Raw genomic sequence first — 137362 nt, 5'->3', positions numbered from 1 at the left:
TAAAACCATTCCGTCAGGGCTGAAACCACTCTGCCGAGCCTGAAACCACTGCGTCAGGCCTAAAACCACTCCGCTGAGCCTAAAACCACTGCGTCGGGGCTGAAACCACTCCTCCGAGGCCAAAACTACTCCGTCGGGGCTGAAACCACTCCATCAAGCCTAAAACCACTCCGTCGGGGCTGAAACTAGTGCGTCAGGCCCAAAATAACTCCGTCAGGGCCTAAACCACTCCACCAGTGCTGAAACCACTCCGCCAAGCCTAAAACCACTGCGTCAGGGCTGAAACCACTCCGCCGAGCCTAAAAGCAGTGCGTCAGGGCTGAAAACACTCCGCCAAGCCTAAAACCACTCCGCTGACATTAAAACCATTCCGCCAAGCCTAAAACCACTCCGTCGGGGCTGAAACCACTCCGCCGATCCTGAAACCACTGCGTCAGGCCTGAAATCACTCTGCTGAGCCTGAAACCACTGCGTCAGGCCTGAAATCACTCTGCTGAGCCTGAAACCACTGCGTCAGGCCTAAAACCACTCCGCCGAGCCTAAAACAACTCCGTTGGGGCCAAAACCACTCGTCTGACCTTAAAACCACTCCATCAAGCCTAAAAGCACTGCGTCAGGGCAGAAGCCACTCCGTGGTTGCTGAAACCACTCCGCCGAGCCTAAAACCACTCCGCCAGGGCCAAAACCACTCCGTCGGGGCTGAAACCACTCCGTGGTTGCTGAAACCACTCCGCCGAGCCTAAAACCACTCCGCCGAGCCTAAAACCCCTCCGTCGGGGCTGAAACCACTGTGCTGGGGCGGAAACTGCTCCGTCAGGCTGTAAACCACTGCGTCAGGCCTGAAACCACTCCGCCGAGCCTAAAACAACTCCGTCAGGGCCAAAACCACTCCACCAGTGCTGAAACCGCTCCGTCGGAGCTTAAACCCCTCCGTAAAGCCGAAAAGCACTTTGTCGGGGCCGAAACCACTCCGCCAAGCCGAAAAGCACTCTGTCGGGGTTGAAACCACTCCGCCAAGCCGAAAAGGACTGTGTCGGGGTTGAAACCCCTCCGTGAAGCCGAAAAGGACTGTGTCGGGGCTGAAACCACTCCGCCAGGGCCAAAACCCCTCGTCTGACCTTAAAACCACTCCGCCGAGCCTAAAAGCACTGTGTCAGGGCTGGAACCACTCCGCCGAGGCCAAAACCACTGCGTCGGGGCGAAAACCACTCCATCAAGCCTAAAACCACTGCGTCGGAGCTGAAACTAGTGCGTCAGGCCCAAAACAACTCCGTCAGGGCCCAAACCACTCCACCAGTGCTGAAACCACTGCGCCAAGCCTGAAACCACTGCGTCGGGGCTGAAACCACTCCACCAGTGCTGAAACCACTCTGCCAAGCCTAAAACCACTCCATCAAGCCTAAAAGCAGTGCGTCGGGGCTGAAACCACTCCGCCAGGGGCAAAACCACTCCGTCGGGGCGAAAACCACTGCGTCGGGGCTGAAACCACTCCACCGAGCCTAAAAGCAGTGCGTCAGGGCTGAAACCACTCCGCCGAGCCTAAAAGCATTGCGTCAGGTGGGAAACCACTCCGCCGAGCCTAGAACCACTCCACTGAGCCTAAAAGCACTGCATTGGGGCTGAAACCACTCCGCCAGAGCCAAAACCACTGCGTCGGGGCTGAAACCACTCCATCAAGCCTAAAACCACTGTGTCGGGGCTGAAACTACTGCGTCAGGCCCAAAATAACTCCGTCGGGGCCAAAACCACTCCGCCAGTGCTGAAACCACTGCGCCAAGCCTGAAACCACTGCTTTGGGGCTGAAACCACTCCGCCAGGGCCAAAACCACTCGTCTGACCTTAAAACCACTCCATCAAGCCTAAAACCACTGTGCTGGGGCAGAAACTGCTCCGTCAGGCTGTAAACCACTGTGTCAGGCGGAAAAGCACTCCGCCAAGCCTAAAACCACTGCATCGGGGCTGAAACCACTCCGGCGAGGCGAAAAGTAGTGCGTCAGGGCTGAAACCACTCTGCCAAGCCTAAAACCACTTCGCCGGGGCAAAAACCACTCCGTCGGGGCTGAAACCACTCCGCCGAGCCTGAAACCACTGCGTCAGGCCTGAAACCACTCCGCCAGGGCCAAAACCACTGCGTCAGGCCTAAAACCACTCCGCCGAGCCTAAAACAACTCCGTCGGGGCCAAAACCACTCCACCAGTGCTGAAACCGCTCCGTCGGGGCTGAAACCCCTCCGCGAAGCCGAAAAGCACTGTGTCGGGGCTGAAACCCCTCCGCGAAGCCGAAAAGCACTGTGTCGGGGCTGAAACCCCTCCGTGAAGCCGAAAAGCACTGTGTCGGGGCTGAAACCCCTCCGCGAAGCCGAAAAGCACTGTGTCGGGGCTGAAACCCCTCCGTGAAGCCGAAAAGCACTGCGTCGGGGTTGAAACCACTCCATCAAGCCTAAAACCACTCCGCCGGGGCTGAAACTAGTGCGTCAGGGCCCAAACCACTCCAGCAGTGCTGAAACCACTGTGTCAGGCCTGAAACGACTCCGCCGAGCCTGAAACCACTGCGTCAGGCCTGAAACCACTCCGCCGAGCCTAAAACAACTCCGTCGGGGCCAAAACCACTCCACCAGTGCTGAAACCACTCCACCGGGGCTGAAACCCCTCCGTGAAGCCGAAAAGCACTGTGTCGGGGCTGAAACCCCTCCGTGAAGCCGAAAAGCACTGTGTCGGGGCTGAAACCCCTCTGTGAAGCCGAAAAGCACTGTGTCGGGGCTGAAACCCCTCCGTGAAGCCGAAAAGCACTGTGTCGGGGCTGAAACTAGTGCGCCAAGCTGAAAAGCACTGTGTCGGGGCTGAAACCCCTCCGTGAAGCCGAAACCTCTCCATCAAGCCTAAAACCACTGCGTCGGGGCTGAAACCACTCCGCCAGGGGCAAAACCATTCTCCCAAGCCTAAAACCACTCTGCCGGGGCGAAAACCACTGCATCGGGGCGGAAACCACTCCGCCGAGCCTAAAAGCAGTGCATCAGGGCTGAAACCACTCTGCCGAGCGTAAAACCACTCCGCTGACATTAAAACCACAGCGCCAAGCCTAAAAGCACTGCGTCGGGGCTGGAACCACTCCACCAAGCCTAAAAGCACTGCGTCGGGGCTGAAACCACTCCGCCAGGGCCAAAACCACTGCGTCGGGGCTGAAACTACTCCACCAGTGCCAAAACCACTCAATTGGGGCTGAAAGCGTTCCACCAGGGCTAAAACCACTCCGCCGACATTAAAACCACTACGCCAAGCCTGAAACCCCTCCGTCGGGGCTGAAACCACTCCGCCGAGCCTAAAAGCAGTGTGTCAGGGCTGAAACCACTCCGCCGAGCCTAAAACCACTGCATCAGGTGGAAAACCACTCCGCCAGGGCCAAAACCACTCATCTGACCTTAAAACCACTCCATCAAGCCTAAAAGCACTGCGTCGGGGCTGAAACTGCTACGTCAGGCTCTAAACCACTCCGCCGAGCCTGAAACCACTGCGTCAGGGCAGAAGCCACTCCGTCGTTGCTGAAACCACTCCGCCGAGCCTAAAACCACTGCACCGGGGCTGAAACCACTCCGCCAGGGCCAAAACCACTCTGCCAAGCCTAAAACCACTCCGCCGGGACGAAAACTACTCCGTCGGGGCTGAAACCACTCTGCCGAGCCTAAAAGCAGTGCGTCAGGGCTGGAACCACTCCGCCAAGCCTAAAACCACTGCGTAAGGTGGAAAACCACTCCGCCGAGCCTAAAAGCAGTGCGTCTGGGCTGAAACCAGTCCACCGAGGCGAAAACCACTGCGTCGGGGCTGAAACCACTCCGCCGAGGCGAAAACCACTGCGTCTGGGCTGAAACCACTGTGCCGAGGCGAAAACCACTGCGTCGGGGCTGAAACCACTGTGCCGAGGCGAAAACCACTGCGTCGGGGCTGAAACCACTCCGCCAGGGCCAAAACCACTCCGCCAGGGCCAAAACCCCTCCGCTGACATGAAAACCATTCCGTCAGGGCCGGAACCACTCCGCCAAGCCTAAAACCCCTCCGTCGGGGCTGAAACCACTGTGCTGGGGCGGAAACTGCTCCGTCAGGCTGTAAACCACTGCGTCAGGCCGAAAAGCACTCCACCAGGGCCAAAACCACTGCGTCGGGGCTGAAAGCGTTCCACGAGGGCTAAAACCACTCCGTCGACATTAAAACCACTCCAACAAGCCTAAAAGCACTGCGTCGGGGCAGAAACCACTCCGTTGGGGCTGAAACCACTGTGCCAGGGCCAAAAGCACTCCGCCGACAGTAAAACCACTCCATCAAGCCTAAAACCATTCCGTCAGGGCTGAAACCACTCTGCCGAGCCTGAAACCACTGCGTCAGGCCTAAAACCACTCCGCTGAGCCTAAAACCACTGCGTCGGGGCTGAAACCACTCCTCCGAGGCCAAAACCACTCCGTTGGGGCTGAAACCACTCCATCAAGCCTAAAACCACTCCGTCGGGGCTGAAACTAGTGCGTCAGGCCCAAAATAACTCCGTCAGGGCCTAAACCACTCCACCAGTGCTGAAACCACTCCGCCAAGCCTAAAACCACTGCGTCAGGGCTGAAACCACTCCGCCGAGCCTAAAAGCAGTGCGTCAGGACTGAAAACACTCCTCCAAGCCTAAAACCACTGCGTCAGGTGGAAAACCACTCCGCCGAGCCTAAAAGCAGTGCGTCAGGGCTGAAACCACTCTGCCAAGCCTGAAACCACTGCGTCGGGGCTGAAACCACTCTGCCAGGGCCAAAACCACTCGTCTGACCTTAAAACCACTCCATCAAGCCTAAAAGCACTGCGTCGGGGCAGAAACTGCTCCGTCAGGCTGAAAACCACTCCGCCGAGCCTGAAACCACTGCGTCAGGGCAGAAGCCACTCCGTGGTTGCTGAAACCACTCCGCCGAGCCTAAAACCCCTCCGTCGGGGCTGAAACCACTCCGTGGTTGCTGAAACCACTCTGCCAAGCCTAAAACAACTCCGCCGGAGCGAAAACCACTCCGTGGCTGCTGAAACCACTCCGCCGAGCCTAAAAGCAGTGCGTCAGGGCTGAAACCACTGCATCAAGCCGAAAAGCACTCCATCGGGGCGGAAACCACTCCGCCGAGCCTAAAAGCAGTGCGTCAGGGCTAAAACCACTCTGCCAAGCCAAAAACCACTGCGTCGGGGCTGAAACCACTCCGCCAGGGCCAAAACCACAGCGTTGAGGCTGAAACCACTCCGCCGAGGCGAAAAGCAGTGCGTCAGGGCTGAAACCACTCCACTGAGGCGAAAAGCAGTGCGTCAGGTGGAAAACCACTCCGCCGAGGCCAAAACCCCTCCGCTGACATGAAAACCATTCCGTCAGGGCTGGAACCACTCCGCCGAGCCTAAAACCCCTCCGTCGGGGCTGAAACCACTGTGCTGGGGCAGAAACTGCTCCGTCAGGCTGTAAACCACTGCGTCAGGCTGAGAAGCACTCCACCAGGGCCAAAAGCACTGCGTCGGGGCTGAAAGCGTTCCACCAGGGCTAAAACCACTCCGCCGACATTAAAACCACTGCGCAAAGCCTAAAAGCACTGCGTCAGGGCTGAAACCACTCCGCCGAGCCTGAAACCACTGCATCAGGCCTGAAACCACTCCGCCAGGGCCAAAACCACTCCACCAGTGCTGAAACCACTCCGCCGAGCCTGAAACCACTCCGCCAGGGCCAAAACCACTGCGTCAGGCCTAAAACCACTCCGCCGAGCCTAAAACAACTCCGTCGGGGCCAAAACCACTCCACCAGTGCTGAAACCGCTCCGTCGGGGCTGAAACCCCTCTGTGAAGCCGAAAAGCACTGTGTTGGGGCTGAAACCCCTCGGTGAAGCCGAAAAGCACTGTGTCGGGGCTGAAACCCCTCCGTGAAGCCGAAAAGCACTGTGTCGGGGCTGAAACCCCTCCGTGAAGCCGAAAAGCACTCTGTCGGGGCTGAAACCACAGTGCCAGGGCCAAATCCACTCTGTCAGGGCTGAAACCACTCCATCAAGCCTAAAACCACTCCGTCGGGGCTGAAACTAGTGCGTCAGGCCCAAAACAACTCCGTCAGGGCCAAAACCACTCCACCAGTGCTGAAACCACTGCGCCAAGCCTGAAACCAGTGCGTCGGGGCTGAAACCACTCCGCCAGGGCCAAAACCACTCGGCTGACCTTAAAACCACTCCATCAAGCCTAAAAGCAGTGCGTTGGGGCTGAAACCACTGCGTCAGGCTGAAAACCACTCCGCCGAGCCTGAAACCACGCCGCCAGGGCCAAAACCACTCCGTCGGGGCGAAAACTACTCCTTCGGGCCAAAACCACTCCGCCGAGCCTAAAACCACTGCGCCAGGGCTGAAACCACTCCTCCAAGCCTAAAACCACTGCGTCAGGTGGAAAACCACTCCACTGAGCCTAAAAGCACTGCGTCGGGGCTGAAACCACTCCGCCAGAGCCAAAACCACTGCGTCGGGGCTGAAACCACTCCATCAAGCCTAAAACCACTCTGTCGGGGCTGAAACTACTGCGTCAGGCCCAAAACAACTCCGTCGGGGCCAAAACCACTGCGCCAAGCCTGAAACCACTGCGTCGGGGCTGAAACCACTCCGCCAGGGCCAAAACCACTCGTCTGACCTTAAGACCACTCCATCAAGCCTAAAAGCACTGCGTCGGGGCAGAAACTGCTCCGTCAGGCTGAAAACCACTCCGCCGAGGCTGAAACCACTGCGTCAGGGCAGAAGCCACTCCGTGGTTGCTGAAACCACTCCGCCGAGCCTAAAACCACTCCGTCGGGGCTGAAACCACTCCGCCAGGGCCAAAACTACTCTGCCAAGCCTAAAACCACTCCGTCGGGGCTGAAACCACTCCGCCGATCCTGAAACCACTGCGTCAGGCCTGAAATCACTCTGCTGAGCCTGAAACCACTGCGTCAGGCCTAAAAGCACTCCGCCGAGCCTAAAACAACTCCGTCGGGGCCAAAACCACTCGTCTGACCTTAAAACCACTCCATCAAGCCTAAAAGCACTGCGTCAGGGCAGAAGCCACTCCGTGGTTGCTGAAACCACTCCGCCGAGCCTAAAACCACTCCGCCAGGGCCAAAACCACTCCGTCGGGGCTGAAACCACTCCGTGGTTGCTGAAACCACTCCGCCGAGCCTAAAACCCCTCCGTCGGGGCTGAAACCACTGTGCTGGGGCGGAAACTGCTCCGTCAGGCTGTAAACCACTGCGTCAGGCCTAAAACCACTCCGCCGAGCCTAAAACAACTCCGTCAGGGCCAAAACCACTCCACCAGTGCTGAAACCGCTCCGTCGGAGCTTAAACCCCTCCGTAAAGCCGAAAAGCACTTTGTCGGGGCTGAAACCACTCCGCCAAGCCGAAAAGCACTCTGTCGGGGTTGAAACCACTCCGCCAAGCCGAAAAGGACTGTGTCGGGGTTGAAACCCCTCCGTGAAGCCGAAAAGGACTGTGTCGGGGCTGAAACCACTCCGCCAGGGCCAAAACCCCTCGTCTGACCTTAAAACCACTCCGCCGAGCCTAAAAGCACTGTGTCAGGGCTGGAACCACTCCGCCGAGGCCAAAACCACTGCGTCGGGGCTGGAACCACTCCGCCGAGGCCAAAACCACTGCGTTGGGGCGAAAACCACTCCATCAAGCCTAAAACCACTGCGTCGGAGCTGAAACTAGTGCGTCAGGCCCAAAACAACTCCGTCAGGGCCAAAACCACTCCACCAGTGCTGAAACCACTGCGCCAAGCCTGAAACCAGTGCATCGGGGCTGAAACCACTCCACCAGTGCTGAAACCACTCTGCCAAGCCTAAAAGCAGTGCGTCGGGGCTGAAACCACTCCACCAGGGGCAAAACCACTCCGTCGGGGCGAAAACCACTGCGTCGGGGCTGAAACCACTCCACCGAGCCTAAAAGCAGTGCGTCAGGGCTGAAACCACTCCGCCGAGCCTAAAAGCATTGCGTCAGGTGGGAAACCACTCCGCCGAGCCTAGAACCACTCCACTGAGCCTAAAAGCACTGCATTGGGGCTGAAACCACTCTGCCAGGGCTAAAACGACTGCGTCGGGGCTGAAACCACTCCATCAAGCCTAAAACCACTGCGTTGGGGCTGAAACTACTGCGTCAGGCCCAAAATAACTCCGTCGGGGCCAAAACCACTCCACCAGTGCTGAAACCACTGCGCCAAGCCTGAAACCAGTGCATCGGGGCTGAAACCACTCCGCCAGGGCCAAAACCACTCGTCTGACCTTAAAACCACTCCATCAAGCCTAAAAGCACTGCGTCGGGGCAGAAACTGCTCCGTCAGGCTGAAAACCACTCCGCCGAGGCTGAAACCACTGCATCAGGGCAGAAGCCACTCCGTGGTTGCTGAAACCACTCCGCTGAGCCTAAAACCACTCCATCAAGCCTAAAAGCAGTGCGTCGGGGCTGAAAACACTCCACCAGTGCTGAAACCACTCTGCCAAGCCTAAAACCACTCCATCAAGCCTAAAAGCAGTGCGTCAGGGCTGAAACCACTCCGCCAGGGGCAAAACCACTCTGCCAAGCCTAAAACCACTTCGCCGGGGCAAAAACCACTCCGTCGGGGCTGAAACCACTCCGCCGAGCCTAAAAGCAGTGCGTCAGGGCTGAAACCACTCCGCCAAGCCTAAAACCACTGCGTCAGGTGGAAAACCCCTCCGCCGAGCCTAAAAGCAGTGCGTCGGGGCTGAAACCACTCTGCCAAGCCTAAAACCACTCCACCGAGGCGAAAACCACTGCATTGGGGCTGAAACCACTCCGCCGAGCCTAAAAGCAGTGCGTCAGGGCTGAAACCACTCCGCCGAGCCTAAAACCACTCCGCTGACATTAAAACCACTGCGCCAAGCCTAAAAGCACTGCGTCGGGGTTGAAACCACTCCACCAAGGCTAAAAGCACTGCGTCAGGCCAAAAAGCACTCCACCAGGGCCAAAACCACTCAATCGGGACTGAAAGCGTTCCACCACGGCTAAAACCACTCCGCCGACATTAAAACCACTGCGCCAAGCCTGAAACCACTGCGTCGGGGCTGAAACCACTCCGCCGAGCCTAAAACCACTGCATCAGGTGGAAAACCACTCCGCCAGGGCCAAAACCACACCGCTGACATTAAAACCATTCCGTCAGGGCTGGAACCACTCCGCCGAGCCTAAAACCTCTCCGTCGGGGCTGAAACCACTCCACCAAGCCTAAAAGCACTGCGTCGGGGATGAAACCACTCCACCAGGGCCAAAACCACTCCGTCGGGGCTGAAACTACTGCGTCAGGCCCAAAACAACTCCGTCGGGGCCAAAACCACGCCGCCAAGCCTGAAACCACTGTGTCGGGGCTGAAACCACTCCGCCAGGGCCAAAACCACTCGGCTGACCTTAAAACCACTCCATCAAGCCTAAAAGCACTGCGTCGGGGCTGAAACTGCTACGTCAGGCTCTAAACCACTCCGCCGAGCCTGAAACCACTGCGTCAGGGCAGAAGCCACTCCGTCGTTGCTGAAACCACTCCGCCGAGCCTAAAACCACTGCACCGGGGCTGAAACCACTCCGCCAGGGCCAAAACCACTCTGCCAAGCCTAAAACCACTCCGCCGGGACGAAAACTACTCCGTCGGGGCTGAAACCACTCCGCCGAGCCTAAAAGCAGTGCGTCAGGGCTGGAACCACTCCGCCAAGCCTAGAACCACTCCGCCGGGGCCAAAACCCCTCCGCTGACATTAAAACCATTCCGTCAGGGCCGGAACCACTCCGCCGAGCCTAAAACCCCTCCGTCGGGGCTGAAACCACTGTGCTGGGGCGGAAACTGCTCCGTCAGGCTGTAAACCACTGCGTCAGGCCGAAGAGCACTCCACCAGGGCCAAAACCACTGCGTCGGGGCTGAAAGCGTTCCACGAGGGCTAAAACCACTCCGTCGACATTAAAACCACTCCATCAAGCCTAAAACCACTCCGTCGGGGCAGAAACCACTCCGTCGGGGCTGAAACCACTGTGCCAGGGCCAAAAGCACTCCGCCGACAGTAAAACCACTCCATCAAGCCTAAAACCATTCCGTCAGGGCTGAAACCACTCTGCCGAGCCTGAAACCACTGCGTCAGGCCTAAAACCACTCCGCTGAGCCTAAAACCACTGCGTCGGGGCTGAAACCACTCCGCCGAGGCCAAAACCACTCCGTCGGGGCTGAAACCACTCCATCAAGCCTAAAACCACTCCGTCGGGGCTGAAACTAGTGCGTCAGGCCCAAAATAACTCCGTCAGGGCCTAAACCACTCCACCAGTGCTGAAACCACTCCGCCAAGCCTAAAACCACTGCGTCAGGGCTGAAACCACTCCGCCGAGCCTAAAAGCAGTGCGTCAGGGCTGAAACCACTCTGCCAAGCCTGAAACCACTGCGTCGGGGCTGAAACCACTCTGCCAGGGCCAAAACCACTCGTCTGACCTTAAAACCACTCCATCAAGCCTAAAAGCACTGCGTCGGGGCAGAAACTGCTCCGTCAGGCTGAAAACCACTCGGCCGAGCCTGAACCCACTGCGTCAGGGCAGAAGCCACTCCGTGGTTGCTGAAACCACTCCGCCGAGCCTAAAACCCCTCCGTCGGGGCTGAAACCACTCCGTGGTTGCTGAAACCACTCTGCCAAGCCTAAAACAACTCCGCCGGAGCGAAAACCACTCCATGGCTGCTGAAACCACTCCGCCGAGCCTAAAAGCAGTGCGTCAGGGCTGAAACCACTCTGCCAAGCCAAAAACCACTGCGTTGGGGCTGAAACCACTCCGCCAGGGCCAAAACCACAGCGTTGAGGCTGAAACCACTCCACCGAGGCGAAAAGCAGTGCGTCAGGGCTGAAACCACTCCACTGAGGCGAAAAGCAGTGCGTCAGGTGGAAAACCACTCCGCCGAGGCCAAAACCCCTCCGCTGACATTAAAACCATTCCGTCAGGGCTGGAACCACTCCGCCGAGCCTAAAACCCCTCCGTCGGGGCTGAAACCACTGTGCTGGGGCAGAAACTGCTCCGTCAGGCTGTAAACCACTGCGTCAGGCCGAAAAGCACTCCACCAGGGCCAAAACCTGAAAGCGTTGCACCAGGGCTAAAACCACTCCGCCGACATTAAAACCACTGCGCCAAGCCTAAAAGCACTCCGCCGAGCCTGAAACCACTGCATCAGGCCTGAAACCACTCCGCCAGGGCCAAAACCACTGCGTCAGGCCTAAAACCACTCTGCCGAGCCTAAAACAACTCCGTCGGGGCCGAAACCCCTCCGTGAAGCTGAAAAGCACTCTGTCGGGGCTGAAACCCCTCCGTGAAGCCGAAAAGCACTGTGTCGGGGCTGAAACCCCTCGGTGAAGCCGAAAAGCACTGTGTCGGGGCTGAAACCCCTCGGTGAAGCCGAAAAGCACTGTGTCGGGGCTGAAACCCCTCCGTGAAGCCGAAAAGCACTGTGTCGGGGCTGAAACCCCTCGGTGAAGCCGAAAAGCACTGTGTCGGGGCTGAAACCCCTCCGTGAAGCCGAAAAGCACTGTGTCGGGGCTGAAACCCCTCCGTGAAGCCGAAAAGCACTGTGTCGGGGCTGAAACCCCTCGGTGAAGCCGAAAAGCACTGTGTCGGGGCTGAAACCCCTCCGTGAAGCCGAAAAGCACTGTGTCGGGGCTGAAACCCCTCCGTGAAGCCGAAAAGCACTGTGTCGGGGCTGAAACCCCTCCGTGAAGCCGAAAAGCACTGTGTCAGGGCTGAAACCCCTCCGTGAAGCCGAAACCTCTCCATCAAGCCTAAAAGCACTGCGTCGGGGCTGAAACCACTCCGCCAGGGGCAAAACCATTCTCCCAAGCCTAAAACCACTCTGCCGGGGCAAAAACCACTCCGTCGGGGCTGAAACCACTCCGCCGAGCCTAAAAGCAGTGCGTCAGGGCTGAAACCACTCCGCCAAGCCTAAAACCACTGCGTCAGGTGGAAAACCCCTCCGCCGAGCCTAAAAGCAGTGCGTCGGGGCTGAAACCACTCTGCCAAGCCTAAAACCACTCCACCGAGGCGAAAACCACTGCGTTGGGGCTGAAACCACTCCGCCGAGCCTAAAAGCAGTGCGTCAGGCCTAAAACCACTCCGCCGAGCCTAAAACCACTCCGCTGACATTAAAACCACAGCGCCAAGCCTAAAAGCACTGCGTCGGGGTTGAAACCACTCCACCAAGCCTAAAAGCACTGCGTCGCGGCTGAAACCACTCCGCCAGGGCCAAAACCACTGCGTCGGGGCTGAAACTACTCCACCAGTGCCAAAACCACTCAATTGGGGCTGAAAGCGTTCCACCACGGCTAAAACCACTCCGCCGACATTAAAACCACTGCGCCAAGCCTGAAACCCCTCCGTCGGGGCTGAAACCACTCCGCTGAGCCTAAAAGCAGTGCGTCAGGGCTGAAACCACTGTGTCGGGGCGGAAACCACTCCAGCGATTCGAGAATGGGCACCCTGCGCTTGTCGGTTTAGGAGACTGGGGAACATCCGTGTGCCTTTTGGCGCCTCGGGGCAGCCTTGGAGTGGCGTTGTAGGAGGCCGGAGAGCCTCCGCATACCTTTTGGTTCGGCCAGGCAGCCTCCACGTGCCTTTGTGAGCGTCCGGGCAGCCTCCGCAGGCCTTTGGGTGCGGCCGGGCAGCCTCGGAGTGTCGTTCTAGCAGGCTGGGGAGCCTCCACGTGTCTTTCTAGGAGAGCGGGCAGCCTCGGAGTGTGGTTGTAGGAGAGCGGGCAGCCTCGCAGTGTGGTTGTAGGAGGCCGGGAAAGCTTCACGTGCCTTTGGGTGCAGCTGGGCGGCCTCCGTGTGCCTTTGGGTGCGGCCGGGCAGCCTCTGAGTGTGGTTGCAGGAGACTAGGGAGCCTCCACTTGTCTTTCGGTCCGGCCAGGCAGCCTGCCAGTGTGATTCCAGGAGAGCGGGCAGCCTCCGAGTATCGTTCGGGGAGGCCAGGGAGCCTCCGCGTGCCTTTCTGTGCGGCCGGGGAGCCTCCTCCTACCTTTGGGTACGGCCGGGCAGCCTCGGAGTGTCAGTCTAGGAGGCCGGGGAGCCTCCCCGTGCCTTTGGGTGCGGCCAGAGATCCTGTGCGTGTCTTTAGGTGTGGCCGGGGAGGCTCCGCATATGTTTCGGTACGTCCGGGCAGCCTTTGAGCGTTGTTGTAGGAGAGCGGACAACCTCCGTGTGCCTTTGGGTACGTCCAAGCAGCCTCGGAGTGTCGTTGTAGGAGGCCGAGCAGCCTCGGCGTGTCGGTCTAGTGGAGCGGGCAGCCTCCGCGTGTGGTTGTAGGAGACTGAGCAGCGTCTGAGTGTCGTTTTAGGAAGCCGGTTAGCCACTGCGTGTCTTTTGGTAGGGCCGGACAGCATCTGAATGGGGTTCAAGCAGAGCGGGGAGCCTCCGAGTGTCATTGTAGGAGGCCAGGCAGCCTCCGCGTGTCGTTCTAGGAGGCCGGGCAGCCTCCGCGTTCCTTTTGGCGGCTGGGGAGCCTCTGCCTGCCTTTCAGTGCGGCCAGGGAGCCTGCGAGTGTCATCCTAAGAGGCCGAGGAGCCTCTAAATGTCGTTCTAGGAGACTGGGAAGCCTCCGAGTGTCGTTCTAGGAGACCAGGGAGCCTCCGTGTGCCTTTGGGTGCAGCCAGGGAGCCTCCGTGTGCCTTTGGGTGCGGCCAGGGAGCCTCCGCGTGTCGTTCTAGGAAGCTGAGGAGCCTCCGCGTGTCGTTCTAGGAAGCCAGGAAACGTGCACGTGCGTTTGGGTGCAGCTGGGCAACCTGCGAGTGTTGTTCTAGGAGACCGGGCAGCCTCGGAGCGTCATTCTTGGAAGCCAGGCAGCCTGCGAGTGTCATTTCAGTCGACCGGTCCGGCTCCGCGTGCCTTTGGGTGCGGCCGTGCAGCCTCTGAACTTCGTTCTAGAGACCGGGGAGCCTCGGAGCGTTGTTCTAGGAAGCGGAGGATCCTCTGTGTGCTTTTTGGAGCAGCCGGGGAGCATCTAGTTTTGTTCTAGGAAGCCGGGTATCCTCCGTGTGCCTTTGGGTGCGGCCAGGGAGCCTCCTCGTCCCTTTCGGTGCAGCCGGGGAGCCTGTGCATGTCGTTCTAGGAGAGTGGGCAGCATCCGAGTGTCGCCTTCGAGTCAGGGGAGCATCCGCGTGTCGTTGTAGGAGACCGGGCAGCTTCCGAGGATCGTCGTAGGAGACCGGGCAGCCTCGGAGTGTCGTTGTAGGAGGCTGAGGAGCCTCCGACTGCCTTTGGGTGCGGCCAGGGAGCCTCCGAGTGTCGTTCTACAAGATCGGGGAGCGTCAGAGTGTCGTTCTGGTGAGTTGGGGATCCTCCGCGCGCCTTCGAGGGCGGCCGTGGAGCCTCCGCGTGCCTTTGGGTGCGGCCTGGACAGCTTCGTATCAGGCTCTGCGTGTTCAGACGGCCTTGTGGCAGGCTCTGCAGGCTTGGGCGAGCTTGGAGGGGCTCTGCGGTCTCATTGGGGCTCTTTTGGAGGTGGCCGAGGCCCTCCGTGTGCCCTCTGGGGTGCCGCACACTCCTGGGGGTGGTTTTTGGCCCCATCCCAGCCCCCTTGGTCTGTCTGTTGTGGTGCCTCTGAGTCATTTGGTGCCTTTTGGGGCACCTGCGACCCCTCGGGGTGGCTTTGGGGGTGCCCAGACCCCATGTTGTGCTTTTGCGTTGTCCGTGACCCCTCGGTGTGCGTTTGTGCCCGCCGCAGGGCTCTTCAGGTGCCCCGTGGTGCTGCCCAGACCCATCGCTGCCCCTCTGGGGACGCCCCAGAGCCCTCGTGGTGCCCACTGGTGCTCCCCAGGGCATTCGGTGTGCCTCTGGGTGCTGCGCTGGCGTCTTGGGGGCCTTTGGGGGTGGCCCGGCCGTATGGGTGTGCTCTGGGAGGGCAGCGGGAGCCCTGGGTGTGCTTTGTGGTGTCCGCTGGGTGCCTTGGTGTGGGGTCGGTGGCTGCCTGGAGGCGTTTGTGGTGCCGTTAGGGTTGCCGGTGGCCCTTGGAAGGGGGTTGGGGCGCTCGTCGGAGGCCTCGTGGCCCCTTTGGGGGTGTCCTGGGCCCTCGGGGGTGTCTTTTGGTGCTGGCCAGGGCTTGTGAGGTGCGTGTGGTTGCTCGCAGAGGCCTGGCTGTGCCTTGTGGTGCCTCTGCGGCCCCTGGTTGTGGCTCTCCTGGTGGCCCAGGGAGCTCGGTGGGCGTGTTGGTGCGTCGCGGGTGCCTGCCCGTGCCTTTTGGTGCGCCCAGGGCCCTCGGGGTGCGTGTGGGGGTGCCGTGGAGCCGTCTGGTGGGCCTCTTGGGGTGCTTAGAGGTGCTGAGTGTGCCTTTTGGTGTGCGCTGGGCCCCTTGGTGTGGCTTTTGGGGCAGCCCAGGGCTGTGGATGTGGCTTTTGGGGCACTGCAGAGCCATGTCGTGTGCTTGTTGGTAGGTCCCAGGCGGGTTGTTGTGGCTTTTGGGGTGCCCCTGGCCCCACGTTGGGCCTTTCGGAGAGGCCTGGCGCCCTCAGCAGTTTTCTCCTGCTGCCCCGGGCTCCTCGGTGGGCGTTTCGGAGCAGCCTGAGCCCCGAGTGGGGCTGTGGGTGCTCCCCGGTGCCCCCGTTGCGCGTTTGGGGCTGCCCTGGAGCCCTCGGTGTCACTTTTGGCGCCCCGCAGAGTGTTTGCCGCGTCTTTCAGGGCTTTCCTGGCCTCTCGCTGTGCTGCTCGGGCCGCGCGGACCCCCCGGTGTTTCTTTCGGAGTGCCTCAGCCCCTCGGTGTGCCGTCCGGGGTGCCCGGGGCCCCTTGGTGTGCTTTTTGGGGGCCCCTAGACCCCTTGGTGTGCTTTTCAGTGCCTGCTGGTCCCCTTGCTGTGCCTTTTGGTGCGCCCCAGAGCTCGGGATGCGGCTTTTGGGGCACCGCAGACCCATTTCTTGTCCTTTTAGGTATGTCCTGGACCTGTTGGTGTGTATTTTGGGGTCCCCTGGGCCCCCTTTGGAGTGCCTTTCCTGCACCCCAGAGCAATGGGGGGGGTGCTTTGTGTGGTGCTCTGCTTCCCCCAAGTGCCTTTCAGGGTGCCCCTGACCCCTCGAGTTGCCTTTCAGGGTGCCCCTGGCCCCTCAGTGTGGCTTTTGGGGCACCCTGCACCCCTAGGAGATGCCTTTTGGGGCACCCCAGAGCACTTGGGGTGCTCTTCAGGGTGCTCTAGCCACCTCGGGTGCTTTTTCTGGAGCCCCGCTGTAGCTCTTTGAGAGCTCTCTAGGCTTCAGTTTGCCTTTTGAAGCGTCTGAGATGTTTCTGCTCACCTGTGGGGATGTGCTGGAGCCCTGGGGTTTGCTTTTTGGCTCCCCAGAGCCTTGGGGGTGGTTTGTTTGTTTGTTTGTTTGTGTTTTTCCCCTTCCAGAGCACCTCGGAGCCCTCCGTTTGGTTCCTCGGCCCGCCGCTCGCTTCTCCGTGCGCCCCGGCTCCTCGGGTTGCCTTTCGGAGCGCCCTCGATGCTTGGATTGTCTTGTGGGGCACCCCAGAGCCCCCCCCCCCAACACTGCACCCCGCTGGCTTCGCCCCAGCCAGGCGGGGAGGGGCTCGTGCAGCACCTGCAGGCAGGCAGGAGGCAGAGGAGTTTGGCAGCGATCCCCTTGCCCTGCCCAGCACCAGGAGGAGGAAGAGGAGGGAGCCGCGGTCCTGTGCCCGCAGAGCCCTCTCCGGCCGGGCAGCGCCCGGCAGCTCAGCCGTCAGCAGCCGGGCAGAGGACGGGCCACCAAGGGCTCTTGTCTTTCCCTTGCAGCCCGCCCGGCCCTGCGGCAGCGCCAGCGGAGTCAGCGAGACGGCCGGGCCCGGCCCCCGGCCCCCAGGGACCCGATCCCGGAGCCCAAGGGGGAGAGCAGCCTCCTCTCCAGGGAGAGCAGCGTTGCCGGCCCGGCCGGGCCCCCAGGCGGTGGAGAAAGCAGCCACGGCCGCTGCGGGGCCATCTAGGTCCCCGGGGCCCCGACCTTTCCGCGGCTGGACGTGGGCGTTCCTCGTGACAGCCAAGGTTTGGGCGTCAACTCGGCTGGGGGCACGTGGCCGAGCAGCGAGGGCGCCCCAGGCACAGCGAGGCCGCGGCGCTTTTTTGCCCCGAGCAGCTCCCTGGAGCGGGAGCGGCTCCAGTGGGGCCAGGCCTGCCCCTGCCCCCCGGGGGAGCCGGTCGGGTCGAGGCCGGCCCCCGACACCCACCCCTGCCCTTAAAGGCAGGCTTGGGAGACTGTCAGAGTCTTCAAGCCTCAGGGTGCTCTTCAAGTAGCTTGGAGGTCCTTAATTTCTTCCCAAGTCCCTCAGTGTAACTGGAAGACCAACCTCAGGGACTCAGCCCACCTGGGAGACCTCTCTTCTGCAGGGCTCCCAGGTCAGCTGCGTTCCTTACAAGTCCCTAGGGGCTGTCAGAGTCTTAAAGTCTCTGGGGGCTCTGAAGGGAACCAGGAGGCACTGAGGAAGACAGTAAGGAGCTCCAAGTACCTGGAAGACCAACCTCAGGGAGTCCGCCCACCTGGGAGACCTTTCTTCTTCAGGTCTCCCAGTTGGGCTGAGTCCCTGAGGTGGTTCTTCCAGTAACTTGGAGAGCCCCCAGAGACTTGAAGACTCTGAAAGTCTCCCAGCCCTGCCTTTAAGGGCAGTGGTGGGCGTCGGGGGCAGGCCTGGACCCGATTGGCTCCCCCGGGGGGCAGGGGCCGGCCTGGCCCAATGGGGGCCCTGGAGGCCCCTGGGCTCCCTAGCCTAAGAGACTTGTGTGGGGACAGAAATTCAGCAAGGCTTTTTTGCCCCCACACAAGTCTCTTAGGCTAGGGAGCCCAGGGGCCTCCAGGGCCCCCATTGGCTCCCGGGGGGGGTGTGGCCCAATGGGGGCCAGGCCTGGCCCCCACGCCCCCCACTGCCCTTAAAGGCAAGGTGGAGAGGCTTTAAGGCTCTTCAAGTCCCTGGGGGCTCCTTCAGTTCCATGAAGAGCCCCCAGAGACTTGAAGAGCCTTAAAGCCTCTCCACCTTGCCTTTAAGGGCAGCAGGGGCAGGCCTCAGCCCAGACCCCCCCACTCCCCAGCCTCAGGGCTTTGGTGGGGGCACAAAAAAGCCCTGCCCAGCGGCTGCTCCCACACAAAGCCCTGAGGCCAAGGAGCGCTCGCTGCTCCCTCGTCGCCCCGGCCTTCCCCGCGGCCTCCCGGGCTGGAGCTGGGCTGCCAGGGCCCCTGCTCAAAGGAAGGGCCAACCTGGGGGCGAGGAGAAACAGCCCCTTGGGACAGGAGCTCTCACCTACTGCAGCGAGACGGCCCCGGCTGCCGGCTGCCCCCTCTCCGCTCCAGCGCTGCAGCCAGGAGCTCTTCCCCGAGCAGGGAGAACGCAGCCTTCGGCAAGCTGCGAGCAGGCGTGAACAGAGACCGCGCACAGAACACAGCACGTGGCACCTCGCCTCAGCTGGGGCTCGCGCCAAGTTTTATTGCCCAGAGCCCAAACACCTTCGCGCGGTGCCACCGTGCCCGAGTCCCACTTGGCGCTTCCTGGGGAGCGGGACGAGCTGGCAGGCGCAGGCCGCCTTCCTGCTGCGGCAGCTCCTGGAGGGGTGCGTGAAGGCCAAAGCCGGATTCTTGCTCCTTCGGGTGGTGGGGGGGGGGTCTCTGGGAAAGCAGGTCACTTCCTCAGTGCAGCTGGAGTCTGAAGCTGGGGCCCCAGAGAGCTGCGGGAGGGGTGGGCAAGAGACGAAAGAGCAGCTCTTGCCAGCAACCAGCACCTAGGAAAACAAAACAGAGCTCTTAAGAAAGAGCAGGACCAGGCACTTTCCCCTCTCTCAACACTCGGGCCCGACCCCGCGTCCCCCCCCCGGGGAGCGGGCGCTGGGGCTCTGCGCACTGCGGCTCTGCCTTCTGGCCTTCAGTGCATCCACAGAGCACGGCTCCTGCTGAAAACAGAGCAGAAACGCACACAACTAGTGGCCCCAAATATTAAAAAACAATACTACTACTAATAATGAAATAAATCAAAACCAGAGCCATAGCTTGTCTGGCACCTACCAGGCCTCAAAGGTCTCGGAAGGAGCCCGAGCGCCGCTGCTCTCTGTGTGCTGCCAGTGATGGGCAAAAAGCCTCCTTCCTCCCATACGCAGCTCAGGCCCATTTCTCCTCCTCCTTCGTGTGCAAGGCGACAGCGCTGAACACCAAGAGGCCTGCCTTCAGGGAGAAGGCGCCGGCACAGTACAGAAATGCCGAGGGGACACAACGTTCCCACTGCGTGGGCTGCAGGGGACGCCCAGACGCCTAGAAAAGAAGAGACCCTCTCTCGAGTCTGGCACTGCACCACAGCACAGCAACAGCATCTCTTGCACACAACTCACACTCCCTCTCCTCTTTAGTGCCCCTTGCTTCACTAAAAAGGCAAGGGAGCTCCAACAACTCCAAAAAGCAAAGCCAAAGAGAAGCAAGTCCAAAGTCCTCCAGCCCCTCGTACGCTCCAGGACACTGCAGCCCAGCCAGAGCTGTCCCAGAGAGCCCCTTCCCCTGGCACAAGACGTTCCCACCGGCCTTACCTGCGGAGAGGAGCCCCGGGGAGCGTAACCCAGTCGGTCATGACCTACTGGGAACTGAAACACCCCACAGCCCTCCGGCAGCGGGAGCTGCACGCCCCAGTTGCCCCCGCAGACAGACAAAGCGGCCACGTTGAGCTGACCCAGGCAACAGAAAACACAACCGCAGAAACACAACCGAGCTCTCAGCACATCAGCTCCCAGCAGCCACAAAGGAAGCAGACAGAGATCTTGCAGAGACAGGACACAGCTCCCACTACGCTTCTCAGCTCCCCAGGCAGCTGAAACCCCAAAACAGCCTCGCCAGTAAAACACATCTTCTACTTATACGCTTCACAGGCAAGGAGATGGTTTTTCCCCCTGGCCAAATGATACGCTCTGATTCCACTTTCTACAGCAAAGGCCGAAAGCTCTGCACGGGCAGACAGACAGACAAGGAAGGACCCCGCGCCAGCGCCACCACACGCCGCGCCACCACCAGGCTCCAGCGGCTCCCACAGGGCTGGGAACCAGCCTGCCAACACCCGCCCCCGAAGAAAGCCCGAGGGAGGGCGGCAGCCGCGCTGGAAACCTGCCGCCCCCGGCAGCAGACGAGCCCCCGGCGGGGCGGGAAGCGCCACCCGGCCGCCTCGGGGCCGCCAGGGAAGCCCTTGCCCGAGCGCTGCCCCCTCCCCGGCGCTCCGGACAGCCCGGCCGCCGGCTGCCAACGCTCCCTCCTCCGGCGCCGCCCGCAGCCCGCCGGGCACTCGCTGCACGGGCCGGCAAACAGCGCCCGCAGACACCCAGCGCTCCGCTGCCGGCGCTCGCTCCTCCGCGCCGCCCGCCGGTGCTGCCAGCAGCTCGCGGCCGGCACCATCGCGCACGTCCCGCTCGGTCCCGCCGCGCTGCCAACGGCGCTGCCACAACCGTTGCGCGTTGCCCAGGCGAGAGCGACCGGCCGCCCCGACCGCCTCCCCGCGCCCGGCCCGGCCCCCCCGCCGCCCCCGAGCCCGGCTGCGCCACGACCCGCCGCGCGTCCCGCAGCCTGCCGCTCTCCAGCAGCGCCGCGCCACCGCACCAGACAGGACGCGACGCGACGCGACGGGACCCGGCCGCCGCCGCCAGGCGCCACCACACAGCCGGCCACCCCGCCGCCATCTTCGCCGCCGGCCGCTCGCTCCCCCCTCCCCCGGCCAGAGGCGGGAGCGGGGCGCCAATCAGCGGCGGGCGGCGCGCAGGCGCCCTCCAATGGCCGAGAGGCAGCTGGCCCGGCCGGCCAATCCCCGCGGCGGCCCGGGCGGAGGGCGGGAGGGAGCGGAGAGAGGCCGGAGATGGCGTCCGGCGGCCGTGGGCGCCGCCGAGCGGGCGGGCGGGCGGGCGGCGGGGCGGGGTCTGCCGGCGCCAGGGACGCGGTCCCCGCTGTCCCCCCTCAGTGTCCTCCCGCCCGTCGCCGCCCGGTCGGCTGTCGCCGGCGGCAGAGGGCAGCGGGGAGGGCAGGCGCCGTGCGCGGGCAGGGCAGGGGCTGCGGCAGGGCAGGCAGGAAGCGGCGCTGCCTCGTGTGACCCACGTCGAGGCCCCGCCGAGCTCCTCCCGGCCCGGGTCGCCCCCGACGGGCTCGCCCGGTCCCAGGCCGCTCTCCCCCAGCTCATACAGTCCTGCCCAGGCTCGTGCGGGCTTGCGCGGAGCTTGTCCAGCCCCTCGTCCAGCCCGAGGGGCTCCTACGGCCCCGCACGGGTCTCCACAGCCTCGTACAGGCCTGTGCCGAGCTCATATGGGTCTGCACGGGGCTCTATGGGCCCGTGCCAAGCTTGTAGGGGCCCATGCTGGGCCTTACGGGATCGTACGGAGCTGTGCTGGGCCCTATGGGCTTCTGCGGACCTGCATGGGGCTCTGTGGGCTTGTACAGGTTTGCGCCGATCCCGTACGGGCCCGTGTCGGGCTCTATGGGCTTGTATGGACCTGTGATGGGCTCTATGGACTAGTATGGGCTTCCGAAGGGCTCTAGGGCTCGTACAGGCTCGTGCCGGGCTGGAACGTGCCCGTGTTGGGCCCTATGAGGTCGTACAGGCCCATGCCAGGCTCTGTGGGCTCGTACAGGCCCGTGCCAGGCTCTGTGGGCTCGTACGGGTGTGCACGGGGCTTCACAGTCTCATACTGGCTCACACCACGCTTGTACAGACCCGTGCCGGGCTCTGCGGGCTTGCAGGGGCCAGCGCCGAGCACCAGAGCAGCATTAACACGCCACACTGTATTTGAACTTCCTGCTATTTAAGATTTTTCAGACCTTCCATCCAAGTAATAGTTTCCAAATTTACCAACGTGGAAAAAGATAACTGTTCTAACAACTATGCTCAGCAGTGACCTTCCCCCACCCCCCCCCCAATCTACACCTATTTTCGCAAGCTGGCTGGTTCCACAACCAGAAAGATAAAGTGTCTGGGCTGGGCGACCGCCGACCCTGCTCACGGGAGGGACAAGTAAGAGATGGCAGCTCAAGGCTGTGATTTGTGGTGCACCTCTAATACTTGAGGTGCCCTGCTCCACTAGATGTCACCACCCGTTAACGTTCAAAAAATATGCCGCGTTAAGGTGTGAGGACAGGAGGTAACACAGTGCGAGTTACAGAGCAGGCTGGTGTGCGCCACACAGACTCGGCACCAAAGGCACAAAGTCGGGCAAGAGTCTTCTGTCATCCATGACTCATTAAACCAAGGTGGGCTTACGGCCTCCAGGGGGTGGTTGGAGAAGGGGACCGCTCCATCCTGGAAGTACTTAAGTCTTCCCAGAAATATTTAGTTTACTTTAAGTTCCCTTAGTTCACTATAACACAGGATAATCCAACAGGATGAAGCGTAAACCTGGCAAACTTCAGAGACGGGGGGAAAACAGGACTGGCCTGTGAGTCAGACCTCTAGAGCTGACTCACGTGGCAGTCTCAAGACACTGTAATGTGTTTTTGGCATGCCTGGTTTGTCCTTACTGGCATCGCAAGCGCTCAGTGGTTTCTGAGCCTTGCGCTAGGAAATGCTGAGACCGCCCCCCCTGCCTCACAAATACAACCAATTTCTTACTAACCTGGCTTCTGGAAACGGTAGTCCAAGGTGTCTCTTTATCGCAGCGGGGATTTTAATATGCCCTCTGAAGAAGGGACTGCGTGGGAGCTGCCATGCCAAAGGCCATCGCTCCTGGACTGCTACCAGCTGTGATAATGCAATATCTACATATCTTGCGGTATAGGCAATATCTTCTCGGTGTTTTGGGGTCTTTGTGTAGATTTGCGAAGCAGGACGAGGTTGTCCACGTGAAAGTGAGTGGGGCGGTGGTGCTCCGCAAGCCCACCGGGCTAACACATCCGGGTAAGACGCTAATCTGTCCGGGCAAGGAAAGCAAACTGGTACACGCAGCTTGCTCTGGTGTGGGATGCAGAATGGTGGTGCGCCCCGCACGCTCAGCGCCACGCTTAGCTACACGAGTCCGCAGGCCTGGCTCCCCCCCCCACTCACAAATCAAAGGGTCAGCGAGCCCCCGTGGGAGTCCTTAATATACACATTTCGCCTCTCCGCAGAAAAATTGGGAGGACAAGAGAGAGCGAATGACTTCTGCAAGCCAAATATATTTATTTCCGCAGGAATGTTGCTGTGTTTTTGGGTGCTTTGCAGGCCTAAAACATATGGCTCGTGAGCCACACGAAAAGTTCAAGCCTTGGAGCTTTTTAAAGCTGGCCAGAGAAGAGAGCAGACCTTCTGCTCCAGACACCCTGACCTTACAGTGCACCAGTGCTAGCCAGTCCGCTGACCGGACACCTCCCAGTGACTTCCCTGGCCCTCAGGTACAGCACGCCTTCTGGCTTCACTCCAGCCTAAAGCAAGCTTTATCCCTAGTGAATCCTGCCGATTAACAGCTTGTCCTCTTCTAGAAAGGACGGTGTTTTACAAGCAAGCTGCTCCCTTTTGAACGGGCTGCGCGTAGCCAGAGGGCAGCCCCGAGGAGCGCTTCTTCCTCTTGCGTTCATCACCACCTGCTAACCAGGACGGCCAAGCGTCAGATTTTTTTTTTTTTTTTTTAAGGCTTTCGCCAATGCAACGGTCTCCAGGGCTCTCGTACGCTGGCGCCTCACAACTGGGGGGCAAAGTCACGCAGCAGGTTATCTGGAGGCAGCGGGACCCCTCCAGATAACCAAAAGCTTCCCCAGGGCCGAGACACATTCCTCCAATACTAGCTGCGCACGTCAGAGAAATGAGGCGCGAAGCCCCCCTTCCTGACGTCACTCGGAGCTCGTGACCGAGATTTAAAATGAGTGAAAATGTGAGCTCATGGTTCAGAGGGGCCTCGGAAAAGGCTGCGTGTGAGGGGGCGAGCGGGAAGAGCGCGCTGGAGCTGGGGCCTGACGTTGGCAGGAAAACAAAGCCAAGCCCTCCCGGCTGACGGAGGGCTGCTGGGATGCTCGCCTCTCCAGGGCGGCTGGAAAAACGCAGTATTTGATGTTTGGGACTTCCCTTCCTCACCTCTGGCCGAAGCACGGCTAAAGAAAACGTTGCAGCTACAAGAAGGGAACCTCATGTAGCATGGGGGGTCTGCCTCGTGGCATCTTCTCCCTAAGCTCTTGGACGGCTGAAGATGCATTTCTCCTTTCCCTCCAAGCCTTGCGAATAAAGCTGGGATGCAGGGAACGTTTTTTCCCCTTTCAGATAAAAGCAGAATAGGCAGCCAGAGCTCATCCTCCGAGCCCTGGGTATCTCTGCCTGTACCCATATTTACTTTTGGGGAGAGCCAGTCCATCTCAGCCAGCTTTTACCGATAGGAGCACAACGCAGTGGGACGTCTACGGCCGGGGAACCCCACCAGAAGACACAACTGCTGAGCACCCTTTCCCCCCCAACCCCACCTGGTTAAAAAAGAAAAAACGCCTCAAGGGTGACTTCAAACCAGCCAGAGAGACCCTATATTGTTTTTCAGGGAGGGGGAAGAAGGGAAGGGCCTTTTAATGTACATAGCAATAAGAGTGCATTAGTCACGAACACTGTAAAAATCTCGTTCTGACGAGAAATCACTAGTTTCGACTCTGCCAGTCCGGCAGATTTATAAACACATCTGGAAAATATGCAAACGTATACCTGTGTCGCGTAGGAAAAAAGGAGCAGCGTAGGGAGTAGGGTAGAATAAAGTACTTAAAACTAAGAGTAAAACATTAGAAGAGCTTGTGCTGGTTGCATTTTTGTTTTTTACTACGTATCATAGTTCATTAAAACCTGCAAGTGTTTACCAATTCCTGGTCACAGAGGCCGCACGTCAGGAAACTGCTTAAGCCTGCATTTAAGTCCCGTCCACTTCAGCAGGTCTCGAACTCACGTGTGAGGATCGTTTTTGTCCCCTCCAAAAAAAAAAAAAAACCCACGACCCTTAGCTTCAAATAACGGACATGAAAACCGCACGTCAGATACGTCTTGTTTCTACGACGTGAGCCCATAGAGTACGCGGGAGTCGCAGCTCCAGGCAAAATTTTCCGTAGGGCGCAGCCGTAGCGGCACGACGGGTTTCCGTATGTTCTCGGGACTTTGGTATCACCGATGACGACGACGGCGACGACGTAGAGGTTGTTGGCTGCCTAAGCGCCTGCCTGAAACCAGCCCCCGGCGCCGCCGGATGATACGTCCTGGTCCTCGACGGAGGATGCTTCTCCTTCGGATGCCCTCGCCGCTCCTCCCTTGCGCCTGCCCGAACTGCCGGGCATCTCGGGTCGGCCAGCTCAGCCGCTAGTTTCAACAACCTGGGCCAGCAAAGAGCTGCTCTTTAAACCATGCCCGCAGCGAGCCGCCTCCGACAAAGCAACGTTAGCTTTACCCGATTTAAGCCGAGCCGGCAGCGGGGTGGAAGCACCAGCTGCATCTGCCGGGGCTTGAAGAAGCCACAAAAATCTCCCTGAAATAACCTTTTCTTTTTTGTTTCCCCCCCTCTCACCCCAGGCAGCACAAGTAAACAGGGTCAAGTCATTAGTTTCCTGGAACTGCTGTACGAAGGGGACGTGTTAGTGCCTCTGCAGCCCGCCGGCGGCGGGGTTACAGGGCGTTACAGCCGGAGACGTTACAGTCGGTGACGCTCAGCCCCCGCCCCGGCCCCCCTGTCCCGCGCTGCCCGCCGCACGGCCGGAGACCGTGGCCACGGGCGGCAGGAAGAGCCGTAACGTTTCCGTTTTGCCTACCTGCGTCCCGGACGTGAACCAAAACCCGCAGCCGCAGGGCGGCTCGCAAGGCCAGGCGCTGCCGGAGGTGGACGCTCGCTTCTCAGGAGGCCCGTGGGTATTTTTTTTTTTTTTTGGTCCTCCCCAAGCTTTCCACGGCAGCCTCAGCCTCTTCCAGAAGCCTGGGGTCACCCTGGACACCCTTCTGGGTCCACAACTCACGTTACGGAGCACCTTAATAAAATCCCGCTAAAGGCCGGTCCAGCACGGCGAACATCCATCCGCTTTGCCCCCTGAGACGCTTTCTGCCGGACGGAGGAAAGACGGTGGCGCAGGGATTCACCTGCCCCGCAAGAAACGCTTGCGAAAGAAAGCACCGAATTAACCAAAAAAACGTGAAAACCCCGGGGCTGAGGCGCTTTGGAGTTTGCCACGTAGCTCTCGGAGCAGCCCAGTGGCGACATGAACTTTCTTCCTGCTCGTTGGCTGCTGCGGCCGAAGCGGGTTTTGGAGAGGTCGTAGCTTGGGCCGAGTGGGTGCCCCCCCGCACGGCGAGCGGGTGCTGGGCCCTTCTGATCACATAAGGCAGCAACGGGCGCTGAGCCCAGACCCTTCAGGTTTATTTTTACCAAAAGCGTGAGCAGGCTGCCCGAAGAGCAGCGGCGAGGCCACCGCTGTGTCGAGAGGAGGATGCCGAGGGCGGAGGAGCTGCTGCAAGCCCTCCACGCGCCACGACCAGCTGCCCTTGCCCTCTGCTCCCGTCCTGCCTGGCCCCCCGGCGCCGCTTGGGATCCCTCACGCCCCACCGCGTCCTGAAGGCTCTTAAGCGTTAGAAACGCCGTTTTTCCAAGGCGGGGGGGGGCAAAAAAAAAAAACCCCAAAAACCCAACACCTTGGCCAAGCCACCGCCGGTAGCGAACGGTCTCCGGCAGAGCCACATGCTGCACCTCGCCTGGGCGTCTGCTCCCTTGGCTCCAGGCAGGCCAGCGCGGCGAGCGCGGCTGGAAACGGAGGCCCAGCTGAAGCAGCAGAGATGCCGAAAGCGAAGACAGGGCCCGATTCACAGCGTCGCTGTCAAAGAGTTTCCTCCCGCCAGCGGAGCAGCCCGACGCCCTCGGAAGCGGCGTTGGCCGTTGCGTGCCGCCTTTGCCAGCCACGGGCAGCGGATTTAGCCTGCCGGGTGCCCGACGCCGCACAAGAGCGTTGTAGCTCCGCGCCCTCCCCGGGGCCGGAGATCGCGGCCCTGCCGGTCCCAGCCGAGCGCTTCGAATCGCAACGTTGCCGGTGCTTGCCACGATAAACGCTTGACGGCTGTTCCCGCGGGCTGTGCAGGGTAGGGGACAGAGCAGCTTCCCAACGCCGTGCATCCCCATCCCCGTGCGTGCAGCCCGTCAGCACCGCATGAGGCTCCTCACCTGCTGCCACGCTGCAGATCTTTGTCCTTTGCCGCTTGTTTTCTGGCTTTTTTCGCCTGACGCAACGACAGCGTTTCCCCTTGACGTAACCCACACCAGAGGGGGGGTAGCGTGGTTTTTTTTCCCCCAGGCCAAAGCGTTGCGAACCCTACAGGTAGGTGACGTAAGCCGGCGTTGCACGAACTTCTTCAGGCGCTTGGGACTGGTCCCCTTGGGAGTATTTCTTTTCGAGGTGGTCCGTCGACACCACGTGCTGTTAGACCCGCTTCTTGCCTCGACTGAGTTGTTTTTCTTCAACAGAAATCGGCCTCCGGTCGATAGACCTGGAGTCTACCCACTTCTCCCACTATCCCGTGACTATCTGGTGAAAGTCGGTCTCTCGCCACCAAAGACTTCTGGTGGCTCATACAGACGATCGGCTTGGAGAAGCAGGTGGAGTTTAGCACGTGCGATGGCCACGCGCGTGAATAGAGGTCTCACACATCTACAGCTATGATACATTTTCCTGTATATGTCTTTTTTTTTTTTTTTTAATGCAGAAGTCCCACCATCCTGGCAGAACCTGACGTTCATTTACCTCCGATAATCCACGGTCTGGCCAGGGCGGCATCTTTGACCGGGGGTGCCGACATCCTGGGAACGCTTGAACAGAGGCACGCAAACGTTTCTCCGGGAAAACCCTGGAAAAATACGGGCTGACGTTCTATGTGGATGTCTATTTGTGCCAAAGCTCCTCCTGCATCTTTGCTATTTTAGAAGAACAGCAAGTCAGAAAAGATGTGAACAGTTTCTGTCGAAATATTTCAAAAAAAAAAAAAAAAAAGGTCTTGGGAACGTGCAAATAGGGTGAATTCGTCTTTAAAGGCAGAGAGAGCACGTTTGGCCAGCGCTGCTCTCATGGGAAGGAGGTAAACCGCCGGAAAGGTGCTGCGACAGTCTGCAAATCTAGGAGGTCTTCACAAAAACCGGCACCTCTGTGAGGCTGGCGGAGTAATTCCTGAGAGTAGTTCCCCCGTCAAACACCCGGGCCGTGTTGGTATCCAGCCACAGGCACCCTTCTCCTGGCAGGTAGATGTCCCTCCACGTTTGCCCTTTTTCGGTTATCGGGGCCACCAGGACCTGCGGTTAAGAAGAAAAGCGCTTTCAGCACCCCTAGGGTTACCGGAGGGCAACGCTCGGAGCAAGCCGGGAGGGCCAAGGGCGGACGTGAGCAACCGCAGAGAAACCCAGGACCGAAAAACTCCAATCGGAAAACTTAGGAAACCTGCTCTTTCCTACACAACAAAAGTCTCCTTTCCGGGCAAGTCGAGCGGGACGGAGCAGATGGAGACAGCGCGATGGCAGCCAGTACCGGTGGCGGGCGCCGCGGATGGGGCATGGGACACCCTTTACGGCAGCTCCACCAGCCTAGGCAGGACAGGCAGGTTTAGTTAGACTCGAGGAAAGGCTGCCGTGCCCGGCAGGAAGTTCACGGCCGGGTGAAGATGCTCAGACTAATTCGCTGGCCTGGGGCAGGAGGGGTCAGTCGCATAAACCGCACGGGGAAGAAAAAGAAAAATCCTTGCTCTCAAAGCGATGTTTTTTGCAGTCGATTCGTTCTTCTCGGGACTGAAGGCTGCTGGAAAGCAGCGGCACAAAGCCAAGGCCCCCGGCTCCTCTTGCGATTCCGGGGATTTAGCTGCCTCACAGCCTCGAGTGGTTTTCAAAATATCTTTTTTTTGTGGTTTGTTTTTTGATTTATGGGAGAAGAATGCTTCCAAATTGCTGAAGTTCCCTAGCTCCGGAGAGGGCTCCGGAGATCTTTTCCTGCAGAAAATTCAGTTTCCAGAATTCTGAGCATATTTATTCCTGATAAATGCTTTCACTTCAGAAACTGAAAGAGGGTTTTTTTTTGTTTTTGTTTTTTTTTTCCCCAGGACCCTACATGAAGAATTTTGCAAGAAAAAAAAAAAATCACAGCCCTTTTTGAGAGGGGAGGGGGGGAAAAAAACATGGGCAAAATTGCCAAGCACCCGGGAAAGTAACCGGGCACCGCAAGCTGCTCCGGCATCAGAGCAAGGACGAGCTCCTGCCGAACCCGTGCCGGGCATCTCGATAATATTTCTCACCTCATCTCCGATGAGGAATTCGTCGTCTATCGTGAAGGCGGCTGGATCCGTGGGACTGAGCCACCACACCGGCCGGAAGATGGGATATCCCCACGTCACCCAGTCCTGGCTGTATTTTACGATGAGCGGAGCAACAAAGTCCCGGTGGCGCCGGATGCATTGCCTGGTGAGATTCAGGACCTGCAGGGAAAGACACGACACGTTCCTGCATCCAAGAAACAGCGCAGCGAGCAGAAATACATACGTATATATACACATATATATGTGTTTTTATATATATTCCTTGCATGAATGCCATACGCTCCAGCATGCCCAGAGATATTCCTGCACCAGCAGCTGGATGCAAAAACGCATGGAGTTTGGGGAGGGGGGGAAGCTGCTTGGCTGCCCCGACCGAGCTCGGACCGGGGGATGCAACCCCCGAAGCGGGTGCCGCTCGCAGCGGGGACGTACCCAGGCATCGCAGCAGGCCCACGGCGGCGTGCTGAAGGACATCACGGGCAGGAACGTCACGATCTGCAGCCACCGCACGTAGAGCTCTTGGTCCGCCGGCGCCTCGGCGGCCAGGGTCCCTCCTGCCGGGGACGAGCGAGCCGAGAGCCGCTTAGCAAGAGGCGCCCCCATCGTCCGCCCTGCTTCCCTCCTTGCGCCCCAAAGTAGCAGACGGTAGCAGTTAAAAAAAAATAAAATAAAATTTGGGACAGCCGGGGACAACGCCTCGGGGTGGGGGGGGGAAGCTCCTAAATCCTAGCGGCACATTGCCAAAAAAATAAAAAAAAAAGGGCTTGCAGCAATTGCGATGGCTCGAAGGAGGCGAGCGTCGCACACGCGCGTGTGTGCTCCCTTTTCGGAGACGGACACCAGAAACTGCCGCCAGCGGGAACGGGAGCAGCTTCCAACTCCCCTCCGAAATCCTAGACAGGGGCTAAGGGTGGGAAAAAATTAAAAAAAAAAAAGGCTGAGATTTGATTTAAACTACTACCAAAAAAAAAAAAAAAAGGAAACGGGGCTCGAGTTTTCCTAGGAAGGCTCCCAAGGAAGCCAACGGGCTCCGGGTTGTATTAGGAGGGACTGAGAGGCAGTGATTGCGTGGGGCTTGTTCCCTACGGGAAGCGGGCTAAAACCAGAGGCCAAATTCAAAGCGGCTCAACAATCCCCCCCGCAAACCACCTTTATTTTTCGGGGCTGCTTTGCCGGCTGTCCGGCGCCTGCCGTTTCCCACGGGCGGCCTGCGCCGCCCCGCGAATATTCGCGGGGACTTTTAAATCATGCAGTCACCGGCTCGAGGAATCGTTTCAGAGCAAGGGTCTCGTTTCAGGCTCTCGCGCTTCGGGGCGGAAAGTTGGGTCAGGGCTGCTGCCGCCGTTAGGTGTACGTACTTCTCGCCAGCAGCAAAAACGCCCTAACTGGAAAGAAGATGGAGAGAAGAGGCTTTCCGGGGGTGGAGGGGGGCATCGCAAAGCACCTCGGCGATGAGGCTTTGAAGGTCTCCGCTTCGCCACCGCCGCGCGTGAGCCTACGTACCTTCTCCTCCTTCAGCAGGACCCGTCTTTGGGCCCCGCCGCCCCCTACGCGAGCGGGAAAAAGCATCGGGGCCGCCTATGGAAACCCCTCCAGCCCTTCCCCGCCGCCTTCTCTCGGGCTCGTCATTACCTACAGCGTCGGGGACGAAGAAGTTGTAGCCCAGCAGGCTGTAGTGCAGGGCGGCCGGGATGAGGCCCTTCAAGCCGGCGTGGCTCCAGTCCGAGCGCAGCGGGCTCATGCGCACGAAGAGGGGCAGGTGGTTGGACCTGCGAGGTGCGAGCGCAAGCCCTTAGTCCTTTTTTTCCCCCCCCCCCAACCCCTTCTCCCGATTTAAGGGCTTTCGAACCCATCTGGAGTCCCCCAAGAAATCCGCTTTCTGCTACCCCCCGCCCCGACCCGTTGGCCAAGGCTCAAGTCTTCACCTCCCTCCTCCTGCAACAGAGGCGGCTAGCTGAAGGTGGCGTTGGAAAGGTGCCACCACCTGGGCATGGTTTTACGCTCTAAACCATAAAATAAGGAGAAAAAACTCCTAAAGCGAGAAGAGGAGGAGATACGAGGACAACCCTGCCCGGGACCGGCCGCCCGTTGCTTCCCCAGCTGCCGAAGGAACCACCCGCCCCGGGTCTGACCCACCTCGCGCCGGCGGTGACGACGGTGGCGTTGCCCAACGCCGCCGCCACGGCGGCCAAGGCGCCGGCGTAGCCGTCTCCCCGCAGCTCGGCGGGCGGCCGGAGGCCTTGCTGCAGGTAGGCGTTGCCTTGGGCGCCCTCGAGGGCCGCGTGCTCGGCGCCCAGCGCCCGCCGCAGGAGGCCCGCGCGCCCCACGTACCAGCTCACCGCCGCCCGGCTGGTGGCGTCCAGGCGGGCGCACAGCTGCCCCTTCCAGCGGGTGAGCAGCGGCACCTGCGGCGGAGGACGGGCGACAGGAGGCAGGGTCAACGCCCGCGGCCTCCGCCGGGCGTCCTTCGACGGAGGCCGAGGGCCCGCGGCCTCCCCCCCGACCCGAGAGGCCCGGCCGCCCCGGGGTGGGGAGAGCCGCGTACCGAGCCTCGAGGCCGCGCGCGCAGGCTCAGCCAGTAGCCCTCCCTGCCGTCCCGCAGCGACCTCCGGAAGAGCGGCGAGGCCACGCTGACGTAGGGCGACAACGTGACGGACAGCTTCAAGGGCGCGATGGCCGCCGGGTCCCAGGTGGGTTCGCCGGCACGTCCTTTCCTCCCCGGCTCGTCCAGGCGGTCCTGCCGGCAAAGCCGAAGAGGTGAAGGGGTCGAAACGGGCCCTCCGCCGCCCGGCCCGAGGCGGGAGGCCGCTAACCCGTAGCCGAGGGACGTACCGCCCCGGCCAAGGTGGCGGTGCAGCGTTCGCCCAAGGCCAGCAGGCCCTGCCGGAGCAGCCCGCCCCTCCGCAGCCGCTGGGAGAAAGCCTTCAGGCCTCGCTCGATTTTCGCGGCCGAACCGCCGGGACCCCGGTAACGCCAGACGGGCCACCTGGGCGGCGGAGAAAGCGGCGGCCAGGAGTCAACGCCGGCGGCCGGGCGTTCCTCCTGCCTCCGCGTGAGGTTTGGAGGCCGAAATCGGGGCCGTGGAGGTAGAGGGGTGGTGGGGGGACGACACACAAAAGCGGGGCTCACCGCAGCAAAGCGGCGTCGGGCGGGCGCCGGGGCGGCGGAGCGAGCCGGCGGCCGGCGTGCCGGCGAGCGGCCGCCACGTCGGGGCTGAGGCAGAGCAGGTAGCGGAGGGCCGGCGGGCCGCTGCCGGGGGGGCTCTCGAGGCAGAAGCGCCTGTTGCTCTCCACCGAGAGGTAGAGGGGCACGTCGGGCGCCACCGTCACCGTCACCCCTTTTTTTTTTGGGGGGGGGGGGGGAGAAAAAAGCCAAAAAATCCCCAAAATATCCACACACATATATATCCACACACATATATATATACACACATATATATATACACACAAATATATATACACACAAATATATATACACACAAATATATATACACACACACATATATATACATATGTATATATACATATGTGTGTGTGTATATATATATATACGTAGTTGCTAACCCGCTGCCCGTGATGGCCTGGTGTCTCCGGCGGCGAAGCCAAGCCGGAGCGGAGCCGCTCTTGGATGCCGGCTGCAGCTCAACGCTCGCCCCCAAACCCCCAGGCAAAAGGCTCGCTTGGGTTTTTTTTTTTTTATTATATATATATTTTTTTTTTTGGTGGTGTTTTTTCCTCTTTTCCTCCCCCCTCCCTTTTTTACCCCAAGTTTCTTTTTTTTTTTTAACCCCTGAATGGAGCAGACCGTCCCCTCTCCCGAATCGCGCCGTCGGGCGCCGGCATTAAAAAAGCGCTCTGGGAAATTCGCCCTGGCTTCATTGCATCCGACCGCTGGGGGCTCTGCCCTCCGCTCCCTGTTTTCGGGAGGGGGGGCTTAACAGCCCCGAGGCAGAGGGGAGCGGGTGGCCGGCGGCGGCGGGGTGGTTCGTGGCATTGCGGCATCCAACCCGGGCACGACAGTGAGGTGGCATTTTCGGGAAAGCGGGCCCCCCCCCCCCCAAAAAAAAACACAACCCAAAAAACCCCAAGCGCCGCGGCATCTGTCACCTGTCGATGCCAAAAAATAGCGCTCCAGGACGGGCCCGTAGCCGCCGGGGTTGCTGCCGAAGTCGCTGAGGACGAAGGGCTGCGCCTCGGCGTCCACGTCGTTCAGGGGCCAGCGCGGGGCGCGCACGCCGGCCCCGCCGTACCACGAGACGTTCGCCATGGAGAAGCAGTCCTGCGGCGGCCGGGGAGCGCCGTGAGCCCCCCCCCGCCGCCGTCGCCCCCCAACCCCAGCTGCAGGGAGACGGACGCGGAAGGCACGCCGCGGGAACGGCAATAACAGCAGTAATAGCAATAGTAATAATAATAGCAGTAATAATAATAGCAATAATAATAATAGCAATAATAGCAATAATAATAATAGCAATAATAATAATAATAAAACATGCCTTAAAAATTAGTTTCCTTGGGGGGAGGAAAAAAAAAAAGACCCCCCCCCAAAATACCCGCAGGGGCACGAAGCGCCGCCGTCGCGGCCCGGCGGTAACGCGGTGCCTCGGAGCCCCCCCCCCCCCCCCCCCCCGAATCCTTCGCTCCTGCCGGCTCTCGTTTTTCTCCGCCGCCGAGTTCCCGAATCCTCCCCCCAACCCCCCCAAATCCCCCCCCCCCCGGGCTCCGACAAGGGGCGACGGCTTTGCAGAGCTCATCGCTGCCGGGGATGGGGGCAAGAAGAGGTTAAAGTCTCGCCGAGGGGAACGGCGGGCGAAGGGAGAGCTGAATTATTGAAGTGGAAACCTTCGAGGCACCCAAGAGCTGTGCCGGGTTTCAGCTCGACTCTTTGCACCCGCTTGCCGGGGGTGGGGGGGGGAACCCACCCGCGTAGCCAAAAAAAAAAAAAAAATCCTATTTTTAAGACTTTTGCCGTTCTCCGCATCGCGCTCCGCCAGCCCGAATCGCCGTCCGAGGGCAATTTTTGGCCACGGCGGGGGGGGGGGGGAAACACTCACGTGCCCCATCCCAGGCCCTCGCCCGCTGCCCCGCGAGCGCCCCGACCGCCTTACAGGCTGCAGCTGCCGGTGGGTTTGGGGTTTTTTTTCTTTTTTTCCCCCCGTTTCTCTTTCCCGCCCTAAGTATTGTTTTAAGAGACTTTTCTCATTTTTCCCCCCTTTTCCAGCCAAGGAGGCAAACTGGAGGCTACGGAAGCCAAACCTCTGTTTTCCCTCAGGGGGGCCCGTTTTCCCGTGGGGGGCCATGCTGGGGTCCCCTTTTCCCACCGAGGGGCCGTTTTCCCACGGGGGGGGCCCGTTTTCCCGCAGGGGAGCTGTGCCAGGACCCCATTTTCTGACGGAGGGGAGCCCCTTTTCCCACGGGAGGCTGTATCAGGGCCCTGTTTTTCCACAGGGGGGGCTCATTTTCCACGGGGGGGGCCCGTTTTCCCATGGGGGGGGCTGTGTCGAGGCCCTCTTTTTGCAGAGAGGGCTCATTTTCCCATGGTGGGGGGGGGGGGGGCCGTTTTCCCGCAGAGGGCTGCGCCAGGGTCCCGTTTTCCCATGGAGGGCTGCATCAGGGTCCTGTTTTCCCACGGGGGGGCCCATTTTCCCACGGGGGGTCATGCTGGGGCCCCATTTTCCCACAGGGGAGTCCATTTTCCCGCAGGGGGCCCTGCCAGGGCCCCATTTTCCCATGGTGGGGGGCCCATTTTCTCGTGGGAGGCTGCACCAGAGCCCCATTTTCCCCATGGAGGGCTGCACCAGGGTCCCGTTTTCCGATGGGGGGGGGCTTGTTTTCCCGTGGGGGACCGCGCCAGTGCCCCATTTTCCCCTGGAGGGACCCGCTTTCCCTCGGGGGGCCCGTTTTCCCACAAGGGGCTGCACCAGGGTCCTGTTTTCCCACGGGGGGGGGCCCATTGTCCCGCGAGGGGCTGCATCAGGGTCCTGTTTTCCCATGGTGGGGGGGGGCCCGTTTTCCCGCAGGGGGCCCTGCCGGGGCCCCATTTCCCATGGAGGGACCTGTTTTCCCACGGGGGGCCTGCACCGGAGCCCCATTTTCCCGTGGAGGGCTGCATCAGGGTCCCGTTTTCCCACGGGGAGGGGGGCCTGTTTTCCCACGGGGGGGGCCATTTCCTCATGGGGGGGGGGCTTGTTTTCCCGCGGGGGGCAGTGCCGGGGCCCCATTTTCCCCGCGGGGGGCCCGTTTTCCCGCAGCGGACCGCACCAGGGCCCCATTTTCCCCTGGAGGGACCCGTTTTCCCACGGGGGGGTCCCGCTTTCCCGTGGCGGCGGCGGGGTGGGGGGGGGCCGCACCAGAGCCAGGGGTCCGGCCATTACCTTCAGGACGGCGTCGGGCCGCAGCGGGGTCCAGGCGAGGCCGTAGCACTCGGCGTCGGCGGGCGCCTCGAGGGTGGCGCGCAGCTCGGCCGCCTCGTCCCAGGCGCCGCAGAAGCGGCTGCCGTTGGGCCGGCAGCGGTCGAGGGGCAGCGGCAGGCCGGCGGCGGCGCCGGCGGCCAGGGCCACGGCGGCCAGCGGGCGCCCCTGCCCGCGCCGCTGCACCAGCAGGCTACCCGAGCGGCGCTCCCAAGCCAGGCCGCCCGCCGGGCCCCGCAGCAGCCACGTTCGCCGCGGCGCCTCCGCCGCCTGCCAGGAGACCACGGCGATGGTCAGGGCGAAGAAGAGGGTCAGGCCGAGGCAGGCCACGGCGCCCCGCCGCGGCTCGCGCGCCTCCTTCGAGGCCGGCCGCCACGGGCGGCTCGGCGGCATGGCGCGGCCTCGGCTCCGCTCGCCTCCGTCCTCTCTGGCGGGGCTCGCGGGCGCCAGAGCAAAACCTCTCTCTCTCTCCCCTCCTCGGATTACCGCCCTCCCTCCGAAAGGAGAGAGAAACAGAGCCGGGGAGAAAGAGAACAAAACAAAAAAAAACCTAAACTTCAATCCTTCTTTGCAATAATCAAGCGGGGGGAAAAAAAATAAATCCTTTTGGCAGCCTTTCCCCACTGCCGCGGAGGCTAAAGCAGGAGGGTTTGGTTCCCCCCCCCCAGTCCCGCTCGCCGGCTGCAGCGCCGAAAAACGCCGCCCGGGAAAGGTGCGTTCACCCAAAAGTGTGTGTGCGGAGTTGGGGGGGGGGGGGAATAAATAACTAAACCCACCCAAACGCTTTGGAGGTTTCCCGAGCTTTAGCAGTTCCCGGCGGCCGGCGCTTTCCCGCGGCGCCTTCGGCACCAGAGCTTTTCCTCCTCTTCTCCGAGAGCGGTTTTTCCCCCTCCGAGGCGGCGGCGCGGGGGCTCGAGGCTATTCGAGCCGACGGGCCCCCTCCAAGAGCGACACCCGAGACCGGAGAGGGGGGGGGTCTCGGCGCTCCCTCCGAGCCCCGTTGCCGCCAGGCTGCGCTTAAACCTCAGCTTCTGGCCCCGGGGGAAGAGGGGACAAGGAACGAGCGCGGATTTCCCCATCAGACACCCGAAAACCCACCGGGGAGCGGGGGGAAGTTGGGGCACCACAAAGCTCTGCTGCTTCTGCCAACATTATACATATATATTTTATATATATATATATATATATATTTTTTTTTTTTGTCCTTCCCTTCTCCCCTTTTTAGGCTTTTCGCAAAGGCCCCTCATCGCCCAGCTCGCCAAGCCCCCTCGGATGAAAAAACAACGGGTTTCCGGGAGGATTTGGGGCCCCCCCCTCTCCAGCACGGTGGGTTTTTCTTTTTAAAAGATCACCATGAAACCTCTTCCCAACACGAGCAGCCCCCCCACCCCGGGGTAGCAGCGAAGCTGGCAACGTCACGCCCCGAGCTGAAACGCAGGGGAAAAATATAAAATAAAGGAGGAAGAAGCACTGTTTTCCCCCCCACCACCGAAGATGCTACGAACGGGGCGCCCGGACCCCTGTGGCGGGGGGGCGACGGAAACCCGAGCCGAGGAAGAAGAATAAAAGCTATTTAATAAAATAACCTAGGGATGCCGGGGGCTCCGCTGGCCACGTGTGTCCCCCCCCCACCACCACCACTTCCCGCAGCATCCCGCTTTCCGAGCTGCCGGCGACGGCGGGTCCAGCCCTCACCGGCTTCCCCAAGGCGCAGCGGCGGGGCGCGGGGAACGCTCGCGGAGCTGGTGGGTTTGCCAAAAATAAGGGGGGGGGGGAGGAACAACAAAGAAAAAACCCCTAACGACACGGGTGGGAGCTGCGGAGCATCCGGAGGATTTGGCACCCACCGGCGGTTTTCCCACGGCAGGGCGAGCGGAGCCCCGTCCCACCGGCCGGGGGCTCCTTGGGGTGTTTTTCCCCCCGGGGGGGGAGCTCAGGGCAAAGCAAAGCGCAGCCCTCCCTCTGCCCGCCCTTGGCATCCCCTCAAGCAGGAGGAGGGGGAAATATATATATATATAAGAAATACATAATATGAAATACTATTTTTAACCCCCCGCCCCAATCCCACCCGCTACGGACCCGGCCCAGCGAGCTCAGCCTCAACCAAGAGCCGAGAAACGGGTCCCCCCCGCCCCGGCTGCGCGGAGGGCGGCCGGAGGACGCGTCCCTCGTTGCCGGCGGCCGCTCACTCGGGGATGTAGTCTCTGAAGGAGTTAAAGCTGAGGCTCCGGCCCGCCGAGGTCAAGGTGGAGCTCGCCTGCATCTTGGGGATCTTCTCCATGAGCTTGGACGCCGTCCTCCTCTTGAAGGAGCCCGGGGAGAAATGCCCCTGTCTCAGGAGCTCCTGGTAGAGGGCGTTGAACACGGCCACCGTCTCCTCGTAGCTGTCGCGGGTGGAGATCTCGTAGAAAGGGAGCTTCAAGGCCTTGGCGAGGTTCTCGCCGTCCTCGGTGGACACCATGCGGTCGTACTGCAAGTCCTTCTTGTTGGCCACGATGACGACAGGCGGCTGGTCGGCGGCGCGCTTGGGGCTGCCGTGGAGGTGGTTGACGAGGAAGCAGAGGCGCATGACCTCGTCGAAGCTGCAGCGGTCCGTCACCGAGTAGACCACGGCGAAGCCGTCGCCCCACTTGATCTTCTCCTCGATCTGCAGGGAGTCTTCCTCCTGGCGGGAAAGCGGGAATTAGGACGGCGAGAAGCCGAAGCTTGGGTGGAAACCAGGTGGAAACCCAGAGGTGGTATCTCCAGAGCGTCCTTTTTCCAAGGGGAGCGCGTCCGGCTCGGTATTTCGGGCGCCGCGGATTAAAGCTGGCGGGGAGAGCGGGCGTCGCGCCTCCCCCAGGGATTTGGCCCTTCCCCATCGGCTCCGAAACGGCCCGAGCGCGAGCTCACCTGTCCGGCCGTGTCGAGGATCTCGAAATGCACCATCTCCCCGTCGATGACGGCCACGTGCCTGTAAATCATTTCTGGGGGAAGACGGACAGAAAAAGGGCGCCTGAGAGACGTCACCGGCCAGCGAGCGAGCGGGCGACCGAGCCGGTCTTGACGCGAGCCGTGCCGGAGAAGCGGATTTCCACCCGCCAGCAAGCACCTCCGACGCGGCCACGTGTCCCCGCCGGCAAAATTTCCTTGGCCGCTCTGTCCAAAAAAAGCGGGTTTCGAGTCCGTTTTCCCCTTCCCGACCCTTTTCGCCCCGGCCCGCTCTTGGTTGTTTTTTTTTTTTTTTCCCCGGCAACCAACTGTGAAAGTCATGGAAAGGGGGACGGCGAGGGCCGTTCCCGGCAGCGGGAAGCGCAGAGGAAGAGGGGCTCCGAGAGCGGGCGTGAAAAGCCCGGTTTTATTTCGAGACGCCGCTCGCCCTCCGAAGCCCTGCCCTCGGCTCGCCCTCCACAAAATATATATGTATTTATAGATATATAAAATGAAAAAAATATATTCTCAAGGCTGTCTCTCTAATATATAGACATATAAATAAATAAATATATATATATTTCTTTTGGCCAGCAACCGGCCCCTTACCTAGAGTCGGGTCATAATCTCCGATGAACCTCCTGGTGATGAACCTCACGGTTAACGCTGGGGATAAATAAATAAACGAATGAATGAATAAATGAATGAATAAATACATGAATAAATAAATACAGAAAGAGCCAGTTAGGGTCGTCAAACCAAACCGCGGAGAAGCGTTGGCGACTTGGGGCAAAAGGGAGCGACGGCGCGCGCCCTGCGCGGGTGAGGCCGATAAATCCCGTTTTCCGGCCCTGACCCCGCGCAGATTTTTGCACACCCTCGATTTGGCGGCAGCCAGCACGTTTGCCGGAGAAATTAAGAGCCGTTGGCGTCAAACCTCGCGAAAAGGCGCCCAAAGGCGGCGCGACGGACCCGGAGCGCCCAAGGGACGCCGCGGGAACCCGCCGCCGGGCAGGGACCTCCTAACGCTTGGCCCGGCCGCGGCCACCTCCTCGGTGCGGGAAAATCCCGGCTCTCGCCGGGCTCAAGCGAGCCCGATCTCGGCTCCGGAGGCGCCGTCGAGGGCAGCGAAAGAGCCCGGAGCAACGTCGAGCCGGGAGGGAGCACGCCGTCGTTTCGGCCGGCCGGCGGCGAGGACGAGGGCAGCCCGCCTCTCGCTTTTCCAGAGAGCGCCTGACTCCCGTGTCATCCGCTCGGCAGGCGCCCAAAGCCAGGGCCGTACGAGAGGAGCCAAAATTAAATCCGTTAAAAAAAAAAAAAAATATTGGCTCGGGCGCAAGGGCACTCGAGGGGCTGCCAACCGGCCAGAGCGGGCAAAGGCAGGAAGGGGCCATATAAGGCATATATATATATATATATATATTTTTTTTCCCCCCTGCTCCACCTGGCACATCCGTAACCCCCGCGGAGGGCTCGCTCGGGTGACCCCCCCCGCCAAAGCGCCTGCCCTTCGCTTCCTGCCCGGTTTGGCCCCCCATGGCGAGCGCGGCGTAACCCGTCCTTGCCACCCGCCGAGCGGCTCCCAACGCCAAGCTCAGCTCAGCGGCGCCGGGCGGGAGCTAACGCCCGGGCTGCATTTACAGCACCCCCCCCCCCCAAAAAAAACCCCGCGGCGGGTGATTTATACAGCTGAACTAGGCAGGCGAGCGCGGCCCCCGCCGCGCGGAGGGGGAGTGGGGAGCTCGGGTCGGTGCGCCCGGCGGCGCCTCCTCGAGCGTTTCCAGTCCAGCTGCTCCGGCGGATTAAAGCTCTTGGGTGACGAACTGAAATTTACCCCGTTGCAGACGTTCAGATTTGAAGGGCTCTTCCGATTAGAAACAACTCCCGCGACGACGAAAACTCCCAGGCGGCCGCGCTGGGCCGCGAGGGTTTTCCCGCGGCCGGCGAGCGCCGGGTCGCGATTAGAGGGGGAAGCGGCGGGTGTCCGAGGCCACGCGGTCGCTCGCGGCTCCGTCTGCTCTTCCTCCTCCCGGGAGCTTCGGCCGGGAAACCACTCGATCGCCCCCAAAAGCGGCCGGGGGGGGGGGGGGGCCGGGTGCCGCGTTGCGGGACCTGTTGGCGCGGGTGACGGCGAGGCTCCGGTGGAGACGCCTCGGAGGTTTTTTGGGGGCTTGAGTCGACCCCCCCCCCACCCCGGCCGAGTGAAAAACTGAGATTTTTTTTTTTTTTTTTTGGCTTTTGCCTGGGCTGAGTTTGAGCCGCCGCTTCTCTCGGCCTCGGGTAGTCCTTATTTAGACATCTCGCTTCAGCCTCCGCCGGGGTTTCGCGCGCCGCGAGTTCGCCGAGCAAGGACGCGCGCCGATCGGGCAAGCGAGCTCCCTCCGAGCGACGGGAGAAAGGGGGTTCGTCTTTTGGGGAGGGGGGGTTCCCCCCCCCCCCCGCTCCCCACGATCGTCCCGGCAAAGCCGCTTCCTCAGCCGCCCGGCTCCCATGGCAAGCGCGGGGCGCTTTCCCGAGCCGCCGGCTCCTTGCATCGACCCCGAGCAGCCGCTGAACCCGTTCTGCCTTGCGCGGACTTAAGCCTTAAAACCCACGTCCCCCCCCCCACGCAATCTCCCACCCCTTCCCCGGCGCTTCCCTACCCGTTTTGCCCACGGCTCCTTGGCCGAGCACGACGAGGCGCAGGCTGCGGGCCGGGCTCAGGCTCACGGAGCGTCGCAGCGGTCGCGGGAAACTCATGCCGGTGCCGGTACCGGCGCGGCGGCCGCTGAGCCGGGCGGCAGCCGGCCGCCAGCTCCTCCCCGCAGGGCCGGGCTGCCTCCTCCTCCTCCTCGCACATAGGGCCCCAGCGAGGAGGAGGAGGGTATCACAGCCCTGCTAGGGGTGGAAGGGGGGGGGGTTGCACCTCCAAAATTGTGGGGGGGGGGGGGAAGAGGTGGGAGGATGGAGCACGAGGTGCGAAAGCCCAAGGGACGAGCCGGCTGTGCCCCGCGCGCCGCCCTTCGGCCTCGAGGGCCGCTCCGCACGGGTTAACGCACAGCTGCCCTCACCGCGGCGGCTGGCCTTTCCTCTCTCCGCCTTCGGCCCTGACCCCGGCGGCGGAGGGAGCCCTCGGCTCCCCCAAAACTCAACGGCTACGAGCCCCGTTGACGCGGCAGAGGGACGATTTGGGCCCAGAGCGTCGCGCGCCGGGCCGAATAACTTCCCAACCAGCCCTTACGCAGAGCGTAGGGGGTCCGGGTGCGCGCGCGGCCCGGGCTCCGGCCACGCGTTATCGGGCAGAGCGGGCACCAGGGACGCCTTCGTCCGACACGCTCTGGTCACTCGGCTCGCAACAGAGCGCAGATCATCGGCGCTGCCTTGGACCCCGTTCAAGGTAACGTGAGACCTGCCCTATATTTATAGTCCGGATCGCGTGTCGAAAGCCTTGCCGGTGCCTACGGAAGACCAGCACGCAACCGGCGGCTCCAGCGGGTATCTCACCTTCAACAGAGGGAAAGGATATCAAAGCATTGCCGCAGCCAACAAAAGACCCGTATCCATTACCGCTGAGGGGGGGGTCAAAGCTCTGGCTGGAGGGGGGGACGCTCACACGGGTGCAGCGAGAGGGAGACGAGCAAGCGGAAAGCGCGAGGAAGAGCTATCGGGAGCCGGCGGCTCAGCCTCACGTGCCCGCCGGGCCAAGGAGCAGAAAGGACAGCAAGCCGAAGAAGGGCTGAGCCGACAAAACGTCTTCGGTCCGTTCCTTCAAAAGCAACCCCCCGGCGCCGCGGTTTGGGAGGCAAAAATAAAAAAAAAAAAAAAAAAATACAAACCATTCCCATCTGCACTCTTCCGCAGATGGGCTTGCTATTCCCGTGGCTAGCGGGCCTTGGCCACACATTCAGCTTGCTGTCACAAGCTATCATATGGTTGCCGGCATATCTTTCCGCACGTCATTCGCTCGCACCCAAAGCGCCCCTGCACCGCTTCTGCAAAGCTGACGAGAGACATGTTTCGTGCCTTGACTACATCTGGAGGCCAGAAGCAAACGACAGGAGCTCGAATCCTCAGATTTGAGGACAAAAAGCTGATTCCCAGCTGGAAGGGGTGGTGGTGGGGGGTTGTCAAGGAAAAAAAAAAAAAAAATCTCTCCGTTACGCTCCTTTCTTATTTGTAGCCTGATTTCCTACGGAAGTGAGATGTCCGCAATCAAGCCCTCTGTCTGCCAGTCCCTCCCAAATAACATTTTGAATACATTGGCCAATTCCAACCCAATCCCACCGCTCAAAGCCACAAATCTCTACCTGCCTTCATTGCGACTGTTTTAGAAGGGCACAGGTCTATAGGGACATGGAAAGGGAGCTGAGGAGACTTCCCAAAGCCCTCTCGGCAGGTGCTTCAAATTCACCTCTGCTTCTAGCAGAAGACAGGCGTAAGCCAACTCTTAGCTGGGCTGCCTCAGGGGAGCGGCCCTAAGAGCTGGGTGGGATGAGACCAGACCCTTGTTCCTCCATCAACGTTACCGTTAAACCAGGATTAAAGCATCGTTCGGCTCTGGGGCCACCTTACACAAAGTCCGTCAAGCTCAAGAAGCATCCGTAGGGAACCAATCCTTTGTCCGTCAGGCCCTCAACGACCTCCTCACCTAAACCTCTCAAGGTTCGCCTCTTACTGGCGAACGCAAAGGCCTACCTAGACACTCGCCAGTGTGTGTCCGAGGACAGCTCTCACCAAACCAGCTCTGCGAGGTAGAAACGCTCCTCAAACCCATGGAGCGCCGCTCTCGCCCACAGAGCAGGCGTGGGAGAGGTGACGTTTCTGTTAAGCTGATCTCCTCGCTTTTCAGTGCGACGCCTTTGGGACTGAGCACCAGCATTCAGCGGAGCCCACCTAAAACTCGTTCCGGTTACGGTAGGTGTTTAAGCCCAGCCAGGTGCAGAGCGATCTTATGCTGCTCACTGCTTCATGCGGAAAGCTGGTATCTGTAGCTGGCCCAGGACAGAGCTTTGCAGGAGAAAGGTCTCCGGATAGCTTGCATGCAGCTTCCTTCCCTCCCTCCGCGTTGCTGCATTGTTTCACTCATCTCAAGAAAGCCCTGGACTAGAACTTGCGTAAATTTGTTTCTCGTCCTCCTTGAAGGAAGTCAACGAACTTAGGCGTGCTACAATTTGCACCGCTCCTCTCAGCTCCAACGCGGCAAAGTGCTGGCCTTCAAAACCGCTGGATAACCACGGGCTGCAGAGAGCGTGAAGCAGAAAGCACCGCTAAGAGAAGGAATAGCTCCACACCGTTCAAAGCCATTTCCGGGGACTAGGCTGGACTGGACCACTGTGACCCTCCGATCCAACACCAGCTGCTTGAGAGGACAACACAGGCAACACTCACGTGAGACACCAAGGAATAAGCTTGTCTCCAGGGAAAACGTATACCTGACTTCTCTAGCAAAAAGCTGGCTCAGGCCATGGCGCTAGATCTGCTTTGCACGGTGGGAAGAAGCTGCCTCCTCCCACGCGTGCTTTCAGCTGCAGTGCCACATTCGCCTGGGATCTTTTCACCGGGCTGCAATGGAAATAAGGCTTTACGATTTGCAATCAGGGAATAAATCACTTCTTCTGAGACAATAAAGCACCTGCAGCAGAGCGCAATGAAAGTAGGTGGGGTAGATCTCATCTTCTGTTGAAATGTCTGTAGCAAGGCTATTCCGTGCTTGCAGTTTTTATTTTCCTCAAAGATGCCGAGCGTGCATTGGGAAAGAGGCCAGTTTCACCCATGAATCATGTCCCTGCAAACACAAATACGGCAGGAAAAAAAAAAAAAAAAAAGGTTGTCCTGAAGCAGACAAAGCACAAACTCACCTTGGGCTGCGGCCTCGGAGCATGGGATTCCCATCACGTGGGTCCAACCTAAATTCCTGCTGGATCATCGGCTATTTTGAGATCAAAACAAAAGTGAACTTTGCTGCCTCTGAAAGAAAAACAATCGGGTGGGTTTATTTTTAAAGAGGAAGGTTAAAAAGGAAAAAGCTGGTCCCTTTTTTCTCCACTAAACGAGCTGACGGCGCAGGAGCTGAAAGATCTACGCAGGAGAAAACTCCAAGCCGACTTTGGAGCCTATACCCCGTTTTCAAAAATGACCAAGCTTTGGTCCCACCAACGTTTCGCTTGGTCTCCCGAGCGCCCCCCCCTAGAAGGGCCCCAACCCCGATCAGCTCACGTTAAGTATTACGCTTGATTATCTCTCCTTAATGACTGCACAAGCGTTAGTCCTATTGAGACAACATGCCGTGCAGCAAACTTCACTGCTAGCACGCATCTTGACAGTTCATGTAGGACGGGGCCTTCGGGAAACGCTCTCAAAGAACCTAACCGAAGCCACGGCGCCCCTGCCAATGACCGTATTTTTGGTTGCTCCAGCAAAGACAGCACGCAATTAAAAAGCCCCCTCTGACTTCAGGGAGCAACGGGCCGGCTCCTTCCTTCGCCGCTCGGCAGCCTCGTTCCGGGTCTACCGAAGCCAAGGCGGGTTTTGATTTCAGAGGGACAAACGCGGCGTTAGCGGCCAGGACACGCATCCCGATTGCATCTCCCCATGTTCTGGAGATAGGAAGAGATAAAAGGAGATGAAAGACGCCCGGTCCCCGACGTCTGCTCACGCCCAAGCTGGTCGGTCGCTGTTGGACTTCTCCGTAAAGGCTTTGCAACGGTCCGGATCCAGCGGTGAAGCATTTTTTTTTTTGGTCTCTCCTCAGTAAAGGGGCTTATTTCTCCGGTCATAAAAAGCAAGAAAAAAAGAAAAGAAAACGCCTCTAGCGCAGAGAGGAATCAAAGCAGCATGATTTCCCAGCGTTACGTTCTGCCCGCTGCCGATCCTAAGCGCTCAGGCGTATTTCGATGTGCAGCCAAAACGTATCCGGATCATGCTGAGAAAATAAATCTGGCTCCGCGTACGAGTTCAAAGACGCCTTTGCAAAGCAGACAGGAACCTAAAAAAAAAAAAAAAAAGAAATACCAAAGGGGCATATTAACAGCGTTTCCCTTCCACCCCGGAAGGCTCGAACGACACGTCCCAAGGGCTTTGCAAGCTGCTTCAACGCCCGCAGTCGGTGACGCGTTCGGCGGGACCGAATATCGCCACTCGCTCGCCGAGTCCCTTCCGCAGGCCCCAAAGAGGGCCACGAATTAAGGTGCCGCGGTGCGCTGCTCTGAAAAGGGCGACGGGCGAACGGCACGGCTGGGGCTGACGTTCAGCTCATCGCTCTCTCTCGTGCCGCAACGGAAAGCCACCCTTCCCTCCTGGTGCCAGAAAGAGCCAGCGTGGCAAAGCCCGGCGTCCTTCCTTAGGAAGCACGAGAGGGAAAGCAGAGCAGCCGGCGGGGCTTTGCGGCCAGGAGGCGAGCGCCGGAATTCGGGCCTTACCGCATCCAGCGGGCAAAAAGACCGAAAAAAAAAAAGAGACTGCCAAGGGGCCGCCCCGCGACGCGTCAAGCCAAAAGGAGACCTGCGATTTCACGCCGGAGAAGACCGGGTGCTTTCTGCTTCCGTTTCGGCTTTTTTCTTCCGCTTCCCCCAAAGAAAACGTGCAAAATAAGCCCGTTTTACCTGCCTGAAGGCACCATTTTGATAAAACCTGAGTATTTTGCTTTGGTTTGATAGTAGACAAATTCCCAAACGAAAACCAGGGCGTTCCGATATCGGCTGACTTTTCCCTTCCTGCGTTTCTCAAACTAAAAAACAGCAAACCACAAAAACCCCCCCAAAACAAGGAAACCCAAAAGGAATCCACACACCCGCAAACCACCCTGAAACCACCCTAATTTCACATAGCATCCCACTTGGATTTGAACTGCGTTTCCTGAGGGCTTTTTTTTGGCAGAGGAGGGGGGAATGAGTTTTAGAGATCAGCTTAAGACACTTGATTTCTCTTTGGAAAGAAACACTGGGCTCGCTCTTCCGGCTTCTGAGCCTTGAAGTCCCTTCTTGTTAGTTTGCAGTGCTTCTCCGCAACGGGCAAGGCTGGAAAACTCCCCTTTCCCTACACCCCCCGCCGCTGTGAAAGCCAAGACTTGCATCCTCTTTCTTAGCCCCAGCAGTCACGGGCTTTAAGAAACACCCAAGGATTGTGAGGTTTCCAGGACAATCGCTTCAGCTGGCACCGCCGCTTCCGCGGCGGACTGCGAACAGACTGTAACGGGAAGGCAGTCGCCGCGACGGTCTGTGCCGGCATACTCGTTACGCCGGCCGCTTGGCACTACGTGTTCCTACCGTCGCTTCTGCTGGGATTCACGGCCCCAGCGCAGAACCGGAGCCGCCTTTGGGGTTGGGGAAAAGAGGTGTCGACACCAACTGGTGGTGGTGGGGGGGGGTGGATCTGGGAGACGATTCCCTCCCGTTCTCTTTGACAGGGCTCGGAAAGGAGGACGCAGGATGTAACTACCAAAGCCAGCCGCAGAAAGGGCCCTGTCTAGCCAGAGCGCGCTAATGCTCACCAGCCGTGCCCTCTGTCTGGGGTCTTACTCACCTGAAACCCTGCAGCCAGGGGCCTCGGTTCAGCGCGGACTTCTGGCGCGGAGTCCCGTCGTCACTCACTCAGCCGTGCCATCGCAAGGTTTTGAGGGGCTGCATCGCCAAACGGAGCGAGGAGCAGGTCTAACCTAACCTGGCTCACGGCACAACTCCACAAACAGCTGTGCTGGCAGAGATGAGGGCACGGCAGGGGGTGGAGTAGTGCTTATGCCAGTAGTTACCACCAAAAAAAGCCTTCCTTGGGCTGTAAGTTGAAGCGGCCTTCATCTTTTTACCCAGTAACTCTTAAAATCTAATCGTTCAACTTCCCTGTACAGGCAGTAGAAAAAGGAAAAAAGGAAAAAAGTAGAAAAAGGAAAGAATAGCATTTCCCAAGGGATATTCGTGCCAGGCCACCCTAAAGGGAGAGAGGTGAGTTCTCCTCTGCAGTCGACCACCTCTCTCCAGCAACCCCAATCCTATTCTTCCTCCAGCTAAAGTCAGGCGAGATAAAACACAGCCTGAACCTGTTTTTCGGCATCTAAAGTGACCTCCTCAAGGTTTACACTGACTCGTGAAAGACTTGCACAACAGCACCCCAATACATGTTGCTCAATAAGCGATTGCGCTCGACTCCAAGACAAAGTGAAGGGGGAAAAAAGTACTGAGACCCGGAGGTCAAATAATACTCAGTAGATGAGGCACCAAGTCTGTGGAATAACTAGGAAATCGTCCCTGGCCACTGATACCCGTGTTACTCACACCCAGACAATTTATTGCTGTGCAATAGACTGGACCACTTTTAAAAGCAGAAGTTTTCAACCGCATCTCCGCTTGCTAGTCTTCAAGGATTTTCACTGCTTAGCATGATCTGGGAGTAGATTTGGGACCCTGCAGTCAGCAATTTTCACCACTCTCTTCAGCTCCACGTTTGCTGTGGGCCTCGCTGTACCGCAGGTTATTCCCTGAAGCCGCGCAACACCAGAATTATATTAACTTCAGGCAGAGCTGCAGGAATTTTGTCATGAGAGGAAGGTGGGGGGAAAAAACAACAGAAAAAACCCCACACTTAGCACTCTTATAAAGACACCGCACCTACCTATAGCCATGTCACAGCAGTCCGTGGAGAGCAACGAGCGTTTCCAGAGGGCAAATCAGCTCACCCAGAGTCACGCCTCCCTCTCTGCTCGCCTTGACTGCACCCGCAGCCTCAGCGAAGGGACGCTTGCAAGGACAGGAATAACTAAGCACAGCAGCAAGACATTTCTAAGACACAGATGAAAACCTGGTTTCTTATAGCAGCTGGAAGCATCTAGAGAGGTGCGCGGCTGTCGGCATGAAACAGCTCGTCAGCTAGCAGCGGATCCTGGGTTGTCTAAGATGCCTAACAAATAAACACCGTCGAGGCTGAACTAGGAGTTTTAACAAAAATATTTCATTTTGCTTTTCTAAAAAAAAAGAAACTACCTATAGATTTCCATTTCAGACAGTAACAGGAAGCCCAGAACTTTCCAATGACAAGGTGGTTTTATTTCCATAATTGCCTCCAAGCAATAATAAGCCCTAAGCCACGCAACACCCAATCAATCAATCAGTCACGACAAACAGGGGAAAATGTCTATGGTGTTTATCCGGAGGACGGTCTGCGGGTTCGTGATGACTGAAAAAGAATGAAAAGAGGAAAAAAAAGAAAAACAAAAAATCAGATCACAGCACACAACTGTTGTGTGCCTTTCGAGAGGCTCCCGCTGGCAAAGCTGCATTAGTCTGAGGCATGCCAAGGCGTGACAGTTTCTATGAGGGGGAGTGCTGACAGATGCTACCACGTTGGCAGGACAGCCACATACCATTGGTATGGCATGAGGTCCAGGCAGAGCTCCCACGGGAGCGTGGCAGATCGGTCAAGGTTTTAACGTCCGTCCCGCAAAAACCGATCATAACCTCCCTCCCTCTCGGTCATATCTGAGAAGGAGCAGTGATTTGGTAATCAACAAGTCTGCTACAGGGTACTCTTAAGGCTTGTTCATATCTGCGACTACGTATCTATTATTTGAGGCTTTGGAAGAACAATACTGCTGCTCTGCCCTGTAAAACTCTCCCCCCCACCCTCCCCAAAAAAGGTTTTTTGTGAAGATAGCCAAACCAAGGGTGCTGGACACAGGGAATAAAGTCACTGTGCTCCAAATAGCTCGGGCCACGCCTGGGGCAGTGGGCTGGGAAAGAGGTGTTGTAGCAGGCGGGGTCCCGGGGGCAGGGCAAATCAATGTCCCTCCCCAAACGCTGCCGTTGTGTCACAACATGTCCATCTCCCAGACCCAGCAGAGGAACAGGAGGAAGGGAAGCTCTGTATTCTTTTCCGCTTACTTTTTTTCCTTTGATAATTGTGTCTCTTCCAAAAGCGCATGTTAATTTTTGGCCACGACTCCGTCTTTTCAATCACGGTAGCCTCCACGCGGACAAGATCTTTCCTGAAAGAGAAATAAAAAGTACCACCTCGTAATTCTTTATGTCCTCCTGTTTCTGGGGAAGAACCACACACAAGTAACGTGTCCTGCCTTACAAAGCCCAGGGCTGCAGGAACTACTAAGTCATTGGGGAGAAGAGGGAAACCTGCCTGGTTGTTGGCTTCCCAGCGCAAAAACAAAAGCCTCAAGGCGCTACATGTGGATCAGCCAAGTGCAGGGCAGTACTCCGTCATACCAGGGATAAGATCAGAGACAGTCGAGGATGCAGAAGTAGCGGGAACCTGCAGGAACTGGTAGGATTGCAGTAAGATAAATTCCCCTGGCATGTTTACACGGTTCTGTACTTTCTGCTTTGCTTATGGTAAAGTTAAACCAACCACGGGCCTTTTTCCTGCGCTCTACTGGTCAACGCAGAAGTCCTTCCTCCTTTTATAAAGCATCGCGGTCCGCTGGAACAAGCTCTCACCTTACTCACCTAAATAGCCTTGGCAAAGGCTGTCTAGAGAGCAGCTCTGGCCCACTGTTTTTAGCAGAACGCACAGCTGCTGGGCTGCTGAAGCAAGTCACTTCTCCTCCCACACACCTCCTCCTCTGCCTCCCACTCTTGGTCTGTCCTGGTTGTTTACTCCGAATTGGAAGAGAAGATGGGGCCTGGCTGAGGATTTCACATACTGCTCTGTTCCAAGGGACCTCCCGGCAGCCAGGAGAGCTCAGGGACGAGGGCGAGACTACTCAAAGACTCAGGTTGCTTCTGGACCCTATTTCTACACATGGGAGCTCCCAGCAAGTACAAATTCCCCCTCTCCATCTCCTTCCACAGAGATAGGGTTGAAAAGAAGAACGCCGCCAGTGTTTCCATCACGCGTGACTAAAATCACAATTCTGCCCTCCCCATTCCCTTACCGACCCAGGCAAACGCGCCTCGTGCCCACGCAGGTATTCTACAGCGCACGGGGAGGAGTCGTCCTACCGAAGTTAGGAAAAGAGCTCTGCCTTTTTTACGGGCCGCCTGAAAAACGCCAAAGCCAGAGAACGAGTTGATTTGAAGCCTGCACTGAAGGACGAGCTACCTCGCTGCACAACAGCTCCGCGTGCAGAAACCCATCACCTCCAGACAAGAGCCAGACTAAAGCTTTGGAAAGCGTCGTTTTAATCAACAGCCACAGTAGAGGAGGAAGAGACGCTCTTTCACGTTGCGTCACTGCAGAACACCATTAAAAGCTCATTAGCACGCTCACCTCTGCCGAAAGACATTTAAAGAACGTTTTCCTGACAAACGACTCTGTCCGCACTTAAAGGGGGTGAGGAGAAAGCCCAACTAGCCCAACTGCTCACCGAGGCCACTAAGAGGCCAAAGGCTTTGACACGTTTGCCCTCTCTATTAACATTTACCCTCTGGCGTGTAATGCATCATCAGAGATTGAATCCTTAAGGGAGGAGGGAAGGACAGCCAAAGAGAACCGATACATCTGCATTTAGTGACTAGTCCGAAAGAGAACAGCCATAACGTAATCTAGATGTTAGAGACCACTGGGTGACCTTGACGTCCCAGCTAAGGGATTGCTGTCTGGATTCGGCCCAATGATAGGACCAACAGCACTACTGAAATACATGGCATCGCAAAGCTACGAAAGAAACCAGAAAACGAACTGCGCTTCAGGGGTTAGCTGGGTTTTACCACCATGATTAGGGAGCTATAGCCTTTCTGGGTCTAATGCCTGTCCTCTGGAGGCAAAGGGAAGGCTAAACGCCCACTGACTTCTCTCAGGCGTGGATTGTAAAAGCGTGCAAGAAACTCGCTCATTATGATCACGTGGGAAAGCTAGAAAGCAGCCAGGCCAGATAAAGTGACCACATCACAGAAAGCTCTGCGCTGCTTTTAGGGGAGCCAGCGCTTGTAGCAGCACAGCCAAACTCTCCCTGCTACAGCCCTCACTGCCGGGCCACGCCAGCCTTCAGAGGCCTTGGGTAGCATTCAGCCAAAGAGAGAAACATTGACATAGATTTGGTGATAACTGACCTCCCTCCGTGTTGTTCAGAGATGTTGACAGGCTTACGAGCAAACCTTTCGACACGCTTGCAACAAATCTTTTGAAAGGTGTTTTTTCGACATAGTTGAGTATCAAGGTAGCGGCTTCACTCTGCAAGACAAAGATCACGGCTAGAAGCCCTAGCACAAGGCTGAAAGCACCTCTATTAGATTTTTGCAGGAAGCAAAAAGAATTCATCCTGAAACCTCATAGATCTACATTGGGGTAAAAGTTGTTGTTAAACAGTGAAAGCAATCCTTCAACCCCAAAGGATCAACGCTCTGAGAGGTAACAACTTTGCCATCACTAACTAGCTCTCTGTTCCCCTGCAGAAGGCACCTGCACCTCAGCCTTTCTTTCTGGGAGGAGAACAGGTCTACGGCACTTGGTTGTGTACTTTCCAAATCTGAAGCAAGAATGGGCAGGTAGCCATGAGAAAGGCTTGGGTCGCACCTCTGGGTCGTTTAGAGGAAAAAATTCCCATCGGTTGCACTTTGCACAGAAATAAGCAAAACTTTTTTTTTGTCTCAGAGAGGAACCATTCCCCTCACTCAGGTCTAGAACACTGGAGGGGACTAACGATGGCCCGAGCCTACGCTTGCTTCTAATGACAGCTTTAGAAGTGCACAGCAATTTCTGCATTATACAGCCAAGCACAGCCTAACTGCGCACCACTTGCTACCCTAGCGCCAACTGACCATCAGACAGCAAGTTGCTTGAACAAAAACAAAACCCAACAAATCCCAGAGCAGAAGTCAGCTAGAAGTTCCCAGAATTGCCTTTGCCCCGCAGATATGTTTTGTTGCGCTGCTGTTTTTTAAAGCTTTAAAGGGGCATCATCTTGGGAGGTATCTGACTGCTCGAGAAAATTAAAACATGACCGTCTGTCCAAAACAGGACAAGTTCCTACCTGCTTCCAAGTTTGCACGAGGTTTGCAGCTGTAACGAACTGGCCTAGGCAGACACCGGTTTGTGCGGGCATTCACTGACGCGTTTATTTTTGAAACGGCAGAAAAAACAGAAAAGCCTTTGTTCGCCTCCGAGCTCTTATCTCTCCTCCAAAACGTTTGTGGTTTAGGCGCAACTGGGAACTATGTGAACCAATTACAGCGCACATTGCCTCTGAAACCCCGGGTTCTGCTCTCCTTCCTCGGCTTGCCGAGGAGAGCCGAGGAACTTGGGCACGTGGGAGGTTTCCCTACAGCTCTCAGAGGGAAGACGGTACCTCCCTACCACCTTTTCTCTCCCCCGGTCAGCCTCCGCCTCCTACTGATCCTCCTCTGCCAAAGTTACTGCAGTTCAAGCTAACGCTGGCAAACGCGCAGCTTGGTCTGCCTCAAAAAACTGGCAAGGCTTTCCGTGCACTTAGAGTGCTTGCAGGGATCAAGCAGCAATTTTTCTTCCCGTCCCAGAGCTGCTGGGTCACTGGGCAAATGCCAAATCCAGCACACAAACAGAGAGTTGCAAAGAACCATTTCAGAGCCACTAGTTAACAGTGCCTGGCCAAGGACGGTGGCTCCCAAACTGCCTGACACGACACATCCCCGTCTGCAGAACCTGGGCTTTTCCTTGAGCTATTGCGAGATGATGTTTCTAGTCCTAATAATGATTCTCCCCTTCCCAACCCTCTTCCACAAATGGAAAATCTGGCAATAGCGCGCAGGCTCCTGAGGATCTGCTATTCCAGATGTACTGACAGCACTGTTAGAAAAGCTGGCAGATCCCAAAATCCTGTGTAACACAGCGATCCCAAGGCCGTTAGCACCCGCGCAGCTGAAGCCTTATTATCAGCCATCCAAACGTTTTACAAGTAACTCTTAACTCCAGACAACCTGCTGCTAACAAAGCAACCAGCCAGAAGTTGAAAAGACACGGTATTTCTAACATGAATCTATAAACCACCAGAAAACACTTCTGAGATGCACAAACTCCTCTTTACCTAACCGCCCTCTACCTAAGTTGCTGCAGTTCAAGCTGACACTGCTAAAGGTGAGGTTTAGCCTGCAACCAGGCAATAGCCAGGGCTTCCAGACACTCAGCTCTCTCGCAACCCACCTTACCTGGACTTGTATTTTACCACTTAAACCTATTGTTCCAGGGAAACCCACAGTTCATGACTTCGTTCGGGCTAGCGCAAAGAGCTTAAACACTAACACCTAGTCCACATACCACTTCTTTTGGGAAAGGTTGAAGAACCAGGCATATTGCTTGCTGGTCTTAGAGCAAGTCCTACAGCATTAGAATTGAGCTGCTGCCAATGGGGTAAACTCCCGTTCCCCAATTCTGTGATCGCTGGAGTCACGCAACTGCGAGAAAGGGAGAATTACAAACTCTAAGTAAGGATTAAAGCTTGTGGGGTTAGGACAAGGGCAAAAGGAAATGGGTTAAAAAAAAAAAAAAACAAAGACAAAACCAAAAACAAAAAAACAACAACAAAATCCAACTCAAACTCAGAGATGGGCAAATCTTTCTGTGTTATTCTAAGATGACTATCACTGCAATTACGGTTAGGGAGCAAAGATGCCGAAGAGCAAGATTTACTGCTAATTTGTGCAAAGGTTACGCAATAAGAAAAAGAACCATCTCCAAAAAAGTGAATTTCCTACAGTTACCTTAGGAACACCCGTATTGCTGCTCTATCCTAACACCGTGGTAACGGCTAGAGTTAGAAGAGGCTGATGATTTATTGGCGATTCTTTCAAAAGCCACAGACCTGGGAAAAAGGTTAGCGCTAATAAATTCACAAGGTTTCTCTTCAATTGGGAGACTGCAGGAGCCCTGGGCTACAATTAAGCGTAAGATTTGTCTTCAGTATAATTCTTGTACAAGACATCTTACCCTAGGAGCGGCCTTCCAATCAGCGTGAAGTCATCAGCACCAACCAGCAAAACCTACGGAAAGCAACTCAATCAGACACATCACTGGTTCATCGTCCCAGCAGAAATGCAAACGCTATTGTCCAAATTCTACAGTCACCATAAAGGAGCTACGCTGCTTGAAAACAGGCCTTTACATACGTCAAACGGCAAACTGTTCCTGGATAGGGATGGTGGGGAAAGGCAGCTAACAGCCAAGAAACAGACTCATTAAATAGACGCTCCCCCAGGAGAATTTATCCTACTAAAGCATACTTTAGAAATATCTTTCACAGCGATCAGAACACACTGAACGTTTCTGTTCTGGGTCACCAAAAGTTGTAAAGACATGAAAAGCAACGCAAAGGAGAAGAAAAAATACGCCTTGCATGGGATCCAAATGAACGGCAGCTCTTAAAATCACTGCATTTTTATAGCGTTTGCTACATACCCTCTAGCGAAACACTTTGCTCTTTCTTCTCCATGAGGCCCCAAGATGGGTAATAAAGAAACGGATGTCTGGGGTGGATTCGCGGCAGGGACTAGCTCATTCATTGAGGACATTTCAACCACCTGCCTACGTAAAGGATCAGGCAAGATAACAGAAAGGGTATCATCAGAAGCGGCAGCATTTCTTACAGTCTGCCTCCTTCCCACACTAATTGTACGGCAGCAGTTAAAAGCAATACACACGGCCACTAGATGTTCTGACTTTTGCTTTAGACAGATACTTGCCAGTGAAATCCCAACAGAATTCTGCTGACAGATAGGCAAGTTTTTAAAGCCTTCTTTACCCTCAGCTAGGTCTTTGCGCTCCTAGCCGGCTGCGCCACGTGAACCACTCCCGTTGTACCCAAGGATGCAGGACACAGCTGAAAAGCTGCCTTAAAACTGGACTTTAAAGCAACGGACGGGTAAAAAAGCTGCCTGTCTTTCCTTAACTGCTCTGCTCGGCTCTAACAACCAAAGATTAAGCCAGCAGAACCCCACTTCGGAGTCTTCCATTTTAGATTTGGAATAACGACTCTCTACAAGTCCACGCGAGTTAACCAAGGCCAAGGATACAGATACTGAATTGCATTCCGGCAATTACCCCCTAAACGCACCGTCCCTCTCCCTCCACCCGAAACGCTCTGCGTGATAAGGATCTTGCAAAGCACCGAGTGGTGACGGTCCCCCTGGGAGTACTGAGAGTGTTTGGGTGTGCAGTCTCAAGGTAAACACCATCTAAGGGTGCAGTCTCTAAAAACAACAACTGTGTTTTTTTCCCTCTTGGATGAAGTCAGTACAACAGTAATCGAGTCTGCCACAACTCATTCCAACCCTGTTCTGTGGAAATCACAATAATATTATCACTAATACGGTAACCGAAACTGGAACAAAGCTGAGGCCAAGCAAATCGCTGGAGTAAGAATGGGAGAGCCAAAAGAAGCTCTTCAGGACTTTTCAAAAACTGATCGCCACTTTTGCCTCAAGAAACGCTTGCAGACAACTTGTTCTCGCCCCACATGCAGCACGCAGGCTGCGGACCCAAGGCACATTACCTTTTCCATCCGGATGCGGTCCCCGCATTCAGCCTCCAGCACGTTGTCCATCATGATCAAGTCCTCGCTGGTTACCTTCCACTGCTTGCTGGCAAAGTGGACCACAGCAAAGAGCCGCCCATACTGCCCAGTTGCGATCATCTTGTTCACCTTTTGGACCACCTCTGCTGGCCAACAGCAAGGAAGGAATCAGCGAGGGGGAAAAAAGAAACAGCAAGGTGTAAAAAGCTGTTCAAGACACAAAAACTGGTATCTTCTTGGAATCCTTGAGCAAAGCTCAATGACTATGTTGTTTCCTGCACACGGAGCAAGCCTCCTTTCCTGTAAACCTATGACCTATTTGGATATTAGTGGCTGACAAAGCCCTACCTAAGCACACACCTCACGTAGATGCTGCGCTCCCCAACCTATTTCTCGGGCATCCTGAAATGCCCTATACTGCAAATATAAAGCGTGCCAGAAGAGAGTGCCTGTTCATGCATCAGGAAGGGAGTTCTCCTTAATTTCCCAGCAATACGCAGAAGAGACAGCCCTCGGGATACTCTGTAAGGTATCCAGGAACATCAGGAAGAGTTCTGCAAAGTACACAGGAATAAGGGCTCCGGCATATTAACAAAGCCTGGCCTGAGAACTTGTACCTGTAGCATAGTCAAGGGAGATCTTTCCTTTCCTCCTTTCCAGAAGGGCTCTTCCTGTACGTGCATACACACAGAGCTGGTGCCAGAGGCAGTACCAATCCCAAGGACGAAGCACTGCACACGCATAAAACTCAGTTTTCAGTGGTCAGTTTTCCGTACAGTCAGGCCAAAACCAGTCTTTACAGAACACAGAAAGGTTTGGCTTAATTAGTGCTATTCCCCCGCCAAATTGCAGCTTTCCACCCACTCGAGTTGTTCAGAAAAAGAGTAACTTTTCTATAACCGGAAAAGTAGATTTTCTTCATTGTCCTCAAAAGAGGCTGAATCACTTTTTCTTGGAATGTAAACAAAACATAATATCCATTTGGGACAGACAAGAATTCAGCAACCGGTTAAATCAAACCCAGCCCTCACAGGAACATCCTAGACGCGTCCAACTTCCAACCCAACAGACGCAAACTATTAAAGGTTAAGAACAACTGAAAACCAGAGGTTAGAACGGAAACTATTTTGCGAGCTGGTAGTTGCTCCAGTTCCCACCCCAATGAAAAGCAGAGCTTCTGTGTTGTTAGAATTGCTATTGAGGAAGAAAAGATAACTGGGTGCTCTTCTCTGACACAGAGTGGCCCACCACAAAGAGTCCAGAGGAAAACCACGATCCCCTTCTCTTCGTTATGCCCTCAACTGCACAACAGGATGCAACAGAAGAAATTCTGCTAGCTCTAAACCGCTGGTCCGCTTACATCAGTAGCCCGGTGGTAAACATTTCAAAAGAGCAGGCCAGTCGGCACTCAGAGGGCAGAACGCTCACAGCTCCCACCAAAGTCAACGGGATTTGCAGATGTCTCAGAACTGAAATTCAAGCTCCTTAGCGACCATTCATACAGCCACACAATGAAAATGCTGGCCTACAATTTTCTCTTAGCCAGAAACACGCAGAGGCATGCTTTCACAAGGGTTATTTCTTTGTCAAGTTTCAATTTTCCACCCGTAAGGCTTTTTGATCCTTCTATAACAGAACAAGGTTTATTTGCTTCTCGGTACCTAGGATCTGAAATTGTTGACAACTCTTCCAAATAGCTCTACCGACAGGACACATCAACTGGTATTACCATACGATTGTTAGTATGGCTCGTACCTCAGCACCACGCGGAGCAAACCTACCAAAAATATTTACGGCTCTTTCTACAGCCAGCAGGAGAATATAAGGCAGAATTCAAAACGCTCTGGATGCTGTGAGTTTAAGACAGCTGTAAAACCACTGAGTTTGTTTTGGATAAGCACAATCAGGACATAATGACGCAAGCTCATAAACAGTAGGGGGTTACAAGGCATGGAAATCGCAACGGCCCAAAGATTCTGCGTCATTCAGTCAGAGGAACGCAGGATCCTGTTCACCGGAGGGCTCAGCAAACCAAATCGAGCACTTTATGGTTCACTGGGTCAAACGACGCCCTGGGACAGGACACCCGTTCATCACTTGAGCAACCCCAAAAGCAGAGAGGGGACAAAAAGCAGGATGAAAACCAGCCAGACAGGAGACTCGGAACACGAGATGCTCTACAGCTCTGGCACATCACTCGCACAGTTACTAACACACTTGAGCTACACGACAGGAGACTATGCGCAAAGAGGTGAACGCAGCTCAGCTCTTCTCCTCTCACTGTTCCTCGCATGAAAACTTCTCTCCTTCACTTCCCGGGGCTCTTCAATCTAAGGCAGAGAAGCTTTTCCGAGATGTCCCAGAGGCTAGTGCAAAGAGACAGTGAGACAGCCTGTTAACGAACGCAGGAGCTAGCTCCCTGCGCGAAGCAGACAGAACTGCTAATTGCTATCCCCACAGCAACCGTAGAAGAAAGTCACCCACTGGGGCTCATTACTGCCTGCTTCTGAGAAACACCCTGCGCCTGCGTCAGCTTCCCCACTACCATCCCTAGCATGGTCTGGGTGACAACAGCCCCGCCTGGGCGACGTGAGACTAGACACGTGCACCTTCTCTGTATTCGATTTTCACAACCCCATCTGCCAGGGGAGACTGTCTGAGAGCAAACGGAAGACTGACATATTTTGACCAGGCCAAGCAACGCGAACGGTTGCTAAACAGCCACACGCGCTTCACTTGCTGACGACTGTACGGTCCACGAGCTTCTCAGGTTGTGTTCAACCGTCCTGCTGATTAGGGGTGGGGACAAGAATACGTTCGCTAGTGCTGCGTCACGCTTCCCACCTGCCTGCTGCCGTATGTCACGGCTCTGCAGCTCTGTGACGTGCCCATCATTCAACTGCCTCAGCTGGGTGTAGCGTTTCGGCGTACACATAAAAACAATATTGCTTCCTCCTAGCCAAAAGGCACGTTTCATTGCTGAGGTAGCAACGTATCACGTCAGGTAAGATTCCCCTGGGAGTGTTACAACCTGGCAGGCTGTCACAAAGCACAGAGACCTCGCGTTCTACCCACATCTCCAATACCAGCAGCTGGAGCGTGAATGCAGTGACACTAAAACAGGCCAGAAACGAGACAAAAACGCAAAGAACAAACGCTAGCTCCGCTCATTGAGGACACTGATTTACGCTCAGTCAGGCCACCAAGGACATTACCGGACTATTAGCCTTCACTTGGGAGACTTGAGACCTTACCTGCATGATACTTTGCTTCTTCCACTGGATCTGGCAGTTTCACTTCAGGCCACGGCGGCGAAGAGAGAGATGTTTTGGCCACGAGTCTGTAAACGATGAGGTAAGACTCACTTGTAACAAACAGATACCGTGAAGAGATGCAAAACACAGAGAAGGTGGCAGAAGTTGGAGACAAAGTAGAAAGCCTGACTGCTTTTCCACTAGGGGAGCAGAAGTTGTACAGGAGACTGAATGGTTTGGCAGCATGAAAGATTCAACCTCAAAGCCAGTCAGGTCAGAAGGCAATTTCCCACAGGCCACGTTTGACTTTGCAGCAGCTCACGAGCGAGGTGACGTTTTAGAGACCAGTCTTAAGTACAGTGGGGACAGAGGGTGGCAGGCAAAGCAAAAGCAACGATACCGCCCTAGGACTGACTCCAGGGGAGGATGCCGGATACAGCAAAGCCCCCAGAGCTTCCTCCCAAACCCTGGCAAAAACACTCCAACGAAGCTGCAGCCCATTTCAAAAGGCCGTTTGAGCACACGCGGAAAATGCTCCTTCTCATTTCCGAGCTAAATCTGCAAACGCTCTACCAAAACAAGCACCGTCGCCGCTCCCAAAGCTTAACGTCACTTAGGGCCTCCAAGAATCGCAGCAAGCTTTGACAAAAAGCTTGAGTTTTAGACAAGAGGCTCTTGTTAAACTTTTCCAGGTACGCATACGCGCTACCTCCACCACAGCTGAACACGCGAACGTGCCGCAAACCGCATCAGCCCAGAGCACAAAGCCCTGGAGTTATCAAAGAGAGGGGAGCATCTGGGAGGAGACACTGCCTTCGATGGGAAAGAAACGCTAATAAGTATTCTCGTATCGACCTCGAGGGCTACGCATGAACGAGTCGCACGCATCCCTTTTTCCCCCCCTTTGTTTTTAAAGGCCTTCACTGTTAAATAGGTAGTTTAGAGAGGGTCTTGAGGCCACAGCTGCGGTCTTTACAGGAGACTACGAAGCCGCTCGTCCTTTGTTACTGACAGCCGCGTTCCCTGAATGGCAATACTAACAGCATCTGTCACCCCCAGCGCAATTCAGCGTTTAACACGAGGAACGTTCATCCCAAAAGCCTCTTCTGTGCCGTCACCACGCCCGTCTCCAGACCGCCATGCTGGCGAGGGACTGGAAAAGGGGCTCCAGCAAGGCTTGCGTGACCCACACCTACCTCGGCTCCGGCGGACCGCAGAAGGCAGCGGGAGCTGCCACCGCCTCGCGTGCCGCCAACCAGGCCAGCACGAAGCCCCTCGTAACGACCGACCTCGCTACTGAAATAACCACCGGCCCGTTTTATCCAAAAGTGCGCGGTTTTGGGGGGGGGGGGCAAACCTGGGGGTGTGAAGGCCCCTAAACGGGCCGCGTTAGGGATAGAGGGGACTGAGAAGCGCCGGGATTGGGGGGGGGGGGGGAAAGATAGGACACACAAGCCGCCTTCCTAAATTGAGAGGGGGCGGTGTGGGGGACACACACACACACACGACGAAGCGAGGCGTTACCCGTGCTGCGAGGCCTGGGAGCTGCGGTGCCGCAGGGCCGGCCGGAACCAGGAGGCTGCAAAGACGGGAGAGAGAGAGAAAGATTGAGGGGGGGGGGAGAGAGGGGAAAAAAAGAGGTTAAAAAAGAAAATAAACTTTTTTTTTTTTTGGGGGGGGGGGGGTGGGGGAAGCGGCCCCCGGCCCGCTCACCGGCCGCCCTCGCCGCCGCCATGGCCGCGACCCCGGAAGCGGAAGGGGAGGGCGGGAAGGCGGCGGCGGGTGTCATGGCGGCGGGTGTCATGGCGGCGGGTGTCATGGCGGCGGCGGCGGAGGGGGCGGCGCGGCGGCAGCTGGCGCTGCTGCAGGAGGAGCGCGAAGCCGAGCTCGCCCAGAGCAGGTAGGGAGCGGGACCCTGGGGACCCCCCCCCCCGCCTCTGTGGGGCCTGCTGTCACCTGTGGGGAGCCCTGGGGGCCCCCCCTCCCCATGGGGCCTGTCATCACCTATGGGGAACCCTGGCCCCCCCCCCACCTCTGGGGCCTGCTGTCACCTGGGGGCCCCCCACCTCAATGGGGCCTGCTGTCACCTATAGGGAACCCTGCTCCCCCCACCTCTATGGGGCCTGTCATCACCTATGGGGAACCATGGGCCTCCCTCCCCCCCCCCTCCATGGGGCCTGCTGTCACCTGTGGGGAGCCCTGGGATCCCCCGCCCACCTCTGTGGGGTCTGCTGTCACCTGTGGGGAGACCTGGGGCCCCCCCTCCCCCTCTGTGGGGCCTGCTGTCACCTGGGGGCATCCACACCTCAATGGGGCCTGCTGTCACCTATAGGGAACCCTGCTCCCCCCACCTCTATGGGGCCTGTCATCACCTATGGGGAACCATGGGCCTCCCTCCCCCCCCCCCTCCATGGGGCCTGCTGTCACCTGTGGGGAGCCCTGGGCCCCCCCCCACCTCTATGGGGCCTGTCATCACCTGTGGGGAACCCTGGGGGCCCCCCCTCCCCATGGGGCCTGTCATCACCTATGGGGAACCCTGGGCCCCCCCCATGGGGCCTGCTGTCACCTGTGGGGAGCCCTGGGATCCCCCGCCCACCTCTGTGGGGCCTGCTGTCACCTGTGGGGAGCCCTGGGGGCCCCCCCCCACCTCTGTGGGGCCTGCTGTCACCTGGGGGCATCCACACCTCAATGGGGCCTGCTGTCACCTATAGGGAACCCTGCTCCCCCCACCTCTATGGGGCCTGTCATCACCTATGGGGAACCATGGGCCTCCCTCCCCCCCCAACTCCATGGGGCCTGCTGTCACCTGTGGGGAGCCCAGATGGACTTTCCCCCCACAGGGCGTGCAGTCACCTCTAGGAGACCCTGCTGACTCGTCCCTATATAGAAAACCCTGCTGGACTCGCTCTATAGGGGCTTCCTGTCGCTTATAGGATATCCAGCCAGACCTGCCCCTGTAGGGGCTGTTGCCGCCTGTAGGAAACCCCGTCAGCTCTCACCTGCAGGGCTTGCTGTAACCTCGAGGAAGCCTTGCCAGCTCGCCCTGATAGGACCCACTGTCACCCGTGGGAAACACCCTCACTCACCCCTACAGGGCCAGCTCATCCCTGTAGAAAACCCCACCAGCCTGCCCTTTAGGGCCTGCTGTCACCTATAGGAGCCAGGACTCCCCCCCACCTGCACCCTGGGACCCTCCTTCTCCTCCCCCAGGTCCTGGAGGGTGCTGCAGACCCAGAGCCCTCCCACCCCAGGGTTCGAGCCTAAACCTACTCCCACCTGACCCACTGGGGCATGTGGCCGGGGGGGCAGGGTGACCGCAGGGCTAAACCCACTCCCAACCTGTCCCACTCGGGCAGCAGGGACAGGGTGCCACCCCCAGCCCCACTGGGGACCAACTAAAACTTCAAATCTCTGCATCAGCCCAGCAAGCGACTGTCAGGCCTGCGTGTGTTTTCCAGGGCATGGCAGGAAAACGTCTCGCTGAAGGAGCTGCAGCGCAGGGGCGTCTGCTTGCTCAAACTCCAAGCTGCCAACCAAAGAACTGGCCTGTACGGGCGGCTGCTCGTGACGTTTCAGTCCAGAAAACCCAGTTCGGATGCTGAGCTGCCCTCTAACAGTTTTGGGCCTGGTAAGTGACATTCCTGTTGGTGCAAAGTAGCTCAACTGAGAGATGACCAATGTCTTCCTCCTAACATTTTTGTCATGCGATATTGGTAAAGACCGAGTAATTGATGCAAAGAGAGGGGAAAAATTGTAATGGCTCAAGGATGAATCTAGAGAAAAACAGCCTCCTTCCCCCCTCCCCCCCCAGCCTGTTATGAGCCTGTACGTTGCAACAAGAAATGGTGCCAGTGGTTAGAAAGCTGGCTTTCCTCTTTTTGAATCCATAAAGACAAAGCCCTGGTCTCTTGTTATTAAACATTTCATGGCTTTTTGTACCTACTTTGATTCCCTTCCCTGTACCATCCTGTCTTTAAGGGCTTGACAAATTCTGACCTTGGCAGGAAACATGGAGCTAGAACTGTGGTTGACGTAGGTGGACCCACTGTCGCCATTGGGCTGATTTATGCTGGGTGAGGATGCTAGTTGCTCGTCCCTTCAGAAGAGCTGCTTTTCAAAACAGTCGCCCCACTTCACGTTCCCTCCTCCGACTTGCCTTTGCAGGTGACATTGTGGGTCTTTACGAGTCAGTCGGCCAGGGTGATCCGCTCTCCACCGGCATCATAACGCGCGTCACCTCCAAATCAGTGACTGTTGCCTTTGAGGAATCTCGAGATGGCATGCTGAGCTTGGACCGAGAGGGCTCCTACCGTCTGCTGAAACTAGCCAACGACGTCACCTACAAGAGACTGAAAAAGTAAGGGCAAGGGTGGTGCAGCTCACCTAGGGCCGTTCCACTTAGGGGCGCAGTAGGCCACTGAAAATTGCTGAGCCGATTTGGGGAAAGCCGTTCAGAGACTGATCTCAATTTACTTCACTGGTCTTGCTTTCTCTTGTTTCCCATCTTATTCCCCTTAGTCCTGCAGCAGCTCTATCTTAGGGGAGGTATCCACCTTCTGGATGCGCCTTTCTCTCTGCTGACTGCTGAGAGAGCTCATATCCCTTACTGAGCTGACTCACAGGCGTGTCTTGTTCTGCAGTGCCACAACAGCATAAATTCATCTACTTCCTATCGATATAGTCCTGTGCCTCCCCTCTTCCCCACCCCCCCACCATCTCTCTCACCCTCAGTTATGTATTTTGATCCCATGTTGTACCAGCTCTGGTACTCACTGGATTCTGTGCAGTGCCCTTTCCATCCAGACAGAAAAGAGTAGCTTTTTGCTGAAAGAAAGCACTGAAGAGGCTCAGCACAGTCCGAGTGTCTCAAACCAGAGCAATAACAAGTGGAAGTGTGTGGCCAGCATAAGGCATGTGTGTGAGGCATGGCGAATGCAGCAATTGGATAGGATTAATCCATTTTGGAATAACTTCCTCAGCTTCCAAAGAGATGAACCCGTGCCCACAGTCCTGTTATTGGGGTATGGTGTTCTAGCCCTTAACATACTTGGAAATCTCTGAAGGAATTGATACTGTGCCTATAACCTTGCTATTTTCTTCTTTGGCAGGGCTTTAAATGCACTAAGTCAGTATCACGGTGGTCCAGCCTCTGATCTGATCGATGTCCTCTTCTTCTCTTCCGATCCAAGCGCATTCAGTGAAACAAGTAAGGATGCTTTTTCTGAGAGTTGATAGCAGCCTGGGGGCAGGTGCTTTCTGGTCTCTTCCTAGAGAAATTTTTCTGGCCCCTCAGGGTCAGAGCTCAGATTTGTGAGGTCTCCTTCCATCAGTGCATTCATCTGTCCCTCCATCCTGCTGATTGTTACTAGCTTGTGACATGCCAAACGTGGCACATCTGCTTTGCAAGCCCTGGACCTTCACAGCCCAACATAGGCACCAAGACTGCTGCTGCTTTGGGTCTGCCTTAGCTTGTGAGGCTGTGAGCTATGCAGGTGGAAAGCTCTTGTGGATGTATCAGTGAAAGCAGAAGATATTACCGCCCTCATGTAGGTTTTGAGCAGAGATCCTGGAAACTTATCCTGGGGAAGGGGAAAACTTCGGTCTCCAGAACAACCAGTGAAGCCTGAAGTTCCCTACCCACAGGGTAAGGACTCCATGCTCAATTAGAAGGATGCTCACCTCTTCCAGTGCCACATCTAAATGTGACAGAGGCAAAGAGCCAGAGACCTAAGAGTTGCTGTGATGCTATTACCCCTCTTCCAGTCCTGCAAGTCCCCCCTCTGGGGCTGGCCAGCTGAGAAGGGTGCTTGTGGCCTCTCAGCTCATGACCTGATCTTTGAAACTGCCCTTGAGAATGCAGATTCCTCTGGTTGATCTTTGTGCAGTTCTCATCCACACCAAGCAGGCCACTCACTCTACTTGCATACAGTACTCGGGCCTTTCCCAGAGCAACAAGCAGTATTGTAGCTGGCAGCACTGAACACTTGCTTTTCCTACAGGTTTGTGAGTGGCTGGGCATGCTTACTGGTGTAAAAACCCTGATATCACTGGAACTAGTGGGAGAAATATCCCCCCTGTTCAGATAGCTAATGCTCCCTTTGTCAGATTTCAGCTTTACTTGGTACACCGAAAAAGCATACAGTATTTGTTGGTGGGACAATTTGTTTGCACACATTCCTGAGTCTGAAACATGGTTTAGTTTATGGAGCATCTCTTATTTGGTTTCCGGATGCCCTGCCATCCATAAACTTCAGAGATCAGAAACTGCCAGGGCTGCTTCTGTGATACTGAAAATCCATTAACTCAGCCTTCATGGGAATTAAGTGATTGTGTGACTGCCAGTTTGAAACAACATAAGAACTCCTGTGTACTTTTACAGCTTTCTGATTATGTTCAGTCAAGTTGGAGCTGTGCAGGCTGCCTTAGTTTCATCACCAAATACTTAACCACCTTACAGATGAGTTTTGCCAACAGCTGTTCCAAAAATAGCTCAAAGTAGAATCCCCTTTTACTCTGATCTTCCTTGATGCAAGGCTTTAGAAAAATGAAAGAAGAAATTACACAGCTTATTCCTTCAGAGGAACCACAGGGAAACCAAAGCCTCTGTCTTAAAGCCTCTGATCAGAATATCCAAGTGCTTGGCAATTGCTAATTGAATGTTCTCTGCAGTTTCTCTGGAAAGAGGGGATGTTATCTGGGCTTCATCAATCAGGGAATGAAGGCAGAGGGTAGAATAAGTTGCTTAATGAGGTCAGGCAGGTAGTCTAAGCCAGAAAGAAGGGAGATCTCTCCTGAAGCACAGTCAAAAGCCCTTGCGTGCTCACCTGGAGGGTCAGTGTTGATCCTCGGTCCCCTGCTGGCCCCTTGTTCATTTTCTCCTCTATCACAGCTCCCTGTGCTCAGGGCTTGCTGTTGCCGCTTTTGTTTTCTTGGTTACTGCATTTGGCTGTTCACAGTGGTTCGATGCATATAGCTATTCTCCTTTTTCACATATGGACTTCCATTCCCTTTCAGAGTACCTCCAGGCTAGATTTTTGATACAATATACCAAGGATGAAGAATTGTTAGTTGTCATACCTCCATAGTTCTAAGCACTGAGCTTAAGCTGAGTCAAACCTCTTAGCCTTTTGGCTATCAGGGACTTTGGTGTACTCAGGTTTTTAATATTAGATAAAAGAATTAAAATTTCATGACCCATCTTCCTTAGCAGCTTCAGCTCTGCCTTTTCCCCATGGTGGCAGAACTGCCTCTCTAATGAAGAGATTCCTTTTCACAGAATTTCCCAGATGTGCCAAACTAAGCAGAGATGAATTTTACCTCTCCCCAGTGCTGAGGATATTGATTGATAGAAACATTCAGCCACATTAGAGAGGAATTGCAATACAATAAGACAGCATATCACCCAAAAACGGTGAAATGCTCCGGCAGGGTGAAAAGGCCTTCCATTTACCTTCTCGCTATAGAGCTTGTTTCTTGCCAACCAGAAAGAGGTTATACTAGTCAGGAGTTGAATAATAATGACTCTACATAGGTCCTGCAAGGTGCCTGGAGTTGCCTGCTTCCACCGAGTTGGAGGTGAGGGCACTCAGCAGCTTGGCTGGATCAGTCTCAGAATTAATAAGTTCCTGTAGATTTTCTTAAAACTAGATGTCTGTACAGAGGAGACCTGTATTAATGCCACTCCAGGCTGCAATATAAGCTCCACTGTGCCTAGAAAACTAGGAGTAGGAGTGATGCCATCTAAACACCCATACAAAGAAAAAGCTTGCACTGACACTCATGCAGGAAGAGAGGTCAAGAGAAAAGCTCAGAGTAGATGAGATCTGTTTCTAGAGGGGGAGTCTTTGTCACTGCATTCTGGGTAAATCATTTGGCTCTGGGGAAGAGCCAAATTGCAGAGAGATTGAGAAGCAGGAGGGCCAGCAGGGATCATAAGCACCCAACTCCATACCTGGATATTCAAGGGTGTTCTTCAGGTGGCAGAGGGTTAAACAGGCCTCAGCAAGTGATGTGGGGAGCAGCAGGATCAGCAAAGCCTAATTTTACAAGTTTGGGAATCTCAAGGGCTCTCACATGGGTTCTCAGATGTCAGAAAGGGGCTTGAAATTGGTCAGCAGGTTCAAGCATTACTGGGGTGGGAAGGTAGAGACTGACAGGGTGACAGCCACACAGCAAGTCTGCAAGCTTCGTGTCCTCAAGAAAGCAGGCTGTAAGTACCCTGGCTGCCGCACTCAGTGCGGGTTTGAAATGCAGAGCGCTTACCAGTTACACTGAGATACGGGCGATGCAGTTCCTCCTTCCAGCAGGAAAGCTAGCAGAGTCCAAATGCCATCCTCTGCTTTGGTGGTGCTTTCTGCACTTGGCTGTTTCCTGACACGCAGCCTTTTAGCCTGGAGGGAAGAGCATCTCTGTCTTCTTCAAAAGGTTATTTATGTGGGGGTCTCTTCAGGGCATGCCCAGATAGGGTTCCACTCGCCTGGTGGACTTTTGTGGCCTGCTGTCTGATAAATAGCTTATAATTGTTTGCTTTTTGCTGCTGGGCTGTGTTTTTATTTTCTCACCACTGGGTTGCAGCTGCCTGGGTTGTCTTGCAAGAGCATGCTGCCAAATGCTGTGTCTGGAGGATCTGTATTAAAGTCTGTTGTCCCAGGAGAGCGCCTAAACCCAGTCCCCAGCTGATTAGATGGACAAGGAGTCTGCTAAAGGCAGTTGAAACAGGGCCTTAACATAGTTAGTGGCTGCTAGCATCTAACCAGGGTATAATATTGGCTTGCTAAAGAAGCCACCACTATGCACTGAAGGATAACAGCAACAGCAGCTATTTAGTGCCCCTTTACCCAACTCCAGATGACTATCATCTGCTGCTGCAAAACTGCACACAGCTGCTCTCCAGTCTCTGGAAAATCCTGCTCCTTCCCAATAGTAAGGGGTACAGCCATGACTTGTACTGAGACAACATCCTGGAGCATGATTGGTTTGGGAGAGGGCTCTTGTGAGATGGTTGCAAGTTACTGGTAAGCAAAATTCCAGGCTTTTGACCTTGAGAAATCTGAAATTAGTTGCTACCAGCCTTCTCATCCTACGGACTTTTACAGGCAACAGGTAATCTCAGCACGTGGGCTCTCCCACTATCACTACTGTAAGAGGCTCAGGTTGCCCTTCTGGGTGTAGTCAGGAATATGTTTGGGCCCAGGCCTGAGAAGAATTTGGAGGGGCTGAACTGTGAGGGACAGCCAGGGACTTCAGGGTCAATTCAGAAAGCGTATGGCTCCCCATCTGATGGGGAGTGGTGGAGGCCATCTCTCCTGCACAAGAGACAAAGCTGAAATCCTCCTGGAAATCAAAAAGTGCCAGGGCACTCCCAGAGCCCCACACCCATTGCAGGGCCAGAAGGATCATATTTCCACAAGTAGTGCCCTGAACACAATGCTGTACTCACCTCTCCTCCTGAGCTGCTGTAATTGCTTGTAGACTGAGGCATTACCTATAGCATCGCATGTTGGAGCCTAAGTCCTTGCCATACACTGAAAAATGCAACCCAGAACAAACATCCTTGGCATAACAGAAGAACACTAGACAGGCTCCAGGCAGAATAACCCACAGAGCAGTCCAAAGTCTAAGCATGGTGGTGTGGCCAGCAGGTAGACGGGCTCTGCAACTGAGAATGAGATTTGTCCCCACCACAAAGCATTTCCAACCCTTACCTCGCTGCCTCTAGCTGCTTTCCAAAAGGCAAGCTCTAAACTGGACAGGGTTTCTGGTCTTGTCAGACTTGGTGGGAAGCAAAATCAGAAGCCTGTCCGTAAGTACTCTGCTCTCTTCTGTTTTAACCTGTGCCCATGGCCCAGAAGCATTAAGGCTTTCACAGTGGAAATCTCTGCAAGAAATCCTTCCCTGACTATAGCTGTTGTCTTGCAGCACGTATGCGGGGATCCCTGAGCCCGTACATCGTGGTGGACGTGTGGAGAGGCTTTGCTAGCCAGCAGAGGCCAGCATTGCTCTGCTTGCTGCGCACAGCAGGGCTAGCTGGGATGGATGCACATATTTGCTTTTCTTACAGAGCGTTCTCTATTGCAAGTCTAACCCTGTGCATCGTGCTGTAGGAGAGCTGGTAGCCCTTAATCTTGGAGCAGGTCAAGAAAAAGCAAGAGGTTATTAATCTGTGTTGAGACCCAGACTTGCATGATCACATGTAATGCAAAAGGCATTGCTTAAATCTAGTTCTACTTAATTGCTCTAAAGAGAGACTACATATAAATACATATATAAAAAGCAAAAGAAAAAGCCCAGTGAAAAGGCAGGCATGTTCCCATGAAAGCCAGCCCAGCAGACAGCACTGGAGAAGCACCAGGAATGACAGTAAAGCTTCCCCTGCTGCTTGTCCCATGCACTGGGCTTGTGCTAAATCACCTGCAAAATCCCAAACGCTCCTTGTCCCTCTGCTGTGTGATACCTCCTGTCATCAAGGGAGCCATGTAGAGGCCCTTGAGATTCGTGAGGAAAAAACACTAAGCAGTTGGGACAACTCAGCTGCCAAATACTTCATAGGGAGAACAGGGACAGTTCCTCATTGCAGGCGCAGTTGCCTGGAATCTAACAGTGTTTGGCTGTAGTTAGGTCATACTGCAAAAGAGCTAATTACGGAGGTCTGGTTTGCTCTTTGTGCCCTTATACAGATGGTGAGGAATATATATGTTGGAAGGTATATTGAGATGAGAGACCTTTAGCTCTGGGGAACCTGACCTCATCCTCCCAGGAGGAACCACTCTCTCATAGGTGCATTCCACCTATCTTTGGTGCAGAGGCCCCTTTCATGGACTTGAACAGCACCCTCAGACACACTCCTGCCACCTGAATTGCTGGTATTTGGCAGAGAAGGGCCTCAGTTCCTGGGGCAGGGAACTTGGCAGAGCCCAAGGTGACGATGCAGAGTTCATGCTGCACTGATGGATGTCTCCTGGGACCACCCATGCAAATCCTAAGCAGGCTGCTCATAAAGAGCAATTGCCCAGCCCTGCTAGAGTGGCTAAACCATGTCCCTTCAGGTGGCCCTCCTCAGAGCCCAGCTGCTGGAGATGAGGAATTTGGAGAAGCCACAGCATCCCTGGCAAGGCTCTGCCCTCCTCCTCACCATCACTAGTGTGCCAAGCCTAGACAAGAGCCACATTTCCCAGCCTGCCCACGCTGCTACTTCTGCCAGTATGTGATTAGAAGGGAAGAGGGTATGCACCTAATGTAAGTGTATGTGGAGAAGCCTGTTTCTGAGCTCATTTGTCAAGCAAGGAAATATCAATGACTCCTACGCCCCAGCTGCTCCTCATGGGAAATGCCTTTCTGTTGTTAAGCTTTTCTTTTTTTCCCCTGGCCCATAGATGCTTGCTAGCCTTCTCAGTCACCAACACACCATCTAACCTCAAATTATATATACATAAAGCAAGCAGCAAGCTAACAGGAAAAGATACCATTAGTCCTATTTCTCCCTCCCCCAAACATCCTTTTAACCCCTTTTGTTATTCCCCCCCACCCCAGACACCTCCTTGTGTTGCATTGCTTCCAAAGTCAGAGGTGCTTGCTGAGGTTACATGGGAGTCGCACATCAGCTAGCCTATCCAAAACCTGAGGAAGCCGCTCTGCTTTGGATCAAGCCCTTAATGCAAAGGTAGCGATAAATCAAATGATGCCCAGGGATGTCTTACATAAGCTTTCGTAGGAACATTATTTTCAGTAAAACTCAGTGTAATGAGTCATCATCTCTGCTGAAATTAACTTGCCATAATGAACAAGGAGATTAACAGCAGCATTACGCAGGATGAGAATAAATATGGGTTTAAATTAAGTAAACCTGCAAGTTAAAAACTGGCTTGTGAGAATTCTCTTTTGCAATGAGATCTATCAGCTTGTAATGAAATTTGCATATTCTTTCCCTTTTTTCCCTTTCTGATCAAAACCCAAACTAATTTTAGTTTATCCTTTACACTGGCTGTTTGTCTTCTCCCCTCCCCCTTCCTTTTCAGTTACTACTGAGTGATACAGGACTGCTCTTTTCAGCTCAGACACCAGTTTTTCCTTTCCCTAGCACTGTGTTAGCTTTGTTACCCAGAAGAATGATTCATTTGGAGGATCAGCTGGCTTTCCCCTCTATTTTCATTGGATGTTTATTATTAACTATTCTGACTTGCCTTTAAAATAACCCCAAAGCATCTCCCCTCTCCAGGGAATCCTAACTGGTTGGTATTAGGATGAGCACGTGCCTCTTTAAACACTGCAGAGCATCAAAATAGACTAACAGTGATCAAAACCAAACACTTGCTCCTTCTGAAGCATAGGCAGGGTAGGAGGGATGCAGGGTGGGTTACCTGCATGTAACTTGCCTGAAAGCAGAGTGAGCCTTACTCTCACCAGACTGCCCTTCTTGTCACCTAGCTAGTACACAGCATGCCTTGCTCCCCAAAAGCGTTATTCTCAAATTGATTTGAGCCAGCTACCAAGAACATCTTATTCTTATTCCTGGATTTGTGCTTCTCAGCAAGCACCCAAGTGAGGGTGGAGGCCTAAGCAAATCTCCTGCTGTTTCCCCAGAGCCTTTAAAGCTCTACAACGACTCCCTAGATGCATCGCAGAAGGATGCCATCTCCTTCTCGCTGGCACAGAGAGAGCTCGCCATCATCCATGGCCCACCTGGCACAGGGAAGACCACAACAATAGTAGAGATCATCTTGCAAGCAGTACAGCAAGGCCTGAAGGTGAGTATCAGTGGCAGGACTGAAGTGACAGCAGCCACATTGGTTTGTTTAGCAGACTCACTGGGCTTTGCTGAAGCAGATCCAGTACCAGTTGTGTTGCACTGCAGATTCTGGCCTGGCTTGCAGGAGCTGGGGAGTTTTCCCTGCCAGCTGAGATTAGGTGCAAATAAAAGCTTTGAAATTCAGCTCCAGTCATTACTGAAGACCCTGCACTAGGGCTGCAAAGCAAAGTGAACATTGCCTTTGGTGTCTGGAGGCTACGCAGATGTCAGTGGCGTACTCCTCATAATCGTGCATGTAGATTCCTCCTCTGCTCTGCCAAGCCTGCTGTTACTTGGACACTGTTGCCGCTGTGCTTTGCTCTCCTTGGCAATAACAAGCTCTCGGTTTCTCCCCTCCCAGGTCCTGTGTTGTGCCCCTTCCAATGTTGCAGTGGATAACCTGGTGGAAAGGCTGGCCGGCTACAAAGCCCGCATTCTGCGCCTGGGGCACCCAGCTCGCCTCCTGGAGCCTATCCAACAGTACGCCTTGGATGCGGTCTTGGCCCGCGGTGACAGCGCTCAGATAGTGGCAGATATCAGGAAGGAGATCGACCAGGCGTTCGTACGTGTCCCTGTACCGTGACCAGCAGGAGTTACCTGCCTGCCAGCTCTCTAGATTAGCAGTACTCAGTCTGCTAGCCAGGCAGCCTACCTTGCCTATAAATCAGAATTAGTTCCAGCACTTTTTGGGTGCCCTAAAAAGGCCACCAACTATCACCAGGTGCTCTGGATTGCCCTAAACATTGGCTAGAAGCAAGCAAGTAGCCCGATGGGAGCCACAGGCTGTGCGCAGCCAGCTTGTGCCCTGGCTGAATCCCATACCTTTATGGGCTCACAGTACCTTGAGCTCATGTTTGTGCATCCAGTCCAGATCTTGCTACATACAGGCAGTGGTAAAATATTGGTGGGCATCAGCCTCTTGTTGCAGGGAGTCAGCAGTAGGAAGTCACTTCAGGGGAAGCAGTAGGGGAGGAAAAAAGAGTGCAGGGAGCTATCACTGATAGGTGGAGATTTGTGGCCTGGGTTTAACCCCATTTTGGCTGGGAGGCATTTGCCTTGCCAAGCAGGCCTTGGAGGGAGGAGTTGGGGTGCAAGACCGGCAGTCAAAAGGGGAAAGCTTCAAGCCTGGAAAGGTGTTTCAGAGACTGCACCTTTATTGCAAGGGCTGCCTGAGCTTCCCCATTCACCTGCTGGCAGCACTTGCCTCCATCTGCTGTAGAGGGAGCAGAGGGCAAAAATGCTTCTAGTCACATTCTGCATTGAAGCGGCAAAATCCTTGGCATCGCTGCTGCTTCATGGGGAGATGCTGCAGTGCCCTGCTCTCCAGATTATCTGTCTGGCATTGTTTGTGCAATCCTCTTCTCCAAAGAGGAGAAACAGTCACATCATTAATTCACTTCCTAATTAGAAGTCTGGCTGTCCTGACACTCCCTCCCACTCTCAACCACCTCAAGTAGAAAGCAGAGTACGCTATAAAAGCGCATCCTTAATTTCTTCTTTCACAGCCTAATTTTCTTAAACTTAAGTAGCTCTTCTACTTGAGATAATAAAAGCTTCTGATGCTAATTGGATTTCCCCCCACCCTTCCCCTTCTGGGGGCAGCATTGTTCAGAAGCAGCTCTGCAGCTGTATCCAGCTTGACAGAGATCCTCTGTCTTAACTGGAGATGCTGGAGAGCATCCTCATAGCCCCGCACCCAGGTTGTGTCCTACTTGCCCAAGCATTGTTTTTCTATATACATATGTATATAGGCCCTTCAGATAAGGCAGTGCACTTGTACTTTTCAAATGGTGCAGACTGAACATGGCTTCCAGCTCCATAAAACATTAATCTTCAGCCACTGCTATGGCAGCAGCTTGCTTAAGTTTTGGCAAAGGTGGCTATGCATCATCTGCTGTCTCCACTGCTGTCTTCCAGCATATTTACAATTTGAGCAGCTGGGGAAGTCACTTAACAGACAAGTTCTTGCAGGTTTTTGCCCATCAATGGGTTAAGAGAAGGAAAGGGCATCCAAGGGCTGGTAGGGTCATACTCAGCTGAGAGGCAGATTTATAGAGGGGATGTACCTGTCTGCTGGGATGGAGACCTGACTGTATTCACAGCTTGAAGCAGTTTCTTATTTCTAATTCATTTTGCAGCTCTCACTAGCTATTGATTTTCTTCCCTCTGCTTGGGAGGTACTTTGAAAGGGGGGAGGAGATTTCTCCCTGCTGGTGATCTACTGATTTTCCATAATAGAAAGGAAACTAAGGAGAAAGCAGAGCCTTCAGTAGCAAGGTTTCCACCTGCTTCCTCTTGAGCAGAGGAGAGTGCATGGCAGTGGGAAACTAGGCCTGGCCACCAGGGTTTGTTCCCCTAAAATACCAGAGGGAAAGGCCCACAAGCTGTCACAGCTCCTACAGTTCAGCTTGCACAGTGATGCTTTGAGCTGTGCCTGATCAGGTCTTTCACAGAAGACGCTCCTGACTCACTAGCGCCTCTTCTCTCTGGGCTTCAGAGAGCTCAGCTCTCAGGTCCTGGCCCATCTCTTACCCCTGTGGGGCTGCAAGGGCTCTCTCTGGTTGAAGCCTCCCAGGTTGTCCCCTCAGGGAGGGGAAAGGGCAGCCAGGCCCAGCAGCTTTGCAGGGCCTCTCCATGAGGCTGAGGGAGCTCTCTGGCTCTTCCTTGCAGTCCCAGGCCCAGCCTGGGGAGGCAAAGTACAACCGGGAAAGCAGAGGAGATGCTGCAGGAACAGGCAGTGCCAGGCTTATGTCCTCTCCTGCCTCAATTTCTCCTCTCCAGTGCATCCCCTACCTCCCCCTCTGCTCAAACCATCTCTTTTTCCTCCACCACCAGCCCCAACCACAGGGGCAGCAGCAATATATATTAAAACCTATGCTCTCTTTGCATGGTTTTCAACCCTTTTTGTCTCCTTCCCTCACTTACTTAGGCTGTGAGCATTCCAGGACACCAGCTGCTGGGTGTTGTTCGCACTGTGCTAGTCCTCCCATTTGAAGAATTTGGGAACATTCAGCTGCTTATGTTTTTACAGGCAGCATACCAGAGCAGCAAGGGCAGGGGGTCAGGGTGACAACAGGGCAATACCCTCCCTGCCAAGGGCACGCTCCCACAGTACCTGGGCAAGAAGGGCAGAGCAGGTCCAGTGATGGCAACCAGGGTCAGCCAGCAGCCCAGCTCATCAGGCAAGTCCAGAGCAATGAGGCAGAGCTGCAGCAAAGCCAGGGAGGTGAATCAGCTAGGTCAGGCAAGGAGCAAGGTCTGACCTTAAATGCTGCTCCCGGACCTATGGGCAAAGGGTGTGTGGGTGGGGGCCCAAACGAGGCAGGGCAGGGCAATTAGAGCCTGCTGGCACCCTGCCCTGACGAGGAGCAGGTGGGATTTGAGCTGGCTGGGCTTAGCACCTTCTTTGGGACCCATCCTGCCGTGCAATTTTAGCTCCGGCCTGGGCTCCCAGTTGCTGGGTCCCTCAGCTGCTTCCAGAGCTGAGATGAGCCACGTGTTTGGGTCTTAATGCTACCAGCAAACGTCAGAGATCGGTTGCTGTTATTAATTTTCTAACTGGATCTTTTTGCAGAACAAATATTAAACTTGGCCCAGCTGACAGCAGCAATCTTGTTCTCTAGTCTTCCTGCATTTTTAGCGGAGAAGAAGTTGACGTTAGTCTGCTCTATTCCTTTAGGTTAGCTATCAGTGTTGTGCCTGTAATGAAAATCAGGGTCGATGTCCACACTTCCCCTTTAGATCAAGCTTTTCATGCTGTCAAGCTTTAGCCGCAGGCGTATTTAGTCTCGGTTCCAAAGGAAAAGACACGTATGGGATCACATTACCTGCCTCTCTGTCTGTGGTCCCTCCCTTGTAACCTCTGAACCCATCTGCCAATTTTGACTACACTTGACAGACATGGAGATGCCTCACAGACCTTAAATTCTTACAGACTTAATCAAAGCAGGTGCCCGGGTAGAGGAGAGGGGCACAAATCAGTGTCTCTCCGAGGGGAAAGGCTGCAGTCTGAGCTGACCCGTGTCATTAGGCGCCAGAGAGTCCATCCATACAGAAGCTCATTGTAGGAACCAGCACGCTTTGCTGGTACAGCTGCTCGTGCCCTTGTCCGCAGCCTTTTCAGGTTTCTCACATCATCAGCTTTACCTCCAAGGAAATAATCTGATTATAGCGCTTTGGCCATTTGAGAGTGCTTGGAGTTTTCCCAGTGAGCGGTAACTTGGCCGCCGCCGCGTAGCTGCCAGTCTGTAGCTGGGGAAGCGCTAGCAACCGGCGGTGACGGTTCGATGTTACAGATATACTTATTTTAATGGGTGTTGCTAAAAAAAAAAAAAAAAAAAAAGGCCATGAGCCTCTCTAGATATTGCTCTGAATCATGTACAGAGACGCCTCTTTAAAAATGCAAGGCTGCTGCTTCGGCTGGCCAAGCGCGGTCAATCCAGGGAGCCCTCCTGCCTCAAGGGCACTTGGACCCGGACGGTCCCTGCTTCCTCCGAGCAAGGGAGCGGGCTGACACGGGGAGTCCCAGGTCCTCGCCCTGCAAAGGCACGAGGCCCCATCTTCCCAGTACGCCTTGTCGCTGTTACACCTTCCTCTCCTGCTTGTGCCAAGGTGCTTTGGCAGGTGCGTGGGCTGGACTGTCGGAAAGACCGAAGAGTCTGGTCTTCTCCCCGCTGCTCTTTGGAGCGCTGGCGAAGGAGGCTGGGGAGTTGCTCATCAACGCTCGCAGTTCAGGACTGTAAAAATGTGCAGGCAGGCACAGGAGGAGTTCAAGCATGGATTAAGTTTGAGAAAAAGCTGGATTTTAAGCATAGACTAAGTTTGAGAAATAGCTGTCTGGCTTCTGAGTGATGGTGTTACTCCTGCAAGAGCTCCTGAATGGGCTGATGCGCGGTGCTACTGTCATTTTGCTGCTCCACGCTCAGAGCCTGTGATCATATCGGTGTCATCCATCTTTTGCATAGACAGAAATACTCTTTATGCTCCGGGCAACACTGGGTGTGGAAGGGGCTTTCTGGTCCGGGGAGGGAAGAAAACCCGAGATTTCCTGAGGCTGATTAGGATAAGCCAATGGATCGTGCTGGACATAGAGAAGCCATGCTGGATCTCACAACTTTGGTTATCTAAGAAGCTGCTGAACATATTCCTGGGCCTAGAGGCTGTCTATCCTATCTTGATTCTTCTGTTTTGCAGGCAAAAACCAAAAAGGCTCAAGACAAGGGAGAACGGAGCCATTTTCTAAGCGAGATAAAGGCACTGAGAAAGGAGCTGAAGGAACGAGAAGAAACTGCCATGACTGCAGCCCTTACCCATGCCAGCGTTGTCCTTGCTACAAATACAGGTGAGAGAGCCTCTTTTTCATGCGATATGGGACAGCAGAGGCGATATGGGACAGCAGCTTTTACATGTTACAAGCACCTCACTGCATCTCAGGGCTTTACATCACTTGCATCATTTGCCAGGACTCATGCAAGCGATGTGCAGTGCTGAATGCTGCCAGGGTAGGGGGAAGGCTTAGTTTTGCTGCTCCAAGCCCCGACGAGTTCAGGTGAGTTTGCTGCATGCTCTCAAACTCCTCCGCAGTGGGACTGTCCCTGCGTACACCCTGGCACATGTTGTTACCGTTGTTCGACCAAGACTATGGGTCTAGAAGAGCCTTGGGCCAGCGTGGCACATGTTAATCCTGACCAGGAAATGAGCTTTCAGGGAGTAGCAAGTGCCGTCTGAAGTGTGCACGCTGCTAGTTGATTTCATGAGTCACATGGAGTTGCTTTCCTGCTTGGATAATTTCCATGAGTGATCGAATACCTGCACGGGTTCCCACGGGCTGGTCTCAGTTTGCATGTGTTTGGTTGGGTTTATAAGTTGCCCAAGTGGAATAAACCACACGGGGTTTAGGGAGCCGTTGCAGGTATCGGTCAGGCAGCGCATGTAGGCACATCTGTATCTACAAGGAGGAAAGTAATGCCAGTGCAATCAAAGGGAAAACACAAGTGCTTACAGTTTAACATGTGCTAAAGTGCTTTCCTAGATCAGATGCGTAATACACCCGGAACGTGGTTATAATCCTCAGATTTGGTTGCTCAGGGATTATTTTGCTGAAGGAAAACGTGAACAATTTCTGGTTATGAAAAAGAGCGTCGTGGGGCATTCACAAGTCACTGACATGAGGGTTAAATGAAAGAGGAATCCTTCCTTTGTGTTATTTGCTAAGAATTAGTCTCTTCTATAGCTTTGACCGAAAAAAAAGGGAGGGGTGATTTTCTTTTTTTTCGATGACACTCGTATTTTGTGTTGGTCAGGCAAAATTTTCTCCTGGGGCTCTGGGGCTTGCTAGCCAGCTCGGAAGCCTACGCAATTCTGCTTCAGCAAAAGGCAGATAAATAAAGGGTTTGGATTTTGTGTTTTCTGCAGTTATAGCAATCTTGGTATTTATCTGAAACTACCTCATTCGATGGGATTTCTTTATGCAAGGCAAACTGCTCTGTTGCTAGGTTCAGCAGAGAGAGAATTTAATCATGGCAACACACAGGGACACCAGCGACCTTTAGTTAATGGGAGTTCGATAAACTCGAGTCTGTAGGGCTAGAAGGGAACAAACGCATCTGCGCAGTTGTATGCCACATTGGTACAGCCTTCTTTTAGATAGAGAGGCCCTTTTCATTAAATCCTTTTCCTTCCACCTGTGGCATGGCAAAATTGCAAAGGCCAAGTTCAGACTGCCTGCCCCTTGCTACCAGAGAAGATGCATATTAGGCTGGAAAAAAATCTCGTAAAGGAAAAACAGTGTCTGAGTTGGCAAATTGTAACATCTGACCTGATGCAAAGCTGTACGGGCAGCAGGATTTACAGCCGCAAAGCAAAATCATCCCTAAGCAGAGCTGCTTTCAGAGCCACACTGCAATAGCAGCGGAGCTTTTGAAAAAACATTTCTGTAAAGGCTGTCGGCAACGGTCTCCTTGTCTGGCACGCTGGCTTCTTCATCACTTCTGGCCTCCCTTTGTCTTATTCATTGCGGTGATGTGTTTGATGCCTCTGGAATTTACAGCTCTGATCAATGCGCGGATCAATATCACTTTGTGTCTGGATTACAGCAGGAACTTTGTGAGCGTTCGGGAGGTATCTCGGTTGACATTACAAATGGACGTGTCTGATGTGAAAGAACAGCCCTTGCCCTTAATGTCTCATTACAGTCTGCTGCGCTTTCCCTTCTCGCGCTGTCCCAAGGGAGCGCAGACAGGGACAGCAGGGCTGAGGCATCAGGGTCTCTGCTGTCGGGGACTGATCTTTGTCCCTTGGGGTCTCCCTCAGTACGTCGGGCAAGGCGACTCTCAAGCCTGACGTCCTTTCAGTTTTGGGGGCTGAGAAGTCTTGTTTGCGTTTGGGGGCAGAAGGGAAGTGGGTGCTCATTTTGCTCTGCTCCTGCTCCGTGAATTAGTCAAGCATATCGTTCTGTTTATCGTGTGTTTCACTGTTGTTTTCAAAGATACTTGGAAGCCTTTGGGCCCAGATGCCGGGGCAAAAGAGGACAAACAGAAATTGGCAAAAACAATTCTGGCATGTACGTCTAAATGTATAGATAGTTGGCATGGACTACAGAACTGGAATGGCAAATCTCTGCCGCGAAACCTCATTCTACCTCCCTCGATCTCAATTAAAGTGCGCGTGATCTGTGTTAAAATGGGTCGCTTGCTCTTCGGTGCTAAGCTGGGTACCTTCTCTTTTAATTAGGTGCTTCCTCTGATGGTCCACTGAAGCTGCTTCCCGAAAATCACTTTGATCTGGTGGTGATAGATGAGTGCGCTCAGGCCCTCGAAGCCAGCTGCTGGATACCTCTGCTGAAAGCACCAAAGTGCATCCTGGCTGGCGATCACAAGCAGCTTCCCCCCACCATCATCTCGCACAAGTAAGGAGTGGTTCGCGGCCCTACTTCTCCCGTTTTTTAGGCAGCCAAAGGCTTATAAACTCCTCACGTTTCATGACATTTTATTAATGTGGGCTGTGTTGTCCCTGGGCTGGGTTTAATCACGCAGCCAGAGTTACAGCAGAGCTGTTTTACTGATAGCGGCTGCTTAAAGTTTAATGCAGCTCCGTCTGAGCAGGCTTTTCTTATCACACGATGACGTGACGGTCGGTTGTATTACCGGCTGCTGACCAAATCCCGAAATGGGAAAGCGCGTGTAGTTGGCGCGGTGCTGGAGAGGGGCCTCTTGGGCTGGTGGGTGCCTGCTGGACAACCGCTGAAGGCCTCGTGAGAGCTTTGCGTTTGCAGCCAGGACGAGCGATCTGGCTGGCAGCCTTCAGCCCCAGGCTGGAGCTGCCGAGCGAGCTCTGCGATTTCCCCAAGGCGCGTGCGTCTTGCGTACATCTCGGCCGCGAGGCAGGCGTGACGCTCTCGACCGTGCGGGAGCGGAGACGTGGCCTGCAGGAGGCTGCCCACTGCATCGGGTTTTGTAGGAGCAAGCTCCCGCGGGTTACCTTGGTGCAGTCACTGAAGCAAACCCCAAGAGCTGCAGGTGATGCTCTACCACACCCTGGCCTTGTTTGCAGTGGGAATACTCGTTCAGGGAGCTGTCTGCCTTTGAAACAGGGCCGTGCTCGTTTTGCGTAGGTCCTCCGAGCTGCATCAGGGGCCTGATCCAGCAGCTGGATGCCCAGCCTTTTCTGGGACTGCCGCTTGTCCTTGGCCCACACGTAGCTCGGGTCTGCCTGCCCACAACAGAGAGGATCCTCTGTGCAGAGAAAGTCCAAGACAGACGAGGAGGGTGAGTGCAACGAGGCAGGAAGAGCGGCCAGACCGTCATGCCAAATTAGGCTTCAGGAAGGAAGGGCTGTCACACTGGAAATGTCAACGGTAGCCCCGTGGCAGCATGGAAACAGCCCTGCTCAAAAGCCTCTGCAATGCCGTGGGAACCTTTCCGCTCGCTGCAAAGGGCTGTGCCCAAGGAGCAGGGGCTGGCGAGATAAACAGCATGAGATGGGAGGATACTCTCCTGGTGCGTGCTGCTGGGGGATCGCTGGTGGCCTTCAGCACGCTCATCAGTATCCTTCCCTTGGTCATCCGAAACACGTCCTGGCTCGGAACAGCTCCATGCGTTGAGCCTGCAGCGTTTGCTTTTCTTAGATTTTTCTCTGGAGTGAGAAGGAGTGCTTGTGCTATGAACTACTACTGGATTATTCAAAATTGTGTTTATTTTAATAGATCTCTTTCCTGAGAGACACGTCGTTAGCAGAGATGTGTTTTCTTGGTTCTGCTTAGCAGCGCTGTGTTTATGCACTACGAACCAGCAGTGAGAACCAAATTCTTGGTTTTCTCTCTGTTACGCCCTGAAATTTTTAAAGCAGTTGGAAAAGTTGTTTAAAAGAACAGATCTAAGAATCCATATCAGCCATTCAAGTTGGTAAAATGGTAAACAGACAGACAGTGAACAAAACAGAGAGAAATTCTGGTTTCATTCACCAGTGTTTATATGCAGATTTTAAAACCTTCAATTTAAAAAAAAAAATCATCAATTTTCTACGTGATGTTTTTCTTCTGCCTGCCTAGGGGTTTGGCCTGATTTACCTCCTCTTTGCCGAGTGCAGGCTTTGTGGAGTGAATGCAGTCTCGTTTAATCCAGGTCTTCTCTTTCCTTTATTAAATTCTGCCTCTCTGCTTCCACATTTATTTATTTAACGTATTAATGTGGGAGTTGGCCCACTGAGCTGCTGCAGCGCTTGTTATCGCACACGCCGCAGTGATTATAAAATCTTGCGATACCTACAATGCACACATGAAGAACAATTAGTTTGTGGCAGAGATCTGTGGCTAGTGCAAATTGCCTGCGCTGCAAAGGGGATACACCAGCTGAGGAGTCTTTCAGTAATTTAAAATAGACGTGCGCGTGTTTGGTTATCGAGCTTTGTGTCTGGAATTACTGAACCGTCATTCAGCATGAGCAGCGAAAATAGGGCTGCCTTCATAGACCCTCTCTCCCGCTTCCAAAAAATCATTAGCAAGATACATATCTATAATCTCACTCCAAGTTTGGACACGGAAAATGAAGCATCCGAGGGAGGCAGCGGCTCCCAGCAGATGGCTAAGAGATTGAGCAAATAACGTTAAGGCACGGTATCGTGTTAGAGAGAGGTCTGATATTGCTGGCACGGCTGCTTGTCGTTGCGCAGATCTCGGCAGGCAATAAGCTCCCTCCTCCACTCTCTAGCAGAGCTGTCTAGGTTGGAGAACGGCAGAAAAGCCTTTCTGGTACTCCCTGCCCTGCAGAAAAGCCTTTCTGGTACTCCCTACCCTTCTTGTCTCTTGCTGTTTATTAACTGCAAGTTTGCAGGCTGTATCTCCATGCTTAGGTTTTTCCATGCGTAAGTTGGAAGTGAGTATCTTGCCTACCTGCAGAAGCCAAATGGCTGGCCAAGGCTGGGATGTTTTTCTTCTTCATTCTTCAGAGGGGCTGAAATCTGTGCTGAACAGATCGGGTTGTTACTTCCCTGGTTGGGCGGAGAGGCAGCTGAGGGCTAGTTGAGAGCCAGAGCCAGCTTAGCTCCTGGTAAACCCACACCTGCTCACAGCAGAAGGGAATTAGGTTTAATAATTTGGCGTCCGATAACAAAACTGTTCCCAGTGGAGAGGAGCTCCTTGCCTGATGTGCGAGGTACTATTTGGAGTATGCATCGAGTAACCAACAAGAAGTTTGCAATTTGGTCCTTCTAATTTCTGGGTTCTCGTTCCAGCCCTGTGTAAGGCGTGCCGAGAAACTGTTAACGCAGCTCCATGATGTCCTGGTCTTAATGCTCTCCTCGGCCAGTGGGATTCCTCTCGGCTGCGCTTCGGAGCGGTGGCGCTGATTTGAGATTTTCCACCCCTCTCTGTGCTTGTGCCAGTAATTTGTTCCGAATTATGAATAAGTGGAGGAGTCGGGGATGGATGCCCTTCTTCTCCTTAGGTTTCTGGCTGTGGAAGTGCCCATGGTCATATCTCAGGCCCAGAGCTCCAGCTGCAGCAATGCTGACTGAAAAGATCAGAAGCAGCAGACGGATGAAAATGCTCACCAATTATTCGCTGGGGTCCCAAGGCAGCAGCGGTTGGAATAACTACATGCTAGTGAGGCAGACGGGTCTGCGCAGCCCCTGGAACAGAGGCTGGAGATTTATTTTCCCAAGACTATGAGGCTAAGGGCAGAATGCGGTAGAAATACCAACCGTGTTACCATGGACGAATGGGCCTGACGCTCAGCTGACATCAGTTTTGGCCCCTCAGTGAGATAAAGCAAATTTTCCTCAAGTGAAAAGCTCTGAAAACGTTTACAACATCTGTGCAGAGGTGAGTCTCCTAGGAAACACTTGAGACTCTGGCATGGCAGAGGGTTTCCCATCCCATGGGCACCTGTGCTGTGTTACTGCGACAGTCCTCACAGCCCACCAAGAGGACACTGGCTCTTGTGAGGGTGGCGACAAGCACTCTACCACTGGTCCTTCTTGAACGCTGCACTCTTGCATTTGGTCGGATAGAGGAGGCGCTGGGCCAAATGGCTTGCCAACCACCTAGCTCCCAACAACGCTGGGAGTTGGTTCTCCCACGGACTTCATTGTTGGTTCTCCCGACAATGGTGAAGGCATCACCTACGCTGCTTGTTCACTCAATAAAGACGAGCGAGGGTAGGAGGGAGTGATAGTGGCAAGTATCAAGTGTCAATTTGGGAACTGAGCAACGTGGCTGTTGCGTGTGCCTCGGGGTCTGGCCTTCCTCTCATCCCCTCTCCAGTCCCTCAGCTCAGTCTGCTGCTTCCTTTGGCTCTTTCTCATGATGGCTGGTGCCAGAAGCCTTTACTGGTGCTGCACCTTGGAGATGGTAGCAGAGGTCTTCACGGGTAGGATCCGTCTGCCCGCAGATCTCTTGTATTTCCTCCTGGCCCTGTTTGAGGAGTTGCACTGGTCTCCCCTTCAGTTTTGAGTTCATGCTTATGCAGTGCAAAGCTGTCACTAGTTTGCCTCTTTCCTGCCCTCATGTGATCATGATATCCTCTGTCTCCATCCAAAAAAAGAAAGTTTTGCTCCTTTGCTCCTTAGTTCCTACGAGTATGACTTTCATCAAGCTGTTTATCTTTGCTGTTGCCACTGTTCTTTAAAGAGCTCAACAGTCTTGTGCATTTTCAGTTTGTTTTCCTTCCATATTTTTAAAATCCCAGCTTCACGAAGAATTAGTATTTGTAAGATTCAGAGAGAGCCTGGGTAGAAGTCATATCTTCTGGTTTTTCATCCTTGGCCAGGGTTAACAACCGTACGGGCAACTCAGTTGTTAGGTCAGCTCCCATCTCTTGTGGAGTAATCCGTTTTGGACCAGAAGCTCGAGTGATGTTTCGACGCTGTGTCACTCTGTGCCCCTTTTTAAGGTAAATAAAATAGAACGGAGAGAATCTGAATCAATCGTGTTAACAGATTTATGTATCGGCCTGGTCTACCGTTAAATTATGGTCCGAGAGACTTGCTCTATTCAATAAAATTATCGCTCAAGGCATCAGCAGGTCTGTGGCCCAGGTGCTGGTCAGACACGACACCAGCCACCAGCTCACTCTTACAGGCAGTCGCATCTTGGAGTGTAAAGTGCAAAAAGCTAAGCTGACTTCAGCTTATATGAAGGATTTATGGGCTGTGTCCTCAAATGGTGGCACCCTCCAGACAAGCCTCTGTTTTTAGCCTAAAAAGTAAAGCTGCTCTGATGCTGCTGCGTATGCCAGCCTGTCTCCTCTCAGTTCCCTCAGTAACTCTTGCAACTCATTAGCTAACTTGAAGCAAGTCTGTCAAGGTGTGGAAATCTTGGAGATCTTCAACTCCGTGAAAACAGATCGCAAAGCAGAGACCTGAGCTGATTCTCCCACCCAGCGGAAGGCCATCATGTGAACTCGGCCGGAGTAGCAGACACAAGAGAAGCCACACAGGAGGGAGCCAGAGAAAGCTGGACTTTGAGTCCTGCTACTTGTGCAGCTTCCTGTATTTATTATTTGAAGTATGTTAGTTTAGCAATGGAAAACTCCAGCTAGGACCCCACTGTATATAATGAGAGACCGTCCCTTTTCTGGTCCAAATAGTCAGTGCGGAGGGGGAAAGAAGGATTATTGTCTCTGTTTCATCTACTGTCGTACAGGAAATCTGTGATGGCATCAAGGTCTGAGCAAGGTCTCTTGAGCCCCAGCCTGGCATTTGTCTATGAGCCCATCTTTCCTGTTCTTTCCCTTACTTCTAAAGGTTGGCATTTTATTGAGTAAAGTTAATTAAAAATGGGTATTTGAAAGCTTTGCCTACTGCTCAAGTTGTTGTAGGTGGTGGTGAGAATCAGCTGCCTTCTCGAGCCCTCAGCCACCCTCTTCCTTTGGCCTCTCTGTTGATGGACACTTCCCCGGAGAGTTGCAGGAGTCCTTGGGCTTGGACCCTTGGCTGCTCCTGGAGCCTCACAGCTGTGGACCTCTCTTCCTTCTCTCAGAAACCACTCTTTTCGCTGTCAGCTAATGCTGCAGCGATCCCTCTGTGGACTCAGCCCTGGCTGTCGTCAGCAAATCCTCCGTGTGATGGAGGCCACCTCTTCAGCTCCGTGACGGACATCTTCCTCAGCAGCTGAGGTGCCATTAACCTCAGTGGTGAGGCCAAGATTTCCTTAATAGCAGGGTCTCATCTTATCCAATAAGATCTCGTAATGAGATAAGAAAGACTGAACATCCCTTAAACGTAGCTCAGACATAACTCACAGCCAACTGGGAAGACCAAGAGTGCAGAAAAACAGTTAAATGGTAAATAGGGTTTTCTGAGCCATTTATGACTTTGCTTTTCATCTCAGTGGGAGCCCTTGGTAGCAGACCCATGGGTATTAAACGCAGGTAGGATACGGATAAGTATTAGCTGTACGTGCAGGAACTGGAGCAGGTGGTTGTCAGACAGACACTGCATCTGGAGTCTTCCAGCTAGTCCTAGCCACAGGAAGAGCAAAATTTGCCTCCATCTTACCAGTGCAGCTTCGCAGTCTCTGTAGAGCAAAACGGCTCTTGGACAGACCTTTGCAAAGGGAAGCAGAGTGATGCAGAGTACCTCGTCCTGTGGCAAGAAAGCCGAGATGAGGCGCGTTATCCTGATGGAAGGTAAAACTCTGTAATGCGGTCAGAAAGTAGTTTTTCTTTTGGAGCTCTGTTGCTGTCTAGTGAAAGCACCTAGCAAGCATTAGCTTGCGGGTGGAAAAAATGTCAGCGAGCTCCAGCTGGAGTAGCTGACAGAATATGGCTTGATAGCCCTCCTAATTAGTTGCAAGCGCTAACAAATACTGCTAAATTAGAACAATTTATTATGAAAAATCTAATTATATTTCATTTAAACTCCTTGAAACACTATTAGCTCTTTTCTTTACAAATCTGAACTCTGGTATTGTTTAATTGCCGCACGAGTAAAAGCATTTGCTTTATCGAACACGGCGCCTATCACACTTTTACTCTTTGCAGCACAGGCCCCCTGCGCGCTCACGGTCTCTGCAGTCCGCGAGATGAGACACGAAGGCAGATTCTTCCTACCTACATGGTGTTAAGTATTTCCAGAGATCTAATTCAGGAGCCGAATCGCCGGCCAGCTCCCCTCCTGGTTAATGGGAAGAGACGAGCATTTCCAAGGGATGATTCACCCTGGGAACAAGTCAAACCCTCCCGCCTACCGTCCTCTCTTCCTCCATTGATGACAGCAGACCTGGAGTGGGTGGACTCCTATTTTTGGGACCTCAGTGAAGGGTCTAAAGTTAGCCGGGAGGAATCTGGGCTGCCAGAAGGATCGTCTGCTACTGTGAGATATGAAGCCGGTCCTGCTTAAGTGGGAAGCCTTTATTAAACAGGAATGCCGTTACACTTTATAGGTGTGATACTGCAAGTGCAATCACGCAAACAGGCTTCCCCGCGGCTTGTATTCAGCTCTGGGAGCCAGGCCCTGTCTGCAATGCTATCCGCCGATCTAATGGGTGCCGCGGAGCTATTGCTGCCTTTTTATTGTTTGCTTTTTCCTCCCTGCACTCGGCATTTGTAGGGTGAGTTTTGCAACGCTTTTTCCCCTTGAGGCAGTTTTGGTGAGGGGCCAAAGGATGCTTCTCCCTTTCCCTTTGACCTGCCTGCCTTTTGGCTCTGGATGAAGAGCAGTAAAGGGCTGAGACGTGAGCAGAGGTTTTGCAACCAGCTGAGCTGAGCCCTCCCTAAGTGAAGGGGCCCTGTGTGGCCAGCGCAGGCCAGCAGTGTGACCTGAAACCTGGTGAGAAAGGTAGGAAAACATAACACCTGAAGCTGTCCCCTCCCCTGCCCTGCCACCGTCGATGAAACTCCCTGCCCATCATTATTGCGTTGTGTTCCCGAGAAACAATTTCGCCTCCTGGTTTTCATAGATTATCAGGTCGGTGGCTGCCCCATGCACACCTTACAGTACCTTTACCTAGACCTTGTCCGTGCTGGCTGTGTTTCTCCAGAAAGAGCTCCCAGCTACAGTGAACACCAGCCTGAGACCGTTCCCCTCTCAGCAGTCCTCTCCCAAGCTCACCGACAGCACCTTCAAGCCTCCCGCTGGGTTTTGGCCCCGTCCCAGAGCGCATCTCAACATCAGGACGCTTTCTGCTGTCTGGCAGGAGCATTTGTTCTCCTTGTTTTCATTTTAGTCCTCATTCAGTCTTTCTCTGTCATCCTAATTGTTCTGTCTCCATGTCAGGGCTCCGGTTTATTTGTTTTTACACTCTTCAGATATCTGTAGATGATCATCAGACCCCTTGGTCTCGACTTGTTTCTTAGAGGAGCCTGGGCATCTCTAGCGGGCCTGTTTGGCAGCAGGATGCCTCCTCCATCACTGTTATCTGCAATCCCCGTGCCAGTCCTCTGTGCCTAGGAGTTTGATGCTTTGCGTGTCAGGTCCAAACAAATTTGCTTTCACTCCGTCACTGTGTAGCAAATACCAGCCCTTAGTTTTCTTTGGTAGCCCCCACGGACGGAAGTAACAAGCTACCTTCTTCCCTCATATCTGCCAAGAGGTTGTTGATATGTATTTGCAAGGATTTACAAAGGCGACATCCAGAGAAAGGAGGTGTCCTGCACAGCCTCACTTAGTGCTTCACCTCCGTTTGTGAGACCTCTTAAACTACTCTACCAGAACACCAAAGGCCGGGGCACAAAGCACAGGGTAGCTAATACTTGGCATGCCCGCAACAGCCTCAGCGTGTTTTTGACATTAAGAGCTCTTGAGGTAGCCTGACACAGTGCCATCCCTGCTCTTGACGCGGCTGTCCGCGTTGGGTGATGTGCAGTGGAAGTGCGAGCCCAGCCAACGTCTCTTTCTGTGTCGTAGGGAGGAGAGCAGCTCTCCAATGAATAATTAAAACAAGATTTAGCACGACCCAAGGTACGGCTCCATCGCTCAATGGGAAATTTCCCACTTGTTCGCCCGGTAATGACTCTCGACACCTACGCGGCGGACTGACTCCTCGCACCCAGCCCGAAAAGGACGTTTCACAGCACAGCGGGCACAAGAGCGCTTGAAATATTTGGTTGCGCTTGGCTACACGTACCCCTGTCGATTTGCAGACTTTTCCTCCAAAGGCTCCACGGTGACACCTTACCTCTACAGCGCAGCCGGCAGCAGAGGGGCCTCGTACTTCTGCGGTGCTGGTGCCCACAGGAAGGTGGATCCAGGCAAAGCGCAGCCTCCTCTTATGCATGAGCCAGGGTGAATTCAGGTTAGCAGGGCAGACTAGCTGCCGGGGGCTTGCTTGGGTGGCTTTAGCTTTCCTAGCTTTACTTTAGAGGAGAAAATTCCTGAGCGTTAGGAGCGTGATTCTGTCTGTCCAACCTCCCCTCCCAGCTTCACTGCCCTAAAGCAATTGAGGCTTAAAAGCTTTGGCTCTGGGATTTTGTTGGCGTAGGAATTGACTGCTGTAGGAATTAATTGTGCTGCAAAATAATAGGAAATTTATTAACAGGTGAAATATTGCAAGCAGTTTAATATCCTCATTATTAATTCAACATATATCCTCACGTAGATCCCTGCAGTAGAAACGCTGCTGTTAGCGTACAGAAGGGTATTGTTTCCAAGGCCTGCTGTGTTTTAATGCCCCCCCATGCTTTATGATATATCCTTAGGAGAAATATTTCAGCATGTTTATCATTTGATGTTAAAAAAAAACCTCACCAGGTTTCTGCTGCCAGTTCTGCGTAAAACCAGTTTTAGATTTGATCCTGGGTTTGTAAGAACTTACAAGCCAAGGCAGGAGAGTAAAGGACAAAAGCAAAGGGGAGAGACCTTTCGGGTGGCAAAGGCTCTTTGCCTTGCCGAATCCCTTTGAGCCTTTGACAGCATTTATTTTTTTTTCATATTGCTCCCCCGAGCCGTGCCCCAGCTCCTGGTTGGGGACCGCACGCTCCTCGCTTGACTTGCCTGACGTGATTAACGTGGCGGACAAACTCTCCCTATTAAAACCGCTTCCTTCCCTCCTTGCCTTTGAGGTCCAGCCTGCCTTTCCGAGAGCCCCATGGGACAGAGCTGGGAGGATCAGGCTACCAGTGACTTCCCGGTCGGGTGTGAGCCTGCAAAGAGGAAAGCTAAATCCAGATAAGCGGAGCCAGATCCCAGCCCTGCACCCTGCTCTTCCCCTCGCTCCGGCCGCGCTCCACCTAGTCCCCTCTTCTCCCGTACCCTCAGCTGGGAGCATGAATACCCGTCTAAGTACACCCATGCCGTGGCAGGAGCAAACATGATTGCTGGAGCAAACATGATTGCTGGAGATGAGAAGAGCCTGGTGGTCCATCTTCGCGTGGTTCTCGGTCAGCAGTCGAAGGTACCGCACAGCTGGAAACATCTGTTCAGTAGCGCAGCATAGTAGTGCGACGCCGAGCGGCCCTTCTCCCAACTTGCGTGGCTGCCCGTGTTGTTGACCGGTCATTATGTTGGAAGAGCCTTTGAAAAGGCAGCCCTATCTCCGAGCTCCTGCTCCACGTGGAGCTTGGGATCGTTCCCAGTTTACGAGCCTTTTGTTGCGGGTACTGCGTTCTGCCATTTAGCAAGGAGGTCGGCTAATCAGATGCGGCGTCTTCTCCTCGGGAAGATCTACCCTCGCTTTTCTCTTCTGCCGTTTTAATGAATTTGCGGCCTCTTGTTATATTTACCAAGTGCCCTGTTGTTAACATGACAGACCTGGCCAGCGCGGCAAACGAGACGCTCGCCGCGCTTCCGTGTACTAATGTAATGCTTCCCTACGGCAGTAATTGGATGCGTGCTGTGCCCCTTAGCCTCCGAGGAAATCATTTTCCCTAGCTGTTCGCCTGCATCGTTTCATCATTGTCACGCTTGCTCACAGTGCTCTGGGAGCAAGCGGAACCGCTCGCCGCGAACCGCAGCCTTGTACAAGGCGCTGCGCGCGCAGGATGAAAAGGAAAAATTGTGGTCTGAAATGCTCAAAATCGACAATCAGAGCACAGGGACGCCTGCGGCGCTTCCTTCTTGGAAGGACGCGACACTCCTACCAAACCCTTTCTGCATGGCAAGGAGAAGGCAATTAGGCTCCTGGAGGGCTTATTTCACTAGGAATTGTATTAATTTGTGTCACAGAAACAAGCGGAGGACCTTTGCCCCAAGTGATGGAGCGTTGGTTTTCTTAATGGGGTAATAAAGCAATAAGCCCTGGCATGCGTTAGCGCGTTAGTCTCGGGTGAGTTGCCAAGGAGTAGTGAGAAGCTTTAGCGTCGAGCGTCTTGATGAACCGCTAGCACGGTCGGGCTGCGTTGACCCCAAACATTTTAAGAAGTAAGTGGGGTTGAGCTCCGATAATACTGCATTAGGCGATTCGGATGCCGCTCCGCTGGCAGGTTCGGTGTCCAGGGCCTGTTATGAGAAATGTGACTGTATCAGGACCCTCCTACGAGGATGTTACGGGCATGAGCTTCTGGGGTTAGAAGGTTTTGTTCTGGAGCTGTTTCGGTGAGGTGGTATCTTGAGCTTCCATCACTCGTCTTCTTCCAGCCATGCTGAGGCGATCTGGGGGCGAGAAGCGACGGCTCCCGGCGTTATTAGATCTGGGGATGGCTGATACCATCCGCATCTCCTGCGATACAGCGATGCTACCCCTAGGCGTTTCCCCACGGGAAAGGGAAGCAGGCATCTCTCTGCCCTGACGTAGTCAAGCCTTGCCCTGCCGTGCAAGGCAGAACTCTGTCCCTGAAGGTCCTCACCCTGCTGTGGAGCCTATGCGGAGCAATAACGCTGGGGACCCTGCAGCCTTCTCCTGCTCCCTCTGCGCCCGTCGGTAAGGGACTGAGTAAAACGGAGCGGAAAGGCCAGGCAAGTAACACCGTCCCAGCAGCGGTGCAGTCAAGGGGGCCAGAGCCACCCAAGGGAGCTCAGCAGCGTACAGAATAGGTAGCGCAGGTGCCCTGATAGCGTTGCTGCTTAGCAGCGTCGGCACTTTCAGCATCGCATTCAACTCCAGGGGCAGCGCTGCCGTGGCAGCTGTATCCCTAGCGAGGAGATGCTTATTGATTCTCTAGCGCCGGAGAGGGTTAAGTTCATATCTTAGCTCTTCGTTTAAGAACAGACATCTACGCTCGGCTCCTGACTCGTTTTTTTTTTCTCCCTGCAGGGCTGCTGCCAAGGGCCTGTCACTCAGCCTGATGGAGCGTCTCATAGAGAGGTACGGGGAGAAGGCTACGAGGATGCTGACGGTGCAGTACCGCATGCACCGGGCCATCATGCAGTGGGCTTCCTCGGAGATGTACGGCGGCCGGCTTACCGCCCACCCGGCGGTAGCCCAGCATTTGCTCAAGTAAGTAAGTGGCTCGCTTTTCACTGGTGTATCTGCGCAGAGATGTCTTTTTCTCCCGAGCGTATGTGGAGCTTGTCCATATCCCCCATGATGGAGTTTTCCGTTCCTCCTGGCCCTGCAGGATCCTCCTGCAATAACATTTCTGATTCAGGCCTTATTTCATTGGGGGAACGTTGATTTGGGTTGTGGTCCTGTTTCTTATGCAACAAGATGCCATACAGGGTTATCTTCTGTTTACTCCTTTGGTATGATAAACAAAGTGCTTACACGGGCCATCGTGTAGCCCATCTTTGGCCCCAAAATCAACATCAAAGTCGTGCCGTTAGAAAGCTACATCCCCCTTCTCGCTTGCGGAGTCTTATTGCTGTAGCTTATTGCTATTGCTTATCGCTCAGCGCCTGAGGCAAGTCTGACGGCATCAGATCCGTTTCTTGTCTGCAGCGGTTTACCTTTTCTATCGGTAATTCAAAGGAAGCGACTAGCATTTCATTTCCACTGCATCCTGGGACAGGCCGGCGTTTGCCGACGCATGCTGTCACTGGCAGCAATCGGTGCTTTTTAAAACTGCAGTCAGCGCCGTTCTGAGAGGCGGATGGGGAAAACATTAATTCTCGCTGTTGGACTCGGAGAAGCACAAAATATCGCAGCGCTTGTCTGCATGGTGCCTCTGTATTTTTAGCAATGCTTTTTTTAATGTGAGTATTGAAGAGTTCAACAAACTGATACTCCCCTAGACTCTCTCCATTTTCGTAGCGGCTCCTGTTTTGGATGGAAACAGCGAGAGGCCAGCCTGTCGTGCTCATTTCAAAATAATCCCGTCTGTGGACAATGCCACGAGACAGGAACCTATGCCCAGACAGAAAAGGAGAGCTCTGTACGTGAGACAGACCCTCCATGGCAGCCAGCAGGAGGATTTCTGCTCTATATCATGGCTTCAGGACTATCAGGTCTTCAGCCCAACTTGCGTTGGTGAAGCAATGCAGGCTTCCATCTTGGTTTATATGTGGACGTGTACATATATTTCTATATGAAGGTGTGCGTTGCGTTCTATAGATGTGGGTGGACAAGACTTCCTTCTGGGAGTTCAGCTGTGCCGGCAGGAGCTCAGCTGAGGTGGGCGAGCCTCATTCAGCAATATTTTAGCCATATGGACTAATTCCAGGACTGGAATTGATCTTGTTGCTTGCCATGCTTATTTTTCCGTTTAATTTTGTAATTTAAAAATAATAACTGATGAAGAGTCCCAGGCAAAACGGTTTGAAACCATTAAAATTGGAAGCTAATCGAAAAGTTGAACTTAGCAGACTTTGTTATTCTAATGAGCTGGTTTATTTTTATAGTTGATGGAGGAATGAGTGTCCCACTTTTTTCCCAGCCCACGGTGCAGCTTAGTTGCCTGCTCAGGGCCTTATCCTGCAAACGGTGGTATCTGAACCTGCAATCAAATCTGCTAGTCCACAGCCCTGCTGATATATCACATGAATACAGCAGTTCACATGCAAGACCATACATAATTTCAGTGCTTCTGCAGAAGACCAGGTAATGCAGGGGCTTGATATTAGACTATGTTCTTACATTTAAGTTGGTGGTGCAGATCCTTTTATGATAGTCATGACCATCTCACGCCTGGTGGTGGGTTAAGCCAAATGATTTGCGCAGTCCCATTCCCGAGCAAGAAGTAAATAGGTTTCGCTCGCTGGCAGTCCTAAGAAAAGCCGTCTTGAGCAGAAGCACCCTAGCGAAGGCTGGAGAGTGCCCGCTTGCTCAGCCTAAAAAGCAGTCAGAGCTTGGCCTGCAGCTGCAAATGCAGCCACAGCATTTGGCACGCAAACGCTGGGTTTGCAACTTTTTCTTGTATCCTTCCCGAGGGCTGGCGGGTGATGGCCAAGGAACATGGACAGTCCCAAAGCCTGGCCCGGTGTGAGGAAGAGGATTTCCGTCTCTGCTGAATGCGTTCAGAGGTCTTTCTCTGGAGGAACATCTGACTGGATGTAGACTTCAGAGAGGCTTTGTAAAGGAGGAGCCCTGTAGTGATCCCAGCCATAATCCCTGCCATAGCTCCAGCACTGGCAAAGCCAGTCCATAGGGTTATATTCAAGCACTGGCTTTACAAGGACCTTGGGGCCACTTTTGGAGAGAGGTGAAAGTTTGAGAAGGATGTCCAAGTTTTGAGACATAAGGCTGGGAGGAGGTCCATGCATTGTTTGTTATACTTGTAAAAATACCTTGAGCTAAAAAAACGGTGGCAGGGAGTTTTCAGTGCAGCTGAACTTTTAAAGCCTGGCTCCTGGGTGCCTGCACTCATAATGACTAACCTGGGTAGCATCCCCAGTGCCTAATAGCAAGGCTGAGCTCCCACAGCAACCTTTCTCTGAACAGCGTTGTTGATTTAAGTCTCATCGCCTCTACCTGAAAAAGCATAAGTACTGGTCTTTGAAAGAATTACAGTTCTGCTCTGAAGGACTTTGTATTCCTGACCGTCTTCTGCTCTGACCTTGGAGGCAGTCAGGGCTGCTTGGTCTGTGATCTCCTAGGGAGTCTTCCAGCATCAGTTGCAGCCTTTGTACTTAAAAAAATTAACTTTTAAAGAAGGCAGGAGCCAGGAGTATTCTGGGTCTACTCGGAGACTGTCGCTTGCTAGAGCCAGCTTCCCATCCCCAAGAGTCTCTTCATCCACCGTGAACGAGGAGATCCTTGGGGCTCAGTTACTGATCTCTCCAGGTCACCACAACGGTGGACAACCTGCTGGTATCTGCTTGTAGGCATCCCTCCCCAGCAGAAAGAATTAGCGCTGATGGCAGCCAAACTTGAGGGAATACCCACCTAGAATTAACAGAGTTTTCTGATAAATAGATTTGTGTTTTGTCCAAAAGGGAAACTCTGGTGTCCTGTGGCATCTTTTCAAGGGCAGAGTATTTCCAAGGGGGCAAAGTCCTTCTCCCCAAATCTCCCTTCTTTCTGAAAGAGGTGGCCTAGCACCTCAGAAGTCCCCACACATCTCCAGACTTAAGTTGAGGAGGCTGCAAGCAGTGTTTTCCGCGTTCGAAAGTTGTGACTCATTGCCCTGAGAAAGTGGTTTGAAAAAATCACGAGTGGTTTCCGCTCTCAGTTTTTAATCAAAGTAATGTGTCGGGTGTCCCTTGTGTCTTTGCACTTTTTTTTGGTGCTAACATCCCCTCACTGAGCGGGGAACATGGGGGAACCCCCCCCCCCCGCCCCGAACAGCACATGCCCTGGAAGACGCTCAGAAGCCAGAATATCCCTTGGCCGTGATGTAAAAAGGAGCCAGCTGCAATCCCAGAGGAGGCGCGGGGTCCCCGGGTGCCCTGGGGCAGCACTTTGAGCTTGGATCCAGCGTCTGGCTGCAACGACAGCATGATTTGTGATTACGGAGCAAGAATCTCTCCTGGAACAAAAATCCATGCCTGCAGCGGTTTGCAGCAGTTGAGAGAACTGCCTTTCCTCCTCGTCCCCAAGGGTTAGCAAAGCGTTGGAGAGCTTTTCTTCAAGATAACAGCCTGTTCTGCTGCAGTCTCTCTGCCTTAAATGAGCATGAATTCTCTGCCCTGAAAGATTTATGTAGATAATTACTCCTCCGAAGCAATGCTCCTGTGGCTGGGATTCTTCCCGGCACCGAGAGAGGCTGCAAGGGCTTTCTGTGGCCACCACGAGCGGGCAAAGAATCAGGATTATCTCCATGGAGAATTTGGCTTTTTTTCAAAGCCTCCAGTCTGCACAGAGGTGGCCTGTGACGGGACAGCAAGCAGGACAGGTATTAAAGAAATGGGAAACCTATTAAGATTTGTATTGCAAAGAGAGAGAAACGCATCTTACTCTCCGCAGGGGAGAGTAGCGCCAGTGTGCAACCGGAGGTGGCCCTGCTCCAGAGGGGATCTGTGGAGAGGAAAGTTGATGGCTGGTCCCTGCAGTCCGTGGAAGTGAGGAAGGTACCTCGTGTGTCCGTTCAAATTCGATCACCAGCCGGTCCCAAGAGCTAGGAGAAGAGTCTTCCCACGGGCTCAGGACCTGCCTCTGCCCTGCTTTGCTCTAGGATGAAGAAGATGCATCCTGGGCTCTTTTGCAGGGGCTTTGGCTCCCCGTTGTAGCTGCGCTGGTCCCCATGCTTTCCCAGCCGTGCGTTACAGCACGGGTAGCTTCAGACAGAAGAAAAATGAGTTTCAGTCAGAGGAGTCTGTTGTTGTCGATGGAGCGAGAAACGTTCAGAGGTCGCTGGAGGCAAAGGCAGGCGGTGGCATACAAATGCGGAGGAGCAGACCTGCAGCGCCAGCAGTCCTGGAGACAAGAGACAGCGGCCGGGATCACGTCTTGAGCCGGAAACCTGCGGTTCCTCCAAATGCTGCGAAAGCTAGGGTTGTGCCTTTACTTCCCTGATTGTCATTTGGGGCTAATTCTTCTTTTTGCCTGCTCGCTGTGTTTACTTGCAGACCCTTGGGAGCCACAGCTCTCCCTGACGGGTACGTGCCGCGCCGCTCCAAGAAGCGCAGCAGCGGGCCGGTCTGGGCTGGGGCCTCGTGCTGCTGCCGTAACCCCCAGCCTGCCCTCGTCTGCTCCTTCAGCCTTGCCCTGTTAGCGCCATCCGTGTTAAAATATGGGATTTTTTTTTTTTGGGGGGGGGGGGGAATACAGCCCCTTCGGGTGTAGAAGTGATGTGAAAAACCCAATTCCTCTGTAGTTCCCTGTGCTGCGCTTTCTTCTCCTGCCCGGTAGCACCGCTGCCAAATCTCTGCTCATACTGCAGGCGCCGTCTCCCCCTCGCACCTTGCAAACAGAAAGCAGCTGCCGCATCCCCCTCGGGTTTGCATCTCTTTCCTGCTTGAGGCCATTTAAGCGAGACACGGACACCCACGTACCCGTACCCTTGCTTGGGGAACGGCCGCGGTTCGTAACGACCGGGCTGTATAACGTCCTGCCGGCGAGGATGCCCTCGGCGCTGCCGGCTGGTCTGCGTGAGCCACCCCGGGGCCGGCAGCTCTTCGCTTCACGCTTCGAGGTGGTTTAGCCTTGTCCCTAGGCAGCAATACAGAGCTGCGTTTTTCCCTCTGTCCTCGCTGTGTTGGCGGGATGCCCGATCAGCCCTTCGCTGTTCTTTCAGTGTGGTTAACTGCCCCTGTCCCAAATCTCTTGCGCAGGGACCTGCCGGGCGTCACGGCTACGGAAGAGACTGCGATTCCCTTATTGCTGATAGACACCGCCGGCTGCGGCCTGTTTGAGCTGGAAGAGGAAGACGAGCAGTCCAAAGGGAACCCAGGTAACGTCGTTTGGACAATTTTGTTGGCAGGAATCGATGGCCCGAGGTCTTCGGCCTCCCGCGGGCTGGCCGCGGCGCCAGCTGAAATAATCCCCCCCGCCCCGAGCAGGTAGCAGAGGAGCAGGGTCCAGGTGGGCTCCCTGGGGAGCTTTGCTCTTTCAAGGAATCGTTTCCTCCCGAAATCCCGCAGCCGCCGTAGCTCAAAGGACTCTGAGCCGGAGCCGAGCGGCTCCCGGGGCAGCGATGACAGCGTGCGGGTGGCCACGTCCGCCGCCTCCTTCCCCCACGGAGGAGGTCTCTCTGCATCCCGAGAGCTGTGGACCAGGCCAGGGTGGAGGATCCCTGCGACGGGTGTCTTGTCTTACACAGGTTGGCAGGGCAGATAATATCCCTGGCGGAGGGACAGACGCTGCGCAAGCCCGTTTTAGAGAGGCTGTAGGTGTGGCTCAGAGTTGCCTCCTGCACGAACTGGTCCTCCGCTCCTTTTATAAAGCCTTACGTGGCTTTTCTCCGTGAATCTTCTCACCCTGCCCTTTCCCTCTCAAGACACCGCGTTTCCTGTCGTTTTTCTGGCTTGAAAAATAGATTTCGTTGTGGGGATTGAGTTGAACGTCAGGCTCCACAGCCGTTCTCGCAAAGCACGAGCAGGAGAAGTTGCGCTGAAAACGGTGACGCTGCCTCCTTCCTGTCCTTGCTCCCGCAGCAGGCTGGGTGCTTGTGATTTTCTGTTCGAGGATGCCACTAGCTCGTCTAGATTTACTCTGGCTTCTCGACGCCTGCCGGACCACGGGCAGGAGTCGCCTTAGCCTTCCTTCCCTTGCTGAAGGCATCCAGCGCTTGCGTGCGCCGCGGGCAATAACACAGGGACGTCCCCTGGGATTCCCTGTGCCCCGGCTTGACGAGAAGCAGCCCATCTCCGGAGAGGCTGTTTCCGGAGAGGGTGGCAGCAACCCGCCTCGTGCGAGCGGTCGCCTCCGCCTGCCAGCCTGATCCCGCCGCTTCCCTGCTCCCATCTGCTTTGTGCCCTAGGCGAGGTGCAGCTGGCCGGGTTGCACATCCAAGCTTTGGTGGAAGCCGGCGTGAAGGCCCGAGACGTTGCCGTTGTAGCTCCCTACAACCTCCAGGTGAGGTGATCCCCCTCCAGGCACCCCCTGTCCTTCCCCCCGCACACCGAGTAGACACCCAGTGTGTGTGTGGGGGGGGGGGATGGATCCAAACCTTGGCGTCTCCGGGGGCCAGAGCAAACCATCTCCACAGGGTCTCCAGGCTCTTCCTGGTGGAAGTCAGCGGAGCCGAGCTTTTTGATCAATGTGTGGCCAACTTCTCAAACGTTAAGCCGCTCGAGGCCGCGGAGGGATGTGGTATCAGAGACGGCGTCAGGAGGCAGCTGTTTTCCGTTTCCCCCCCCCTCAGGAGCCAACACTTGCCTTTTGGGAGGGGTGAGCCCCAATCCGCGTGAGAGGAAGGGACTTTTTCCAGCATAGCGCCACTTTAATCCTTTTCACTTCGCGCTTTCCTTTAAAGGCTATATATCACACGCTTGTTTTTTCAGGTGGACATGCTAAGAGAGCACCTTTGCCACAGGTACCCGGAGCTGGAAATTAAATCAGTTGATGGTTTCCAGGGAAGAGAGAAAGAGGCGGTGGTCCTCTCGTTCGTGAGATCCAACAGGAAGGGTGAGAAGTCACTGCTCAACAGTTAGTCTGTGGAAAATAGAAAGGAAATAGGAGGTGGGTGATCGTTAAAAGGTCACTCGTCATGTTGCTAAATGCTGGGGTTTAATTGCAACTCTTAACGGTTGCAATTCACTGGCACTTTGCTCTGAACAACTTTAGCAGAAAGACCTTTCCTTTTGTCTTCTTTTTTTTTTTTTGTTATTTTTTTAACTAATACATTTGCTGTCATGATTGCAGAGGAAGGCTCCCACGCTAGGAAGCAGGTAAAAAGGAAGCCAGCGCTGCTTAATATGAAGGTTTCCTGGCCGTTGAGGTCTCAAAAGTTATTTGAATTGGGGTCCTAAGGTTGGCAAACGTCAGGTTAGCGCTGCGTTTACTAGAGTGCCACGCGCTTCCTGCAGAAGGTGGGACTTTGGGGCTCATTTCTTGGATTTGGAGCCTATTTTGGGCCACTTCCCCAAAGAGAGCGGCAGCTGCCATTGCAAGTCATACATAGAAAATGCTTCTTCTGGGAGCCAAACCTAGAGCAGAAAGTCGAGTTCTTTCCTGTCGGTGGCTGCCGTGAAAGCGAACAGCTGGAAAAAAAAGCTCCTGCCCTCAAGGCTGAAGGCTCCTTTGGTGGAGCCCGTGGCGAAGGGTTTCGGGTCAGCCGGCTGGAGCGGAAGGGCACGTGCGGAGCCGGTGGGGTCGCACCGTGAGCCACCCCTCTCCCGTGCACGGTTCGCTGCCCTTTTAAAACCCGCAACGAGACGCATCGCTTGCGGCGCCGTCTACGCTGCTAACGCCGTTAAAGACGGGACACCGTGCGCGTGCGTGGGGAGGGGGAGCCCTGATGTCTCGAACGAAAACCGGGGAAAGGATGCGGGGAAGGAGTGGGTTTTTGGTGTTTTTTTGTTTTAAAGAAAGCCTGAAGCAAGAAAAGCGGTGCGGGGAGGAGGATGGAGGCGGGGACAGGGTTAAGACTAGTCAGGAGCGACTCACCTCACCTTTGCTGGGTGGCTGAGCGGGATCTGCTGGCCTCCGCGAAGGCACGTGTGTCCCCCCCCCCCCCCCGCCCCGTTCCCACAGACGGCGAGCAGACGACGCTCGGATTCGATGCAGGGATCGCTCGCTTTGCTGACGGCGTGAGGCAGCTTCCCGTGGTGTCTGGGCGCAGCTGTGGTCCACCTAGGACCCGAGGGATGGTGTTAGCACCCTCTTAAACCCTTTGGAGACACCCGTACGTTTTTGCCATCACGTTCCTCAGCTTAGAGGGGGGGCCACCCACCCTCCCACCCCGGGCACCTTGCCCCTCTGCAGCCATTTCCAACAGGAGCCCCGCTGCTCGGCTCGCAGGAGCTGGACTTGCCCCTGCGGTCAGGAGACATCGCATCAGAGGAACTAGACATCGTTCCCTGAGCTGCTGAGGGCCGATCACCCACCCTTCGCTCCTTGCAGACAGCGCAAACTTGGTTGCTCAGCCCCAGGCGAACCAGACTGGTCGCCGCGTCGGCCGAGACGTTAATTCCTTCCCTCTTGGCCTCTTTATCCCCAGGAGCTGGAAGCTCGCGGGCCGCCCACGCTCCCCTTCTTGCTCGCTGAGCCTCACTGAGTCATCTTGGCGTTTGCCAGCTCTTACTGCTCTTCTTTGAGAAAGTAGCCAGGGAGCAGAGACAAACCTCGCCGAGCTGCCTACACGGCTGTTATTTTTAACCCCGAGCGTGTGGAAAGCAGGGGAGAGGGTTGCGTGGGGCGGGGGGGGGGTATTTTTCTACCTGCGCTTCCTCTTCTCTTGCAAGGTGAGCCTCCCCGTGGCTTCGTGGTCGCTTGCTCCCAGGGCCCAAGCCGATCTCGTGCCACGGGCCGCCCAGGCATGAGGAGCCGTAAAATACTTCTCTCCCCCGTGTGCTTTGGGGGCAAGCCGTGCCTTCCCCGACGCTGGGAGCTAAGCGGGGACGCCTAGTCCTGGTTTGCAGGTGGTGAAACGAAGGTTAGAAGGATCGAGGTCATGGCGTGCGTCGGGGGCAAGGGCCAGAGCCCAAGCGCTGCTGAGCGCCAGCTGTAGGCCGAGCGACAGCTCAATCGTCTGGGCCAAGTCAAGACCCGGGCTCGGTCCTGCGCCCACTGTTGGTCCTGAGCCTCTGCGTCTGCAGAAGGCCACCGCGCCGTGCCCAGTAACCCCGAGGATCCTCTCGGTTTGCTTCTTCCAGGCGAAGTGGGCTTTCTCGCCGAAGACCGGCGGATCAACGTAGCGGTGACCCGTGCCCGGCGCCACGTGGCTGTTATCTGCGACTCCCGCACGGTCAGCAACCAAGCCTTTCTGAAGCGCCTCGTGGATTACTTCGGCCAGCACGGGGAGGTGCGCACGGCCTTCGAGTACCTCGACAACCTCGTGCCGGAGAACTACTCTCACGAGGGCCGCAGCGAGCCACGGGAGGAGGCAAAGCTCCCCGCCGCCTCCGGGCCCAAACCGCAGCCGCCTCCGGCGAGGAAACGCAACGCAGCGGCCTCCCAACCAGCTCCTCCAAAGCCAGAAGCACGTTCCTCCCCGAGCCACCCTGGAGCAGAGAGCCCGGGGCCGAAAGATGCCGCAGACAAACTCGAGGCCATGCTGGTGGCCTTCCTGGAGAGCAGCGAGCCGCAGTTGGCTTTCCCTCCGTCCCTCAATTCACACGAACGCCTGCTGGTCCACCTGATGGCCGAGGAGCGCGGGCTGCAGCACGTGAGCACCGGCGAAGGGAGGGAGCGATACATCAGCGTCCGCAAGAGAGAGCCCGCCGGCCCTTCGCTGCTGCCCGCGGCTGCGACCCCCGGCAAGCAGCTTCCCCTTGGTCGGCCGCGAGGCGCCGGCGGGGAGACTCCTGGCCCTGCTGAGAAAGAGGGGAGCAGCGAGGCCTCGGGGAAGGTGGACCTCAAATCCCTGCACCTGGAGAGAGCGCAGAGGGAGCAGGCCAGACGGGAGGCGAAGGCGAGGAAGGAGCGGGAGCCGGGTGCCGGCCCTCGGCCCGCCGGCGGGAAGAAAGACAAAAGCGAAGCCAAGGGTAGGTGCTGCCCTTTTTTAACCGGTGCAAGTAACGGCCTTGCTTGAGCGGCCGTTGCCCTCGATGCTCACGCTGTTGCCTCGTGGCGCGTGGGATGAGGCTCTGGGAAGGGTCTCCGATGCTTGTCGGGACAGAGACGGGCCGGGCGTGAGAAGCGGCGGGAGCGCGCGTCCGCTGGCCCCGGCGTTCGGGGTCGGGGAGCGGAGGAGAGGGGGTTTGGATGCTTGGAAGCTCATTTCTTTAGCCTGAAGACCGACGCTGGGCAGCGTCTTCCCAGGAAGCGAGCGGTGGGAGGTCGGTGGGAGGCTGCCAGCTCTCGGGAGATCTGTTCTCGCCCGTGAATTCAGGGGCTGGGACCCCCCCCCCGACCCGTCGCTGCACGTGGCAAATCCCTCTTCTCGCCGCTCGGGGCTCTGACTCGGGGTTGTTCGGTTTTCGCCTCCGTTCCTGTTGACGCGAACGGTTTAAACGCCTGACGCTCTTGTCCTGCCCTCCCCCTAGGAAAGCAAACCGGAGCAGCCAGCGCAGCCTCCGAAGAGGACATCGACGCTCTGATCTCCGCTGCCGTTAAAGCAGACAACGCCTGCGGCTTCGCCCGCTGCCAGGCCGGCGTTACGACCCTGGGGCAGCTTTGCCTCCACTGCAGCAGGCGCTACTGCCTCAGCCATCACATCCCGGAGGTACGCCTGGGCACGGGTCCTTGCTGGGCGTGCGGCACGGGGCTAACGGGGGGGGGGGAACGTTCCCCGCGCAGCGAGAGGAGCCTGAAGCAGAACCGCCTCTGGCCGAGGTTTTGGTGGCGCCGCCGCCGCCAGAAAGGGCTGCCAAGCGTGAGCTCTGCCCGCCGGCTTTGGCTTTCTCCTCTCCTCCTCCGCGCCGTTGGGCTCTCGCACCTGGGTCGCGCAGACGAAGTGAGGCAGAGGGGAGGAACGAAGCAGCAGGGGCTTCAGGCAGCGGCTCGAGGGAGGCCGGCCGCTTGGCAGCTCCCCCGGGCTGATTCCCTCCGCGGCGCGAGACGAGCCGAGGCTTTGAGCCTGCAGGCGGCCGAGCGCCGCGGGCGTTTCGGCGTTTCCTCCAGCGCCTCGCTGCCTTGGAGGGAGCTGCCTTGCTCCGCGCTGCGCGGCCTTGGCCTTAGCTCCCCTCCGCGCCCGCCGGCAGGCGCTCAGCCTCCCGCGCTCTCGCCGGGCAGGACCCTCGAGCAGCGCGAGCAGCCCTGCAGCATCCGCGGCATAGCGTTGGGCCGGGCCGTTGCGCCAGCTTCTTCTCCCTGGCTGCTCTTAGCCAGCTGCTCGTCTGCACAGCCAGGCCGGGGGAAAAACCTCAGCTTTAACTCCTACGAGGCCTCCTCGCTCTCGTCTGATGTTGAGCGAGCCGGCCCTATAAATCCTCAGCGTAGGTTTTCCCCTCGTCAAGCGCTACGTGTTTCCATGGCAAAGAACGGTTGCGGGTTACGGTGGTTCGCGAGCCAGTCGGGATGCACGTTTAGTTCCTGCAGCGTCGCCTCTCCCCGGTGAACTGCGGCGAGGATTCCCGCGGGAAACAGTAGGAAAGGAGGCGATCCGCTTCCGGCAGGGTTGTTTTGGTTTTTTTTTTGTTTGTTTGTTTTTAAACTTGCTTTTTCAATCTCAGCCCTTGACATCAAGGCAGGGGGAACAGCCTGCGAGCTCCTCCCCACCTTGACACCCCCCCCAACCCGAGGAGGGGGGAAGCCACACACGCACACACACACACGCACGGAAACCCCTTTCGGAGGGGCCGGAGCCTCCGCCTGCCGAAGGGCCGCGTTGGGCAAGCGCTGCTGCAGCCCTCGAGCAGCGCCCGGCTGCTGAGCCCCTTCCCGTCCCGTTCAGCCCCCGCAAGCCCCGTCGAACGCTGTTTTAACTTGTGCTTCAGCGCTTTCCTAATTGCCTATTTATTTTGGTTTTGTTTTTTTTTTCCCAAAGCGGCTCTGGAAGGAGCTGGAACAGCTCCTGCTGCTTTCGAGGTAGGCTCAGAAACCCCAGTTCTGGCTAAGACCTCTGCGCCCAGCACCGGGCCCAGCTATTTTCTAGCGTTTGCAAACCGCTCCAGCGACACTAACAGGAACAGTCATGTTTTATCATGTCACTGAAACAACCGTCCGTGATCCTCAGAGCTGCCTGGGTCAGGGAAAAACGTCGGATGAGCTTGGGATGGACTGACCGGAAGGGACACGCTTGGCAAGATCCCTAACTGAAACCTGGGCGAGGGGATTTAAGAGGGTGTCGTCCTTGCCTTGGCAAACGATTGTGAAATCCTCCGAGTGGAGGAAATTAAAAAGATGGGACGGCCTTGAAAAGAGCCTGTGCTTCAGCGCAGCCTGGTCTTGGAAAAGGTCGTCCCGCGCAGAATTAAAAGCGCGGAGCTTCTCCTGTTCCCGTACGGCAGACGGCCCTGAATACGCGAAAGAGGCAGCTGAAAGGGTCTTTGCTGTTTCGCTCCTTTTTTCTCCAGCGTCGTAGCACGACGCTGTACTAACCGAGGGCGTCAGGAAACGGGAGCTCAGACCCGTTTGCAGCTCTCTTGCTCAGTCGTAGGCGATCCAGCTGTTACCTCGAATAGCGCAGGTGCCTCCCAAACGTTTCAACTTTTGGGAAGGAGCCACTTAAACCGTCCGAAAGGGACGAGTTATATGCTACGTACCTTCTTGCGAGGAAAGAAGGTACCTCGGTGTTTTGTTTCCTGGTAGAGGAACTGTAAATTAGCAGATGTTTTCAACGGGGCGCAAAGCAGACGGCTGCTCAGGAACGGGTAAGGAGGAGCTCCAGGCTCTGGGCCTACTTATTCCCAGGCTTATTCCCACCTTATTCGGCTTATTCCCACCTAAGCGAGGGCTGCTGCTCGGCCCCGTTTCGCGCCCGACGCCGCTGTCCCTTCTCTCTCCGGCAGGTTCACGGGTGCGGGGAGAAGGCCAAGGGCCACGCGCGGCAGAGGCTCAGCAGGGAAGGGGTGCTCTACCCCGGCGGCGGCGCCAAGGACAAGGCCCTGGACCCAGCCAAGAGAGCCCATCTGCAGAGGCGCCTGGACAAAAAGCTTAACGAGCTGAGCAGCCAGCGAAAGAGCAAGAAGAAAGACAAAGAGAAATGAAGAACTTAAGATTTTTTTTTTCCCCCTCCCTCCCTCTTTGTCCTCTGACAACGAAAAACAAGTTTGTTTGTCGGGTTGGTTGTTTTTGACTTGAGATCGCAGGTCAGACTAGAGAAAGCAAAGATGCTCTTCAGGCTACAGGAGCACGCCGAGGCGGAGAGGGAAAAAGGGGAGCTCTCCTGGGGCACGGCCGAGCGCTCGGAGCCAGCGCACCGTAAAACTGCCGCGTGAACCGGCGCTGGGCCGCTCTAAAGGCCAGAGCGGCGCTGGAGGAAGGCGAGCAGCTTTATTGAGCCGGGTTATTTTTATTGACAAGGTAAGAGAGGGAGGCAGGGAGGCCGGAGAATGACAATAAAGGCGGCTATTAAAGCACTTGGCGCAAGCGGCTGCCACCGCGACGTTTCTCTGTGCCGCGGTGAGACGAACGGCTGCGGGCAGCGGGCGCGCGAGCAGCTGAGAAACCCTCTCGCCTTTGGGAAACGTAACTCCGGCGACGGCTCCGTCTCCCGTTTAAGACCCAGGGAAGAGAGACGGCCGCTGCGCAGGCGAAGGACGGAGCGTGGGCACGCGCGCGCCGTTTCACGCGATGAGAAAGGGCTCGTTCATGCTTCTTTTTTGTCCCCCCCCACCTCGCCTGCTTCCTCGGCGGCCACGTCGGCCCCGGCTCCCCTGCGCCCGGCCAAGGCACAAACCCACGCGGCGCTCGGGCCGTCGATAACCCTGCTTTCGTCCGGCCTCTCGTCCCCGCGGCTCTGCTCCCGCCCCGGGCGGCCGAGAGAAAAACAGAGATTTAGCAGGATCGGAAAAAAGCTGGAAAGCCGGGGGGAGGAACAAAAAAACCCAAACAGATCCAGCCTTTTTTTTTTTTTTTTTCCTCCTCTTTTCCCAGCGTTATTTGTCCCGTTTTCCTTGTTGGCCCCCGCAACGCTTCCGCGCCGGTAAAGCGGACCAAAGCCAGCCCGCGCCCAAGAGAAACCGCGCCGCGTTGCCCAACATCTCTCTCTGTTTTCCCCCCACCGCCGGCATCCGACGGGCTCCGACGGGCTCCGGGGAAGCGCGCTGCCTTTGGCCCCGGCGCCTCGCTGAGCTGCCGACGCGGCCCCGCGGGTTGGCCGCCGCCGGGCGCCTAGTTGCGCCGGACCGGGTGCCACATGGACACGGGCTTCCTCAGCGTGGCCAACATCTGGTTCCAGTGGGTGATGCCCATGCCGCTGGCCGCCGGGCCGATGAGCACGTGGCCCGTGTTGTCGGCTCGGCCGTCCTCGCCGCACTCCGCCACCGTCACCCGCAGCGACAGCTCCTGCAAGACGTCGCCGGCGGGCCGCTGGCGCCTCTTCGCCCCGAGGCGGCGGGAAAAGCGGCCCCCAAACCTCATCATGGCACCCGCCCACCCCGGCGCAAATATATCCCCCGCCGCCGGCCCGAACGCACGCCAACGCGACCGCCGGGGAACGGCCCGGCGCCGGGCTGACCTGCAGCACGATGGCCGGCACCGAGAAGATCATGGCCTCGTTGAAGACGGGGTTCGGGTCGTCTCTCTTCACCGCCGTCTTCTTCTTGCTGATCTTCCTCCCGTCCTGCAGCAGGTACACCTTGACGAAGGGATCTGGGAGGAGGGGAGACAAAAAACAAAAAAAAAAAAAACAAAAAAGGCAAGAGGGGCTGGGCAGGATGGGCGCCCGGCCCGGGCGGCGGCGCCCGCGCCTCACCTGCGGTGCCCTTGCCGTTGGTCCACACGAGGTTTTTGGCCTTGACCACCACCACCGTCAGGCGCTCGGCCGTGGGCAGGTAGCTCAGGGAGAGCAGGATGTCGCCCACCGAGTCCACCGCCTGCGGCGGCGGGGGCCGAGTAAAGATTGCGAGGGAGGAGGAAAAAAAAATTATATATATATATTAAAAAAAAATAGGATTTTCCCCGTGGGAGCCAGCGGCCCCGCGCGCACCTTGTTCACATCCTGCAGGTAGAGCCAGGCGTTGAAGGGCCGCGCGGGCAGGTCCAGGTCGGAGAGCTTCAGCTCGGCCACGCCGGTGCTGACGTTCCTCTCGTCCTCGTCGATGCCGAAGACGGAGAAGCGCAGGCTGTCCTCCTCCAGCGCCGCCGGGTCCAGCGGGATGGAGAAGCGCTCGTCGAAGCACACCGAGTAGGCGCTCCTCTGAATCTGCCCGAGGCGAGTGAAGCGGTTGGGAGCGAAGAAGCCCGGAGGACCCGCGGCGGGATGGACGTCGCGGCTGAACCTCCCGCCGGTCGCGAAGACGCTCCCGGAGCGTCCTCCGGGATGCCGAGCCGCCGGAGGCGGACCACCCGCGCCACTCACCCGCGAGATGCCGACGATCTGCTCGTCCGGCAGCAGGCTGATGCGCACGAAGCAGGACTCGAAGCGGACGTCGGCCTTGTCCAGCAGGTCCTTGCCCTGCAGCAGCGCCACGCGCAGGGCGTGCGAGCGCCCGGCGTACTCCAGGCTCACCTCCACCTGGCCCACCGTGCCGTCCTGCCCGAAGTTGTTCCCGATGGACGAGACGGAGTTCAGCGAGTCGGCCGACACCGATTTCCTCAAGGCGCCGTCGGGCGCCAGCCCCAGCTCCCGGCTCATCAGCTCCAAGCCGCCCAGTTCGTTAATGCTCTCCAAGGTGTCGGCGGCCTTCAGGTTGGCCCGGGCGGCCGGCGCCGGCTTCTCCGTCGCCCTGCGGGAACCGGCGGCGGCTCCGCGCTGCGCCATCCGGGAGGGTTATTTTGCACCTGGGGATTCGGCTTCCTACCGCTCCGACGTCGCAAGGTGCCGGGATGGGATGGGGAGGGGGGCCAAAAAAGAAAAAAAAAAAAAAAAAAAAAAGGAGCCGAGAGCGCGGCTGCTACCTTGTGTTTGACCTCCGAGTACGCCGCGCCGTATTTTTGCTCCAGGTATCTGTAGTCGTAGTTGGGGAAGGGCGAGGGCGCCGGGTAGCTCGCCGAGCGCCACAGCTTCCACAGGTTCAGCGCGGCTATTCCCAGCAGGGCGAGGGCGCCGGCCGCGTACAGGCCGATTTCCCAGTGCGGCGGGCTGCCGGCCGCTGCGGGAGGAAGGGGTGGACGTGGGCGAGCTGCTACCTTCCCCCCAGCCCGCATTGAAACCGCTCTCTAAGCCGGAGCGGCCGGGATGCGATGGGAACGGGGTGGGAGGCAAATCACAGCGTCCCACTCCTCTCCACGTTCCCACGCCGGCTCCCGGGGCGCTGGGGACGGGCCGAGCGGGAGCTGCTCCGATTTTCCCGGCGTCCGGAGCGAGCCGTCGGCCGTCTCACTCGTTTCCCGAGCCGGGGGCCGTCCCGCTGCTCCGGGAACCCACCTTGGGGCACCCCCGCGGCCGCGAGAAAAAAAAAAAAAAGAAAAAGAAAAACCGCGCTGCTTTGGCCGTGGCGGGGAGACGGTCGCCTGCCGCTTGGTCTCACCATGCAAATTCAGGGACAGGGAAAGTAAACGAATGAATGAATGAATGAGCGAGCTTCCTGGGGCTGCGACCACGCGACGGGAGAGAGGAGAAAGCCGGCGCTCCCGGCCGCGCGCCGGGGAGGACGCAGCAGCCCGGGAGCGGTGCGCTGAGCAGTCGGCGCTGCATTGCACCAGCCTCCCTCCCGGCAGCGATTAAAGCGGCACCGATCGCTCAGCGCGACAAAAAAGCAAGGAGGGGGGGGAAATAAATAAATAAATGAATAAATGAATCCTCTTGTTACTGAGCGCTGCCCCGCACCGACCGCGGAGATCCGGCAGGATCGGACGCCGCCAGCCCTCCCTAAGAGCTGGGAGGCTCGGGGCAGCGGGGAGGAGGCCTCGCGGAAGCGTTATCCGGCCCGGGCTAGGGCAGGGACGCCGGCGGCCAGGACGCCTGGGTCCCGTTCCCACCCTCGCGGGTTAAAGCCCTGTTTGGGTTTTGCCCAAGAAATTATACGGTGGGGGGTTGGGTTTTTTCTTTTCTTGCCAGTCGTACTCACCGCTCAAGCGGTATCTGCCGACGTGACCACCCTCCATGGCCGGCGCGCTCCGCTCCTGGGACAGCCTGCGACGCGCAGAGAACAGGTAGGGACAAGGGCAAGGAAGAGCCACTTTCGGCTTTACTTCTTTTTTTTGTTTTGTTTTGTTTTTTTAAGTCTTTGCCCTTTTTTCGCTGTTGCTCGGAAGAGCCGGCTCGCCTTCGCCCGATGCGATTTCTGGGTGGGACGCGCCACAAACCCGATCCCGAAGGCGAGGAACCCGCTAGCCCGAGGCGGGTCGTGCCCAAGGCACGGCACGACGCCGCAGGTGGATTTATCCAACCCGGACACGCGCGGAGGTGCTCCGGGTACCTCTCCGAGCCGAGCTGCCCCGACCGCTCGAGGAGCGGACCCAAGGCGCCCCCGGGGGCCGGCAGCCCCCACCTGTCCCGCTCGCCCTGCGCCCGGGCGCCCGGCACAGAGTGAGCAGCACTGATTTGCGCAGCACCTGGGGGGGCCGCGTCGCTCTGCCGCTTTGCTCCGCAACGGGGGGCGGTCAGGAAGCCGCGCCGTTTTGGGGAGGGGGGAGAGCCGACGCACGCGTCCCGCCTAGCCCCCAGGGCCCGGGTTTGACGGGGCGCCGAGGCCGTCCCGACTTGGGGTTTAACAGGCAGAGGCGGAAATCGGCTTCCAGCGCTTCGTATCGCTAAACACGAGCCCGGGGCGGCAGGAAGCCCCTGCTATAAGGCCAACGCAGTTCGCCCTTCGTAAACGTTACACGTGCTATACGGTTTACCCGCGTGATTGCCGGAGCGGGGTTTTGACCGCGACGGAGCTGCCAGCTCAGCCAAGAGGGTAACGAGACCGCGACGCGGCTCAGAAACGCCGGCTCGCCCCCAGCCTCCTTTCTCAGGCACAAACCCCCGCGAGCAGCGCTCAGACGCTTTAGCCCGAGGCTGGACTAAACTCAGTACACGTGTGGACCGAGCCAAAGCGGGAAGTGAGCAGAGAGGCCCCTATCTGCACAGCGACGGCACGACAGCGCGTCCCGGCGTTTCCCAAAACAGGCCCCCCCCCCTTTTTTTTTTTTGGCTTGAAGAATTACCTTGCCTAAATAAGAGGCTTTTTTTCTTTTTTTTTTTTTTTTTTTTGCAGTATTTGCAGGGTGGGGGGGATACGAAAAGAAAGGCGTTTTCGGCAAGAGCTGTCTCCGTCCCTCCTAAAAACGCTCCCTCCCCTTGCCAAGCTTTGCACTCAGCTGAGCTCTAGGGAAACCAGCGGCGACTCCAGCAGGTTCCCCCCCCCCCCCCCCCCAAAATCCCCGAGAAAGCCCGGGCATCGAAACCGGCGCCGCCGAGGGACTGCGGAGGCCGCGGCCAAGCCCGGCGGGTATCGCCGGCTTTTTACCTGCGCGGGTGGCAGAGGCGGAGGGAAATGCCCCGGGGGGGGGCTGCGGGGCACGAGCCGAGTGGCGGCAGCAGCGCCTCTGCTCCGGCGGGAGCGGGCCGAGAGATGCGGCAATTTCTGCGCTGCCGGAGAGAAGGAGCGAAGGGAGGTGGAGGTGGGGGGGGGGGGAGAAGGAAGGGGGGGAAAAAAAAAAAAAAAAAAGAAAGGGCAGGGAAAGGAGTGACCGTGCGGCGGCTTCCTACCGCCTCCGAATTTTCCCGGCGGCTTCGGGGTTAGCTCCGGCGCGAGAGCAGCCGCCCGCAATCCGGCGGGCGAGGACGGGCTGAGCGGGAGGCGCTCGGCCGTTTGGGAAAGAGCCGCCAGGTTTGGTTTCCGTCTCCTCCGAGCCCCGGTTGCAGGGAGGCCCTGCCTCATCGGTGCAACGAGTTCGGCGGCCTCTGCTCCCGCCGGGGGAGAGCAAACGTCCCGGCTTCCCCCCACCCCTGGCCTCAAAGCGGCTTTCAAGCGTTTGCTTTAGCCCGGAGCAAACCCTCGGGCAAAGCGCCGAGGAGACGGCCCCGGGGACGGCGGAGGCGGCCGCTGCTTCCCTCTCCCTCCGCGAGCGAGCGGCCGGGAGCTAACGGGGGAGCGGGGGCGCAGGCAGCTCTCGCTCTGCCTTTCCTCCCCAAGCTGCGAGACCCGCTCACAGCATCCTGGCAACTTTCCTTAGGAAGTTACTAAATAAATAATAATAATAATAATAATAATAACACAAGTGAGGAGCAAAGCTGCTGGCTCCCGGGGGAAAAAAAACCACGCAGATATTTCTTTTTGGCAGGGACGGCTGCCAGTTTCCCGTGCGGAGAGCCGCCGAGCTACCGGAGCGGAGGGGGGCTCTGGGCAGCGGGGGAGCGAGCCCCCCACCGCGGGACCCAGGGAAGCCGGGTCTCCCGGCCAGCAGCCAGGCCCCGAGGACCCACCGCGTCCCGGCTCGTCGGGCAGCCGGGGGGCTGAAGTGAGCCCCTTGGCGGTACCTTCGCTGCTTCTGTTTAGGCTTTGGGAGCCGGAGGGAAATCCCTAACCGACCCCATCCGCCGCCCTCTGCGGCGGGCACCCGCTCCGCGCCATCCGCTGCGTCTCCCCGGGGCTCCCGCAGGAACAGCTCCCTGCGGGTGCTGCGCTCCCACCTGCCCTGGGACCCCTTCACCCCGGCAGCATCCTCTGGTCTCCTGCCGCCCCTTCCCTCCTCCTGCTCCGCTGCACCCACCTGGGAGGGCCACCCGGCGACCCTGCATGCCACGTCTCCGCTTCGCCCCCCGCCGTCCCCTCCTCTTCCCTCCCAAGGGAGTACGGGCGCTGCTCTCCTCCGTACCGCTCTTCAGGACCTGCAGGTTAAAATCATTACCGGCAAGCTGAGCGTTCAGACCCTCATCTCTCTCTGCTGCAGGCGTCCAGGCTGCTCGTCCTCCGCATGGCTGCAGGAAAGGGAACACCCCCCCCCCCCGTCCTGCCTCCTCGCCCAGCCCACCTCCCAGCGGACCAGACGCTAGCGCTTGGGGTCCTCGGGGTAACCCGGGCTGTCTCCGGGCAAGGTCTTGGCGCTCTCTGTTCGTAACAAACATCCATCCATCAATTCTCACTTCCCTCAATGCAGCACGAGGCTGAACCTCTTCTCCGAGCGGCATTGGCTTCTCCCCAAAAGCACTTTCAGCAGTTCGGAGACCCAAAACTCTGCGTCCGTTGGTGCCTCTGCCTCATCCCGGCACAAACGCGCAAAGCGGTAAGCGGCAGAACCTCTCCTACGCGTGCGTTCACTGCGATGGGGATGGAGACCTTTCCTTCTTCAGCCTCAAGGTGTTTTCAGCTACCTGCCTATCTCGAAGGGCAGGCAGCAGTTCCACAGCTTCGATGAGGTTTCCTAGCGCAAACCTGCACGAGAGAAGCCTGGAAAGTGCCAGTTTAGCTTAAGGGGATTAGAAATAGGTTTCAGTTAAACCGAACCAAGTGTCTCTCTCCGAGGCCAGTCAACAAACCAGCTTTTCTTGTGGGAAGCCCTTCCCGTATGAACGGGAACATCTTCATATAATTTGATTTATTCCCACTCTTCTTCGCAAGAGGAAGTTTCCAACTGAGCAAACAGAAGGAAGAAGTAATTTCAAACTGCAAGAGTTTCCCTTTGCTTGACTTAGGGAGGAACAGAATAATTGCAATGGCGGGGGGGGGAGGTAAAAACATTCCCCCCGAGCAAAGACTGTCTCAGCTGGCCACGCAGCATGGGCGACGCTCCTTAACTCCCAGGAAAACCCGTTACATCTAGGACCTCTCGTTGCAGCGATCCCGGGGGGAGATCCAGAGAAGAGCCCTGTGTGTTCAGAGGGTCGTTCGCCCTTGCCCAGAAATGCTGCGTGGGCGGGAGAGGAGCCTCATTCTGCAGCCGAAGGTCCTCTCCAAGAGTATCTCCCGGCAGATGCGGGACCCTGGGTCTCCCAAAGCGCAGCCCCTTCTCTAAACAAATAAAAACCAATTGGAGAAAGAGCTGGGCATGGCTTTATTCCTCAGTTTCCCAACTAAATTAAAATAGATATTACAGACTAGGCACCTTCCCCCAAGGGGTTTCGGCAGCCTGTCCCTCTGCGAGTCAGCCCAGGCCACCAGCACCCTCTTGTGGGCCAGCGCAAGGCTCGCTCACTGCAAGCTCCACGCTGGCCATCTGTGCATTGCCTTTGCTCTTCGCAAAGCGGCTTCCTGCCCAAGACGGTTGCCTTGAAAAACAGCAGTTTCTCAGAGCTGCTCCGGTTCCACCAGAACCGGATGCTCGGTGCGAGCACGAGCACCCTCCAGAGTCTGCGGGGGCAGAGGAAAATGCCTTAATTTCACAGTGTCTATGGAAAGAGCTCATTGGATCTGCAGAGAGGAAAAGTTTGCTTTGGTTAGATCTCAGCCATAAATGCAGCTGATCTACAGAAAGCTGTTTCAAGTAGAATTTGGTCTGGCCGAGTTTTGGTAACCTCTGAGAGGTCCGAGTTTGGCATCTAAAGGCTTACCCACCTTCAGTAACATCCAGATGCCACCCAACCTATTAAACTTCAATTTCATATTGCTAACAGATGGTGCAAGTTTATTACCACCCTTGTGTTTGGGTCAGGCCTTAGATAACTGTGGAGATAATTAACAGCATCGAGACGACCCAGACTGATAAACAAGCCTTTTTAAGGACCGCAACAGATGAGCGCCGCGTAGTTCAGCTAATAGTACACCGGCCCAGGCTAACCCCAATCCCTCGCTCTCAGGACCACCAAAGCCTGCTGAAGGAAGTCAAGGGAGCCACGTTACCAGAAATGATGCCCCACAGCCATCCTGGAGTAACTTAACACACCCAAGCTGCGCTACACTATTTCTAACACGGTGGGGACCTTGCAAAGACACCTTCAGCCCCTCGTGCAGGGCCAAGGAGCATTCACATTCCTGGGCTAGCAGCAGCATCCCAGAGCCGGCTTAGTAGGCACTGACTCGCCCCCAGAAAGCCCCTTCTTGGATGAGGCACCAATCGCCCTTGCTCCCGGGATGTGAAGTTTCCGGGCTGACACCGGCTCTGTGGAGCATCTGCAGCAGCCACGTACCCAGAAGAAAATGCAACGTTTGTGCAAGCAGACTGTAAGCACCCCCGGCTACTGAGAGGTTGTACTGGAGGCAAGAGCAGGGCAGCGGCCAGACCAGTGCTGCGCTGACACTGCCTGTGGTATAACACGTAACTACAGCCTCTTGCTGCAGTCACCCCACCACCGAGTGAGGACATCTGCCATTGTGACTTGCGGCATGTGTTCAGCCAGCCCCCTGTGAAGGAAAGAGCTATTTATTCCTATTCATTCCAAAATATCTCACAAGTGCTGGTGATTCTTACGTATTCACCCACAGAGTCTCGCTTTGCATCTACCATAGCAGCAAAAGGCTTTTCAGGATCTCTTTCAGCCACGGATGATTTACCTTACTTTCCCCTGCCCAAGTCTGAATTTCTGCACAAAATACTGTCTAGAGCAGGGTTCCTCAACCTTTTAAAAGTATAAAAAAGAACCACTTATCAAAAAAACCCAAACAACAAAACACAAAAAAAGCAAACAAAAAAACAGAAAGACAAGAGAATGTGCTTGACCCTAAAGGACACTGTCAGGGCCTGATGCACTGAAGGCAAGAAACGTCGTTTAAGTAGCCCAACAGCCAGTTTGCCAAAATCTATATTCACTTAAGGGTCTCACCAGCAGAGGGAAGACATTAATAGATTCCTTTGAGAGAAGAGTAGCTGAAGAAAAAGACCACCAATGTGTCCTGTTTCCTCCTTGGGTTCACCTCCCTGCAGCGACAAAATCACTGCTGCTTCTTCACTTCGTGTTTTCCAGGCAGGTGAGCAAGGGTATTTCCTATTCCTTTGCTAGTCAGACTGAGCCTGGCTTAAAAAAAAAAAAACAAACAAAAAACAAGCCCCAAACAAACAAAAAGAGCAGAGTACTTGTGTCAGAAGCTGAGGGTGCCAAAAGCAAATAGAAGAGACGCTAAGAGTGCTTTGAATGCAAAGGATACCCCTATTGTTGTGTCTATACAGATGTAGTGCATTGAACACACCAAGAGAAACCTTCTACCAGCTTACTGCTTTTGTGGCTCAGAAGCCTAGTAGCTGTTAGGCGGTGCTTTCAGCCTCATTACCTGTAGCACTGTAGCATGACTTGACAACAGCAAGTAGCTGAAGCACCACAGTTCAGCAGGGAAGACACACGAGGGGCACGCATTTAACACTACATCAGTATCTCCTTTGTGCAACATGCTGCGGAGTCATGGGCAGCTCCTCTATCAAACCCAACAGCTGCATTCAACTAAAGCAGCAATTCCCAAACAAGGCCACAGTAGATGGTCTACAGCTGTTGTACAAGCCACACCATAACAATGAGATTTGTGCTGATTTGCAGAGCTTTCCACCAAAAGTTTGCTGAGGGAAACAGCAGCTGTCAGAGAAGACCAGTGGCGTGCCGGAAATTGAAGGCCGAGGGCCCTTCCGACAGCGCAGATAAAGACGGGGAAGTTCACCAAGGCTCCAAAAAGTAGGATCGATTCCACTGGCAAAACTAACTTACAATGCAAGGTTACCCAGAATAGCTTTCAACCACAGCAAATACCCACCTTTACATCAATGGCTGGAGCTTTGGAAAAGCACCAAGGAGAGGGGACAGCAAGGAGGAGTGACTAACAGGCTTTTAAGAGCTGTGGAGCATTACTGCATCCTGTAGAAGCGGGTACAGCCAGAAATGAAGATGTCAGCAGGTGTCTTCAGGAACATTTGTCTGGGTACTTGTTCACCACCTCAAAACAACAACCTAAAACCCTATTGCAACAAATATAGTCCACACAAGCAGGCTTAAGGGACACCCAAAAGCGTGCATCTCAAAGTAGTGTCAAATCACCTCCCAGCTTGCCTCCAAAACAAAGAGAAACCACCGGCAAGAAAAAAAAGTCACACGCACAAATACATTAGCTGAGCATGCTTTCACCCACCCCACCGTGCTGAGCCAACTCTCCCTGAGCCCTGCATTCTCCCCTTTTAAAGCTAACAACTTACCTTTGATAAATCTCACTACAAACGTCAGGGCACGTAACCAGACAAGGAAAATACCTTTCTTCTGAGAAAACTGAACTAGATGACCTAAGAAAATGTCAACTAAGATATGGATGTGTACAGAAGTGGGAGACAGCTGCATCTTTCATCTCCACAGGTATGGTCGCGTTTTAAGCCACTCCAAATGTTATTTGAGTAAGGTTTATCAGCTCTCCTTTCATCTTCTCCATACACAGTTCCTTTCAAGTACTCTTCAGATAGGGATGATTACCAAGGAGTTCCTAAAAACAGGTAGGATTTCAGTGATCAGAGCCCACCTGCAATGCTAGACATTCACAGAATCACAGAACAGTTGAGGTTGGAAGGGACCTCTGGAGATCATGTAGTCCAACCCCCCTGCGCAAGCAGGGTCAATTCGTCTGGAAAGGAAACACTGAGAACAGAGTTGTTCAACCTGCTGTGCATAGCCCAATTCTGTTTTACGGTGCACCGATCCCTCTTGCAAATCCACTTCAAGAGATGTTTCTGAATAACCGCAACAGACTCAGGAAGGACCAAGGGGCTGTAACATCCGTTTGATTGAAAATCTGGACAGCTTCACTACCTTAAGGCCCAGCATCCGTTACAGGCAGCGCCAACGTATTCGATAGTCTCTGTACCGAGGGGAATTCAGAATAAGTTCCACTAGCCCCACAACTGCACTTGCAAGGCAACGAGTAGGACAAAGCCTCACGCATGCACACATTGTACCAAAGAACACACCAGCAAACGTTGCTTTATTACATTGGTTCAGTTGTCCAGACTAACCATAAAAGCTGTTTAGATGAACGTAGACAAACATAAGTTAGTGTTCATGTAGTAGGTCAAAATTCTAGACTTGTTATTAGGGAGCAGGTATTCTTCGGTTGCCTCAAATGCACACAAGTGGGTCTGGGGGGTGGGGGTACAACGACAAATCCTCCCCGAGTGTGCCTGGTACCGCCTGAATCATGAAACCGACCCAGAAGGTTGTACTTCAAAGAGGTCAGAAAGGGGACCCACAGTATTAATCAGCACAGACAGAATGGAAATACATTGACCTGAGCCTTGCTCAACTGGACTATACAAGCACAATACACTGGTACTAGCTACCAGACAATCAGTTAACAGTTCATAAGACTGGTGTAAAGCTGGAACTAGAACGACTCTGGGTGGAAAGGCATAGAAATAAATACTCGCTCAACTCAGCACTGTCTGCCCATTTTCAAACTTGTCAGCATCTAGTTACACAGCCCTACATTTTTCACTACCTTACAGCAGCAAAATACTATGGTTTAAGAGCAGCCGTTGTGTGACTATCCACAGTACATTGTACATACTCAAGAAAGAAGCCTGATGCTACCTCTCATATTGGTCACCCTCCTCTCGATCTATTAAGCAACAGGAGCAGCCTCCTCAGCCCACAAACTTTGCTTCACTTGCTGAGCTCTTTAGATGCAATTGAACTGCTCCATCGATTAAAGCCTGCCCTAGTGCTAAGTGCCCATTGTTTAGGGGTAGAAAGTATTTGGGTCACTCTGTAAACACGGCAGAAATGCAGATTTTGGTTGTCATTCAAGTAGAAGACCAAAACAGGTCAGAAATGGATGTTTGCTAAAGGCAGCAGCTCTGCAAGTCTCCTGCCACTTAAAAGGTTTAAGGTCAAGCTCTTGAAATTTTACTTTTTACTGGTGGTGTTTATATCTTTTTTTTTTTCTGAATAAACCCTTCCCTGAAAAATAGCATAACGTATCATTTAATAGCCAGGTTAGAATACTGTATTTTTAATAGTGATATGCTTACAGTTCTGTCAGTGTCTTAGAGGCCAATGCAAAGGCCTAGAGCAGGGGTAGTTGATGCCTCCCCTAAACTGAGGCTTAGTGTAGCACTTACATTTTGGAATAAGGACCCAAAAAATGAAGCCCAGGTTTCTAATTTCTTTTCCTAGGTGCTGAGTCACCAGCAAAAATGCTGTCTAGCCTGGCCTGCAGACTCTCCACTGCGGCACATTACTTGGGAAAGAACTATGCACTTCCCCTTCGTTTGTTCTTTTGGCAGCGATGGCAGCGCGTTAATGGCTATTTTGTGCGTGACTGCACAAAACGCCTTTTTCCAGTTTGCCTCAGGAGGCTGCCGAGTCTCGAGTTACCTTTGAGAGGAATGGAGCAGTTCTGAAGGCTGGAGGAACCTCACATGCCTCATACAGCAGACACCAAGAACGAAAACCTCTTGATAAGCAAAACAAAATAGTTGAGAATAAGGCAAATAACTTAAGACTGATGGAGTTAACTCCTAGTTTTCTGCTTGTAACATATTTTACTCCATGAAGCTAATGAAAGGCAGATTGAGCTTTCTTGTTTAACTTTCCCTTACATTTGAGAGATGACCAATAATAATGATAAAAAGAGCTAAGGAGAAATCTTCTGCCTCCCAAGGGCTTTGATATAACATAAAACTATCATAGGCTATTCTAGGATGTCAAAAGTCAGTTTAGAGAAAGGCAATAACCCCAGCATTACAGGGGCTGTAACAGTAGTGTACTGTATTATAATCTGTGCAAGTTATGCAACTTGTTCACCAGCTTCAGTCACATATCTTTGTTTATCTCACTGCAGCTCTGTTAATTGGCGGCTGACAATATTACATAATACTACTCCACAGCTCAAGGTAGTTTCAGCAGAAATACAAAATTCATTTCCTGTGACGCATGTCTGTATTCTCCAAAACAAGTATTCCTAATGCCCAAATGTCAAAATTGAAATCTCAGTTTACTGGAAACAGATCAACAAGATTCCCTTTGCACTTTGTTTTAAAGCCCCTTTTTCTCCAAACCTTGTTTTGCAAGGAAGACATATAACATGCTTGAATGAAGACTCCTTCTTGTTGCAACGGTGTTGGTTCTGACTTCCCTCTACACAGACTTTCTCCAACTCTGACTAGGTGTACATGAGGAGAAAGGGTGCGTACGTCAAAGGGGCATCTTTTTCCCAAGAGGATTTTCATATGTTGGAAAACTAACAATGAAAATTACAAATTAGGTAGAATAAGGTTGAAACTGTCCACCAGGCTAACTTGAGCACTACGAGTCCCTTTTAGCCCTTTGACTGTTGCTCAAAGTTTCCTTTCCCTTAGTTTGTTCCCATTTTGTTCATCCAGCATCGAAGAATGTCCATCACCATTGCTCAAGCATTTGTCATATTTGTGCTCTTGCTTCTGTCGTCTTATCTCCTTATAACGCAAGGTGATGTCACTAAAAATAAAAACACAAACAGATTTACACTAGTGATGTGAATAAGCAATCTAATGTAAATATCCAATAAAAATAACATGGAAAACCTGTTCTGGATGTACGTGGCCTTTGGATAATTTAATCCATTTGAGTCTTCCAGCTCTAATTTCCTAAAATGGCTAACGGCATAGATGCACTTGAAATTTGCATTTCTTGCTAGTACTCTGGTTATTGTCACCACTTTCAGAGGCATAACACATTTCAGAAGCATGCTCAACAAGAGCAGCCCCTGCCATTGTATGGGGCCTGCTCCATAGATTACTCTTAATTTTTCCAGCCACGTGCTATTGCTTCTCATTTACTTGTACGGATAGCACATGCTAGAGCAGCATCCAAATCAAATTTGTTTAACTTGGCTCACTTGCCATTGACACTAGGAGAGCTTGGACAATCGCAACACAGCAAAATGTTCTTGCAATGAAGCTGTGAAGCATCTTAATTTTGTCTGAACCGCAGTACAAGGAAAACAAAACGATGATCTTGGCTGCCATCTTCGTTGATCCCAGAAAGCCAGACGCAGTCAGGCACTTTCAACTGTTCCCCTGCTTCTACAGCAGCAATAACATAAGCAGTCCCACAAAGACCCACAGGTTTGATCCAGAAAGACTGCAAGAAAACTGCCAGGCTCACATAAGGAAAACTCCCTGCCTATTTAATACTTCTTAGACAAAAACACTGTAGCTCTAGCTATCCAAAAGTACAGAGAGTTGTAATCTACCTTCGGAGGCACTGAACGATCATGAGAGCCTATGTTTGAAGACACGCTGCTTGATGGATGTCCAGAATACTCCCTCCACGAAACCCAAGCAAAACCTGAATGTAGCACACCACAGTGCCTCAAACACTTCTTACCGAATGAAGAAACGCCAGGCTGTCCAGGTGAGCACAAGTATGATCCCCAAGATCCAGCACTGCGTAATGTAGAAAGGAAGAGAAAGCGTAAGAGTATAGGGATCGTACTTCACGACGATCAGAAACTCTGTGGCAGTAATAGCAGCAACCAGCCAAGCCTGCTGACCCAGTTTCTTATGGAACTTCCTGCAAAATAAATATATAGATAAAATGAGACTGTAACTACAACAGCAAGCATTCAAAGAAATACTCATTCATTAAAAGACGGGATAATAATTTCATTCAGCTTTGCACAATACTAAAAGTCTAGTTTGGATTACTCATGTCCTAAGCCTGTGCAGGCTGAGGACTTTCATGCCGGTATTACTTTGTCTCCCCTCAGAGGCTCTGAAAACACTTCAAAAATTAAACTTTATCACCATGTAACGTAACTAAGTACCCCTGTTTTCAGTGGAACGGTAAATCCACATAAAACAATTGTCTGACCAGCTTGAGATCAGGCGAGGCTTGAGGTAAGGTACAGGACATGAGCTATACCAGATTTCTGCTGCAAACACCAAGTCACATAGCTATAACTGTATTTAATGCTTATATAACTACATTCTGAAACATACTCACTTCCAAAAAAGCTGCTCAATGAGTTGTCATTAATGATCTCCAAAGGGATTTTAAAAGGATAATGCTTAAATAACAAACAGATAAGATACTGGAGGACGCAAGGAAGGTATCTCACTTCTAGGACAACGTTACCTCGGGGCAAAAGTATGCTCAATATATAATCACAAAGCTTATTTTTAAGCACTACTAGACAAACAAATGAGAAGCTACACTGTTCTGTACAACTCGAGTGCAGTGCTCACCAAACAGTAATGCCAGAAATGAAACGGCAGATTAAACTGCAATACAAAAGAAGTCTACTCAGAAGATCTACTTACAGAAGCAGAGATCAGAGACTTACTGTCTTATGTTACCTATGGGAGAGCGCTATATATAAAAAAAAAAAACCTTATAGGCTGCCTTTCAAGAAATCTCATCACTCGCAGGGTCAATAGTTCATTGCTAGAAACTTGGGTAAAATGCTTCATCTAAACCAGCTAGGTTCTCTACTTCATAGTCTTGTCTGTTCATGTCACTACTCAACACTTTTCACAGCTTACTGACCTGACAGTAGGTGATTTATATATGTCAGTTATCAAATGCGGTTCTATTTGGACAACACAAAACCTTCTTGATGCATTGTGTTGCACCAGAAAACCCGCTCACCGTAGCACCACTGGTGCATATGGGTGTACCGTCTACCAGTCAAGAGTCAAGTAGACCGTTTCCCATTTGGTAGACTAAACTTTTCTTCTTCCGTCACCAATCTGTGGAATCTAAAATGGGATTTTATTCCCATTAGTAGAAAGAGCCAAGAGAAATATACTAGAAGCTGGCTTTTTTTTTTTTTTTTTTGTTAAAGCATGATTTAACTACATTTCCTGAAATCCAACTCATTTCAATCAAGGAAGACCGAGTTCTTGCTTTAGAGAAGTAATACCTTCACCACCAACTCTTACCTGCAAGCACAGACATTTTTCTTAACAGCCTTTGGACACTATCTTTTACTTAAAAAGCCACAAAGAAGCATTTCAGTGCTCTTTATTTCTCCCATCCCACCTTCCTGGGAGCTCTATAATTAGCTCCTAACCTACAGAGTGTTATTACTTCTCTGAAGGAGCCTCCTGAAATAAAACTATCCAACTAGAAGCACCACCAACTAATCTTAAGGGCAGCTACTTATTTTGCCTTGCGTTATTTCTTCTATCTTTGTTTTATGTGTCTTTGCTTTTATCAAAGCAGCTATTATCTTTCTTCACAGGGAGCATCTGTTCTGCGGAGGGCCTTGACCCCTTGCTTACAGAGGCGTATTCTAAAGCATATTCTCCTACCAGGTCCTTTCTCCTTTGTCCAGCTTGCTATGTTACTCCACTCCCCCTGCAGCACAAGACACAGAGTGAAACACATCAAGGAAGCGGCAGAACTCCTGGGGCAGGAGCAAAGCAATGTAACAGAAACCTACAGCAGGCTGGGGAGAGAGGGATGAGCGCATTAAGATGCCCTCTGTAGTACTACTAAGGGCACAGCAGTGATGGGAAGTTCCTAGTCTGGCCTATGACTGCTGTGATCTATAGCCTCGTGTCTGGCTAACAATGTGGCTTAATAAATGCCCTTATGTTCAGTGGCTGTGTAATCCCTTTGGGCTGTATTTCTCTAGCTGATTTTGCCATGCAATAAGAAAAAAAAAAGAGAAGTCACCTAACAAATCTCTGATTGGGATTTCCTCAGAGAGTGGTTGCTCAGGTAATGCTTCCCTCCGCTGGACAGAAAAGCGAGCCCGCCCTACACCGTCACCTCCAGCTGGTATACTGCCCAGTTTGCATAAGTTAAAATTAGGCCCCAGGAACCTCTAAGAGTGCTGGGGCAAAGGTAGCCGTGACTGAACATTTTCTCCCGGTTTCTCTTCCCCTCTACTCATCTGATGCCAGCAGCTGCACAGGGGAAAGCATCCTTCCTTCAGCGGGTGTTTCCTTGTGGCTCAGGTGTATCTACTCTACCAAATTCCCTTGGATTCTCAGTGTCTGGAAATGGATCAGAGCACGGAGAGCAAACAGAGCTTCTCTTCCCTTTCCTGCAGATAACTAATAGGAAAGCTGCAAGCAGGAATAGCAGGGAATGGACAGCGGTCCCTCAGTGCTCCCAGATTACAGTAGAACTACTCTTGAAGCAGAAGTCATTAGGGAGGTAAAAGCTCCCTACAGCCTCCAGCAAACAGAGATCAAATACTTTAGTCCTGGAGAGTCACAGTAAGTCAAACACACAACACGCGTTTCTTTAATACGAGGCCAAGAGCCACATGTGACACCAATGCGTAAGTTCAAACTACACACAATTGTCCAGATACACTGGGGAAAAAAAACGATGCAGTAAGCCAAATGCGCATTACTGCTGACACAGATGGGATGTGTACATTCCACTAAAAAATAAAAAAAAAAATCCTATCTAGACCTGCTCAGATGAAAGGACTTCAAAAACTGTTTCAGGTGGGTTATCTGGTATGACAGATTAAAATGGGCAAAAACTAGCTTTAACAGATGGATGGAGAGAAACAAAAAACCAGCAAATCCCTCACTATGAACTCAAGCTGTTCAGATGACTAGGTCAGCTATCCGCTTTGCTGATCTCCTTCATTTGCCTTCATTTTCTCTCACTATCTTATGAGAGGATAGCAACAAAAGAATCTAACAGAAGAACTGTGCAGACCCTGAGGTTGCCACGGAAAAAAGTTGGTTTCCTGCCCTTCTACTCATGAACGATTTTAAAGAGAAGTCATTTTCTATTTGAAGCTCGAGTTTAAAATTCATGGCCTTAATGCAGGCTCCTTGGAAGAAACCTGAACGCTAGAAGTCAGAAAGACATGGAGAGATCAACTGCAGATGCTGCAGACTCTCTTACAGTGAGATTTTTCTGGTAGAGAACGTTTCATGTATCCAGTCTTCAAGAACCCTGAGGCAGGATGTTAATTACAATAGGAGATGTGGTTTATGAGTTGGACAGCACCTTCAAGAACCACCCCTCCCTTGCTGGATTTCAGTTCTAGACACTTTGCTGTCACCTTGCTCAGACAAAGTTCCTGCAAGTGCAGTGCTAGAACTGTCTGTAGACATTAAGAACCCTGAATGAGAAAAGGAAAAAAAAAAAGTCTTTGTATTTGAGCTTCATTACTTTCCATAGTAAATATTGCAAGGTTAGCGGAAGATATGTAATGAGTTTCTCTACCTCAGGCAATCCAGTCGCTAATGGACAAGGCAGTGTGCCATGATTCTGACACAGAAGGTCAGTGGAACATTCCAACCTTCGTCCATTAAGAAGTTGAGCGAGTTTCCAAAAGGAAAAGGTCAGAAAGGTTTCTTGTGTGCTGTTGGCTGGGAGCCTCCAGTACAGCTGGCTTCTCCACAGCAACTTCTCCCTACAACACAACAGGAAAGATCCATCAGAGTTCCTTGGCTCAAAACGACGTGCAAGTGAAACCGCGTTCAGTTAAGTTGGTAAAACAGGGGCAGATTATCTCTGCTTAGATGACATGAAAGGCATGAAGGAATCAAAGTTCAGCTGCAAAAGCCTTTGCAGAGCAGATATTAGATGAGATCAGATGCTAGGTTCTGCCATTTTTTAAGAAGAGCCTGATGAGGTCAGGTCTGTGGCACATCAAGCAGACCTCAGAAAGGAGAGGGATAGTCGGTCACCTTGCCTACCAAGACGACAGGAGGGTAGGTTAGGTGGTGGTGGCAATGACGAAGACATGCAGCTCAGGATGAGATTTTTCTGCTTGCTGGATGAATTTCTCCAGCTCATTGAAAGAACGGCAAACTGAGTCAGCAAGGAGGCACTGGCGATGATTCTCCTAAATCTTAGTGTTATGCCACGTGGTTGAACAGAGGGCAAAGGAGTTGTTTTTCCAACCCAAACACAAGGACCGGAAGATGGGGAGTGGTGCTAAGGAGAGGAGCTCACCAGTGAGAGGTAGAGACCTCTTCTTACCTTTGAGTTGGAGGCACGTCCCAAACCAGTAGGTCCGACAGTAGGTCAAAGGCAGGGGGCAGCCTGCCACTGCTGAATGTCCTGAAATCCGACTAAGCAATGTGGGTTGACCCTTCTTCCCAGTTCTAGGAGTCAAAGCCTTGCAAGGGAAACTGATCTTCAGAGAATGTTGGAACCCTAAATTCTGAACACAGACACTTTTTGCGTTGGTCAGCGACAGACAATGAACAACCCTTGAAGCCAGACGTTGCCTTAGACTTAAGATGCGGGTTCAGGCAATTTGTGACGTTACTACTAAAACTTAAAAGAAAACGTGATTTTGAGAACAAAGCATTCTCAGGTCTTACATGGTCTGCAGAAACAAAAGCAGCAAGGACAAATATGACGCTTAAGTCGGAACAGTCTGAAAGTACATGCACTGTTGCGTGTGGGTGCACTTTGCCTTCAATGCGCTTTGCTAAAGGGTCCTCTGAGCTGCAAGAGGGTGCCACGGGAGCTCCAGAGGACCTGAGACCAGTTGGAAGACCGCTCAAGAAGAAGCGCCTTTAAGATAAGATATTTAGCTCGGGCCCTGTTGTCCTTAGAAGGTACATCTAAGGACAGTAGCTCCTGGCTATCATTCTGAAAGTGGAGTTCAGTACTCCTCTGCCCACAAGCCAATAGCACTCCAGCTAATTTACACATTACATTCTCAGAGTGATCATTTTACTTACGACAAACTGAGGTTAAAAACAGTGCACCTAGAATGCCCTCAACAACACCTGTTCTCTAACCAGATGTAGTCAGAATTTTACCTCCAAAACAAAAGAAAACAAAGCAGGTGCTCTGGGGTTAGGTCTTTTTTGTCCCCAACAAGCTGAACTATTGCTCTGAGATGGATGCCAACAAGCTAGAGCAAACTGGAGCAAATTCAAAATAAAGCAAGTGAAGCTTGATATGGTATATACACAAGAGGACTGGCTTACGGGTCATCCATGAAGTCGTAGATCTCCCTCATAGCCACACCTCCCACATTGACAAAAAAGACAAGTCGCAACAGGACCAAGTAGTGTTCTGGTGGCATCCAAAGGACAAACTTCAAGTAAAATGTGTTCAGCTCTGCCAATAAAAACTGAGAAAAAGGACATTTTAATTAAACTCAGAGGACTTCACTGAATGAAGCCTGGAATCTCCCTCTCTCTCTGCATAACCCCCCCCCCCCACCACCACCATTTCATTTTCTCCACAACATCCTACTCAGTAGCAGTGAGCCCACCATCAGCAATAATGAGAAAGAATAATTTTTTTTTATTTTTGCATGTTTTGGAAGATGTCTGAAAGCAATAAACACAAGTGAAAAAAAAGTAAATGCTTGTGCATAGCACATGACGCATATGACCTAGCACTACCTCTAGTTTCCAGCAAGTTTATGGGGAGTTTGAAGTAGCTCCAGAACTACTGATAACCAACCCTTAGAATAACAACTTGTCCTTTCACTGTCATTTAAAATCTGATTGATGGAACCCAAAATAACAAGAGGCATAAGCAATGCAACCTTCCCCCCTCCCCCCTTTTTACACAGTTATGCAGACATGACATCACCGCAAAGGCCAGCTTCGGAGCATTGACTATGTATTTACAGCAAAATGTTCTCAGAGGGAGCAGTCCTGGCAATGTGATTAAGTGAGCAGGTAGACACAAATTTCTTGCTTCACAAGGAATGGTAACGAAAGGCATCAGAACGTTTAATCTGGTTAATTCAGAAGAGTGATGCTTATAAACTGGAAGTCAGCTACAAGCTGAGTTTTCCTAAAAGACAGACTATAATTTCCCAACACGAATATAAATTCAGTGGAACCTTTACGTTTCGGGATCTGCTCCAGCAGCTAAAAACTAGTGTCCTTCAGGGAGCAATAAGCTGAATTTAAAGTATGCAAAGTAACCATTCAGATAAACATGTTTTTTTTTTTATACTGGTACATTTACTTTACTCCTCCCATAAACTATGGAAACCTCAGCAAGTCTCTTCTGCTACGTGAACTTGGCAAAAGTTCTACGTAACGGATATCAGGTGATTTGAACTCATACTTAATTGACTGCATTTGCAAGCTGCCTGGCACTGGTCGCTGGCGCTGCACAAGTCGCTTAGTTAGTTACAGACATCGTTCTTCAAGCACATTCAGGTCTGCTATTTGATATCAGCGTAAAAAGCCATGTTATTATGAGAGAGAAGAGGTGATGGTTTGCCAAGCTGACTAATGTGTCCTACTCAGCAAACTGTAATAGGGAGCTGCTTCACTGGACAGACCCCAAAACAAACCACCACCAGATTTCATATTCCACATATTTCAAGTTGATTAAGTGTACTGTTCTAGCAACGGCTACAAAATGCACAGATCTGTTATACCCTGTACCATACCAATAACACTGAAACTGGCTAATGCCCGTTTTCTTTGTAAACAATGAACGCATCAAAATGCTTTTTAGTCAAATTTCAAAGTTGCCCAATTAAAATAAGTTCAGGTTGCTCAAAACAGAGCCAAGTGACATCCAACAGATACTATGAAGGCCAAAGTCCCCTAACTGTCAAATGCCAGGCAGGCAAGTAGCTAAGAAAAAGAGCTTAAACACCAAGTTCATCCTCCATATCAGTGTCACATATGATACTTGCAACAGACTGAAATGCAAGTTATGCATTTAAGATGATGCGTTCCCTTAACACAGATTTAGCCACTTAGCTGGCTAAATTAACCAGGTAGACTGTCAATTTGTTGTGATTACTGGAGAAACTCACCTTTTCTTTTGTTTAAACGGGGGCAGCTAGCTTACCTGAACCGGTCAAGCTGGATGCTGTTAGTACTCCAGTCACACACTACATGTCCAGTGTAACATACAAAACCAAAAGCCCCAAAAGCCCATCTAGGATAACGGAGCAATTTAAGTCTGTATTAAAATATTACTCAAGGTAAAACTGTGTCCTCTAGGAACCATGCTGTCTAGAGCTAACACGCGGCAGCCTGAGGCTTTGGTTAGAATCCTCTCCAACTGTAACGTGATATTTATCTGCTTAGGGCTGGAAAGAAACCAATCCCTTTCAAACCCAAGGCCAACATTTTTTGTAGCAACAGTTACTTTCTGAATTATGAGTAGATCATATCTGGAAGTGCTTGCATTGTCAATCTTCCAATTGTTCAACAAGCAAGAACAAATATTTAGGCAATGAATCTGTAAACTGTACCAGAGACAAGAAAATAGACACCTTTTCAGTAGGACATGGAAGTGACCTCTTCCAGCCCCAAGTGAAAAAACATCACCAGGCCACAGTTTTTGCCTAAGTTACCATTTGCATATTTACTCAAGCGTTACAAAATGTTAAACCAACCAATCAATAAAGAGGGAGAAGTTTCCTTACTACAAAGATTATGCCACAAACTGCTAGCCATCTGCGTAAGCTGGATGCTGGCTTCCACTCAAATTTGACCCAGCTATACGGAGTGAACTGGAAGACAATCCTCTTCATTTTACCTCTGGAAGAGAACCAGAACACGTTCTTACAACTTTAAGAAACAGCAGCTATAAGAGACATCTACTAACATTTCATTTCAGGCACCAATCTATTTGGCAAAATGCCTCCATTTATTCCATACAAAAAACCCCAAAAACACTACTTAACGAGAGCCATTTTGAGTGAGCACTCTTAGGCAGCCAGCTATATTTGAACCATCATTTTAAACTTTAGATATTAGACTCGTTGTAGTAAGCAGTTCCTCAATTCCGCTTTGCTAAGCGAGGACAAGCTGCAAAAAAGGCCATTTCATTACTGGTAGAAGACTATAAAGGATTTATTCAAATTTGTGTTTCATTCTCCCAATTACATTGAAGTTCTGATTACTGGTGGACTGATTACTTGCAAAAAGGACTGAAAACATCCTTGCTGTGAATGAAGGAGTCTTGTGTTCATGCACCTGCATTAACAATAATCTCATATCCACAAGATGCCCTCATTCCTAGACATCAGATAATGCTGATAATAGAAGGGTATTTTTTCAACAATTTCATTTCTAAATTAAATAAAATTCATACAAACAAGCTTCCAGGCAGTAATAAGTTATTGGATATTTCAGTCATCTAAACACAGGTGAATTCCATAATTCACATCAACCATAACAGAATAACCTCTCAACAGCTACAATCTTTAGCAAGGCCCCAAACTCTGGGCTATGCTACTGCCGGTGGAGTTATTCCTACATCAGCTTACTTGTATGTAGGAATGTTCCAAAGTCCTTGCCATTTGTATGTTTTCAAAGAGAGCCAAGACAGAGTCTTCATCCCACAGTAAATTCCTAATCCGTTACATAAGATCACATCCATTATCCACTGAAAAGGAACAGGAAAAAAAAAAAGAAAAACTGATGCTGGATAACAAAAACTAAACTTTATAAGGGAAGTTATTATAGGTGCACATATTTGCAAATACAGTCTCAGGGACAAGAAGCGAGCATTCTCAGAAGACTGTTGTATAAACAGTTTGGAAAAAAATCAACTGTCCAAGCCTACTCAAATGAAGCAAAACTGTTCTACAGATGATGGCTGTAAATCCTCCTTTGCTATATTCATTCTGCTACAGAACAGACCTTCACTACTTACTATCAGTTCACCTCCACTCAGTTAGATGAGTCAACCTTAAAAGCACAGCAATAAATCCTAACATATTCCCATGGACTGGATTTTACCATGCTCAGTAACTTAATATGCTCTTTCAATTTCAGGCTGCCTCTTAAACTATTTATCTCCAGGCTCAGGATGTGAAATTAAACAAGTGATTTCACCTCATACTCTGTCTCACTGCTGAGCATTAATTCTGGAGATGGAGCTCGTGAGCTGAAAAGAATTGGCTGTCTACCTCATTCACAGAACTAGAGCACAGAGTGTTAATTTCATTACGAGATTTTTTTTTTTTTTTGGAAGGCAAAATAGACTTGCTCCTGGAGCAAATCCTGCTTCTGCTCCTTTCTTGATAAAAATGCACTTACCTTTATAAATACAACCACGTGGCAAAGAATTACAAGCTTGGTAAAAAACTTGTACTGTACGAACAATAATAATAAAAAAAGCTGAAATAGCATCAGAACCAGAGCTGTGTGCCCTGAATGCAGATAATTTTGACCGCTCCAATAACCAATTTACATTACATAGGAAAAAACATGTCATTGTAAGCCACAGAGCTTGCTTTTCCCCACCTAGATCACTGTAATCCCTCCGGCCTCAAGAAACATACAAGCAGTATTTTAAAATACAAATGGTTACAGAGTATCAAGTGCAATGACCATGCAAGCTTTTCCTTACACAAATGTTTATCATTCCAAACAGCTTTTACAAACCACACTAAAACTTCTAAAAGTAATAATATTTACTATTTTCAGAAAAGAGTGAAGGTAGGTTTACATATAAGGAAAAGCTGAACATAAATTGCACAGAGCCTGTTTTCTTTACAGGGAAGAAAAAAACCTTCTGAAACTTTATACACAAAATTTTCCATTTCTCTTAACTTCAAATTTTATGGTTTGTATCACCATCAATTATAGGCAAGTGTTCAGGGTAAAGCTGAACACTTCAGCTTCTCCTTCTGGTGTGGAAAGAATCAAAACAAATATTTAACTGTGTGCAATAAAGTTACCAGTCCACAGAGAAGTTTGACAAACCACAAGATTATACACACGCAACGACAAACGTAGTACAAGCTCAACGTGGAGAGGCACCAATATGCCTGAGCTGCTGTGGTCATACATATATTTTTGGCCACGTGCACATCCTATAATTTAGTTTTCACCATTTCCTGCTCCCGTTCCCCCTAAAACATGTACTTCAGTTTACATAAATGCCTTATGCAATACATACGTGATCCCACCAACATTCACTGAAGTTTGGAAGCTGGTGTTCCAGACTGTATTCCAGAAATTCAAACATTACGCTGATGATCATACACATCCACCAGTCTCGAATCATTAATGTCTACATAAAGGGAAAAAAGTCTTTCGAGTATCTGCAACAGTTACATAACATATTTAAAACCATTACAAAAATGAATGGTTGCACACTTGACTGAGTATTACTGTCCCTTTAGAAAAATAAAGGAAAACCTCTACCAATACTATAAAGACACAGGCCAGATTTACAGCTTCTCAGCATGGTAGGGACAAATTACTATGCTATTTGCTAGTTTGAAAACCGACTGCATGAGGAATAGGAGCTTAATGCTTCAGGACTCTGAACGCAATGGGCATACACGGCTTGACGAGTTACCAGTTACTTCTACAGCTGAACGTCTTGTCTCCAGTATCCAAAGTGATCAGGAAACTCGAGACAATTTTGTTTTTGTAATGAAACAGTCCAGAAAAGGCAAATGGTCCCAGGTCTCTAAACTTAGCACATACGCAGCACAATAGGTAAGACAGATACTAAAGAGCATAGATGATGCCATGGATATCATTACCTGAAGAGTAAAGGCAGGCATATGGGATCCAGTAAGGAGGAAATAGGCCAAGTGAATGGAATTACTGGGTGCTTGAGCACCCACAGGCAGCATTTTTCTGGTGCAGCTCAAAAAAGGCTTCCCAGAGCCTGCCTAATGCAACCTTTAAAGAAGGTACCTGTGGCAATCTTCATCCCTGACTGCACCAGAATACCTGGGTCTACTTTATACTAGCTGGCACCTTGTTTAGGTGAATAAGAAAGAAGAATATCTCTTTCCACATTCCGATTAAGGACTCGGCTGAGCTGCAATCCTAAATCTTACATACCATCTTAGCCTACTGTCAAAACATGAGAAGAGATTTATAGTAACACTCTACTTCATATGCAAGTGGATAAGAGCACAGTCAGCGGGTACAGCTGTACTGCTGTATGGGAACTCAGCAGTGTATGCAAATCCTCAGCCGGGTGCCAACAGGGAAGGTGGTAACCCCAAATGTGCTATTACTGATTAAGGAAGATGTAATTTTGCGTTGACCTCCTCAGTCAGAAGATAATACAAGATGTGCTTTATCACACGGGTTTTGAAAATAGTTATTCTGACAACGTGTGATCTAAATGATGCCAAAGCAAAGGAAGAGGCCCACAATTATTTCCAATGAGTGAAGCACATTCATTTTCAATGTTGCAGTTGTGATGCTTTGAGGCACAGTGTAAGAGCTCGTTACTCAAACTAGAAACAAATAAGAAATATGCTCATCTCTGTTTACAAGGACAAAATGCCCAATTTCTGGCCTTTTATAGAAAAATATGTTAATTGACAAATGAAAAATTTAGCAGACAGTTTCTTTCTAGCTTAGCAGCACAGAAATCAACGCCTTGCGGAGCGTGCTGGGCTCTTCGAATCAGACTGCATGTCGACAAGATGATAGATCATCTCAAGCGTTTCTGTGAAAAATATTCTCATAAGTCACTTCAATAAAAAAACCTAGGCTTTCTCCAGGCCAAGACAGATAAGAGCTTGTTTGAAGAGACTGGATTATTGAATTCTACTTCACTCTAGGTCTTCAGGAATGTGTTACTATTCCCCTTATGTCTTTTTACCAAGCTCTCACAATTTAGACACTTGTTCTCTGTACGACATTATTTTTAAAAATAAATAGAGAATGTAACCGCAATCCTATTTCGATACCTAGGTTTCTAACATACTTGGATCTTCTTCATCCAAGAGAATTTTCTCCAAATTTACAGTAAGATATACTAATAGAGCAAGCCATACACAAGTTGGCCTGAAGTCATCCCATGCCTAGTATACTCATCTTACAAATATATACACACACACACATATATATAGCAATGAATCTATGCTTTTGAAGAAGAAAGATACAAAGCAACAGCCATAGCTTATTTTTAAAGCAGCCTGTGCTTTTTTCAGTTTATTATTTCTTGTGATCTTGTAGGTAAGGAACAAACAAGATCTGCAGGGTCAAGTAAAGTTAGCCAGTAAGTTTGCCTAGCTAAAAAAAAAAAAAAAAAGAAAAAACAGCCAATATTTAGACCAAAGTATTCACCAGCAAAAGTACCGACTGTGTCCTGCCAGACACAAGCACAGCTGGAGTTCCTTTTTTAGTAAACGTCAACCAACTGTGGAAGTAACAAGAACTGAAACTTTACCCTTTCCATAATTTAGAGTCCCGATCTGGAAGCCATTGGGAAAGGATGAGAAGTCTGCCTTGGAATAATACTAGTCTATCGTCGTGCATCTGTGATTTGTTAACAGTAACTTTCACTGCCTACACTGAATACTATCTTCCTCACACTTGATATTCAGAAGTCACTCGAGGATTTGTGCTGCGACTAAAGTAAGTTTTTACTTTTATTGATCTGACCTCAGAATGAACTGCAGCGGAGGAGGGAGCCTCTCAATGTAATGTTACTAAGGAAAGAAATGAGATGACCTAGCACCGTCAGGAAAAAGAGGAAAAAAAAAAAAGCCTTTCAGGTAATACAAACACTTAGTCTACTTCACAGCTGAACGCCTAATGTAATTGATCATGAACACTGGCATCACTGAAACAGCAGCAGTCAGGCTTTAAAAGCAGAATAGTACAGTAACACAAATGTAACAGAAGACCAATCCTTACTTTTAGGTACCAGCCAAAAAAGTGAGCAGGAACAAATCCATCCAGTTTGTCCTATAAACCGAGAGGAGAAAGAAAGTAGGTCACTGTGCCCTATAAGCAATTACCCACTCCTGGGGCTTAGAGCTTTCCAGGAAAAATGAAGCAATAAGCTTAAGTTATTTTGCAATAAAATACCAGATGCATTTAAGCAGTTTCTTTGTTCTCAAATGCAGTAAACACACAAGCTATCTTTAAAGTAAAGTCAGAAAGTTTAAGGGGTAGAAATTGGAATTAGGATTGTATTGATAAAGCAGAGACTACCTTTTAATTCTAACGTCACGTTGCCTTCTAAGGGTAACAAGGGGACAGAAGCAGAACACGTTCAAGCCAGACATAAGAGGGCTAGAACATGTATTTCACCATCATACCACCATCTCGTATCTAGCAGAACGTCTTAAACCTCATCCGTTCTGCCAACAAATACGCATAAGCAACGAGTGCCTTTCCTCTTCCTAGTGTTGGTTCAACACTAGAAGAGGACAGCTATTATTGCTCTCAGTTATTCCCGAGGTACTACAGGCTTGGATGGCAGTCCCAAAGGATTCAGCGCTCCTCAGTACACAAGCACTAACAACTCCACGGAATTATGGAGTTTAAGAAAGTAATCCTAATTCCTTTGCCCTTCAATTTCAAGCCTTCTGTTCGCCAGCTAAAAACAACACTCTGACAGTTTGTGATATTCCAAGCCAGAGTTCAAGAAAGTACAATTTATGGGTTGCTTGGCAACGTGCAACCACCATTCGGACTTTGTGCCTCTACACAACCACAAGCGGAAAATTCCCTAAGCTCGTAAATAAATCCAAACTCTTAGGGGAAATGGTTTACATCCATAATATGAGAAACAAGGATAGTTAAACAATTTACCCCCTCCTCTGGACAATGTAATTAGGATAGAAAGAGATACATCTCCATCTGATCAACAGAAAAGGTAAACAGAAGAGAACTAAGGAAGCTAAAGAGCCTGATACTGAAGCAGCAAGCATAGTCATAACCAGTTGTCTGAATTTACCACTCAGACTCATGACTGCACTGTAAAGAGTTCAATTAAGCAACCTTTTACCAAAAATAACATTCAGAATCTTTAGCAAGCAACTGTATTTTGGTCCTTACCCAGATATTGTGAAACGGATCAGTTTCATTGCCAGGATCATAGATAAGGCAGTTGCCACCATAGTCTCTTTCTGGCAAGGGAACCCCTAAATTCGGATCAATGTACTTCATAAACTGTCTGCCATCTTGTACAGTCTGCAGAAGGAACACAAAACCCACGTTTTCCTCTTAGCAACTATTAATAGACAGAAAAATACAAAGTTATATCAAAAGTCTATCTTCAAATGGATTTTTTTTTGCATCTATGCTGCAAAACAGTTCTTGAAATATATCCAGACGTCAAAGCATAGCATAGAGACCTGAGTTTCTGGGCCTCTAACGCCAAATATTCAGGAACAAATGGCTATAGAATGAGCTTAGGTTTTCTTAAAGACGAAAAAAAATCAGAGATAGTTTCCTAAGTCACTCCTCTGCCCTCCCTCCCTCCCAGAAACCTCAGCACTCTGGAACTGGCATACAATTCATCCTTCTCACTGGCCCTTTTGCCCTTCTCCTCCCCTCCTTGAGCTTGGTGAGGGTAAGGAAACAGCAGTCAATAACTCAGAGAGGCTCATTCTTAATGGATGCATCTCCTACATCAGTGACCGTCTGGTTTCCTAGAATGGGAAAGATGCAGCAGCACTTTAAACATGCAGCTGGACACTAGATGCAGTTCATGCAAACATCAGCAGATTGAGCATACGGATTACACTACTGCTAGCAGGATTAGTCGTGCGTGTATGCTAGGCTCACTTCAGCTACCCAAAGTTCAGAATTGCACGACATTTCATGGCAGAAAAAAAAAAGAGTGCAGTTTTCTGAATAAGCAGTCAATTCAAACTAACGTCCCAGTAGCCATATAGGTGATAAACTGGAAGCAAACAGCAAGGATGAAATTACCAATGTATCAATTGTATTTACCAATTACCAATGTATCAATAAAAGGTGACCAAAACTTGAACTAATTTACCGGGAACACGCACGTACACTTGCTGAATAAATATTTCCTAATGAAATCACACAGTGTCATGGTCAATGTTTTAATAACAGAAGCAATGCAAAATCTATGACAGAAAGGAAGCAGACAATAGGATAGAAAAGCAGAGTAAGGTCAAAATTAGTCAATGGCAAAAATAATCAAATTATTGACTAAAACTACTAAAGTTGCATTAACTAAGACAAAACGCAACTATATGAGTGAGGCTGCATTTGGTTTTAAGTAAGTTTAGTCACTTAGAGATTCAGCATAATTTTAACCTTATCTGAACCTGTGCTAAATAATATGCATTTTCAGTAAATAATCGGGCAACAGCTAGTAAGCGTCCTTAACAACTAAACGGCTGATACCTCAACATACTGCCAGAGGAAAGCAAAGCAATCCCAGGCTTTTCAATGAGAATTCAGAACTACAACAGTACTACGAAATCAAAATGAAATATATTATTCATTTTGACTGCAGCTCCTCAGGAGTATCATTTACAATGATGCCTGGAAAAAAAGAGGGTGACATGAAACAGCAAGAACGTAAGAATAAGTTTGGAACTGAGCAAGTATTCCTCAGTGGCGAGGAACAACAACAACAGAGGCAAGACAGACCTGTTCATGCCCGTGAAAGGGTCAGAACTCCACTCTCTCCAAGCAGGGCAGGCAGCCTGAAAGAAACCCTAATGACACATTAGGACCTGTGCTAGGGTTTGCATTGAACCCTCAAGATACGTTAACAGGACAGAAACGCATCATCATCTTTACGGATCTACTGTGGACACATTCTAGCTGCCCACTGAAGCAACATGCCAGGCAAAATAAAAATATTGACAGTTTTGTTTCCTTAAAAGGACTTGGCACTGACTTTCGGGGATGCTTGAGGAAAAAAGTCAAGCTGAACAAGAAGTGTTATTTGAAATCAGGCTGGAACTGCAGAAAAACTTTGATTAGCTGGAAACTGTTTGATTAATATTGAAAGCTTGTTTGCAAAGCAAATATAGTGCAAAAGGAAGATAGAAGATGGATCCTGACACTTCTGAATTCTAGCTTCAGCTTCTGCAAGCTCACTTGGCTTCTAGAGGCAAAAAAAAAAAAAAAAAAAAAAATCTAAAGTGACTTTTTTCCTACTTGATGAGGAAGCAATATTACTCACGCAAGCCTTTTAAAATACAAAGCACCAAATGCTACTAAGATTTCAGAGAGGTGGTCATACTTATCTGAAAAGGAACAACTGGGGACTCTGACTGGAACCTAATTCTGAAAAGTAATAAAATATCTGACAGAACAAGACATTCCATTCTCATTGTTCAATATCTCTGTGTTTGCTTTTGGTTTCAAGTCATTTTGATGCCTGAGGAGAAGACTACAACAATTGCATAGCATAACTGAGAAGATGAGTCACCTTCAAAATCTAGAGTCCTTTCTTGGCACCCAAACTTTACTTGCAGTGGTTTAACGGCACATATATGATACACAATGGCTATGTTAATAGTATCAGGTTTACTGTTCTTGTTTATCTCAAAATATATGACCTCAATTGCTGGGTTTCTGAGAAGTCATTTATTTGTAAGAGCCAGTGGAAAGTTCTCAGTTTATAAAAGGAGAAGAATACAGTAAAAAATAAATGCGCTTTATGTGAAAGTACTGACAGTATATCATTCTAGAAAAATACCATCCTCAATTTGCTGCCACTACAGAAAGTGGTGTGTGTGGTTTCTATTTGTTGCAGAGAAAAACATTCAAAGCAACTATCAGCTGACGCACAATTTTAGCGAGTCAAAGTCCAATGGAACAGAGACTAAATACCAAAAGCACCGACTCCTGGTCATTTGATCTAACCAAGAGCACTGACTCCCTATCACTTCATTTAAGAAAGCTTCACTGGTACGTAATCTGCATTGAGATTAACTGGAGATTAGGAGAGACAGCAAGGTGAAATATTTTAGTAACATTTTCTTCAACCCACCAGTCTCATTAAATAGCACAATGATTTCATATGAAAAAAACAAAGGAATAAGAGCATCTCCTGAAATCAGTGAGAATTCTAAGGAACAGAGGATTTTATATCCACATGAGACCTCTAGTTACTCAAAAGTCAGTTTATGTTACTTACCTGAAAGAGTATA

The 137362-nt window shown here is 53.5% G+C and overlaps 6 protein-coding genes and 1 long non-coding RNA gene across 35 annotated transcripts in view; 1 reads left to right on the top strand and 6 right to left on the bottom strand.

The window, feature by feature from the left end:
• Positions 1-18413: 18413 nt before the first annotated feature.
• LOC138067305 (uncharacterized) lies at positions 18414-20693 on the bottom strand. Its single transcript, XR_011141180.1, has 3 exons — positions 20588-20693; positions 19022-19264; positions 18414-18741 (listed from the first exon to the last, which is right to left on the bottom strand). It is a non-coding gene; the product is annotated as an uncharacterized lncRNA (long non-coding RNA).
• Positions 20694-27064: 6371 nt separating this feature from the next.
• Positions 27065-36030, bottom strand: LOC138067345 (SITS-binding protein-like). The gene is made up of 10 exons (XM_068944097.1): positions 35602-36030; positions 33338-33509; positions 32361-32568; positions 32064-32217; positions 31777-31968; positions 31368-31636; positions 30864-31000; positions 29664-29785; positions 29211-29390; positions 27065-28221 (listed from the first exon to the last, which is right to left on the bottom strand). Exons 1-10 carry the CDS (start codon positions 36028-36030, stop codon positions 28048-28050), a joined length of 2037 nt encoding a protein of 678 aa, XP_068800198.1. The 3' UTR covers positions 27065-28047.
• An 845-nt stretch (positions 36031-36875) lies between these two features.
• Positions 36876-41587, bottom strand: LOC104149796 (ras-related and estrogen-regulated growth inhibitor). Its single transcript, XM_068944568.1, has 4 exons — positions 41190-41587; positions 39157-39213; positions 38530-38603; positions 36876-38302 (listed from the first exon to the last, which is right to left on the bottom strand). Exons 1-4 carry the CDS (start codon positions 41284-41286, stop codon positions 37823-37825), a joined length of 708 nt encoding a protein of 235 aa, XP_068800669.1. The 5' UTR covers positions 41287-41587; the 3' UTR covers positions 36876-37822.
• Positions 41588-48538: 6951 nt separating this feature from the next.
• Positions 48539-61010, bottom strand: MRPL21 (mitochondrial ribosomal protein L21). Of its 2 annotated transcripts, none has more exons than XM_068944569.1 (7): positions 60913-61010; positions 60724-60778; positions 59200-59285; positions 55925-56088; positions 54364-54416; positions 49395-49498; positions 48539-48690 (listed from the first exon to the last, which is right to left on the bottom strand). In XM_068944569.1, the coding sequence occupies exons 1-7, from the start codon at positions 61001-61003 to the stop codon at positions 48626-48628; spliced, it is 618 nt and encodes a 205-aa protein (XP_068800670.1). In that variant the 5' UTR covers positions 61004-61010; the 3' UTR covers positions 48539-48625. The 2 variants fall into 2 exon arrangements, with proteins under 2 accessions (XP_068800670.1, XP_068800671.1); XM_068944570.1 differs by having other exon boundaries at positions 55925-56091; positions 60913-60967.
• On the top strand, positions 60956-105243 carry IGHMBP2 (immunoglobulin mu DNA binding protein 2). Of its 12 annotated transcripts, none has more exons than XR_011141264.1 (17): positions 60956-61099; positions 62658-62827; positions 63364-63556; positions 64308-64405; positions 71779-71942; positions 72345-72545; positions 77177-77324; positions 79715-79889; positions 91608-91790; positions 96941-97059; positions 98089-98183; positions 98612-98735; positions 100925-101755; positions 102257-102435; positions 103169-103297; positions 103699-104524; positions 104663-104802. XR_011141264.1 is itself a non-coding variant. In XM_068944548.1 (16 exons), the coding sequence occupies exons 1-15, from the start codon at positions 60987-60989 to the stop codon at positions 103267-103269; spliced, it is 2916 nt and encodes a 971-aa protein (XP_068800649.1). In that variant the 5' UTR covers positions 60956-60986; the 3' UTR covers positions 103270-103297; positions 103699-103774. The 12 variants fall into 12 exon arrangements, 6 of the variants coding, with proteins under 6 accessions (XP_068800649.1, XP_068800646.1, XP_068800645.1 ...); XR_011141263.1 differs by having other exon boundaries at positions 103169-103328; XR_011141268.1 differs by lacking the exon at positions 103169-103297.
• SYT12 (synaptotagmin 12) lies at positions 104858-113016 on the bottom strand. 15 transcript variants are annotated; one of them, XM_068944563.1, is made up of 10 exons: positions 111720-112995; positions 111459-111576; positions 110213-110329; positions 108827-108891; positions 107715-107908; positions 107176-107568; positions 106804-107019; positions 106570-106690; positions 106333-106466; positions 105987-106160 (listed from the first exon to the last, which is right to left on the bottom strand). In XM_068944563.1, exons 1-10 carry the CDS (start codon positions 111874-111876, stop codon positions 105987-105989), a joined length of 1689 nt encoding a protein of 562 aa, XP_068800664.1. In that variant the 5' UTR covers positions 111877-112995. The 15 variants fall into 15 exon arrangements, with proteins under 15 accessions (XP_068800655.1, XP_068800652.1, XP_068800656.1 ...); XM_068944554.1 differs by having other exon boundaries at positions 104858-106193; positions 106333-106437; positions 106804-107568; positions 111720-113016; XM_068944555.1 differs by having other exon boundaries at positions 105128-106160; positions 106333-106437; positions 106804-107568; positions 111720-113011.
• Positions 113017-116537: 3521 nt separating this feature from the next.
• PTDSS2 (phosphatidylserine synthase 2) overlaps positions 116538-137362 on the bottom strand; it is a 46692-nt gene continuing 25867 nt past the window's right edge. For all 3 annotated transcript variants that reach the window (XM_068944566.1, XM_009683614.2, XM_068944567.1), the window contains exons 4-12: positions 137350-137362; positions 134274-134408; positions 133125-133175; positions 130408-130521; positions 128768-128886; positions 127922-128036; positions 125496-125641; positions 119953-120138; positions 116538-119061 (exon numbers count right to left, since the gene is read on the bottom strand). The exon at positions 137350-137362 is cut by the window's right edge and continues 55 nt beyond it. In XM_068944566.1, coding sequence (XP_068800667.1) covers positions 118923-119061; positions 119953-120138; positions 125496-125641; positions 127922-128036; positions 128768-128886; positions 130408-130521; positions 133125-133175; positions 134274-134408; positions 137350-137362 — 1018 coding nt within the window. In that variant the 3' untranslated portion in view covers positions 116538-118922. The remainder of the gene's footprint in view (positions 119062-119952; positions 120139-125495; positions 125642-127921; positions 128037-128767; positions 128887-130407; positions 130522-133124; positions 133176-134273; positions 134409-137349) is intronic.

The sequence above is a fragment of the Struthio camelus genome, chromosome 5 (assembly GCF_040807025.1).
Source record: "Struthio camelus isolate bStrCam1 chromosome 5, bStrCam1.hap1, whole genome shotgun sequence".
Classification (NCBI taxonomy): Eukaryota; Metazoa; Chordata; class Aves; order Struthioniformes; family Struthionidae; genus Struthio; species Struthio camelus.
The sequence above is the reverse complement of the archived record's forward strand: the minus strand, read 5'-3'. Positions and strand labels throughout refer to the sequence as shown.

Coding starts and splice junctions, on each gene's coding strand:
- LOC138067345 (XM_068944097.1), bottom strand. CDS start 36,030: ATGCCGCCGAGCCGCCCGTGGCGGCCGGCCTCGAAGGAGGCGCGCGAG. Junction 31,969..32,063: donor CCGCCACCTTGGCCGGGGCG/GTACGTCCCTCG, acceptor CTTTGCCGGCAG/GACCGCCTGGACGAGCCGGG. Junction 29,786..30,863: donor CTTCGTCCCCGACGCTGTAG/GTAATGACGAGC, acceptor CGTCCCCGGCAG/GAGGGACCCTGGCCGCCGAG.
- LOC104149796 (XM_068944568.1), bottom strand. CDS start 41,286: ATGAGTTTCCCGCGACCGCTGCGACGCTCCGTGAGCCTGAGCCCGGCC. Junction 39,214..41,189: donor AGGAGCCGTGGGCAAAACGG/GTAGGGAAGCGC, acceptor ATTTATCCCCAG/CGTTAACCGTGAGGTTCATC. Junction 38,604..39,156: donor AGATTATGACCCGACTCTAG/GTAAGGGGCCGG, acceptor GTCTTCCCCCAG/AAATGATTTACAGGCACGTG.
- IGHMBP2 (XM_068944544.1), top strand. CDS start 60,987: ATGGCGGCGGGTGTCATGGCGGCGGGTGTCATGGCGGCGGCGGCGGAG. Junction 63,557..64,307: donor ACCTACAAGAGACTGAAAAA/GTAAGGGCAAGG, acceptor CTTCTTTGGCAG/GGCTTTAAATGCACTAAGTC. Junction 101,756..102,256: donor AGACAAAAGCGAAGCCAAGG/GTAGGTGCTGCC, acceptor CCCTCCCCCTAG/GAAAGCAAACCGGAGCAGCC.
- MRPL21 (XM_068944569.1), bottom strand. CDS start 61,003: ATGACACCCGCCGCCATGACACCCGCCGCCGCCTTCCCGCCCTCCCCT. Junction 60,779..60,912: donor GGCGGCGGCGAGGGCGGCCG/GTGAGCGGGCCG, acceptor CCGTCTTTGCAG/CCTCCTGGTTCCGGCCGGCC. Junction 59,286..60,723: donor TCCCAGGCCTCGCAGCACGG/GTAACGCCTCGC, acceptor CATCGTTTACAG/ACTCGTGGCCAAAACATCTC.
- SYT12 (XM_068944551.1), bottom strand. CDS start 111,876: ATGCCGCTCGGAGAAGAGGTTCAGCCTCGTGCTGCATTGAGGGAAGTG. Junction 107,909..108,826: donor CGGCAGATACCGCTTGAGCG/GTGAGTACGACT, acceptor TTCCTCCCGCAG/CGGCCGGCAGCCCGCCGCAC. Junction 107,569..107,714: donor ACTCGGAGGTCAAACACAAG/GTAGCAGCCGCG, acceptor CGGATGGCGCAG/CGCGGAGCCGCCGCCGGTTC.